Source organism: Balaenoptera musculus, chromosome 4 (assembly GCF_009873245.2).
Source record: "Balaenoptera musculus isolate JJ_BM4_2016_0621 chromosome 4, mBalMus1.pri.v3, whole genome shotgun sequence".
In the NCBI taxonomy this organism is placed as follows: Eukaryota; Metazoa; Chordata; class Mammalia; order Artiodactyla; family Balaenopteridae; genus Balaenoptera; species Balaenoptera musculus.
Window position 1 is genome coordinate 96,825,729 of NC_045788.1, and position 104,904 is coordinate 96,930,632.

Sequence of the window (104,904 nt, forward strand, 5' to 3'; positions counted from 1 at the left end):
GCCATCAGAGGCTGCAGTTTCCCAAGCAAAGGCAGTTAGAGATCACGGAAATCGCTGAAGAGCTATTATCACATCAACAGCCATGTTGATATTGCGTTGAGTCTCTTTAAAGAGTCTCTTCACCTTGGTTATGGCAAATCAAGCATGGGATACCCATGAAGGGGTTTGGCAAAAGCTCAGGAATTGAGACCCCAGGTTTTTGGAAGAGTTGAGATAAAATACAAGCAAAAGCAAGGGAGGGCACCCTTCCTCCATCCCTCCCTTGGTGAAGGCTTCCATAAAATTATAATAATGGTGCTCAATTTATTGCTCATTTCAGGGACTAGAGGCAGATAGCCCCAAACTATGGACTTAGACCTGAACCAGAAGCTCCTCCTCTGAGAACTCACTGGGTTGCATCTCACTTGTGTTCTCTCTGTGCAGAGACTGCAGGAATGGACATTTCTGCTCTCTCATAAAGACTGCTAGTATATTTACACTTACAGTTTTCAAAATTCCAGTCTTAATCTGGTTCATGCTAATTATTCCTAGAGTTCCTGCTCAGGCCTAGATATCAGCAATGCCGTTTTCACGTAACCTGCAGTTGACAGCTCACTCTTCTGAAATACAAACTTGCCAAAATCATAGAAACTTGCTGGGCTAAGGAAAAAAACCCTAAAATACAGGACACACATGGGGCAGAATGCCATGATCACCTGGGGACCACGGCATGTGGGTATTTCATATGCCAGAAATGTATTAAGGTCTATTGCATTGTTCAAGATAAACATGTAGGCACCCATATCTGCTCTTTGCAACCCTTACATTAAAAAAAAGAAATGTATCCAGTTCATTGGCCTAAAGAATCCACTCACCTCCCTCTTCAGTGTCATGTGATAAGACCAGACTGGGGCAGCTTTCTGGATTTGTCAGTGCTTCTGGAAAGCCAGGGAGCTTCAGGTTTTAATTGCCCATGTGACACCTCCAGCTACCCACTACACTGCCTCTTTTCCTTCATATTCAAGTCAACCGTCACAGACTCCTGCAGTACTCCTTTTCTTTTCTGTCACAGCAGAGACTGGCCTTTCTGACTAATATGGTACTAAATTAACTTCGATTTTGTCTCAGAGACTCTAGATTCATAAAATGTGACAGCCAGAAATTGATTCATCCAATTCAATTCCCTAACATCAGAGAGAAGGACATGGTAAATGTTAAAACCCTAGAGGCTGGTGAATAGTAAAGCCAGAATGAGAAAAGATTTCCCGACTCTCCATTGGAGGCTACTTAGTCCACTGATGAGGGAAGGGCTCTGACTTTTTACCTAGGTATTCCATTAAAGGATTTTCCTTGTTTTAACTCTTCAATTATTTCAGCAGAGTGGATGGCATGGTGGCCATACTATGCTGTGTGATGATTTTTTTACTCTTTGGATAACATCATGACTCTCCCTTCCCAAATTTTCATGGCTTTACCAACCATGTGCCCTTCTGTAACCGTGGATCAGCCTTTTTATCTTCTCTGAGAGAGCACATCATAGGATGACTTCCGGCTTGCTTTTCCCAGGGGAGAACGCAGGTGCTACAGAAAGAGATTTCTCACACAAAGGAATTTCAGTGTCACACAGCTTCTTCTTCATGACATAAAGATGGGGTGCAGTTGAATAACAAACACAAAGATCTGAGGTGTTTGAACGAAGGTCCATGCATTCATTTATTTCTCATTGCAGCAACAAGATAAACAAGTGAAATTCCATCTATAATGAGTTACAAATGGTAGTAAGCCCAGGAACCCTGAGCATATATATCTATAAGGCAAATAAAACAATATTTTTCAGTGTGGGCATCACACTTTAGATGACCTGGGGAGAGCCACTCCAAGCCCCAAATACCATGACACCAAGAATCATTCTCAACCAGTTGTTCTCCAAACAAAAGGTGAAAAGGCAAAACTGTGATTAAAAATAATAAAAAAAAAAGAGAAATTTCAACTAGAAAGACTGGATGCCCAAAGTCACATCTCTTCTTCTGATTCTTGTTCTCGTTCAGCATTTTTCAGGAGTCCAACTTCTGAGGGGCAGAACCTCTTAAATCGAGATTTAACCAACCTGAGGAGAATGAAAGTCATCTCGTATTATGCTGTTTAAAATTAAAACCCAAAACTATATGTATCTATAATACAGCAAACTCCAAATTATCTGTGCAGATGGAAAAGGCACCCCCAAAAAGAAAATCACTTTTATTTGGCTTTGGAGCTGCCTGCAAATATTTTGTAGATTAAAGCAGCATATAAGCAAACAGATACAATAAAGCTCTTAAATGTGTAATATGATTGTTTGCATCATATTCAAAATTTATAACTTTAATCATTTCTAAAACAAACAAGAGAATCTCTGGGCTGTAGTAAGCCCAGATGAAACCGAGCTCAGCTGTGTGGTCCAAAAAGCAGCCCTCTCCTATGAAGGAAGTGCATGAAGGCATCTCCTGCCCCATGTTGGGCCCCACGTCAAGTCTGGGCTGTACTGCAGCCTCTATTCATGTCTTCAGAGGGGTGCTTTTGTGCTGGCCACAGGCTGCTCAACTGCATGTGATGGTCCATGATGAATTAAGAAGTTGAAAGAAGTGACCTCCATTCTTGTAACTGTTTTCATAGATTAAGAGAATCTGCAGGTCAGAAGGAATTACAATTTTTGACATGGGAAGATGTGAAGCTTCTTAGCGGCAGGAACTCAGCAGGCTCTCCATTTTCTCTGATGTGATAAGAACTAGGCAAAGCTTTTCCTGTGCATGATATTTGTGAAGACATTTTGCTGTGATCATGTCAATAAAACATAGTTAACTTCCAGAAATACACAGGGATATGCAAACAAACTGATAAACCAAATCATCAAAATCATTCCCGTTTTGTGAAAAACATCACCAGCCTATCTGTATCTTTACACTTGTTTTCTGCCTTTCTTCTTCCAGTGAAGGTCTGGCCCACCCCTCTCAATATACAGTGCTTTTACTTGTGCTCTGGATCCCACTAGAGTATGAACTTCCTAAGAGCAGAGACTTCATCTTATTTACTGCCCTAACTCTGCCAGAGTCTAGAACAACGTCTGGTACACAATAGTGGCTCATGACACGTTTGATGATTCAGTGGGCTGTGGAGCAATCTGCCAGGAGTTCATATCACTCACCTCCTCCAGGTAATTCTTCAGTCACTTCCAACTCAGCATTAATTCCTCCAACACACAGCAACTGAGCAGTATCAGTAACAAGTATTGACTCGTCAAGAGTCAAGAAAAAGTACTCAAAATCATTTGCCTCGATAATTAGTTGACCATTGACATTGCTCCCAATGTCCTCAACTCTTCAAGACACTGTTCTCACGAAAGGCTAATAGTTTTAAGTAAGTTGATGACTGGGACAGTGTGTCATTTTTTAAAAATATTTATTTATTTGTTTGTTTATTTATTTATTTATTTGGCTGCACTGGGTCTTAGTTGCGGCACATGTGATCTTCATTGCAGCATGCGGGATCTTTAGTTGTAGCATGTGGGATCTTTAGTTGCAGCATGCGGGATCTTTAGTTGCAGCACGTGGGATCTTTAGTTGCAGCATGCGGGATCTAGTTCCCTGACCTGAGATCCAGCCCGGGCCCCCTGAATTGGGAGCATGGAGTCTTAGCCACTGGACCACCAGGGAAGTCCCGGTGTGTCGTTTTTTAAAGCCACACAGTTATCTCCACATTGCACAACCTGAATACATGCTAACTGAAAGGGATTAATTAGTTAATTCATTCATTAGATTCATTCCTGATGACTCTTGTGGAAAATAAAGCAAAGAACTGGCTACTGATTACAAATTAACTGTTAACACAGACCCTAGTGACTCCTCCTGTTCCCCACTCCTCCTCTCTGGGTTTTATCTGCTGTTGTTACAAACCACCAAGCTCAGGCAAATTCAGGCTCTACCTGCACCCTGAAGCCCTTGTTATTGGCACATGCAGAAATGGCTACTGGGGACAGATTGAGGGATGGAGTAATAAAGAGGAAGTGCAAATAACTGCTAGTTCCTGGAATGATGCAAGTCCAGAGAACTAAAGTCAGGGTGTGTCTGGGCTTTTGCTCCCATATGTTCTCTTCAATTAATACAAGAGCAGAGCTGAGACTCTGGGTATACTTCCAGAGTCAATCTGGAAATCAAACATCCAGAAGGCAAACTACCATATGCCTGGAATTTGGTCATTTCTATTTTGTTCTTCAAAATGGCTCACAAGAATCATTTGCTTGGAAAACCAACCTGAAAATGGGTAATATTTCTCTATCCATTCAGAGGGGCTTTTGAAATAGTTCTGTACCACAGTGGTGTTTAAATATGAAATACAGTAAAACACATAATAAGATTTCCCAACAGATAGGTCTCTCCTATGAGCTGTCATGATGAGAACTGCAGGCATGGGACCAGGTGAAGCAATCTTTAAACCGTTATTCTGGAAAGCTGGGAAGTACAGCTTCATTTTTCAGAGATTTTGGGGGCAGTAGTTCCATAACCAAGTTTTGGTTCCTTGGTGATCTTTGTGCTTTGTCAAATAAATTCGGATAGAATGTCCTCAAAACCCATCACCTGTGACTGAATTACAATCCACTACAATCCACTTGAATTATCCTGCATATGACCTCACTGAAAGTCAGTACTCAATCTTGGTGATATTCTTTAAGCTACTGCTTAAGTTTATATCAAAATATATCAGAACACAAGTTCTTGTTTTTATATTTCAAAAGCAATATGAGAGCAAAACTTAAAAGCATATAAAACATGATTTCCAAACAATTGAACACTATTTCCGAGTATTTCTGAAACAGATCTGTTAAAACAGCAAATAAGTGTCTTGAGTGCCTACTATATGTTTGACAGTATGCCAAGAGCTGTGAGAAATATGAAAAAGGTCTTTGCCTCCAGGTGACACAATCAAGTTAGCAGGTAAGACTAACATGAGCTAATAGTAAATATCACAAGATAGATCACAATTGTTAAAATGTGTGGTAGAGACTAAAGTACCGTAAACACTCATGAAGTGAGATAAGCAAAGGCTAGAACAATCACAGAAGTTTTCATAGAAGAGATGAGCATTTAATTTGTATATGCCAGGTAGAGGCAACTACATGGTCAAAAAGTTAAAGGTGCTGGGGAAGGAGAGGCAGTTGAAAAAGTAAACATGGAGTTTCTGGTTTCTAGAAAACTATAGGTGTATAAGAGATTCATTAGGGGGTCTGAAGGTTTTTGAAACAGGAAGAGACAATAGTCTTCTTTTGGCTCTGGAAGGGAGCTGACATGGGGTAGACAGTCTCCTTGAATGCCGGCATTATTCTTGGAAGCTGTCCAGCCCCTAAGGAGATGAGGCCCAGAAGTCAGCCTAAAACAGCGGAGGAAGAAGCCAAGTTTCACTCAATGGCAGAGCAAGCCTAAACTACCAGCCCATGCACGTGCTTTGAGGAAAATGAATAGGACTAATAGAAATCAATCAATGAGAAAGTAGAATTTCCCAGCACTCATAGCACTTAGACCTCTAGAAGGAGGTAACTACCTCCTTTGGGTCAGTGGGCTGACCCAAAGCCTACCAGGGACATTCTGGAGCTAGGCAAGGAAATGGTTTCCTTATGCAGAGACACAGCACCAAAGCTCCTATAGCTGTGAAGCTCAAAGAAGCACAGAGCAGGAGAGGTAACCTGGGCAAATGTCTACAGAGAGGACTAGAAAGCTAGCTGGGGCAGAAGCTGAGACCCCACTGGGCCTAGAACCAGCTACTGTAATTTAGGGATCTAGAGCACCTGCTAGATGTGTACTATCCAATATGGTAGTCACTATGCATATATGGATATTTAAATTAATTAAAATTAGTGTGGCACTAGGCCCATGTCAAGTGCTCAATAACCACACATAGCTCATGGCTACATAATGAAGACTGCAGATATACAACATTTCAATCTGTGCTAAAGTCTGAAGGATTGGAGTCTGCATGATTAGTAGTTGGGATCAGCCAGGCCAACTGTGGTTTGGCATTAGCTATCATGCTAATGGAAATAATAAGGAACCATGTTCACTCCTTTCTACTCCTACTCATCCTTCAAACTGCAGCTTAATTCTCAATTGTGAGGAGGCCTCCTCTGGGCTCCAATAGTGCTTTGTTCTTACACTATTTCCATTTATTGTACTGTATTTAAATTGTCTCTCTCTCCCCATAGGGTCTACACTTTATACATTTTTTGATACAGAAGAAGGAGGAGAACAAGAACGAGAAGAATAATAAAAAGAACAAGGGTGGGTGGGGGAGGTGGTTCAAGAGAGCAGCCTAGGAAGGTCCTGAATTCACCTCCTCCCATGGACACAGCAAATCTACAGGTACATAAGGAACAATTCCCTATAAAAAAAAAAAAAGACCTGAAAACTAGCCAAACAGCTCCTCCACAACAAAGGACAAGAGGTCCACACTGAGAGGGGTAAAAGAGGCAGAGACACAGTCTCACCGAAAACCCCACCCCTGATGTGGAGACCCACAATCGGAATGGATCTCAAAGATACAGAGCTTTTCCCTGAGGAGCAAGAATTTGTGCCCTACATCAGGGACCCCAACCCTTGGGACTTGCACTGGTGAGATGAGCCCCCAAAACATCTGGCTTTGAAAACCAACAGGGCTGACATCCAGAAAAACGAAAGGGCTGTAAGGAATGGAGATTCCACTCTTAAAGGACTTGCATGCAGACTCACCCACCTGGCAATCCAGCACAAAAGCCACAGTTTGAAAAGTGTCTAGACCATATGTGAATGTGATACATTTGTTCATTTTAAAGCATCTGCCAGCAAGGGAGAAATCTGTTAGGACTCTCTCCAGGAATGGAATCACTGGCAGGTACCATTTTTGCTTTCTGCCCCATCTATTTTGTTAGCACCAGCACTAGCAGCCACCATTTTTGCACTCTCTTTCTAACCTGCTAGCACCAGTGTTAGAAATTAAAGGAGAAATTTAAAAATACCTGGAGATAAGTGAAAATGGAAATACAACATACCAAAATCTATGCAATGCAGCAAAAGCAGTTCTAAGATGGAAGCTTATAGCAATACAGACCTACCTCAAGAAATAAGAAAAATATCAAATAAACAACCTAACTTTTACACCTAAGGGAACTAAAAAAAGAAGAACAAACAAAGCCCAAAGTTACTATAAGGAAGGAAATAATAAAGAACAGAGCAGAAATAAATGAAATAGAGACTAAAAGACAAATAGAAAAGATCGATGAAACAAGGAGCTGGTTCTTTGAAAAGATAAACAAAATTGACAAAACTTTAGCTAGACTCACTAAGACAAACAGAGAGAAGGCTCAAATAAATAAAATCAGAAATAAAAGAGGAGAAATTACAATTATACCAACAGAGACTACTATGAACTATTATACACCAACAAATTGAATAACCTGGAAGTAATGGATAAATTCCTAGAAATATACAATCTTCCAAGACTGAATCATCAAGAAATAGAAAATCTGAATAGACTAATTACTAGTGAGGAGATTAAAACAGTAATCAAAAAACTCCCAACAAAGAAAAGTCCAGGACCAGATGGCTTCACTGGTAAATTGTACCAAATATTCAAAAAAGATTTAATACCTATCCTTCTCAAACTCTTCCAAAAAACTGAAGAGGAGGGAATGCTCCCAAACTCACTTCACAAGGCCAACATTACCCTGATACCAAAATCAAACAAAGGCATCACACACAAAAAAGAAAATTACAGGCCAATATCACTGATGAACATAGGTACAAAAATCTTCAACAAAATATTAGCAAACTGAACTCAAGAATACATTAAAAGGATCATACACCCAGATCAAGTGGGATTTATTCCAGGAATGCAAGGATGGTTCAACAACCACAAATCAATCAATGTGATATGTCACATTAACAAAAAGAAGGATTAAAATCATATGATTATCTCAATAGATGCATAAAAAGCATTTGACAAAATTCAACATCATTTATGATAAAAACTCTCAACAAGTGGATATAAAGAGAATGTACCTTAACATAATAAAGGCCATATATTACATGCTTACAGGTAACATAATACTCAGTGATGAAATCATGAAAATTTTTTCCTTACAATCAGGACCAAAACAATTATGTTCACTTTTGCCACTTTTAGTCAAAATAGTATTATAAGTCCTAGCCAGAGCATTTAGGCAAGAAAAAAAAAAAGGCATCCAAATTGAAAAGGAAGAAGTAAAACTGTCATTATTTGCAGATGACATGATACTATGTATAGAAAACCCTAAAGACTCCAACAAAAAACTGTTAGTACTAATAAATAAATTTAGTAAAGTTGCAGGGTACAAAATCAATATGCAAACATGTTGCACTTTTATACACTAACAATGAACTATCAGAAAGAGAAAGTAAGAAAAAAAAACCCATTTACAATTGCATCAAAAAGAATAAAATACCTATGAACAAATTTAACCAAGGAGATGAAAGACCTATACACTGACAACTGTAAGACATTGATGAAAGTAACTGAAGAAGACACAAATAAATGGAAAGATATTCCATGCTTATGAATTGAAAGAATTAATATTGTTAAAATGTCCATATTACCCAAAACAATCTGCAGATTCAATGCAATCCCTACCAAATTCCAAAAGCATTTCTCACAGAAATAGAACAAACAATCCTAAAATTTGTATGGAATCACAAAAGATCCTGAATAGCCAAAGCATTCATGAAAAAGCAGAACAAAGCTGGAGGCATCATACGCTCTGATTTCAGACTATACTACAGAGCTGTAAAATCAAAACAGTATGATATTGGCATAAAAACAGACCCATACATCAATGGCACAGAGTAAAGAGCCTAAAAATAACACACATATATGGTCAATTAATTTATGATAAAGGAAGCAAGAACACAAAATGGGGAAAGGCCAGTCTCTTCAAAAATGGTGCTGGGAAAACTGGACATCCACACACAAAAGAATGAAACTGGACCACTATCTTACACCATACACAAAAATTAACTCAAAATGGATTAAAGTCTTGACTGTAAGATTTAAAATAAAATAAAATAAGAATAAAAATAAAAATCTGAGAAGAAAACACGGGTGGTAAGCTCCTTGACATCACTCTTGGTGATATTTTGGGGATCTGACTCCAAAGGCAGTAGAAGCAAAACTAAACAAATAGGATTACACCAAACTAGAAAACTTCTGCACAGTGAAGGAAAACATCAACAAAATAAAAAGGAAACTTACTGAATGGGAGAAGATATTTCTAAATCATATCTGATAAAAGGTTAATATCCAAAATATATAAAGAACTCAGACAACCCAATAACCACAACAACAAAAAAATTCCAATTTAAAAATAGGCAGAGAATTTGAATAGACATTTTTCCAAAGAAGACATACAGATAACTAAAAGGCACATGAAACGATGTTCAATATCACTAATCATTAGGGAAGTTCAAGTCAAAACACCAGTGAGATATCACCTCACACCTGCAGAATGGTTATTATAAAAAGGACAAGAAATAACAAGTGTTGGCCAGGATATGAAGAAAAGAGAACCCTCATGCACTGTTGGTGGAAATGTAAATTGGTACAGCCACTGTGGAAAACAGCATGGAGCGTCCTCAAAAAATTAAAAATACAACTACCATATAAGCCAGCAATTCCACTTCTGGGTATTTATCTGAAGAAAATGAAAACACTAATTCAAAAAGATAAAGGCACCCCTAGGTTCACTGCAGCATATTTATAATAACCAGGATATGGAAACAACTTAAAGGTCTATCAATGGATGAATGGATAAAGGAGATGTTTTATATATATGTTTTTATATATATGTATACATATAATATAAATATTTTATATTTATATGTACATAATGGAATACTACTCAGCCATAAAAAAGAATGAAATGGACATTGAGGGTATTACATTAAGTGAAATAAGGCAGATAGAGAAAGACAAATACCATATGATTTCACTTACCTGTGAGATCTAACAAACAAATGAACAAACAAAACAAAACACATAGATACAGGGAACAGATTGATGGTTGCAAGAGTTGGGGGAGGTGGGCAAAAATGGGTGAAGGGGATCAAGAGGTACAAACCTCCATTAATAAAATAAATAAGTCTTATAGTTTTTGGAGTACAGGTCTTTTGTCTCTTTAGGTATGGTTATTCCTAGGTATTTTATTCTTTTTGATGTGATGGTAAATGGGGTTGTTTCTTGAATTTCTCTTTCTGATGTTTCATTGTTAGTGTATAGAAATGCAACAGATTTCTGTGTATTAATTTTGTAACCTGCAACTTCACCAAATTCGTTGATGAACTCTAGTAGTTTTCTGGTAGCATCTTTAGGATTTTCTATGTATAGTATCATGTCATCTGCAAACAGTGACAGTTTAACTTCTTTTCCCATTTGGATTCCTTTTATTTCTTTTTCTTCTCTGATTGCTGTATCTAGGACTTCCAAAGCTATGTTGAATAAAAGTGACAAGAGTGAACATCCTTGTCTTGTTCCTGATCTTAGAGGAAATGTTTTTAGCTTTTCACCATTGAGTATGATGTTAGCTGTAGGTTTGTCACATATGGCCTTTATTATGTTGAGGTATGTTCCCTCTATGCCCACTTTCTGGAGAGTTTTTATCATAAATGGGTGTTGAATTTTGTCAAAAGCTTTTTCTGCAAATATTGAGATGATCATATCACCTCACACCAGTCAGAGTGGCTATCATCAAAAAATCCACAAACAATAAATGCTGGAGAGGGTGTGGAGAGAAGGGAACCCTCCTACACTGCTGGTGGGAATGTAAATTGGTGCAGCCACTATGGAGAACAGTATGGAGGTTCCTTAAAAAACTAAAAATAGAGCTACCATATGATCCTGCAATCCCACTCCTGGGCATATACCCAGAGAAAAACATGGTTTGAAAGAATACATGCACCCCAATGTTCATTGCAGCACTGTTTACAATAGCCAAGACATGGAAGCAACCTAAATGTCCATCGACAAAAGAATGGATAAAGAAGATGTGGTACATATATACAATGGAATATTACTCAGCCATTAAAAAGAATGAAATAATGCCATTTGCAGCAACATGGATGGACCTACAGATTGTCATACTGAGTGAAGTAAGTCAGACAGAGAAAGAGAAATATCATATGACTGCTTCTATGCAGAATCTAAAAAATGATACAAACGAACTTATATACAAAGCAGAAGCAGACTCACAGACTTAGAGAACAAACTTATGGTTACCAGTGGGGAAGGGTAGGAGGGAGGGATATTTAGGGAGTTTGGGATTGACATGTACACACCGCTATATTTAAATTGGATAACCAACAAGGACCTACTGTATAGCACAGGGAACTCTGCTCAATATTCTGTAACAAACTAAATGCAAAAAGAATTTGAAAAAGAATAGACACAAGTATATGTATAACTGAATCACTTTGTTGTACACCTGAAACTAATACAGCATTGTTAATCAACTGTACTCCAATATAAAATTAAAAGTTTTTTTAAAAAATGAAAAAAATAAAATTAAAAAGTCATGGGGATATTATATACAGCATGATGACTATAATCAATAATATTGTATTGCAGATTTGAAAGTTGCTAAGAAAGTAAATCTTGAAAGTTCTCACCACAGAAAAAAATTTTTGTAACTTTGTATGGTAACAGATGGTATAACTAGACTTATTGTGGTGGTCATTTTGCAATGTATACAAAAGTTGAATCATTATGTTGTACACCTAAAACTAGTATAATGTTGTATGTCAATTGCACTTCAATTTAAAAAGAAATCTATCACAGGAAACTGAAAAAAAAACACACAAGAAGACTCTTCCTTGAGCTCCTATTATGTTGTAGGCAGTTTAAATACATGATCTCATTTAGGTACTATTATTATCTCCATTTTGTAACTGACAAAACTGATATTTAATGTGGTTAAATAGTTTACCCAAAGTCATACAGCTGACAAGCAGCAGAGCTAGGAACATGGATTCTTAGCAATCTGTTATATTGCTCCTCACCCATCATGAAACATTGTATCAAAGTCCTTGTAAAAACATGTATAGTTCAACTGATTCTTACTGTTAGAAATATTACAGGAAATGTCAAATTAACCAGATACTCAAATTTAATGGGAGACATACATGTTGGTCAAAAATGACACCAAGCTTGGGAAGTGCTATAACTGATGTAAACATGGGCAAATGGAGGGCTCACTGCAGGTGTGGGGAGGACTATTTGGATAAGAAAACAGCATATGCAAAGACATGGAGGCACAGAAGAGTGTGCTGAAGGGTAATGCATAGGTTAGGAGCACAGCAGAGACACTTTTTAGCTATTCCAACTTTAAGCCAGCGTTTATTCTTTTTTTTTTTTTTTTTAGTTTTCTCATTCATTCCATTTTTTATTTTCTTTTTTTTTAACATCTTTATTCGAGTATAATTGCTTTACAATGTTGTGTTAGTTTCTGCTGTATAACAAAGTGAATCAGCTCTACATATACAGATATCCCCATATCCCCTCCCTCTTGCATTTTCCTCCCACCCTCCCTACCCCTAGGGGTGCCTCTAGGTGGTCACAAAGCACTGAGCTGATCTCCCTGTGCTATGCAGCTGCTTCCCACTAGCTATCTGTTAGTTTGGTAACACTATACATTTGGTACTGCACATATGTCAATGTTACTCTCTCACTTTGTCCCAGCTTACCCTTCCCCCTCCCCATGTCCTCAAGTCCATTCTCTATGTCTGCGTCTTTATTCCTGTCCTGCCTCTAAAACCAGCATTTATTCTTTTTATTGGAAATGTTTGTGTTTGCAGGTAATTTTCTGCTATATTACCCTGTTTTGTGGAATGCTAAGGAATGAAATACCTCTTTGAACTTAAAGTTCAGTAATATCGAGTCTTGATGATCATATACCAAAAAATAGAACTTGCATGAACAAAAATCACTAACTTACCAGGTGACAAAGGCATAAATTGCTCCAATGATGATAATGGCTATTGCATAATGCCAACAAAAGCATATGGTGAGAAACATAACGTTGTCATGATCCACTAAATCCCATGCAGGACCTCCACTGGGGGGATAAAGGACAAACCCAATCTGTAATTTAAAACAAAGAGCACACATTAAAAAATACCAGCCATATTCCCAAAGATGGTACATTTCAAAATGTTTCATTTCAAGATTAATGGTAACAGGTAACTCCCATTACCTGAGATGCTACAGATAAGATATCTGCTGCCTGTTTTAGTAATATAGACAGTATCTACTAGATCATATTTTTGGAAAAAATGTTAAGGATATTTACAGATCAATTTTCAAAATATGAATAGTAATCATCTCCGGGGATTGGTGGACTTTCAGATGATGTGTTAGGTTTCTAAGCTGTGCAGTTTCACTCAGTTATTTCAAAATCAGAGTTTAAAAAAAAGGTTTAAAAATAAAGCCCACGGGTAACATTATATTCAATGATAAAGACTGAAAGCTTGTCTCCTAAGATCAGGAACAAGACAAGGGTGTCTTATTTTACAAATTCTATTCAACATTGTACTAGAAATTCTAGCCAAAGCAATTAGTCAAGAAAAACAGACAAAGAGCATCCAGATTGCAAAGGAAAAAGTAAAACTATATTCACAAATGATATGATCTTATATATACAGAAAATTCTGAAGAATCCACAAAAAAACTATTAGAGCTAATAAATTAATATAGCACACTTGCAGGATACAAAAGCAACACACAAAACATGCAATGAACAATCAAAAAAAATTAAGTTAGGAAAACAATTCCACTTACAATAGCATTGAAAAGAATGAAATACTTAGGAATAAATTTAGTCAAGGAGGTTCAAGACTTGTACCTTGCAAACTACAAAACATTGTTGAAAGTGATCAAAGAAGATCTAAATAAATGGAAGTATATCTCATGATCATGAACTGGAGCATTTAATATTGTTAAGATGGCAATGAAAAAACAGAACACGAATCTGATCAAACCTCTAGATCTAACAAGATCCGGCATGTTGAAAAGTGTTAGATGTGATAGTTAATTTCACATGTCAACTTGACTGGGTCATAGGACGTACAGATACTTGGTTAAACATGATTTTGGGGTGTGTTTGTGAGGGTATTTCCGGATGAGATTAGCACTTGAATCAGTAAAAATCTAAGTAAAGCAGATCCTCCTCCACAGTGCGGGTGGGCATCATGCAATCCATTGAGGGCTGAAGAGAGCAAAAAGCAGAGGGAGGGAGAATTGGCTCTGCCCCACTGCTGAGCTGGAACTTTGGTCTTCTCCTGCCTCAAACTAGAACTTGTACCATCAGCTCTCCGCTTTCAGGACTGGACCTACAGCACCAGCTTTCCTGGGTCTGTAGCCTGCAGGTGGCAGATCATGGGACTTCTCAGGCTCCACAATTATGGGAACCAATTCCTTAAAATAAATCTCTCTCTCTCTTTCCTCTCTCTATAGATATAGATATATTATAGATATAGATACAATTATATATTATATATAAAATATATATATGTATATATTTGGTTCTGTTTCGCTGGAGAACCCTGACCAATACACTGGATGATAAATTGATAAATACCACTACTTTTGTATATATTTAAGATTTACCATAATAAAAGTTTTTTAAAATTCCTTTTTCATAGGCACATTAAAAAAAAAAAAAGAGAGAGAGATGGCAATAACACCCAAAGCAATCTACAGATTCAGTATGGTCCCTATCAAAATCCCAGCAATCATTTTTGCAGAACTAGAAAGCTGATCCTAAAATTTATATGGAATTACAAGGGACCCAGAATAGCCAAAACAACCTTGAAAAAGGAAAGCAAAGTTGTAAGACTTACACTTACTGATTTCAAAACTTACTACAAAAACTACAGTAATCAAAACATTGTGGTACTAACATAATGGTAGACATACAGATCAATGAAATAGAATTGAGAGTCCAGAAATAAGCCCATACACCTGTAGTAAATTGGTTTTTGAAAAGAGTGCCAAGGCCATTCAATGGGGAAACTAAAGTCTCTTCAACAAATGGTGCTGGAAAAACTGGATATCCACATGCAAAAAAAAAAAAAGAATTTGGACCCTTACATTACACCACATATAAAAATTAACACAAAATGGATCAAAAACCTAAATATGAGAACTAAAATCCTAACTCTTAGAAGAAAACTAAGGAAAAACCTTCATGACCTGGGATTTAGTGCTGATTTCTTATACATGACACCAAAAACACATCAAAATTAAAAGCTTTTGTGGGGGCTTCCCTGGTGGCGCAGTGGTTAAGAATCCGCCTGCCAATCGGGCTTCCCTGGTGGCGCAGTGGTTGAGAATCTGCCTGCTAATGCAGGGGACATGGGTTCGAGCCCTGGTCTGGGAAGATCCCACATGCCACGGAGCAACCAGGCCCATGAGCCACAACTACTGAGCCTGCGCATCTGGAGCCTGTGCTCCGCAACAAGAGAGGCCGCGATAGTGAGAGGCCCGCGCATCGTGATGAAGAGTGGCCCCCGCTTGCTGCAACTAGAGAAAGCCCTTGCACAGAAACGAAGACCCAACACAGCCAAAAATAAATAGTAAATAAATAATAAAAATAAATTAAAAAAAAAAAAAAGAATCCGCCTGCCAATGCAGGGGACACGGGTTCGAGCCCTGGTCCCAGAAGATCCCACATGCCACGAAGCAACTAAGCCTGTGTGCCATAACTACTGAGCCTGCGCTCTAGAGCCTGCATGCCACAACTACTGAGCCCACGTGCCACAACTGCTGAAGCCCTTGCGCCTAGAGCCCGTGCTCCACATCAAGAGAAGCCACTGCAATGAGAAGCCCACGCACCACAATGAAGAGTAGCCCCTGCTCACCGCAACTAGAGAAAGCCCATTAGCAGCAAAGAAGACCCGACACAGCCAAAAATAAATAAATAAATAAAAACAAAGCTCAGCTATTAAAAAAAAAAAGCTTTTGTGCATCAACGGACACTATCAAGAAAATGAAAAGACAATCACAGCATAGGAGAAAATCCTTGCAAATCATATATCTGGTAAGGAATTGATATCAAGAATATATAAAGAACTCCTAAATCTCAACAAAAAGCCAAAAAAATTTTAATGGGCAAAGGAATAGAAGACTCATGTCCCAAAAGAAGGTGTACAAATGGTCTATAAGCTCAAGAAAAAATTATGAACATCATTAGTTATTAGAGAAATGCAAATCAAAACCACTGTGAGATACCACTTCACACCTCCTAGGATGGTAATAATAATAATAAGTAACAAGTGTTGGTAAGGATATGGAGAAATTGGAATCGTTATACATTGCTGGTGAGAATGTAAAATGGTACAGCTATGTGGAAAACAATTTGACAGTGTCTCAAAAAGTTAAATATAGAATTATCACATGACTTGGCAATTTCATTCTAGGTACTATACACACCCAAAATAATTGAAAACAGGTATTCAAACAAAAACTTCTACACAAATGTTCATAGCAGCATTATTCACAAGAGCCAAAAGTTAAAAACAATCCAAATGTCCATCAGCTGTTGATGAATAAGCACAATGTGGTATTTCCATACAACCGAATATTATTCAGCTATAAAAAATGACATATTAATATATAATACAACATGGATGAACCTTGAAAACATTATGTTAGAGAAAGAAACTAGACACAAAAGGTAACATATTGCATGATTCTGTTTACATGAAATATCCAGAATAGGTAAATCCATAGCGACAGAAAGCAGAGTGGTAACCAGGGACTGGGAGGAGAGGAAAAGGAAATGACTGGTTAATGGATCCGTGGTTTCCTTTTGGGGTGATGAAAATGTTTTAGAACTAAATAGAGGCGATAGTTGCACAACACTGTGAATGTACTAAACGCTGCCGAATTATACGCTTTAAAATGCATAAAATGTTGCCAGAGAGGAGAGAGGTGGGGGGGGATGAGAGAAATCGGTGAGGGAGATTAAGAGGTACAAACTTGCAGTCACAAAATAAATGAGTCACAGGTATGAAATGTACAGTGTTGGGAATAGTCAATAATTATGCAATATCTTTGTATGGTGACAGATGGCAACTAGAGGACTGTGGTGATCATTTTGAAATGTATAGAAATATCAAATCAGTATGTTGTGCATGAGGAACTAACAACTAAAATTTTTATTTTTATTTTTCAATTATACTTCAAAACCAACCAAACAAACAAACTCTTAGAAAAAGAGATCAGATTTGTGGTTACCAGAAGTGGAAGGTGGGAGGAAGAGGAATTGGATAAAGGCACTCAAAAGGTACAAACTTCCAGTTATACAATAAATAAGTAATATAATGTACAATATGATCAATAGAATTAATACTGCTGTATGTTGTATATGAAAGTTAGAGTAAATTCTAAGATTTCTTATCACAGGAAAAAGAATTTTTTTCTTTGTCTTTAGTTTTGTTTCTACATGAGATGAAGGATGCTCACTAACCTTATTTTGGTCATCATTTCATTAGGTAAGTGAAATCATTACGGTGTACACTGTAAATGTATACAGGGCTGTACATCAATTATTCCTTAATAAAACTGGAAACAGGAGGGAGGGAGGGAGGGAGGGAGGGAGGAAGGAAGGTTAATTCTATGTTATATGAATTTTACTCCAATAAAAAATTAAGATACATAGATGATAGGTAGCTAGATAGATAGAGGAACAGATGTCAGGTTTCAAGATCTAAATGAAATACAAATCCAAGATAATTACATGGATAATTGTACAAATGTCTGTCATATATTAGCTAACTATGTGTCAGTTACAGTGCTTAGGAGGTTTCCTTACTGTGGCCCTTCAATAATGTGGTCTTTTTTTTTTTTTTTTTACGCTGCATTGGGTCTTCATTGCTGCGTGCAGGCTTTCTCTAGTTGCGGTGAGCGGGGGCTACTCTTCGTTGTGGTGTGCCGGCTTCTCATTGCGGTGGCTTCTCTCACTGTGGAGCATGGGGTCTAGGTGCACAGGCTTCAGTAGTTGTGGCTCACCGGCTCTAGAGCACAGACTCAGTAGGTGTGGCGCACGGGCTTAGTTGCTCTGCGGCATGCAGGATCTTCCCGGACCAGGGCTCGAACCCATGTGCCCTGCATTGGCAGGCAGATTCTTAACCACTGTGCCACCAGGGAAGTCCCCAATAATGTGCTATTATCCCAAGTTAATGTATTGTTATCCTCTTTAACCAGACAAGAAAATTGGGTAGTTTAGTGATTTGCTCCTGATCATACAACTAATAAATGAAATCTTACAGGGGAAAAAAAAAGCATTTAGTTTATAATATTGAGTGAAACCATTTCTGTTTGAAATTTCAAGTAATGTGAATAAATCAGGGAAAGCTAAGATTTGTGCCTTAATCACTTGTTCCTGTCTCCCATTTTAAAGGATTCCCTTTAGTTGGAAGGAGAACTGCCATTTGTACCACTTGGTAGATTGTACTGCCATGTGTCAGGCACTTTAACCACACTCATGCACATAAACTTCACAGTAATTCTCATTCTCACAACAACCCCAGGAAGAAGGTATCATTATCCCCATATTACAGAGGGTAAAACTGGAACTCAGAGACTTCAGTAACTTCCCCAACATTGCAAAATGGCCAAATGACTAAGACAGGGTTCCAAACCAGGAGCACCTGGCTCCCAAACTCTGTGTGTTCTTTCTTCTACCCCACACTCTCTTTCATCATTTAGCCTTTCTCAGTGCAGCAGTATGAAGGACAGTGGCCTGGACAACAGGGTCCATGTGAGTCATCTCAGCAGTTCTGATACGGTTTGAACAATCAGTACTGAGATGGTAGTTGGTCCCATGAAGACACGGTACTGTCTTACCCTTAAAACACAGATTATAGACTGGCAGACCCTGGGCCACATCTGCATCACAGACATGCTTTGCCTGGCCTGCACACTTTTTAAAATAATTTGAATTAGTTTTCAACATTTAAAAAATTAGGGAACTTCACACAAAAGTCTGCAGTCTCAGCTTATTTCTAAAAATAGAAATATTTCTATTTTTTTTCCAAAGCATGAGCCACAACATGTGCTCTCCATCGATTCATCATTCAGGTTGGTAGTTGCCTGACCAAGTAGAGCAATCCAGAGGTCTTTATTTTTACTCTGGTGCTATGCATTTTGTTTATTAACCAATGTCACATTCATAAATTTTTCCAAAATATCACGAGTTGAAATTAGCAAGGTACTCTGTAATAACTCCTTCCTGACCTTCTCTACATCCCAGGAGACAGAATCCCTTTGTTGTCTCTATTTTAGAGATAAGAAAACTAAGTAACGCCCGAGCCTGCCCTTCCATCTCCAAACAGTTACAAAAGTATTTGCGTCATTGCCGCTGTGCCTCACCCACCAAGGGCTGGGGATTCTGAATTAGGACATGGTAATGTTCTAAAGGGATGAGGAGTTAACACCACTGGCAAAAGATAGATCAGTCATCAGATTAGAGATCTGAACCTACAGTATCCAGAAACTCCAGGAGGAAAATGCCACCCAGCTAGTTTGCCTGCTGTTTGGACATATCCGTGTTTTGCAATACCCCTTTATATACTGTTAGGAAAGCTCACTGTGGAGACCACAGTGACCAGAGCCCAGGTCTCTGAAGGCCCTGGAAGAAAGTGAGACTTGCTGGCTCCTCTGTGCTCACTGTTTGGAAATGACAAGAAGGAAACTCAAGTCATGTAGTCAATTCTCAGTTCAAGGGGCCCAGCCATTTTAGCTAGGGTGTCAGGACCATGAGAATCTGCCTCTCATGTCCCCCTCTCTCATCAATTCAGGGAGGATGACAGAGAAATTCTGGGTCAAGAAAGGGCCTTTTAGGGAGGTTGAGTTTAATGCACAATGGACTAGCTCTCCAGTTCCCACCTATCAGTGTCACCTATGTTCCTTCCATGCCGTCCACACCACCCATCTACCCCTGCCTGGGGAGTGATTTGCTCCAGCTCCCAGAGGGAAGACTTAGCAGTTGTTGTGGCTTAAATGGTGCCCTCTAAAAGGGCATGTTGAAAGCCTAACCCCTGATACCTGTGAATGTGACCTCATTTGGAAATAAGTTATTTGTAGATGTCATCCAGATGAGATGAGGTCATATTGGATCAGAACTGGCCCTGAATCTAATGATGGGTGTCCTTATAAGAAGTCCATATGAAGACACAGGTGCACAGAAACACACAGGTGTGACTACGGAGGAAGAGATTGGAGTCATGCTGCCAAGTCAAGGATTGCTGGCAACTGACTAGGAGGGCAGCATGGGACAAATTCTCCCTTTGGGCCCCCAAGAAAGAATCAACCTGCTGACACCTTGATTCTTAGTTCCATCTCCCAGAACAGTGAAGCATAAATTTCCATTGTTTTAAGTCTTCCTGCTTGTGGGAATTTGTGACTGCAGCTCTAGGACACTAATACAGGAAGGAGCTAAGGCTGAAATAAGCAGAAGAGTATCAACTGTCCTAAAGCTCAAGCCTGGACACACTGGTGACTCTCATCCATCTTTCAAACCCCAACTCAAGTTTACCTTCTTCTGGAAGCTTCCTCAACCCTCTTCCTATGGAATCAGCAATATCTCCTCAAGGCATGAGGTATTTTCAGGTTGGAATATTTCATTCGAGCAACAGTCTCATGAGACATCATTTCTATTTTTTATTTGAGGAATCTTAAGCACACAGAATAGCTAGTCTATGGTCATGTGATTAATATGGTAGATCCAGAATTCAGACCCAGGTCTGCCTGACCTGGAGGCTCACAGACTTCTCCCTCCATGCCATAGTCACAACTCTTTTTTGGAGCTTCCAAAATGAAATCTCTCAGTCATCATCAATTTTACCGAAGTATTTATTGCTTTACACCAGGAAAAGACAAACTTTGAGTACCCTTTACTGCTAATCTCACTGGGATCCTCAGAGCCTAATATATTGAAAGCTAAATATTTGACTGAAGGCCACTGTGAAGCCTGTGAACAGAGTTAACAGATGTGATTATACTGAAAGCCATAGAAACGTTTGGAAAGTCACTTCAGGCTAAACCCAAGTAAATTAGGAAAGCTGAAAATTAAGACCAGATAATGCCACAACCCATTAAATCTTCCTTTAAATGTAAAAGTCAGTCACTATTCTTTCATCTGCTGTCGTAATTTCCTTCCTAATATAAAATTCCAAGAAAAAAAGGTCTGAAAAAGAATTTTTTTCTTGCTATATCTTGTATGTCACTCCTGAACATCTGTTTTTGACTAGTTTAAGCTTCATTAGTATCACATTTAAAATGTAAATAATTATCTTCTCTAATAGGCATCCAGCCAGGGCCCATTACCTATAGGTTAGTTGGACTTTCCTAGTGTTTTATTTCTTATTTTCCAGTCACTTATTTCAACACTATAAGCCTAAGCAAGTGTTTGATCTACCATATCAGACCTCAGACCACTGTTGCTTAGTTGGGTCTTTTTGTCATTTTCAAATGAACTTTTATCGTTCTTAAATGTAAGACAAGGTTGGGTTTTAGTTTGGGCTTAGAGATCTAGGGATCACGGGAGTTGCTGGTGCAATTAGTGGAGCTGGGAGGTACAGCTGAAGCAATTGTCCAAAGTCTTGAGAAGCAAAGACAACAGGTGTGTCTTCCTCATTTCCTGATTCTCCCCGCGCCATGGCTCTGACAACGAAGGGTGGGAATTTGGGAATGACAAAGCGCAAAAGTGAGCTTTAGAAATACTGTCCCACGCACAGACTCAGAAAACACGATTCATGGAATAAATGGACCCAAGGGATTTTTTTTTTCTTTTTTAAATTGCATCATGGTTACGTTTTTGAGAAAATATATTTGGCTGTAATGTGGTTTAGGAAAGAAACCATTTTTAATAGGTTGGGAGGGGAATTCCCTCCAGGTTTGTCTATTACCTAATTATTTATAGATGAGTTATTTTAAAAATGGCCACTGTGAGCATTTGCCTCATTCAGTTCACCTCTCCATACTTACGGTTCCAAGAATCTAGGTGTACCTTTTCTCTAATCTGTCTATATATTGTTAAAGCACTAGTATTGTGCTTAATATTAACCATGTATGGAGAAGTAGTGAGAGAAAAAAATATGGTGAAAAGGAAATCACAATGTAATAGTATTAGCTTGAGACAGAGTTTTGGGCACAAACATTCATAGAAACAAAACATGGAAGCATAATAAATTCACCTAAGTCCCTGATACATTTTTGTTTCAGAGGAATCTAACAGGGAGGGTGCGGGGAAGGAGATGTACTATGGCTAAAGCTTCATTTCCTGCCAGTGTGTGTGTTTGCATTGGTATGAAATGTTCATTTTCCTTTAAGTCCCAAATGTTACTTAGTCTGGCTGCCAGGTAAAGAAAGATACTAGTCTAGACATAATGATGGCTGGAAATTTTTTTAAATAATCTGATTTATGACCTAAGACTTGAACCTCATATCTCTTCCTTAGAAAAGCTCCTGGGGAAATGTGAAAAGATTATTTCTCTGCCAAAAGGGACAAAATTAAGCCAACCTATTCTCAGTTGTGACAGCCCACAGCTTCCTCCCTCAGATATTTAATTAATAATTAATTATTAATGGAACTCAAATTAGTTTCATTAATTCTGCTCTTAACTTTATTGTTCCTTTCTTCAACTCTCTTTGGGTTTCCCCTTTTTTCTTTTTTCTTTTTATAAATTTATTTATTAGTTATTCTTGGCTGCATTGGGTCTTTGGTGCTGCGCGTGGCTTTCTCTAGTTGCGGCACGCAGGCTTCTCATTGCAGTGGCTTCTCTTGTTGCGGAACTCGGGCTCTAGGTGCGTGGGCTTCAGTAGTTGTGGCTCGTGGACTCTAGAGCGCAGGCTCAGTAGTTGTGGCGCACGGGCTTAGTTGCTCCACGGCATGTGGGATCTTCCCGGATCAGGGCTCGAATCCGTGTCCCCTGCATTGGCAGGCAGTTTCTTAACCACTGCACCACCGGGGAAGCCCTCCCCTTTTTTTCTTACTTTCTAACTTCTTTATTTGAATATTTAGCTCTTTAAGAAACTTGATTTAGTAAATATATGTAGAATCTTCAACACAGCAAAGACAGAATATACTTTCTTTTCAAATACATGGAACATTTACTACCACTGACATCGGGCTATGTCCCAAAGGAAGTCCCAACACATTTCAAAGAGAACACATACAAAGCAATCGAATTGAAAATAAATAAGAAAAAGAAAAAGAATATTTTTGGAAACTGAAAAGTGCACTCCTAAATAACTCATAAATTAAAAAGGAAAGCACATAGAAAATGCAACATTCAAAATTGCCCAAGAGTGAAAGCTACCACACACCAAATCTCACGGGAGGTAGCTACAGTAGTGTATAGAAGAAATTCTATAGCCTTAGGTGTATTTATTTAAAAACAAGAAAAACTGAATATAAGTGAACATTCAACTCAAAAAACTAGAAGGGGAGAAGCAGAATACAGCCTCATGACATTAAAGAAAAAATTGAAAATAAGGAGAAATTGACAAATCCATAACTCTAAGATAAAATTTTAACAGACCTCTATCAGAAAGTGAAAGATCAAATGGATGGAAAGCAATTAGGAGTAGAGAATATGTAAACATATAACTAAAAAGAGTTCCAAGAACCTGGTTTTATCCCCACATCAAGAGGAACCCTTCAATTTCCTTTTAGCTCCCCTGGAGCCAAAGAACCAACTGCCATGTCTACCCTAGACCTGGAGCCCGCAGGCCTGCAGCCCAGCTCTACTTTGGCTATGCATTTCTATTCTGTGTCTGGCCCACAGGCGGCTTGCCCTATTTTTGTTTGTGTTGTTTAATTGCAACTATGTATTTTTTCCTCTCTTACTTTCATTTACTTTTCTCTTCTTTTGATTTCTTTATTTTATAGGTATTTTTGATAGTTTATGTGTCATTGTTATATGTTTGAAGCAGAGGAGATACACTGAAGCATAAACTCACTGTGTCATCTTGACCGGAAGTTATCACTTTAAAATTTTTTTTAATTTATTTTTAGTTTTGAATCGGTAATACATGTACACAGCAAAACATTCCAATCAAGAGATATAGAATGCTTAATCATGTTTTACATGCCATTCTATTTCGCTTCCCAGCAGATGATAAATAATCTCACAGAACAACTTCTGTATACCAGCTGGTTAAATTCACCGATTATCAATTTTATCACATGACAAGGTATTTGTTATTTTTTCTATATCATTTTTCCTTCAAAATAAGCCCTGGGCTTCCCTGGTGGTGCAGTGCTTGAGAATCTGCCTGCCAATGCAGGGGACACGGGTTCGAGCCCTGGTCTGGGAAGATCCCACATGCTGCGGAGCAGCTGGGCCCGTGAGCCACAACTACTGAGCCTGCACGTCTGGAGCCTGTGCTCCGCAACAAGAGGCCGCGACAGTGAGAGGCCCGCTCACCGCGATGAAGAGTGGCCCCCGCTTGCCGCAACTAGAGAGAGCCCTAGCACAGAAACGAAGACCCAACACAGCCATAAATAAATAAATAAATAAATAAATAAAATTTAAAAAAAAATAAAACTAAAAATAAGCCCTGAATCTAGTCCCCTCTCTACTAGCCTCTGCTCCAACAGCCTTTCTAGTCCCCCATAAGCTTAAATATCACATGTTTCCTAGCCATGATGTTTTGACCATGATGTTTCTCTTCCTCTTGCCCACCAGTGCTTTCTTACCACTCCTCGCTGAAATGCAAATCCTTGGAATAACCTCCTCATACCAAATCCCTGCACTTTAGTGACTAAAAATCTCTAAGAAATCTTCCCTGATTAAACCACATTCACCTTTCATCCCAGACTTTCTTTACATCTATATTTGTATGTTGGATTATGATTTATCAGTCTCTATAAAGTATATGTTCACTGATTGGAATACATGTTTTCATCACTCCAACATTAGGGAGTCAACAGTAAAATGGAAAGTGCCTGGGATTTGGAGTCAGACAGACCCACATTTAGGTGCTAGCTCCATTACTGTGTGATCTTGGGAAAGTAACTCGGTCTCTCTGAGTCTTCTTTGTCAGTAAATTGGGGATGATAATACCTAACGTCCAAGTCATCATGAGGACAAAATGAAACAACGTGCGTGTAAAAGTCCCATACAGTGGCCGGCACATAGTTGTTTCTCAATACATAATAATTTCCTCCCTTTCCTGCCTTCCATATGTTTCTTGAGCTTATTACCCATTAGGTTTTAAGCTGCTTTAGCATCAGGAACTGCTTCCAGCTAAAAGCACTGGCTCAGAGTTCCTACAAAATGGATACTCAGGTGTGTGATGAAAATGTACACACCCAACCTCCTTCCCTGCTGCTCTATCACAGCTCCCACCAGGGCCGCCGGGCCACTCAAAGAAACATCACCTCTCAAAGGTCCACATTCTCGCTACCAGCAGCACATCAGAAGGAAGTCTCTGGGTTCTAGAGCAAAACACCCACCAGTCAAAGAGAGAGGGTTATCAGTGGAGACACCAGGTACATTAATTGGAGGCCCAACTCACCTGCCAAAACCAGCTTCCCTGAAGTAGGAAAAAGCTTATCCGCAGAAGCTCCACAGTTATATTGGTCAGTATGAAGAGCTCCAAGAAGGCAATCAGGCCTGTCAAAAAGATGACCAAGACCAGAAGCTTGTGGACAAAGATGTCCAGCATTTCCCGACCGTGGGTGTGATTGTAGAAGACAAAACCTGATACAGGGAGAAAAAATAGTTTGTCTTTTTCAATGAAACTACCTACTGTTTCTCTCTCCCTCTCTCTCTCTCTCTCTCTCTCTCTCTCTCTCTCTCTCTCTCTCTCTCTCTCTCTCTCTCTCGACACACAACTTTACAAACACACACATTTCTTTGTCCGAAATATCAGGTGCCCACCTGTTCCCACAATAATGGAAACCTCTACCATTTTTGGAGTCACCACTACCTCTTTAGGATGGAATCTTTGAAATCTCCTTTTCCCTTCCCCAACCTTTATTCTCTCCTCCAATATGTCATGACATTTTTAACCAACTATATTTCAAAGCATCTTTTATGCAAAAGGATGAATAATAAGCATGATGAGGGCAGGGCAGCAGGAGTTAGGGTGAAGAGGCAGAGGAATGAGACAAAGCCTCGCCTTAAGGAATTCAGTCCACTGGAGACAGCAGATATACACACAAATCATAAAAGTGCACTTTGATGGGTATGACAAGATTCTCTGGAAGCTCCCAAGAAGTAGTAGCTAGCTACATTTTTTAATCCCATGGACAGATTCCGGCTTCAGCTTCATTCTTTTCATTTGGATGAGGAGGAAAGAATGTTCATTCAAAATACGGTAACATCCTGAGATAATGAGAATCATGCTTAGTTGTTGGTGCCCAACTTTTATCTAGCTCTTGTTTTCAAAGAGCGTTTGGCAAAAGCTCTTACCTTTAGACGTAGGAGGCAAGGTGGACGTTAGGAAATGACTGCCTCCTGATAACTGGGGGCTTTTTTAGTTCTATGATCAATCTATTCCTTACATATGAAATAAATGAAAACAAGTCATTAAATACTTGTTTTCAGTGTTTCCTTATACAGTAACAGGGAGGCCAACTGAACAAAAAAATGTTAGGACCTCATTTTTCTGTGACTGAATTTTTTGGACCCTGCTTATCATGTAATGGTGGAGTTTTACTATATCAATATTAAAAAGGCTAGTTTGTAGGTATGGAAGCTACTCTGTTGTGAGTGGTCTCCTCGTTTGAGGATATATATGCTTCACTACTCTGAGCTCAGTGTCACATGTTAAAGATGGAAATAATGATAATCTCCAGGATGAACCAGAGATAAATAACCATGGTAGGTGGTTCTTTAAGACAGATGTGAAATGTGAATAAAACACATTGAATGACTGTGTTTGTCCAGCTGTACTAAATGAGTCAGTAGGGAAGGAAAAACTTGGGCATCCTGTCTAGGACATCTCAATAGCTCACCATGGCCCAAACTGATGGCCCTGTGGATCAAGGCTGCACCAGGATCCTAAAGGAGTATTATTGTAAAGGGCTAGACAAATGTCCAATAATAGTGAAAGGTATATGAAAATACTCATACTTACCCTCCACAAATAAGGCATTTGCTAACATTAACTTGGTAAAGGAGGCAGGAAGTGACCTGATGGTGGAACATAAGATGTTTGTCACACCCAGCAGCCCAAAGAAGAAGTACATGGTAAAATGATGCCAGCCCAGGAGTTGGACCCACTGGCCCTCTTTGTAGTCATATAAGGTCAGGTGCGGTCCTCCAGGAATAAACTGTTCTCCAAGCATGCCTACAGAGGGACATATCACACTTTAAGCAATCTTTCCATAACTTTATTGAGGAAACAGGAAGATGCAAAAGGATCAGCCTACTGCTTAGTCCAATATAGTGTCCTTTTATCACATTGATTCATCTTTCTGGGCTGTTCCCTAACAGCTGAGCACTGGTTCTTTAGGCTGGTTTTAGAGCTTCAAATACTGGTTTGGATAATCACTTTTAGTCAAAGATAGCCAATTCAGTCAAACAGCTATTTCAGATCTTCAAAGCTTATGATCTTAGTTCCACTGAGCTCCCTGATCAGTTCCACTGACGGTCTTAGTTCCTATTTTAATTTAATGACAAGATAAATCCTGAGTAATTTTGGATTTAGATTTGTGAGATTAGTTCTATGGCATCTGATTACTTCCTTCTTACGCACTATGTCTTTGGGTAGGGAGTTGTGCTTGGTTCAGGATTAAAATGCTAGAGTTCAGCTTCTCCCCAATTAAGGATAACCGAGAAAGCACAGACAGATACAGCATATAGTCTAGTCAGTTACACAAACATTTAAGCTTTCTTGAAGATGCTGCTTTATTTATAAATCTATAAAATTTGGCAAGGAAATTCCTCTCTTTGTAAATGGTTGCTCTGTAATTGGATGGCCATGGCGAAGACCTATCACCATGAACAAAGCATGAAGAAATCCAAAGGAAAATTAGGAAGTTTTTCCTTTCATAACGGAAAGGCTGAAGTGGAACTTTAAAAACACAGAACATTTTTACAGAATCATAGAGCCAATGGAAAGGCCTTACAATCATCTGGCCCAACCTCCCTCTCTAATTTAGTAATCATACAAAAAGGATGAGCGCAGGAGAGAAGGTTTTCTTCAGCCTGACCGTCTGGACAGCCTATCAGCAATGATTTATTATTGAAGCCTTCATAATCATTTGATTATTAATAATCATTTGATTATTTTGGTGTCATTTTGAAAAATGGTTTCCGATAGAGTTTACTCTTTCAGGCATCAGAATAATTGATATAAAACTATTTTAAAGGCTCCAACTAATTCTACAAAGGAAATTCACCTTGAATGGGCAGGCAAGTTAATTGCTATGACTAACTCATTAAGGAATAGTCCTTTGTATAAACATGAAGTATCACCTTCCAGTAAATTATATCAGGTAGAAATTACAATTAGAATATGTATTTGGGTATTTTTGAATAAAAATTTTATTTTAGCAATTTCTTGTTTTGATATTGAATCTTCTCTTTTCATGTGAAAATACCCCAAAAAGCAAACAGAACACAGAAAAGCGTCACTCACCAGTTAAAGCCATTCCAGCTATTATGATTCCCTCCAAAATTTCTACTCGATGGAATAATACTTTGGAATCAAGGTAGGAAGTCCGCTTGTGCTTTTTGAAGGCATATTTCAGAATGCACTTTGTTGTCCACCAAATCCCCAAGATAAAGAAGAAGGTTCCAGGGAGAGCATGGCCTTTGAAATTCCCCATGACTACCAAAATAAGAACATATAGAAGATGAAGACATTTCATTTCCAGAATTTGGCCAAAGCATCGCTTATTCCTGTAAAGTACACTATCTTCTGATGATGATGGATACACCTCTGAGTCAGAGGATCCAGTATTACTGTCGACAGTGGTAGATCCATTACAATATCAACAATACGAAAAAGAGGAAAAATCTACATTTGTTGAACACTTACCTTGTTCCAGGCACTGTGTCAAGTGTTTTACATGTGATCTCTAATCTAATTTTCACAACATACCCATGAATGAGGGGTTAAGTCACATTTTCAACTGGGATACAGGTTTAGAGAAGTGAAATGACTTACCTAAATCTCACAACTATTTTTGAAAAGTTTCATTGTTTTTAACAGGGAGCTCAAAAGATCTATTAAAAATGATAGTGTGTACTCAACCAACACTTACACTTTAAGTATATTTGAAAGGAAGTAACAGGAAAGTTTTACTTTTATGTTTAAGACTTGAAATGATATGAGATTGCCTACAAAAAATTTTAAGTAGGTAATTTCAAAGTATCAAGCATCAAGTGTGTGGAAGAGACCATTAGTGCTCATCAAGTATCTGTGTACTCTTCCATGCACTTTTCCCAGCCTCTTCTCCATTTGAATCAGAACCACGTTTCTAGTTCTGGCCAATGGACTGTGGCATTTGTCACTTCCAGGCTGAGTCAGTTAAGAGACTATATGACTCCTTTAACTCTCTTTTCCCATGCTTTGGCGACCTTGGCATGGCATATCTGCAACACAGAAGACAGTCAACCAGCCTGCATCAGATTTTTGCAAGAAGCAACCCTTTATTGTGTTAAGTCATTAAAATGTTGAGGTTTAACAGCTTAACCCAGCCTATCCAGAGGGATACCAAGCCAAATCAATTTGTAAATTCTGTTCACACTATTGCTGCATGATCGAGCAATAAAAAACAAATATCCTCCTTCTTTTTTGGTGAGTGCTATAGAAAACCAGTCTTGAATTATATGAGTTTTGAATTATGTGAGCAGCCCTTTCTTCAAACATATTGCACCATCTCCAGAATAATGAAAAGAGAGTTCAGAATCATCCCTGTGGATCTGACAGTAGGCCAGATGCAGGAGAACTCATGAAAGGGGATTTCAGGGTTCCCCCTGGCCCAGAAGAGTTCTTTATCTCCTTGGGTGGGTACTGGACCTCTCAGTTCGGGGCAGATCCCTCTGAGTTACTTCCACATCCCTCTGACACAACTGTGAAGTTTCAAGGGGAAACTATGAAGCTGACTCAAACACTAAAAGTCTCTTAAATCTCCAGTTGAGACCCCAAATGGACATTTCAGCACACCCCTGAATCATCCATACCATCCAAGAGACTCTGACTCAATGTATCACACAGTGCTAAGAGCAGCTTCTTATCCTAACTCTGACTCTGTTAGAGGTATGGTTTGGACTATGTCCCTTAAGCTCTCTGAGCCTTGGTTCTTAACTAATAAAGAAGGAGGTGGCCTAGATGACACCTGGAGTTCCGTCCTACTCTAACAGATTCTGTGATTCATTATCCTAACCACCATCTTTATCATAGTGTTACTGAGTCCTCTTATTTGTCTTGGCTTAGACAACCATGTGAAATTGAAAAATGCTTCTACATGGGATTGAAAAGTACATCTCGACTGTAAATTTTTTGAACTTTCTGGAAAAGAATTTGATATGTTCTAAGGAAACTTAAAAACTTTACATTCCTTGGTACAGGAAATCCACTTCCAGGACTTTTTCCTAAAGATCTAACCAGAAATACAGGCACCAAATTAGAAACAATATATATGTCTAAAATTAGGAGATAGGGGATATATTTAGTAAAAAAAAAAAAAAAAAAAAAAATAGGATTTTTTAAAAACTGAGGAGAGGGGACTTTGGATTCAGGTTGACTAGATCTGAATCCCAACTTTACCATTTACCAGCTACATGACTTTGGTAAAGTTATTTAACCTCTCATGCCTTAGTTTCCTCTTCTGTAAAATGAGACAAATTTAAAATTAAAATGAGTTATTCCAAAGCAAATAACCCACAGTATTATTAAACAAGCTCATGCTATCTGCAACCGATCTCAAACTATGAAAGTAAAACAAGAGTAAAACCAGATGAGCAATTCTACTTGGATACCAATTGCAGAAAAGCAAGAAGCACCTATACAATTCACTTAGCAATCATTTGTGTACTGACTATAACATTTCTCCTGCTGTTGTCTTAGAGTGTTACTAGAATCTTCAGGGGTTATTTAACTCCTTGACTGCAATTAAAGAATAAGCTCCTTGAAAGCAGGGACCATAAATCTATTCTTCTATTCCCCACTGCACCTGTATAGTGCCTTATACACTGTGAAGTTCTAACTTAACAAGAGCAACTAAGCCCTTCTTATAATACAAGATCACATATTTATACAACACCTCCATTGAACTAATCATCTTATCTACCCATCCATTACCAGAAAATAATTTTTCCTCCAGTTACCACCATTCACCCACTTGCCCAAACCCAAAATGTGAAAGTCATCCTAAAATCCACCTATGTCCCTGAAAACTAATTAGTTATTGAGGCTTACTGCCTCTGCTTCCTTACATCAACCCTCTCCTGCCCCAAACTTGGCTGACTTCCCCTAGCCTCTTCAGTTTTATCTGCTTAGGGAAATCCTCCCTGATGGCCCAGACAGGAGAGGACCGCTCTTGTACCTTCTCAAAGCACCCAGTTCTTACTTTAATGAATTCTTTGTGTGATTAGTTACTGGAAGTCTGCCTTCTCCATTAGCCTGTGAAATTTCACTATATTGTGAAAGCCTGTGAAGCAGGTAATTGAGGTTTCTCAGAAGTTAGGAGCCTGGTCCTTTTTTTTAAGGCTTCTGGTATATGAAAAAAAGGAAGAAAATTCCAAAACAGAGTTACCAAAACTGTGGTTGCTTTTAAATGTTTACTTTTACCTAATAAATACTTTGAACACACACGTGAAACATATTACCTATCTTGGAGAGAACATGAAAATTTCTGAATTGTGCAGCTCTAGGCCAAATCCACCTCTATGACCAGCTAACAGGTTCCTGCTGCCCCAAAGGCCGAATGGACCAATATATCTCAGCACAGCCCACTGGGATGTGATAGGGAGGCAATGGGGAATAGTTGAAAGATTTTGAGATGAGCAGAGTGGGATAAGAAACGACTCCTTGTTCTTATATCAGTTATAGAACTTCTGTATCTTTAGCCTTTGAATCTGAAACACTCTGATGCTTCCAATCTTTCTCTGTTTAAAAGACCCAAACAAAATGAAGTCAAAGCAGCTTGTTATATTTGCCTGGCGAAGGGACCAAGCAGACCCAGTTGCTTCTGGCAACAAAATGGCGTTCACTTGATTTCACTTCCACTGTGGAGAGAAAAAAATCACTCAAATCCTCAAACATCACTTCATTCAACTTCTAGAACACCACTATCTGTGTATCTGTCTTTTGTTACCTGTTTTTCTATTGCCTACAGGTACAACTCACTGCTCATAAAAACATAGTAGTCCAGAGTTTAATTAGATCTCAAATTAGATCCAAAAAGCAGACACATTGCCCTTGGAAGGAGAACACAGGGCTTTCCTCTTCCACAAAGCAGAACATACCTGCCGGACAGCTAGCAGAAACCCCAGGGAAAATCACCAGGATAGCAAACCGAAAGGTCCTTCCTCAACATCCTCCCTGCTTAATCGCACCATTTGTAATCTCGTGGGGAAAGAGGTTCAGGCAGGCCTAAAATGATGGGCTTCAAGATTCAATCACTGGCTTCCAGCTGCCATTCATTCTAAAAATGTTTACTCCTCCCCATCTAAAAACACCCTCTGCTCCTAATGATACCAACAATCACCCTCTGGGCTAAGACAAGAAGCAACTCCTAAATCCCTCATTGCCTCCTTTTTTCTGACCACCCCCTGACATACACACACACTCACTCACCACCCAAAAGGGAAATATTTTTAAACTCTAGCACTTGGGGATAATATTGGGCAAATCTCAAGATCTAAATCAGGTGTTAGGTGTTAATTCCCATTAACCAAAGCCACCTAAACCGAAAACCAGACCTGACAGAAAGAGGAGACAACTCAAAATAGCCCAGAGAAAGAAATCCTACAATTTACTTGTTGGAATCTCAACCAAATATCTAACTTCAATATAAAATGAATACCATGGAGAAAAACTTAAACTAAAAATTCGTCTTGAGCCAGCACCAAAATAAAGTATTCCTAAATCTTAATTAGTGACCCATAGTTCAAGACATTTATATATTCCAATACACTAAACCAATTTGAGCTATTTCTTGAGCTCACTTTACCATTTGCCTTAATTCTCAAAGCAAAGTGTACACAAGCATATATAGCTTTAAATTTTTTTGATTCTCCATCATTCCATACCAGTTCTTTCTCTCCCAAATTTCAACTGTTTTGAAAGACTTTTCTTAGTTAAATTATCCTTACCTTCACACTTTCCTCAGTGTCAAGTCCAATGCCGTTCTCTTCTCCCAGAAGAGAATCTACAATCGTTCCAGTCTCAAGAAGGAAAAGCAGATACCAACTGGTCTAAATCTAAAACTGCCCACTCTTCCTCCTTGGAGACTTAACCTATGTGCTCATATCTTTCCAGCTTGAACTTGAGCAAATAAGTCTTCAGAATGTCACAATGCCTGCATAAATGTGAATCTAAGGACCACACCCTTTTGAACATCCTAACTTCCAGTCCAAACGTTGTGCCGTAGAGTATTTCCCGAGACTCACGTTGACACCTCACCCACAGGACCACAGTCATGTCCCACCTGCTGTGAAAACCAAAGCCAATGGAGCATGTCTGATCTTTGCTATCTCTCTTCCAGGCCATCAAGATGGATAGACAACAAAGGGAATGGTTATGGCAGCAGTAACATAATAAAGCATCATTGATAAGACAAACCATTTTGTAACATACAGTGCCTCAAGCAAGGTGCTAAGGTTGGAGTCACTGCTAAGGTGCTAAGGTTGGAGTCATTGCCAAAATCAAAGTTATAGGAATAGGAAAAGATGATGGAAAAAAATGCTCTAGGTCAACAGTGAAGCTCACTTGCCCTCAAGGAATACACAATCTGATAGAGAGAAAAGTGAATAAATAAGTTAGAAAAAATTATTCGAAACCAACGTGAGGCTTGCACAAAGTGAAATGTGAGCAAGAAAGAAACAACAGTCTGACTCTAACCTGGAGAGCAAGCAGCTGTTACCCTATCTGCATTCAAGTCTTATTTCCTCCTTCACTGTAAACTCTTGGTGAACAAGGGCCATATCCCCTATAATACTTCACACCTAGTAAGCACTCAATAAATAGCTAATGAGTGATGAGCTCCTGCCTGGGACCCCACCTCCCTGAAACCCTAGCCTAGGTGGCAACCAGGATCAGAAATAGCTGGAGAGGCTAATTAAATGCAGATTCCTGGGCTCACTTCATATCTACTGAATCAATCGGCAGGGGGAGGCCCAGTATTTATTTTTATTATTTACTATTTTATTTTTGGCTGCGTTGGGTCTTCGTTGCTGCGCGTGGGCTTTCTCTAGTTGCGTTGAGCGGGGGCTACTCTTCGTTGAGGTGCGCGGGTTTCTCATCGCGGTGGCTTCTCTTGTTGTGAAGCACGGGCTCCAGGCGCGCGGGTTTCAGTAGTTGTGGCTTGTGGGCTCTAGAGCGCAGGCTCAGTAGTTGTGGCGCATGGGCTTATTTGCTCCGCGGCATGTGGGATCTTCCCGGACCAGGGCTCGAACCCGTGTCCCCTGCATTGGCAGGCAGATTCGTAATCACTGCACCACCAGGGAAGCCCCAGAAGTCTGCATTTTTAACAAGCACTCACCAGTTGATTTTTATGTATTCTTGAGTTTTGAGAACCAAAGGCTTAGAGTATGTGGAGACAAGCAAAGGGGCACTGAGACGCTCAGATTTAAATGTGGCCTCCTCATGGATAAGGGCAGAGACTAGAAAAGGTTTCTGAATAGTCCCATCAAATAGTCTTCATCAAGTACATTTGAGGAGGTTAAACACTACAGGGAAAGGGCTCCTCCTTCTGTGACTGTCTATCACTGAGCTGTTAGCACATGTAAAGGAGGTGAAGCTTTGCACGTAGCCAGAGTATTTATTTACTACTACTGTAGTCAAAGTCAGAATGCACAGGGCTGCCAATAAAGAAGAAAGCTGGCCTGAGTAGTCTGCAATGACTTCATCTGACAAAGGTCTAGTCATCTTTGAAAAATTAAAACTTTTATATGCAATTGGCAAAGAAGCACAGGAGAAGATGTTCAATATCATTATTGATTTGGGAAATGCTAATTAAAATAACAAATACCAATACGAATCCACTAGAACGGCCAAAGTTTAAAAGACAATACCACATGTTGGCAAGAATGTGGACAACTGGACGTTATACACTGCAGGTGGGGACACAAAATGGTACACAAAATGGTTCATTTTTTTTTTTGTACCATTTTTTTTGTCACTTTTTAACTTTTTATAAAGTTAAACATACACTTACTATTCAGCTTAGCAATTCCACTTCTAGGTATTTACCCAGGAGAAATTAAAATTATGTCCACACAAAGATTTTTACACGGATGCTTATAGTAGCTTTATGTATAATAACCAAAACCTGGAAACAACCCAAATGCTCACCAACCAGTGAATGTGTGAACGAACTGATACATCTCTAAATAAAAAGGAACAAACTACTGAAACTACTGGATAAATCTCAAAAGCACTGTGCTAAGTGAAAGAAACCAGACACAAAAGAGTACAATTCCATTTATATGAAATTCTAGAAGAGACAAAACTGTCATGATAGAAAGCAGTTCAGTGGTTCCCTGGGGGGAAGGGGAAGGGGATTGACTGCAAGGAGCATGAGGGAACTTTTCAAGATAAAAAGAACATATAGAAATATTCTTCATATTGAATGTGAAGATAATTACACAAGTGTATATATTTGTCAAAAAAATTATCAAATTACACACAAAATTTAGGGATAAACTTTATTGCATGTAAATTATACTTCAATGGAGCTAATTGAAAAGGGAGAATGAACACTTCTGCCCTTCCTTCTCTCCTGGCAACCTGGAACATGATTTTGATGGCTGGAGCCTTAGCAGCTAATAATTAATTAATTAATTAATTAATATATTCTTCGTTTTATTTATTTATTTATTTTTTGGCCATGCCACATGGCATGTGGGATCTTAGTTCCCCGACCAGAAACTGAACCCACGTCCCCTGCATTGGAAGCACAGAGTCTTAACCACCGGACCACCAGGTTAGCAGCTATTTAAATTATAAGGCCCATATTGAAGAGAAGGAACAGTGAACCTGAAAGAAGCTTATTCCTGACAACTTTGTGGATCCACTCCATTCCTGAATAGTCTATTTTCATGGGTATTTTATGTAGTATGGAAATGAAATTCTATCATGTGTAAAAACAAAAAATATTTAAATCTATTTTGTTATAGCAACAAAAAAAACTTAAAAATCATATGTGTCAAAATAATAGCTAACATTTATTGATTGCTTTCTGTTTACCAGTCTCCATTCAAGTAAGTGCTTTGCATTTTAACTCATTTAATACCCCTTAAACCCTTCCATAGTATAAGAATCTAATTTTTATTTAAAGATGTCCAGCAAAGGGGACTCCTCCAGCTCCTTCAATACCTCATTCTGGTGACATTCAAATCTCACTCTCCGTTAGCCCTGCCTCATAGCCAACCTGAATCTCTTGGATGTCCCAGGGAAGATCCAGAACATTCATCAGTCTTGACAAACTGCTTCCACAAAAACGTGACTTCCAAACTCGGTATTCTGCTACCCACTCCCTGCCTAGAAGAGAAAGCTATGTCACTCTGCTTCAGGGCAGAGGTGCAGGCACCCTGCAGCCTAGACTCACTTACTAAGCAATGTACAGCCAAAATGCAGTAACCACACCTGAATCAATAGTGTTGACACGTTCATTTGCATCACACCTTCTAAAGAAGGAGTTGCTGTTATCAAGAGCTCTATCCATAATGATATCTGGATGCCTATCTACAGAGAACACTCTGTAGCCCAGTTCAATCCTTTGGGGACATGAGGTCAAATCAGAATCATTTTAGCCAGATCCCCATGTAATTCATATGCACATTAAAAACTAGAAACACTAGTCTAGGGCAAAATTTCTCTACAGCGGCACTATTAACATTTCACGCCCATAATTCTTTGTTGTGTGAGGCTGGACTGTGCTTTCCAAAATGTTTAGCAACATCCCTGGCCTCTACATACTAGATTCTGGCAGCACTCTTCCGCCAGTTGTGACAGTCAAAGATATCTACATGTATTGATAAATATCCCCTGAGGGGCTAAATCAGAGCCCCTTCCCAAATAAGAAGTACTGGTTTACAAGATCCTTGGTCAAAACCCCTTAACTTAAAAGATTTTTTTCCTTTTCTCTTGGGAAAAAGAGAAATGTAACAAGTTTAGCTGTTAACTACTGTATCAAAACAAGTCCAAACAGATTATGTGCACCTACTCAAAATGGATTAAAGACCTAAATGCAAGGCCAGACACTATAAAACTCTTAGAGGAAAACAGAGGCAGAACACTCTATGACATAAATCACAGCAAGATCCTTTCTGACCCACCTCCTAGAGATAATGGAAATAAAAACAAAAATAAACAAATGGGACCTAATGAAACTTAAAAGGTTTTGCACAGCAAAGGAAACCGTAAACAGGACAAAAAGACAACCCTCAGAATGGGAGAAAATATTTGCAAACAAAGCAACTGACAAAGGATTAATCTCCAAAATATACAAGCAGCTCATGCAGCTCAATATCAAAAAAACAAACAACCCAATCCAGAAATGGGCAGAAGACCTAAATAGACACTTCTCCAAAGAAGATATACAGATTGCCAACAAACACATGAAAGGATGCTCAACATCACTTATGATTAGAGAAAAGCAAATCAAAACTACAATGAGGTATCACCTCACACCAGTCAGAATGGCCATCATCAAAAAATCTACAAACAATAAATGCTGGAGAGGGTGTGGAGAAAAGGGAAGCCTCTTGCACTGTTGGTGGGAATGTAAATTGATACAGCCACTATGGAGAACAGTATGGAGGTTCCTTAAAAAACTAAAAGTAGAACTACCATATGACCCAACAGTCCCACTACTGGGCATATACCCTGAGAAAACCATAATTCAAAAAGAGTCATGTACCAAAATGTTCATTGCAGCTCTATTTACAATAGCCAGGACATGGAAGCAACCTAAGTGTCCATCAACAGATGAATGGATAAAGAAGATGTGGTGCATATATACAATGGAATATTACTCAGCCAAAAAAAGAAACGAAACTGAGTTATTTGTAGCGAGGTGGATGGACCTAGAGTCTTTCATACAGAGTGAAGTAAGTCAGAAATAGAAAAACAAATACCGTATGCTAACACATATATATGGAATCTAAAAAAAAAAAGTGGTCACGAAGAACCTAGGGGCAGGACGGGAATAAAGACGCAGACCTACTAAAGAATGGACTTGAGGACACGGGTAGGGGGAAGGGTCAGCTGGGACAAAGTGAGACAGTGGCATGGACATATATACACTGCCAAATATAAAACCGATAGCTAGTGGGAAGCAGCAGCATAGCACAGGGAGATCAGCTCGGTGCTTTGTGACCACCTAGAGGGGTGGGATAGGGAGGGTGGGAGGGAGGGAGACGCAAGAGGGAAGAGATATGGGGATACATGTATATGTATAGTTGATTCACTTTGTTATAAAGCAGAAACAAACACACCATTGTAAAGCAATTATACTCCAATAAAGATGTTAAAAAATATATATTTTCTGTGCTTCATGTCGTCTTTATCAGATGTTTGATTACTGAAGAAAAACTGAGTCTTAATGTTAAGAGAGCTAAGGTTTTTTTACAACATGTAACTTTCTGTATTTGCCTTTGAAATCTTTTTATTGTCACTGTGGTTAAATGGGTAACTATTATTTCACAATGACCTCTGATCCTATTAAATCAAGTGTTCTAAACCTCTTGACATTTTTTACAAACTTCTCAAAACCAAACTCTAAATGAAGTCTTTTTGATTTGGACCTAACTTTGGGATTTTCCAGAGGCCCCCTGTAAAATCTGGAAGGATTTGTTCTCTCAAAAGAGAAGGGTTAAACTAATTAGGCTTATTTGATATGTTAAATTACATGGAAATAAGAAGTGATACTAAACCTTCTTTAGATTATATTGTATAAAATATTATACAATATATACCTATAATATATTGTATGGGTGTATGTTACTATTATAAGTAGTCCAGAAATCATATAAAATCTGACATTCCTAGTATGTTATCAGTCGTAATTCCAGCTATCATCTTAAAATGTTGTATGTCTCATAAATAACCAAATTTCCTTGTCAATTAAATTATAATGAATTCTTATCAGAACTTTAACCATGGCCATGTTTAAGTCTCCTGGCATTCACAGAAAGTTAGTGTATTATTCTGATGCTTTCCTGAAAGCTTTAACAAGCAGCTATGATCCAAAATTGCTGTGTCTTTAAAGAGATTTATGGAAAAGACCTTGACAAGTACTCTAGAATACAGGTTTCTGATAACTCTAAGATCATACCATTGAACTAAGTAAGAATTTCTAGAATTGTTATGGAGAAACTGATTGATTCATAAAACTGCTAACCCAACGTCAAGCAGAACAAGAATTAATTACATAGGACTGACTGAACTGATGAGGATGATTATAATTTTCTATTACTTTTTTCTTTGAAACATTGCCAGTTCATTAATGTTTTGTTTTTCCAGATTTAAGAAAAACTTTTTCTCTTTTCTATCAAGCTATTTATAACTTAACAGCAACTTGGTAAATTATATCTTTGTAAACAGAATTTTCTCCCTACCTGATCCCTCAATAATTCAGAAGTTCTTATTGAGTATTCTTATTTTCATGGCAATATAGTTATTTGCATAGACTCAGTGAGAATCTGTTTTCCTTAGAACAGAACACAGTGGGAAATACTGGTTATATTACCAAGACTTTGACTGGAATGTTACATTTGAGAATGATGTTCATAGACTCGGACATAACCAGACGGTTTTAAGAAACTAAGGTTGACTTTATGGAGCCAATAAAACCTCCCTTCAGAAAACTACCTGGTAAATCTTGTTTATAGGGTTCCCAGCCTAACCAATGAGTATGGAAAGTCATTTCCTAGCAGATCCAGAACCTCATGACATTTTAGACCTCAGGAAGAGAGGAATTTACCTAAATCTATAGGCATTGCAAGTGAGTCCTTGGCTTGGCTTCCAGAATAATCTCATATTCTTTATCAAAAATTCTAGCAAAACAGACTGAAAAAAGCTTACATGATCAATCTCTATTCTTGCTGCATTTATGTAAATAATCAGACCAAGTTTAATGAAATTAGACTTATTTGGCAAACCAATTAGTCTTATTATGACTATCTTTGGTAAAAATGGGGGTGATTGTAGAGAGAAAAATGGTGTTTCAATGGAAAACTATAACACCCCTTTGTGGACATTAGATTCTAGCCCTGTTCACTGTCACTGAGGTTTTGTTATTTACCTGTGAACTGGAGTGGATCCCAAATTCTTTTAGTTTCCTCCAATATCTGGCCACAACTCTCCAAACTAACACCTCCAAGTTTTCTCCCACCCTTCTGACTTGTAATCACTAAGAAATAAAACTGCCCTTTTCCCAAAACCATATAAGCTGAAGCTGGACAACTTGATATAAACAGAAATATCACAACAGCTCATGTATGGACAACCTTCATGCCTGTTGCTGTGTGGGCCACTCAGAAAGTTTACTGGAACACACCTGATGACATCCCCAGAGACATTCAAACTGCAAAAGATGCTTTGAGCCCAATATCTAGAAAACTGCTCAGCTGACTGCCATCTGGACTCAACAAGCCGTTTTATAGTCTACTCCAACCATTAGACTTCATTTTTCTTTTGTTTTTAGAGAAATGCCTCTTACTAAATCCCTGGTTGCTTGGACCACACAGTGGCTTAACTTAGGTGGAAACTCACCCACAACAACACCTTCTGAAATGAGACAATTGTTGAACTGAACTGACCTATTCCCAAATTAAGAAACTGATTCAATAAAATAGGAAACAATGTACTTAAATTCATCCTTTTCTGCTTGTTCCTATCTATGTTTTCCTCCCCCTTTGCTGATCTCTTATCTCACAACTTCTAACCAAACTCAGCTGCTAATACGTGACACTTTCTAAAAATAAAATTTCAAATTGGGAACTAAAGGAAACCAGAATATGTCACCCCAAAATATGCCTCTTTGACATAAAAATAATTTTGAGCTGAAGGCAATCAAGAAGCAGCAAATGGAGGAGAAGCTCTCTGCCCTCCTCATTACTTCCTAGAGGCAGGATATACATTCTTCTTTCACTGGAGACATATTCTTATCAGCCCAGAGGTGGCAAGAGGAATCTGTCAAACAAATCTTTGTCATTAGTTCTCAGATGTTTATCTTCCCACAGTTTGCCGCCCTTGGAAACCTAAACTGCTTTCCTTTGTCCTATCATTTCTCTACAAATTTATTGTTCTTTGTTGACGATGCTCTATAAGCCAGAATTCTAAGCTGCTGCTTTGAGTTATTTTTCATTGAGGTTTCTCCCACATGATGGGTGTTGCATGTGCTTAAAAAAAAAAAAGACTGTTAGTTTTTCCTCCTGTTAATCTGTCTTTTTGTTTAAAAATCCCAGCTGAAAACCTAAAATGGGTAGAAGTCTAGTTTTGCCTTCCCTACACATGTAGGGCAACACATTCTCAGTTTCCGGAGATTAGAACCTGGACATCTTTGGCGGGGGTGGCGTTATTCAGCCTGCCATACCCCCTTAGGAATGCCAGTCAGAAGGAGGGCCTCTAACAGTCATAAAAATAAAAACTTTAAAAATCAGCAACAGACGGTGGGGGGAGAAGGGAACGGGAGCAGATGGAGCCTCTTTAGACTCTCAGGTTCCGTCACTGAGGGAGACTCAAGGGCTTAGCGTTGTCTACTTCTCAATCCTGGCTGCACCAGAGAACCCCTGAAGAGCTCATAAAAGAGCTCAATCCTTGGGGCTGGGCTTCCCTGGTGGCGCAGTGGTTGGGGGGGTCTGCCTGCCAATGCAGGGGACAAGGGTTCGATCCCTGGTCTGGAAGGATCCCACATGCCGCGGAGCAACAGGGCCCGTGGGCCACAGCTACTGAGCCTGCGCGTCTGGAGCCTGTGCTCCGCAACAAGAGAGGCCGCGACGGTGAGAGGCCCGCGCACCGCGATGAAGAGTGGCCCCCACTCGCCGCAACTGGAGGAGGCCCTTGCACGGAAGCGAAGACCCAACACAGCCAAAAATAAATAAAACAAATTAAAAAAAAAAAAAAAGAGCTCACTCCTTAACAAGACAAATTACACTAGAGGTGGGATTAGCAGCTAATAGCCCTAGGAAAGCCAGAATGGGATAAAGCACTGTTTCTCAAACTGTCTGTAAGGTACAGACATTTTAAAAGGAAAAAAATTCTTTTAGAGCCAGTATGTTGGCAAATGGCTTTTATTATGAACTTTCTTAAATAGTAAAAATATGTGCTTGGACAATTACAAAAATAAAACCAATTTACAAGTTAAATAGAAGCAAAAACTACAAAACCAACACAAATCAAATAAATTAATGCAAATCAAATAGACAATTATTTCTTTTAAAATAAGTGGCCTTTCACACGTAACTCTGAAACTGACAGCTACAGCACATACGCTTTTTGGTCCATAAGATGTATATTACCGTGTCCCCGCCCAAACTGACTCAGCTCTCTATTCAAACTAAAATCCACCGGAACGTTGTCTAGCATATTAAGCCCGTCTTCTTTATTCATCAACCCTTGATAATTAAATCAGTGCTACATGCCCCTATCATGATCTTAAGTATTGTACAAAAATGTAAGCTTCAGCACTGAGATGTTTGGCTGAATTCTGATACAAGATGCTCACCCAGGTGATGTAGAATAGGCTTATAATATTTCTCAGTAATTGCTGAGATGAAAATGCAGTTAGATGATTATAATAGAAAGCTTGCAGACCTCCTTCCCCACCCCTCAAGAACATGTCAGCAGACGCCTAGAAATTTATTAAGTCCACCTGGGGAAACACTGGGAAAAAGAATTAGGAAGAACTGTACCCAAATAGTTCATGAGGGGAAATTCCTCTTTATATAAATATTTTAGCTAATAAATACAGAAGAAATGATAGAATTTAGAATTTTACAAGCCCTGATGAACTAATAAATGCAGGCAATGATGAACAAAGACGACTGATAACAAAGAAAGACAACGTGACAATACGCACCTGAAGTACTCTTGCAAAAAAAAGTGAACCTAGGTGTGATCCAACCTCTCTACGTAATTCTTAATTTACAGCAAATGTAGGGGCAGAGGAGCATGTTAAATGACATCATAGGGACGCAACCAGTAAAACCAAATGATGCAAAATCCTACAGGACAAACTGGCTTCTTCAACAAATAAACTGTAAGAAAAACAAACAAAGAAAGAACTTGTGTATTAACAAAGACTCCTGAGTCCTATCTATAATTGCAATGTATGAGCTTTATTTAGATCCTAATTCACACAAAAATATTTCAAGAATTTTAATTTTATAGGGGTGAATCATATTGTATTTAAGCCTTTTTTCTTAATCTTTATTTTTAAAAGATATATACTAAAATATTATGGACCAAATAATATGATGACTTGGATTAGTTTCCAAATTGTGATGGTCAATTTTGTGTGTCAAATTGGCTAAGCTCATGCTACTCAGTTTTTGGTCAAACACCAGTCTAGATGTTGCTGTGAAGGTATTTTTTAGATGTGATCAACATTTAAATTAGTCGACATGGAGAAAAGCAGATTACCCTCCACAGGGCAGTGGGGGGAGTATGGGGCAGGAAGGTGGTGTGCTCAGTTAGTTGAGGGCCTCAAGAGAAAAGACTGAGTTTCTCCAAGGAAGAAGTAATTCTGCTTCCAGATTTTCTTCCCAATAGAAACTGCAACACCATCTCTTCCCTCTTCCCTCTCTTCTTTAGCCTGCTGGCTTGCCCTACAGATTTCAGACTTGCCAGCCCCCATAACCTCAAGAATCAACTCCTTAAACTAAATCAATCTCTCTCTCTTTCTCCATATATTCATACACATGCACACACACACACACACACACACACACACACACACACACACACACACACATCCTTTCGGTTCTTTTTCTCTGGAGAATTCTAATACCAAAATTATCTGGGAGAGAGGAGAAGTGAGTAAGGAAACAGATAAAACAAAATTGGCCATGAGTTAGTAACTGTTGAAACTGGCTAATAGGTATATTATACTATTTTGTGTCTTGGCATTTTCTACTTAAAAATTGGGAAAGATAAAAAGAAATGAAAGAGACCTGTTTTTGATTTTGTTTTTTTTGTCACAGGTCTTGATGACAGCACAGCATATGGAAAATCAAGGCTATCCTGAGAAATCTGAGGCTGTGACCAATAAGGGAGAAGTTAAAGCTCAAAGGAGCTGGCCTTGGAGGTGACTCTTCCCTTGACCTTGAACTTCCAGTCTGATCTAGACTGAACCCTTTCTGGTCCCACTGCACCTGCACATCCCTTTACCACAGCACTTTTCTTATACTTTTACTCTCAATCTCTTCTCACTAGCCAGGAGCTCCATACTCATCCAAGCACCAAGACTGCACTCAGAAATGTTTGATGAATGAATTAAAGCAATGCCCAACTTTTAAGCCAACTCATGTGCTACTGCCTTCTAGTCCTTGGTTTCTTCTGTCAATTGTTAGAGCCTACCACTAACTTCTCTGTTTTTTTATTTCTTCATACCCTCTGATTCCAAATATTTACCTCCTACCAACCAAACATTTGAGGTCTCACTTTATGGGTGGGGCAGACACTGGCATTCACCATCATAGATCTTTGTAAAATTAACCTTCAAAAGCCCATTTCTGGGCAGAAAACAAAATCCCATCCAACAAGTGGCCTGATTTGCAGAGCTTTCTTTCCAACCTCCTAGAAAGGAAAACCTCTCTGACCCTTAGGGTCTGTTGTGAAAGTCATTCTTTCCACAGGTCTGCCCTTAGGTGACAGGATTTCAATGTGACTAACCATCAAATGAACTGTTTCTTTGGCTTTATCATAGTATTCTGCATGTTTTTGGAATAAATTCACTGATTTTACAATTGGAGTGAAGAAAAACCGTAGGATATCCCATTTTATAAGTTAAATTAATGAAAAGAAAAATGGTCCAATGCCAGTTTTTCTTTTGCATCTACTTTATAGAGGGAAAGAAAAATGGTGTGAGGGAAAAATGAGACTGAAATAGGCATCTAAACTCCAGCCTCCTGTAAATTCAAGTTCAGACAAGAAAAAGCAGAGTTTTGTAGCTCGCTATGCTCCATGGGAAATGCTGTGACTCTTGTACAGGAAAATGGGGGGGTCTGAGTGGCTGAAGTCGCCTGCCCTCCTGCCTCCTCCCCTGTCCCCTGATCTTACACTTAAAGCCATTATTTCAGGGAAAAAAAAATCTCCATCTTTGCTTCTGCCCACCCCCTCCCAAAAGGTCAGGTATGCAAGTTCATGACAAAATCTCAAGGTAAATGAGAATGAACAAAGGGAATAAAGAGGAATGAGCAACTGCTGCCTGGGCTGCCAGTGTCTGAGTTGGGTTGCGTGTCTCTGTAGTACAGTAAGCCTCCCTGAGAAAACCATACACGAGCCTTCCTTTGACAGAAATCTGAAAGGTCCCCAGAAAACATGTCAATAACCAGTGTTGACAGCTTTGCAAGACTGTCACCCAGGTTTTCATTTCCTGCCCTTCAGCACTTAGGTAGGTCTACTTGCCACAGTTATCAACAACAATAAAGTATAGGATACCAGTGAAATTTGAATTCCAGATGAACAATTTTTTTAGCCTAAGTATGTCCCATATATTGCATCTTTATTTGGAATTCAAATTTCACTGGTATCTTGTGTTTTATCTGGCAACACATGAAGGTATTTCCATGGGGTAAAGAATATTGCAACAGCTCAGTGTGGAGATTTCTCAAGGAATACCCATGAAGCTAATGATGAAATGGTGAAGCACCACATGAAAATAAGAGGAAAAAACCCAAGAATGAAATTTCTGGGTTTTTGTCTCCCCAAGAATGAAATCCATTAGCATGTTTCTCTAAGTAAGAGATCCCAAGTTGACTCGGTTGTGACTTCTGAATATTTCCAAATCTCTACTTAAACATCCTATGCTTTTCCGAATTACACCTTTTCTATTTCTTAATCAAAAATGCCCTGTGTCTCATTTATACAATGAGAAATTTGGTCTAAACTGTTGGTGGTCCCATCAAGTAAGCTGAGGATCTCTGGGCCAAGGTTCCATTATAAGAGGCCACCTGAATTGGTATGGCTATGTCTTTTTTTCTCAATCAACAGATTGTAGAAGTATAGCCACAATCAAATTGTGGGATGCAGTTGGGAGGAATGCTAGAAATCCATGATGTTAAAAATGGGTCGGTCTCATATGATAAGTTTGGAACCATTGGTCGAGGAGGATTTCCAGTGTTTCTTCCAACCACTTCATGATTCCCAGCATTCTGACATCAGAGCCACTGAATCACTATTTCTTCACTGGTTCTTCTGCAAATTGGTTCTGAGCAAGTAGAATAAGAGAGGAAAGTCTTGGAACCCAAAGTAAAAACTGTCGTAAAAGCGGTCATATGTGATGGGCACTATATTATTCTTGTTGTTCCTTTCAACAGATTTAGCAAACATAGATTAAGGACCTAATATACAAGACATTTTCTGAATTTCTGTTGGTGTTTTGTTTCTTTTCCTGTAGTCAAATACTACAGTAATTTAGATGGGGTAATTTATAGACATTTTGATCTCCATAAAGGCGTTGTTGAAAACTTACTTTTTTATTAGCTCTCATGTATTCTCACTTTACAAATATTTATGGTGCACTAATTCTGGAATAGATATTATATTCCTTTCTTGTTGACAACCTGCTACCCACTACATACTACATCTTTCAAAGAGATAAATGAAAAGGAAGGTGAAGTCTCTATTCAGTGATTCCTTGTGTGGATAATACCCCCAAAAACATATATATATATATATATATATATATATATATATATATATATATATATATATATATGCTTTTTGACTAACTCCTCTGGACCTACTTGGACACACTGGGGGGCCTCAGGGGTCCCACACTGGATGGTCTCTTGAGGTCCATCCATCTTCTTGACATCACTATTCACTGTCCCCATCCAGTGTTTCCAGCCCACATCACAGCTGCACAGAAGTCGGACCACAGCCCATCACCAGGTGAAAAGAGGCTGTTAACTGGCACTAGGGACACAGGATGAAAGGAGACATCACTGTTAATCAGCACATCCATGGCTTCAAATGGGGTACAAATTACTATTAGGTTCCTGGTATTAATAGGAGGAAAGTAAGGCTTAGAAAAGATTAATAGCTTATTGAAAGGGTTCTCACAGCAAGTTAAATGGCAGAGCTGGGATTTGAACCTGGTCTGGCTGACTCTGGAACCCATGCTCTTACTAACATGCTCCTGCCCTTCCACAGAGACAATGAAACTCAGTGTGTGAAGGACAAAGAGGACTCCAGCATGCCTGGCCCAGAGGGCGAGGTGGGGCAGGAGTGGAATTATGGAAGATGGCCAGAGGTGAGGCTTCAAAATTTACTCAAGACCATCTGAAGAGGCTGCCCTTCCTGCTGTGGGCCCTGCTTCTCTGGGAACTGTCATTACCTGGGGAAGGAAAGGTAAAGGGTGAAAAGTGAGAGAGAGGTGTCGCAGCTCTGGGCACGCTGCTCCTCTGCCAGTATCAGGAAGCTAGTAAAAGCTTTGAAGCAAGGAAGTTGCATAGTAAATAGTATTTCAGGAAGATTAATTTGGCACCAATGCACAGAAGATATTAAAGATATTAAAGCAAGAGGTCGGAGGCAAGGAAACTGGTTAAGAGGTTATTGCAGACACTCATTTCTGAGATGAGTCTGAGTCAGGACAGGGCAGTGGGAACAAAGAAAAAGAGCCGAATGTGAGTGTTCCCCACCAAGAAGGAAGAACTGACCAGCCCTACGGACTTGCATAGCCAAGACTGTGGTCCACGATGGTCTGAGGCTGGCAGAGAGAGGAGGAAAGACACTACCAGAGCTGGTAGTTGTCCCAGCCCTGTACACTGAGGTACCTGCCTCTTCTGTCTCCTTTCCAGACCACAAGCTCAAAGGAGTCACGGAGTCACCCTGTGTCTGGCAGCCCCGCAGTTTTTCCCCATTGCCGACCACATGCTGGGGGGGTTGGTAGACTCAGTAAATACTGACTGGCAGTCTGTTTCCTCTGGCTGGAATGCCGTGTTCCCACCTTTGCCTGGAAATGCCATGTAGGAAGGCTTCCCTGGAGGCCCAGCACAAACATCTCTCCCTCAGAGAGGCCTCCATGACCAGTCAATCTAAATTAGGTCCTTCAGTTTTCCTTGCATAGAAACTTTTCTTCACCGTATTTACTACAAGGTGAAATTTTTTATTTGTTGTTTCTCCATTTAGTTTTTATTTCCTTTTATTGTTTTTGTTGTCAGTGGCAGTTTTCTACTTTCCCCCACTAGACTATAAGTACTGCAAAGTCAGTTTTTCTTTTCACCATTGAGTCCCCAAAAGCCCACACAGTGCTGCCCCCATAGAAATAAAATGTAAGCCACATACGTAATTTTAAATTTCCTGTAGCTACATTTTTAAAAGTAAGAAGAAACTGGTGAAATTTATTTTAATAACATATTTATGTACCCACATATATCCAAAATGTTATCATTTAAACATATGATCTATAGAAAAAATTATTAATGATAGCTTACATTCCCTTTTTTGTACTAAGTCTTCAACTTCTGTATTTCACACTCACAGCACATCTCAGTTGGGACCAGCCACATGCCAAGTGTTCTGTAACCCCGTGTGACTAGTGTCTGCTGTAATGGACAATATAGATCCTTGCAGGATGCTTGACATGTACTCCTTACTTAATAAAAAGTCAATTCATGAAAAAGGGAGGGTGGGAAGGGCAGAAAGATGGAGGAAAGGGAGAGAGGAAAAGAAAGGGAAGAGAAACGAACCTTTGTCCGGTATTTACTACGTTAAGTTCTTTCATGTATCAATAAATTACGTAATTTAATTCTCATATCAACCCTGGTGAGGTAGGTATTATGAGAACAGTCTTTATAAATGAGGACATTGGTTTGGCGATGTCTTATAACTCTCCCAACATCATCTTCTCTTTTGAGTGAAAGAAGCAAGATTCAGAACCAATCTCCCTTACCCAACTGTGCTGCCTCACTCACAGAAGCCATACCTAACAAGTCTAGTCAGGCCACACTGTTGTCTAACCTCTCTCTCCTCCAAGTGAGACATCCCAGGGTTCCTATAAGATATTATTTTGAATCTCACAGACACTCTCATTTCAAAAGTATAGTCTGACCATTGCAGGCTAACGTGGGAGTGTCCACTTCCTCCTCCGGATGTATTTTAGAGGGATTCTTATCCCATTGTTGCCTTCCATTAAACCCTATGACCAAGCAAAATGGTGGCATTTAAAGTTCCCCAGATATGCTAAGCTCTCTAACATGCCTCCTTAGCTCTGTACAGTTTTTCTGCTGCCTGGAACCCTTTTTTCCTTCAACCAATAACACACATCCTGCATGACTCAATTCAAGAAAAAAAGGAGGAAGAAAGAGATAGAAAAAAACTCAACTCAGCCGTCATCTCACCTCGGCCAAGTAATCTCCCTGACCCACTTTCCAAGTGTGAGGGTCCCCTTTTCTGTGTTCCCAAGGCACTCCCACAGAGTTTTTCGTGTATACCATCATTACACATCTAGGGTCTCCCTCACTGGACTGTGAGCTTCTGGAAAGCAAGAACTATGTCTCTTATCTTTACATCCTCATTGCCCAGCATTTGTTGAATGGCTTGTTAAATAAGTAAATAAATGAATGGATGGCTTGATGAGCATGCTTATAGCCCTGTTTGAGCGTAAGAAGAAATACCTGGTACCACGTAGTCCAAAGAATTAAAAGAGAACTAGTGTGCTCTTGCAATATCCGCATCCCATCAGACCAGTTGTCAGGATATGGGTCACAGTGACAGGAGCAGACAGCATCAGCAGAGCACCCTGGGATGCCTTCAGCCACTTCATAAGAAGCAATGTTCTAAGCTGTGCAGAAGATGTAGCAAAGCTGGGACTAGCCTCCATGTTAGCTCCCAGGGGGGCAGGAATACGTGGAAATTGTGAAATACCTAAGAATGTAGTGTAGGAGGAAGCATGCTAAGCATCAGAATGTGGCCACAGAGCCAAGGAGCCCAGGCTCGCTGACCTGGAAGGGACAGGGGACAGGCAGCGTTGGTATCCATCTACCTCCCAGAAGGGCAGATGGTGGCACACTGCACTGAGCAAAGGGCAGGACCACAGGAACTTAGTTCTCCCTAACTCACAACACCCTGGGCAAGAATGTTCACCCTCTGAGGATACCTTGAAAGATGTTTAGAGATGTTGACTGCACTGAGACTGTGGTCTATACTAGGTCTTGGGCCAGAGCCTCTAACCTTTGATGCAACATGCTGGTGTGCCCCGGGTGGGTACAGCTGTGCCAGAGGAAAATATAAATGCACTCAGGCCCAGGAGCAGCCAGGTGAGTGTAAGAGGGGCCAAAGCCTATGGAAACCAGACCTCCTCTGGCCTGTTGCCTAGGAATGAGCACTTTCACCTACATGGTGTCATGGTCTAGGTGTACTGCGGCATGATAAATGTTGAGAAGCGTTGAGTTAGACTATGCGAGATGAATGAGCAACACCGGAGACTTAAGATGTTTAAAAACTATTTCATTTTGACAGGACCAAGTGGGTAGAGGGTTGAAGACACGACAGCAGCTAGGACAAGAACTGCAAGCTCTCAAATGTACAGACCAAGATCATCCTATTTGTGTGAGTGTTTCTGTGAGTTCAGATGGAGGAAGGAACACTAGGGTGTTGTACCATTAAAAATAAGTAAATAACAATAACCCGTAAGAGTAAGGCCCAGGTTCTCAGCAAAGGCACACTCCTGAAAAACAAACAAATCAAGGCAAGTGACACTTTATCCCCCAAATAGCCCATATTTCCTGATCCTGAGAGGCAGGTCAGGGGCCAGAGTCAGCCCTACAACCACTGCCTAGCACCCACCCCCTCCCCTCTTAGCACGGTATGGCCCAGGGAGAAATTAGTTCTTAGGAATCAAAAATCTCATAGAATTTCTCATGCATACCATCATTATAGCATCATGCACAAGCTGGAAAGTGAGGGGGAAGAGGGCATGATTGTCAGGGAGCTGGGCGCAATATCTCCATGCCCAACGTGTACTCACCTGCCACTGTTTGCCTTTTTTTTTTGGCTGAACCGCGCAGCCTGCAGGATCTCAGTTCTCCCACCAGGGGTTGAACCTGGGCCACAGCACTGAAAGCCCGGAATCCTAACCACTAGGCCACCAGGGAACTCCCTGCCTTTGTCTTTTCAAGGGTAGATCTGAACACAAGGTTGAACATTGCTAGGCAGGTATATAACCAGAGAACCACAATGCTACCTGAGACAGGACTAGAGGTGTTAGGAAAGCATGGCTTCTATTGAACCCCTACTCAACCAGAAACAATAAACAATCAACGACAAACACCTCTCCCCACATTACTAAGTTGGTCAGAAATACTCTTCACAGTCATGGTAAATGGGCTTAGGGGTATCCTGGAGCCAGGGTACAGGAGCAAGGCAGGAGCTAAATGTGGCAAGGAGGTTCTGGTCACTCCGAACAGGTCTGGACTCCAGACCAGTTCCACTTATCAGAGTGGCTCTGGCTGGCGGCACCTTGCTGTGGCCTGAGTGGGCAGGAGAAGGCCAGACCCAGCTGGCACAAAGTGATATGGAGTCAATAGCCCCCAGGGTCTGTGTGTACGTGCTGAAGTCAGCGTGGCATTCTAACAGCTCTAGCCAAGAAGTAGCTAACTCCGAAAAAATAAATAAATAAATAAATAAATAAAATAGTGTGCCATTGAGAAGAAGAAGAAGGAGCAGCTAACATCTGAGATCCAAATAAATCATGCCAGGGTGGGGCTGATACCAAAAAGAGGAAACTAAAGCTAATCCCCCCCACACCCAATCTCAGCCAGAGATGCATATGTCACCTGTACTCCATCTGCCTAATATTGCCAGTAGAGAACTAAGCAACATGCCCGAGAAATTTAAGCTCTTCTGAATCCCAAGTTAAAAGACATCCAAGCCCTTCACAGAGTTCCACTCTCTAAACTTTGCCTCCAGCTTCTAAAAGTGTTCTTCAACATTTGGAAATGACTGGAAAACAAATATCTTCCATCCTGAAAGCTAATAAAATGTTCACCCACTCATCATCCACCATGGGCCAAAGAAGAATCAGGAAATCTCCTTGATGTGAATCCCACCCTGATACTGCAAAAGTTGCTTCACGTCCCAGCCTGGCAGTGCCACCATGAAGACCTTAATTTTTTTACTTCCACTTATCCCTCCACCTCTTAGAACAAGACAGGAAAAGTGAGAGATTTTTCTTAGTGACGATGTACTCTGCTCCCACTCTCTTAGAGACAGGGAATGATGAAGGCAGAAGCTGCTGTTATCCAAAAGGATGAAGCCAGGTTGGCAGCCTGTGTCTGCTTGCTTCTCCAATGGATGCAGGGGAAAAACTAGAACCAGAGGTCCCACAACAGCTCACATCAAGCTGCACAGAGTTGGAGGTTCCTTTGGAGTGTGTGTGCCACGGGGGCGGAGTTGGGGGAGGAATACAGGTGGTTATGCAAAAAGGCATTACAGGTAAAACCACAAAAGGGAGAGAAAGAGAGAAAGACAAAAATAGGAACAGAGAACAAGGGCAATGAATGGAAAACAGTAACAAATACGGTGGATATTAATCCGACTATATCAATAATCACTTTAAATGTCAATGATCAAAATGCATCAATTAAAAGATAAAATTGTCAGAGTACATCAGAAATTTTAAATAGATCCAACTATATGTTGTCTACAAGAAACTCACTTTAAATATAAAGGTACATACAGAGTAAAAGTAAAAGGATGGAGAAAGTCATATTATGTTAACACTAATCAAAAGAGACCAGGAGAGTTTGATCCCTGGTCAGGGAGCTAAGATTCCGCAAGCCACGTGGTGTGGCAAAAAAAAAAAAGAGAGAGAGACAGAGAGAGAAGGAGTAGTTATATTAATTTCAAACATAGCAGACTTCAGAGCAAGGAAAATTATCAGGAATAAGAAGGGACATTGCATAATGATAAAGGGGTCAATTCTCCAAGAAGACATTAAAATATTTAATGAATATGCGCCTAACAACAGAGCATCAAAATACACGAGCAAAAACTGATAAAACTGCAAAAAGAAATAGATGAATCCATTTGGAGACTTTAATGCCCTCTACCAGAAATGGACAGATTCAGCATGCAAAAAATCAGTAAGGACATAGCTGAACTCAACAGCACCATCAACCAACTGAATATAATTGACATCAATAAACTACTTCCTCCAACAACATTCTTCTCAAACTCAAATGAAACAGTCACCAAGATAGATCACATTCTGAGCCATAAAACACACCTTAACAAATTTAAAAGAATAGAAATCATGCAATATATCCTCTCAGACTACAATGAAATTTAACTAGAAATCAGTAAGATAAAGATAACTGGAAAACCCCCAAATACATGAAGATTAAACAACATTCTTCTAAATAACACAAGGGACAAAGAAAAAAACTCAGAAGAATTTTTTAATATTAAATTAAAATGAGGGCTTCCCTGGTGGTGCAGTGGTTAAGAGTCCACCTGCCAATGCAGTGGACACAGGTTCAAGCCCTGGTCCGGGAAGATCCCACATGCCGCGGAGCAACTAATCCCGGGCGCCACGGGTACTGAGCCTGTGCTCTGGAGCCCGTGAGCCATAACTACTGAAGCCCGCACGCCTAGAGCCCGTGCTCCGCAAGAAGAGAGGCCAGCACAATGAGAAGCCCGTGCACCGCAACGAAGAGTAGCCCCTGCTCGCTGCAACTAGAGAAAGCCCACGTGCAGCAACGAAGACACAACTCAGCCAAAAATGAAAAAACAAATAAATAAATTTTAAAAAAAAGAAATGAAAGTGAAAATACAACTTATGAAAATTTGTGGGATGCAGCAAAAGTAGTGCTTAGTGGGAAATTTAAAACATTAAATGCTTATATTTAAAAAGAAGAAAGATCTAAAATGAATAACCCAAGCTTCCACCCTAGGAACCTAGAAAAAAAAAAGAGCAAATTAAATCCAAAGTAAGCAGAAGAAAAGAAATAATAAGAATTAGGACAGAAATTAATAAAATTGAAACAAAACCAATAAAGAAAATCAACAAAACCAAAAACCTGTTCTTTGAAAAGATCAATAAAATCGATAAGCCTCTAGCCAGGCTAACTAAGGAGAAAAGAGAGAAGACACAAATTACTAATATCAGATATGAAAGAGGGGACATCATTAAAGATCCCATGAACATTAAAAGGATAATAAAGGAACACTATGAACAACTCTATACCCACAAATTCTAGGATAACCTAGATGAAATGGACCAATTCCTTGAAAGACACAATCTACCAAACTCACATAAGAAGATATAGACAATCTGAATAGCCCTAAATCTATTAAAGAAATTGAATAGAAAATTAGTCACCTTTCAAAACAGAAAGCACCAGGCCCACATGGGTTCACTGATGAATTCTATGAAATATATAAGGAAGAAATCATACCAATTCTCTATAATCTCTGCCAGGAGATAGAAGCAAAGGGAGTACTCCTAACTTATTTTATGAGGCCAGCAGTATCCTAACATCAAAATGTGACAAAGACATTGCAGGAAAACAAAAATTACAGACCAATATATCTTATAAACATAGATGCAAAACTCCTCAGCAAAATATCAGCAAATCAAATCCAACAATGTATAAAAAATAATTATACATCACAAGCAAGTGGGATTTATCCCAGGTGTGAAAAGCTGTTTCAATATTTGAAAATCAATTAATGTGATCCATCACAACAATAGGCTAAAGAAGAAAATTCACATGATCATATCAATAGATACAGAAATAGCATTTGACAGAATCCAACACCGATTCATGTTAAAAAACAAAAAAATCTCTCAGCAAACTAGGAATAGAGGGGACTTCCTCAACTAGACAAAGACTATTTACCAAAATCTATAGCTAACATCATACTTGATGATGAGAAACTAGAAGCTCTCTTGCTAAGATCAGGAAAAGGCAAAGGTACTCCCTCTACTTTTCAACACTGTACTGGAAATCTTAACTAATACAGTAAGATAAGAAAGGGAAATAAAAGAATATACATTGCAAAGGAAGAAAAAAACTGTCTTTGTTCACAGGTGATATGATCATCTATGTAGAAAATCTAAAAGGAATCAACAAAAACTGGAAGTAATAAGCATTTATAGCAAGATTTTAAGATACAAGGTTAATATGCAAAAGTAACTGGAACTACATTAAAATAAAAAACTTCTGTACAGCAAATAAAAACATCAACAGAAAAAAAAGGCAACCTATGGAATGGGAGAAAATATATGCAAATCATATATCTGAAAAGGAGTTAACATGAAAAACATATAAAGAACTTATACAATTCAATAACAAAAAAATAGCAATCCAATTTAAAAATGGGCAGAGGAACTGAAATAGGCATTTCTCCAAAGAAAACATACAAATGGCCAACAGGTACATGAAAAGGTACTCAACATTATTAGTCACTGGGAAAATGCAAATCAAAACTATAATGAGATAACACCTTACACCTGTTAGAATGGCTGTTATCAAAAAGACAAGAAATAAGAAGCGTTAGCAAGGATGTGAAGTACAGGAATTCTTGTGCACTGTTCTTGGGAATATAAATTGGTACAGCTGCTATGGAAAACAGTATGGAGGTTCCTCAAAAACTTAGAAATAAAACTACCATATGATACAGCAATTCCACTTCTGGGTATTTATTCAAAGGAAACAAAATCACTATCTCAAAAGAATATATGCACTCCCACATTCACTGCAGTATTACTTACTGTAGCCAAGATGTGGAAACATCCTAAGTGTCAACAGACAGATGAATGGATAAAGAAAATGTGATACACACACACACACACACACACACACACACAATGGATTATTATTCAACCATAAAAAAGAAGGAAATCCTGCCATTTGCGACAATATAGATGGACCTTGAGGGCATTATACTAAGTGACGTAAGTCAGAGAGAGAAAGACAAATACTGTATGATTTCAATTACATGTGCAATCTAAAAAACCCCACATTCATAGATACAGAGAACAGATTGGTGGTTGCCACAGGCTGGTGGGAGAGGAAGGATAAAATAAGTAAAGGCAGTCAAAAGGTACAAATTTCCAGTTATAAGATAAATAAGACCTGGAGATGTAATATTCTGCATGGTGACTATAGTTAATAATACTATAGCATGTATTTGAAAGTTGCTAAGAGAGTGGATCTTAAAAGTTCTCATTACACACACACACAAAAATTGTAACAGAGTGTGATGATTCATGTTAACGAACCTTATTGTGGTAATCATTTCTCAATATATACATATATCGAATCATTATCTTGTACAACTTAAACTAATACAATGTTATATGTCAATTTTATCTCAATAAAAAAGAAAGGAAAACAAAACAAACACCAAATTTAAACGTGGGTGGGCAAAAGACCTGAACAGACACCTCGCCAAAGAAGATATACAGATGGCAAATAAGCATATGAAAAGAAGCTCAATATCATGTCGTTAGGGAATTGTAAGTTAAAACAACAGTGAGGTACCACTACACACCTATTAGAATGGTTAATCTCTGGAACACTGACAATACCAAATGCTGGTGACAATGTGGAGCAACAGGAACTCCTATTCATTGCTGATGGGAAAGCACTATGGTACAGATACTTTGGAAGACCATCTGGCAGCTTCTTTAAAAATGAATCATACTCTTGAGACCTCCCTGGTTGTCCAGTGGTTAAGACTCCATGCTCCCAATGCAGGGGACACAGGTTTGATCCCTAGTCAGGGAACTAAGATCCCGCATGCCACACAGCACGGTCAAAAAAAAAAAAAATCCACAAAAATGAATTATACTTTCACCATATGATCCAGCAATCATGCTCCTTGGTATTTACCCAAAGGAGTTGAAAACATGTTCACACAAAAGCCTGCACATGAATGTTTAGAATAGCTTTACTCATAATTGTCAAAACTTGGAAACAACCAAGATGTCCTTCAGTAGATGAATGGATAATTAAGTGTAACACATCCATACAATGGAATATTATTCAGTGATAAAAAGAAATGAGCTATCAGGCCACAAAAAGACATGGAAGAAACTTAAATCCATATTACTAAGTGAAAGAAGTCAATCTGAAGAGGATACTTACTATATGATTCCAATTATGTGATATTCTAGAAAAGACAAAACTATGGAGACAGTAACAGGATCAGTGGTTGCCGGGGGTTAAAAAGGTGGAAAGGTTGAACAGGCAGAGCACCAAGGATTTTTAGGGCAGTGAAACTATTACATATGATACTATAATGGTAGATACACGTCATTATACATTTGCTAAAACCCATAGAACGTACACCACCAAGAGTGAACTGCAACGTAAACTAGGAACCCTGAGCAATAATAATGTGTCAGTGTAGGTTTGTCAAACTGCACCTCTCTGCAGCGGAAAGGCTGTGCGTGTACGGAGGGCAGGAGTGTATGGGAACTCACTGGACTTTCTGCTCAATTTTGCTGTGAACCTAAAATTCCTCAAAAAAGAAAAAAATCTATCTTTAAAAAAGGCACTGCTGGTAGGTGCCCAATGTATAAGGTCACATAAACAGCAGAGCAGACAGTATCACTTTCCAGAACCCAGCAGGGGCAGCAAAGAGGGGGCCCCACCAATTTGTCCTGTGTCTGGTATCTACTAGCATCCTAACACAGTCCTAAAGGAAAACCCCAAAATCATATTCTGTGCTCCCAAAGCATTCTTGTTTTCATAAGCCAAAAATGGTGAAGCCTCAGCAAATCAACAGGGGGGAAGTGGAGGAGTCAACAGACACTCCTGTTTACTGGGAATTGTGTCCAGTACCCTGCAGGGGAGCTCTCCTGGTACCTCAACAAAAGCCAACTATGTCCAAGCCAGCTGAGTCATCCTCTGGCCCTGGGCCGGAAAAGGAGCCTCCCTGAAACACCTGCCAAATTCCACAGTCACTTCTGAAATGTAGGCCTACAGGAATCTTCATAGCCACAGCTGAGAAGCTTTCTCATGTATACCGATTTTCTTTCCTCCTTTCACCATCATGTTGCTCACTCTGTTGCTCTCCTCTGAAATCCCTCTAGTTTATCCCAAATTCAAGAGTTCTATTTGCCTTTCTCTGAGCCTGTAACAAGACAGGTGCAAAAACACAGTTACTCCTGGGGCCTCACCAAGAGGCAGTGAGAACAAGCTCCAATGTACCCCACACCATCATGCCCCGGATGCACCTCCTAGAAGGGCCTGTGTAAGGCAGTGTGCACGCTGTGCCTGGGGGCACCCCCTCTCTCAGGACCAGGCAGGTGGCCACATTTCTACCATCAGACGTGAAGGGAAGTAATAACAAGCCCTGTACCCCAACAGAGGCGGGAGACAAACCTATTTGGGGGAAGCACGCCATCTTGCTTGCTTTCCAGCCCATTCCAAAAGAATTTAAGGTCGCTTACGAAGATTAATAGAGGTGACAAAATAAATAAATAAAGATGAATGAGAAAAATGGGAAGTTGAGGGGTTTGGTTCTTCTGGATTGGGAGTGAGGAAGATTGGCAGCAATTTAATAGTCTCTAACTTCACCTTTCCCCACTTCAATCTGTCCCTTCTTTACTGGTCCTACCTGATTCTAGCTCTTTTGTCAAGGTCACAAAAGACCCCCAATAGCTTATTCTGTCCTCAACTTACTTGAGCCACTAGTAGAAATTCACAGAGGTATCAGTGCCTCTCTGCTGGAAAATATTCTTCCCTTGTTTTTCCTCTTCACTGGTCCCTCCTTTTCTGCTTTCCCCTAATCTCACAGCTCCATAAAATTAGAATGTCCTAGGGCTCAGTTTTTAGAACTCTTTTCTTTTCTATATACCCTTAGTACTGGGGGATCACATTCTGCTTCATGGCGTTAAATATTATGTCACGTGTCCACCACTCCAAGATTTTTATCTTTAGCCCAGCCTTCCCACCTTCACTCTAGACTCCTATATCCAACTTCCCACTCAGCATCTTCACTCAGACGTCTAATATACACCTCAAATCCAAACCCTTCCAAAACAGATCTCTTAACATCCCTGAACAGATCTGCTCTAGTTTTCCCCACTCAATGACCACTTCATCTTTCTGGTCACTCACCCCCCAAAATGTAGAGTCTTCCTTGATTCCACTCTTTCTCTCACTTCTCACAACTAATCCCTTTGAAAATCCTGTTGGCTCTACCTCCAAAATATGCCCAGGACCTGTCCACTCCTCACCCCCTCCTCTGTGACCACTCTGGTACAGGTCTGGGTTATTACAGTGGTCTAACTGGACTCTGCTTCCACCTTTGTCCTTTCAGATGGTTCTCAACGTAGGAGCCAGTGTTATTCTATTGAAATGTAGGTTGGGCCCAAGTCTTCACAAGAGCCTTTGTAGCCCTACGTGATTTAGTCCCTGTCATTCCTCCGGCCTCCTCTCCTCATCCTCTCCTCATCCTCTCCTCCACCAGCCACACTGGCCTCCCTGCTTCTCCTTGCACACCAGGCTTACCTCCACCTTCCAGCCTTTGCACTTGCTGCTTCTCCTGTTTGAAATGCTCTTCCCCCTTATCTCCTCTAAGCCTTTGCTCAAAAACTTTCTCAATGAGGCCTTCCCTGATCACCCTATTGAAAACCCCGAAGTGCCTCAACACCCCATCCCCTTTTCTTGCTTTACTTTCGCATAATAATTCGCCATCTAAAATACTAAAGACTTTACTGACTTATTCTGTTGATTGCATCGCCCCTCACTAGAATAAAAGCTCCATGAATGCAGGATTTTTTTGTTTTTATTTACTGTTTAATCTCTGGCTCTTAGAACTGTGCTTGGCATATAGTGGTTTGGTACCTAAGTGTTAGATAGATAAATGAATGAATGGATGGAAGGATGAATGGCTAGATGGATGGATAGATGGATGGATGGATGGATGGAAAGAGTGGATACCAGGACCTATGCTTTAGCTGCCAGATTCCTATAGATCCCAAAAGGGGAAAATGTCACAAATCAAGTAAAGTAGAATTCAGCATTTAAGACACATTCCTTCACACATCTACTCTGCCTATCTAACTACAATGCTAGATCCTAACATAAAATGAAATGAAATGTCCATAGAATCATTAGAATTAGGCTAGTCTTAGCTTTGTCTCAATCAGCCAAAACCTACAATAAGCAGGCTGTGGAAACACTATGACTACGGGAGTTGAGAACAGCAGGCCATGACTCCAATGCTAGGGAAGGAGGGTTAGAGGAAGAGCTGATAAACTAAAGGTAACTAACTATTACTGAGTTTCTACCGGGAGACAGATACTGCACTAGGCTCTTTGCTAAAATTATTTCATTAAATCCTTACCACTCTGGGAAGCTGGTATTATTAACCCCATTTTACAAACAAGGAAACCAAAGTTCAGAAAGACTAAGTTATTTGCACAATATCACACATACACAGTAGAATCAAACTAGGTCAATATGAATGAAAAATTCTTGCTCTTTCACACTAAAGGTTACTCTAGAAATGGTGAACTAACCTTTGACTGTTTCAAACCAATTCTCCTTTCCTAGTCACCCATCATCTTTGATCTGAGTAGATCGAGCACCTTAGATTTGAGGCAGAAGGTTTAAGAAATAAGAAGCTAAAACGAAGCCTTCATGTCTTAGTTAATGCTGAAAATTTGCCAACAGAATAAAAAAATCAATAGGCTGTAATCTGACACTTTTCAGTCAGTTTTACACACATACACACATCCATGTGCACACCAAAAGCAACTAGTAGGAAAACACAATATTAAAATTTACCACACTTTTACCTTTATCAGCATTCCCCATGGCTCATGAGTATCAGAGATGTGCTGCTCAGTAGCGGACAATACTGGCAGATGCTGCTTTAATGCTCAAGAAAGATAAGCACCTTTCACCAGCATCAGCCTTGCAACAGCCCCAGAGAAATTCCTTTTCTTCCTCCCACTCACATGTTTCTCTCTGGGCACTGTGTACATTGCCAGTGGCCTCCACCTCCACCCAACTTACAGAAACTTGGCCCATAACACCCTGTAATTAATGTCATCAGACATGTAAGGCTGTCAGCCCACTAAGCATGCTCTCTGCTCAGCAGAAGACACTGTCTTTTGCAATCATGGAGGCACTCCCCAGGCACTGTCTGCAGGTGTTTCTCCAGTACCTGAGAAGGAGTCACATCCTTTTATTCTCATTTCACTGAGTCTGCCTCCTGACTAATCATTTCTATGAAACTGTTCAACCATCTAGCTTAGGTGGCCAGGGTGGAAGCACAGTAAAAGTCGAAGGCTTCCTTGGGGATTAGGTTCACCCATGACTCTGCTTCTCTCTCCTGGGTCAACCTACCAAGACAACCCACTCACACCCATTCCCACCCAAGGGGATTAGATAAATGCTGCAGTGTGTACCCCTTACCTGTGCTTAGCTGCACCTATGAAGATTAAGAAAACTCAGGAATGAATATTTACAACCATTGCTGCTGGGTTCAGTATTTGGGCCCACCAGCCAATAAGAATGTTTCTTAGTTCTTACTTAAAAAAATAAGACATACTGGACTGTATGTAAAAAGCACCCATGAGGGGGCTTCCCTGGTGGCACGGTGGTTGAGAATCTGCCTGCCAATGCAGGGGACACGGGTTCGAGCCCTGGTCTGGGAGGATCCCGCATGCCGCGGAGCAACTAGGCCCGTGAGCCACAACTACTGAGCCTGCACGTCTGGAGCCTGTGCTCCACAACAAAAGAGGCCGCGATAGTGAGAGGCCCGCGCACCGCAATGAAGAGTTCCCCCACTTGCCGCAACTAGAGAAAGCCCTCGCACAGAAACGGGGACCCAACACAGCCAAAAATTAATTAATTAATTAATTAATAGAATGTTTAAAAAAAAAAAAGTCAATAGATGTTTAAAAAAAAAAAAGCACCCATGAAATTGAGGTTGTGCTATTTAAATACCATAAAACAAAGTAAACCAAGGAGATATAGAAAATGCTTCTTTTCAAAGGACAAGAGTACCACATGTTGCAAAGACCTGAATCATTCTTTTAACTAGAGGTTCTAAATCAGTGTGGAAATGGTTCTAGAAGGTGAAAAGAGACCTCTGATAACCTCCTCTTAAAGGAGGTTAAATATGCAATCAATTAAGATCAAAGAATGGGCAGCAGTTTCATTAGGTGCTCGTCTGGATACATAAACTTGGAGGAAGGTGATGAAACAGGTCCTTGATTTTATTTTCTCACTCGTGTTACACTTGAGTGACCCGGGAGCATAGAGGCAGAACCAGCTGCACGATTTGTACGGCCAAGAGCAAAATGAAAATGTGGGGTCCATTGTTTACAAATTGCTGGGACTTCCACAACAGTGACAGTAGAGCATTAACCCAAGAATGAGGCCCTCCCATCTAAAACTGGGCCCTGGAGATTGGTTCAAGATGGCAGAGCAGAAGGACGTGCGCTCACTCCCTCTTGTGAGGGCACCGGAATCACAACTAACTGCTGAACAATCATCAGTAGGAAGACACTGGAACTCACCAAAAAAGATACCCCACATCCAAAGACAAAGGGGAAGCCACAGTGAGACGGTAGGAGGGGCACAATCACAATAAAATCAAATCCCATAACTGCTGGGTGGGTGACTCACAAACTGGAGAACACTTATACCACAGAAGTCCACCTACGGGAGTGAAGGTTCTGAGCCCCACATCAGGCTTCCCAACCTGGGGGTCTGGCAACAGGAGGAGGAATTCCTAGAGAATCAGACTTTGAAGGCTAGCGGGATTTGATTGCAGGATTTCAACAGGACTGGGGGAAACAGAAACTCCACTCTTGGAGGGCACACACAAAGTACTGTGCACATCGGGACCCAGGGGGAGGATCACTGACCCCATAGGAGTCTGAACCAGACCTACCTGCCAGTGTTGGAGGGTCTCCTGCAGAGGTGGGGGATGGCTGTGGCTCACTGTGGGGACAAGGACACTGGCAGCATAAGTTCTCCTTGGCATGGGCTCTCAGACAGTCCGCCATTAGCCCCACCAAAGAGCCAGCTAGGCTCCAGTGTTGGGTGGCCTCAGGCCAAACAACAAACAGGGACGGAACCCAGCCCCACCTATAAGCAGACAAGCGGATTAAAGTTTTGCTGAGCTCTGCTCCCAGAGCAACATCGAGCTCTACCTACCACCAGTCACTCCCATCAGGAAACTTGCACAAACCTCTTAGATAGCATCATCTACCAGAGGGCAGACAGCAGAAGCAAGAAGAACTACAATCCTGCAGCCTGTGGAACAAAAACCAAATTCAGAGAAAGATAGACAAGATGAAAAGGCAGAGGGCTATGTACCAGATGAAGGAACAAAACAAAACTCCAGAAAGACAACTAAATGAAGTGGTGATAGGCAACCGTCCAGAAAAAGAATTCAGAATAATGATAGTGAAGATGATCCAGAACCTCGGAAAAAGAATGGAGGCAAAGATCAAAAAGAGGCAAGAAATGTTTAACAAAGACCTACGAGAATTAAGTAACAAACACCTAGAAGAATTAAAGGGCAAACAAACAGAAATGAACAATACAATAGCTGAAACGAAAAATACACTACAAGAAATCAGTAGCAGAATGACTGACACAGAAGAACGGATAAGTGACCTGGAAGACAGAAAGGTGGAATTCACTGCCATGGAACAGAATAAAGAAAAAAGAATGAAAAGAAACGAAGACAGCCTAAGAGACCTCTGGGGCAACATTAAACACAACAACAACATTTGCATTATAAGGGTCTCAGAAGGTGAAGAGAGAGAGAAAGGACTAGAGAAAATATTTGAAGAGATTATAGTCGAAAACTTCACTAACGTGGGAAAGGAAATAGCCACCCAAGTCCAGGAAGCACAGAGAGTCCCAGGCAGGATAAACCCAAGAAGAAACACACTGAGACACATAGTAATCAAATTGACACAAATTAAAGACAAAGAAAAATTACTGAAAGCAACAAGGGAAAAATGACAAATAACATACAAGGGAACTCCCATAAGGTTAACAGCTGATTTCTCAGCAGAAACTCTACAAGACAGAAGGGAGTGACAGGACATATTTAAAGTGATGAAAGGGAAAAACCTACAACTAAGATTCCTCTACCCAGCAAAGATCTCATTCAGATTCAACAGAGAAATCAAAAGCTTTACAGACAAGCAAAAGCTAAGAGAATACAGCAACACTAAACCAGCTCTACAACAAATGCCAAAGGAACTTCTCTAAGTGGGAAACACAAGAGAAGAAAAGGACCTACAAAAACAAACCCAAAACAATTAAGAAAATGTTAATAGGAACATACATATCGATAATTACCTTAAACGTGAATGGATTAAATGCTCCAACCAAAAGACACAGGCTCGCTGAATGGATACAAAAACAGGACCCATATATAAGCTGTCTACAAGAGACTGACTTCAGACCTAGGGACACTACAGACTGAGAGTGAGGGGACTGAAAAAGATATTCCATGCAAATGGAAATCAAAAGAAAGCTGGAGTAGCAATACTCATATCAGATAAAATAGACTTTAAATGAAAGAATGTTACAAGAGACAGGAAGGACACTACATAATGATCAAGGGATCAATCCAAGAAGAAGATATAACAATTATAAATATATATATGCACCCAAATAGGAGCACCTCAATACATAAGGCAACTGCTAACAGCTATAAAAGAGGAAATCAACACTAACACAAAAATAGTGGTGGACTTTAACACCACACTTACACCAATGGACAGATCATCCAAACAGAAAATTAATAAGGAAACACAAGCTTTAAATAACACAATAGACCAGATAGATTTAATTGATATTTATAGGACATTCCATCCAAAAACAGCACATTACACTTTCTTCTCAAGTGTACACAGAACATTCTCCAGGGTACATCACATCTTGGGTCACAAATCAAGCCTCAGTAAGTTTAAGATAACTGAAATCATATCAAGCATCTTTTCTGACCACACGCTATGAGATTAGAAATCAATTACAGGGAAAAAACGTAAAATACACAAACACATGGAGGCTAAACAATACTTTACTAAATAACCAAGAGATCACTAAAGAAGAAATCAAATAGGAAATGAAAAAATTCCTAGAGACAAATTACAATGAAAACACGACAATCCAAAACCTATGGGATGCAGCAAAAGCAGTTCTAAGAGGGAAGTTTATAGCAATACAAGCCTACCTCAAGAAACAAGAAAAATCTCTATTAAACAATCTAACCTTACACCTAAAGGAACTAGAGAAAGAAGAACAAACAAAACCAAAAGTTAATAGAAGGAAACAAATCATAAAGATCAGAGCAGAAATAAATGAAATAGAAACAAAGAAAACAATAGCAAAGATCAATAAAACTAAAAGCTGGTTCTTTGAGAAGATAACCAAAATTGATAAACCATTAGCCAGGCTCATCAAGAAAAAGAGGGAGACGGCTCAAATCAATAAAATTAGAATTGAAAAAAGAAGTTACAACAGACACCGCTGAAATACAAAGCATCCTAAGAGACTACTACAAGCGACTCTATGCCAATAAAATGGACAACCTGGAAGAAATGGACAAATTCTTAAAAAGGTATAACCTTCCAAGAGTGAACCAGGAAGAAATAGAAAATATGAACAGACCAAGTAATGAAATTGAAACTGTGATTAAAAATCTTCCAACAAACAAAAGTCCAGGACCAGATGGCTTCACAAGCGAATTCTATCAAACATTTAGAGAAGAGCTAATACCTACCCTTCTCAAACTCTTCCAAAAAATTACAGAGGGAGGAACACTCCCAAACTCATTCTATGAGGTCACCATCACCCTGATACCAAAACCAGACAAAGATACTACAAAAAAAGAAAATTACAGACCAATATCACTGATGAATATAGATGCAAAAATCCTCAACAGTATACTAGCAAACAGAATCCAACAACACATTAAAAGGATCATACACCATGATTCAGTGGGGTTTGTCCCAGGGATGCACGGATTCTTCAATATACACAAATCAATCAATGTGATACACCATATTAACAAATTTAAGAATAAAAACCATGTGATCATCTCAATAGATGCAGAAAAAGCTTTTGACAAAATTCAACACCTATTTATTATAAAAACTCTCCAGAAAGTGGGCATAGAGGGAACCAACCTCAACATAATAAAGGCCATATATGACAAACCCACAGCAAACATCATTCTCAATGGTGAGAAATTGAAAACATTTCCTCTAAGATCAGGAACAAGACAAGGATGTCCACTCTCGCCACTATTATTCAACATAGTTTTGGAAGTCCTAGCCACGGCAATCAGAGAAGAAGAAGAAATAAAAGGAATACAAATGGGAAAAGAAGAAGTAAAGCTGTCACTGTTTGCAGATGACATGATACTATACTTAGAGAATCCTAAAGATGCCACCAGAAAACTACAGGAGCTAATCAATGAATTTGGTAAAGTAGCAGGATACAAAATTAATGCACAGAACTCTCTTGCATTACTATACACTAATGATGAAAAATCTGAAACAGAAATTAAGGAAACACTCCCATTTACCATTGCAACAAAATGAATAAAATACCTAGGGAGACAAAAGACATGTATGCAGAAAACTATAAGACACTGATGAAAGAAATTAAAGATGATACCAGCAGATGGAGAGATATACCATGTTCTTGGATTGGAAGAATCAATATTATGAAAATGACTATATTACCCAAAGCAATCTACAGATTCAATGCAATCCCTATCAAATTACCAATGGCATTTTTTACGGAACTAGAACAAATCATCTTAAAATTTGTATGGAGACACAAAAGATCCTGAATAGACAAAGCAGTCTTGAAGGAAAAAAAAGGAGCTGGAGGAATCAGACTCCCTGACTTCAGACTATACTACAAAGCTACAGTAATCAAGACAATATGGTACTGGCACAAAAACAGAAACATAGATCAATGGAACAAGATAGAAAGCCCAGAGATAAACCCATGCACCTATGGTCAACTAATCTATGACAAAGGAGGCAAAGATATACAATGGAGAAAAGACAGTCTCTTCAATAAGTGGTGCTGGGAAAACTGGACAGCTACATGTAAAAGAATGAAATTAGAATACTCCCTAACACCATACACAAAAATAAACTCAAAATGGATTTGAGACCTAAATGTAAGACCGGACACTATAAAACTCTTAGAGGAAAACATAGGAAGAACACTCTTTGACATAAATCATAGCAAGATCTTTTTTGATCCACCTCCTAGAGTAATGGAAATAAAAACAAAAATAAACAAATGGGACCTAATGAAACTTCAAAGCTTTTGCACAGCAAAGGAAACCATAAACAAGACGAAAAGACAACCCTCAGAATGGGAGAAAATATTTGCAAACGAATCAACGGACAAAGGATTAATCTCCAAAATATATAAACAGCTCATTCAGCTCAATATTAAAGAAACAAACAACCCAATCCAAAAATGGGCAGAAGACCTAAATAGACATTTCTCCAAAGAAGACATACAGATGGCCAAGAAGCACATGAAAAGCTGCTCAACATCACTAATTATTAGAGAAATGCAAATCAAAACTACAATGAGGTATCACCTCACACCAGTTAGAATGGGCATCATCAGAAAATCTACAAACAACAAATGCTGGAGAGGGTGTGGAGAAAAGGGAACCCTCTTGCACTGTTAGTGGGAATGTAAATTGATACAGCCACTGTGGAGAACAATATGGAGGTTCCTTAAAAAACTAAAAATAGAATTACCATATGATCCAGCAATCCCACTACTGGGCATATACCCAGAGAAAACCGTAATTCAAAACGACACATGCACTCCAATGTTCATTGCAGCACTATTTACAATAGCCAGGTCATGGACACGATCTAAATGTCCATTGACAGACGAATGGATAAAGAAGTTGTGGTACATATATACAATGGAATATTACTCAGCCATAAAAAGGAACGAAATTGAGTCATTTGTTGAGACGTGGATGGATCTAGAGACTGTCATACAGAGTGAAGTAAGTCAGAAAGAGAAAAATAAATATTGTATATTAACGCATGTATGTGGAACCTAGAAAAATGGCACAGATGAACCAGTTTGCAAGGCACAAGTTGAGACACAGATGTAGAGAACAAACGTATGGACACCAAGGGGGGAAGTAGGGGGCAGGGGGTGGGGGTGGTGGTCGGATGAATTGGGAGATTGGGATTGACATATATACACTAATATGTATAAAATGGATAACGAATTAGAACCTGCTGCATAAAAAAATAAATTAAATAAAATTCAAAAAATAAAACTGGGCCCTGTGCAATTATACAAGGCACAACCATGAAGCTGGCCCTGAGATAAAGAATTTCTCTTCTGGTTGTTGAGAGACCTGGAGGGAAGCTACAGTGGAATTAGATGCTTTTGGGCATCATTCATCCTGGGCAGAATGCCCTGGAAAGCTCTATGACTCTATGAAGTGTCACTTTATGCTAGTATCACTTGGAGAGAAGAGTAATTCCTGCCATCTGATAAAATTCTGAACTGGACTCCCACAAAAGTGTCTGTTCCCCTGGGAGATTCAAAAGATTTCTGCCCCTGAGACTAAACAGACATTTCTCCAAAGAAGACATTCAGATGGCCAATAGGCACACGAAAAGATGCTCAACATCACTAATTATTAGAGAAATGCAAATCAAAACTACAATGAAGTACCACCTCATACTGGTCAGAATGGCTATCATTAAAAAGTCTACAAATAACTAATGCTGGAGAGGATATGAAGAAAAGGGAACCCTCCTACATTGTTGATGGGAATGTAAATTGGTGCAGCCACTATGGAGAATGGTATGAAGCTTCCGTAAAAAGCTAAAAACAGAGTTACCACGTGATCCTGCAATCCCATCCTCAGCATATATCTGGAAAAACCTATAGTTCAACAGGATACATGTACCCCAATGTTCACAGCAGCACTATTTACAATAGCTAAGTCACGGAAGCAACCTAAATGTCCATCAACAGATGAATGGATAAAGAAGATGTGGTATATATACACAATGGAATACTACTCAGCCATAAAAAAGAATGAAATAATGCCATTTGCAGCAACATGGGTGGACCTAGAAATTATCATACTAAAAGAAATGTCAGAAAAAGAAAGATAAGTACCATATGATATTACTTATATGTGGAATCTAAAATATGACACAAACAAACTTATTTACAAAACAGAAACAGACTCACAGACATAGAAAACAAACTTATGGTTACCAAAGGGGAAAGGGAGAGGAGGGATAAATTAGGAATTGGGGATTAGCAGATACAAACTACAAGCTACTATATATAAAATAGATAAACAGCAAGGTCCTACTGTATAGGTATAGAGATAGAGATAGAGATAGAGATATACCTGTATAGGTGTGTGTGTATATATATATATATATATATATACATATATATATACATATATATATATATATACATATATATATATATATACATATATATATATACATATATAACTGAATCACTTTGCTGTACACCAGAAACTAACACAACATTGTAAATCAACTTTACTTCAATTTAAAAAAAAAGCTTTCTGCCCCTGTAATTGGTATTTCCTTATTTAAGATTGACTGGGCCCCAATTAACCTAAACAACTGGATTGATCTGGAAAAATTGATCTTGCAGGGGTGGACCCAGTAAGAAATCTGAGTGCTTGGTGGCAGAAGATTTTCTGTAATTTTGGTTAAAGAAGAGATCTCTCTACCCTAACAGGTTGGAAGAGAATTCTCTGGTCATCAGCTTGGAAATGGTTGGATTTTATAAGAACTAGCTACAAAAAATATGACTCAGCCATATGACTGAGGGCGGTAAATTAGTCTTCAAGCAGATTTCCAACAAAGGTTTTTAGAAGATTGGCTCAGTTGCTTCTTTTTTCTCTTTCTGGTTCTTAACTGGCCTTCCCTCTTCATGTTGTTCAGGCCCTCAGTGGAATAATCATCAGGTCCTCCCCTTTCCATCTACCACCACCACCGCCCCCAATCAAAATCCACTCGTCCTGTGAACCAAATGGTCCCTCTAATAAATTAATTTTAGAAATGTGGTTAATGATGAGACGGACTAGAGGTGGAAGTGAGCCCAAAGGAAGGCCAGTGGAGGAGCTCATTTAAACCAGAGTCTTTCTGCAAAGGCTGCCACTGCTTTCTGCAATCACTAGTCTAATGGTCCTTTCTACAAGAGTAAGATGCTCAATGATGTAAGCTAACTTGCTTATCATTTCTCCAATGACTTAGAACACCAGGAAAAAATAATCATTCACCTTTATTCTTGCTTTTTCATTCAACATAGACTCAGAATTGTCCCTGATGGATTGCTTCTCAAATCATACCCACAGGAAAAAGACAAAAGGATGGACTTTGGTTGGGAGATGGTGAAGGAGAAGATACTTCTCAATATCATTTGTTAACTAAAACATGGAAAAGTAAAGTGATGATGTGCCAAACAATGAAGGAGAGATGATACTCCTGCAGCTTTTCATGAAATTTTATTTTTTCAGGCCTAAGTTCCCTCATTAACAATACTCCATCCCCAAGTCTGGCCATGTGCTTCATGATTCAGCACCATCAGTGACTGATACTGCACCGAACGGAAAATCCAGAGGCTTCACTGTGCTCAGTGTAAGAGTCAACACTGTTTTCCATAAAACGTAGGACCACTGTACTGTCTGAGTATAGGAGCAGGTGTGTTTTCATGACAGCCCAAACCTTTTGTTTTCACAAGAACTGGTTTCATGACAGTGTCAGGATACTTCAAAATCCAAACATCCCCTCCGTTGACCTTTCTCCATTTCTAACTTTTTAAAAACTCCTTTCAAGACAGGGAAAAAAATGGGTTGTCTTCATTTCAAAACATAATCTTGAAGAAGGACCTCTAGAGTGGCATGTAAATTAGATTTCCAATCCAAAAACTAAGATCCACAGAAAAGAGGAGGGAAAATATCCCACCATAACCTCTTCTGAATCCTGTGCAATTTCTGGGAAAATGAGGTTCAGGAGAAAGTTGCCGACAGAAGGGCCATCGTGGGTTTGGGGGGAAGAGGAATGAGAGTAGAGGGCAGAGACAAAAGTGGGGAGAGGGAAGCGGGACTGAGACTGAGGCAAAGTCAAAGGCTCCTGCCCCCTTCAAGGGTTTCCCATTGTCAAGCTGATTCTCTTCTCATGGAAAAATAAACTTCCATCTGAGAACCAATCAGAATGTAATTGCTTTTCAGGGCTCAGTTGTTTCATCCACTCATTCCACCCTCTCTTACTCATTAGCACACAAGCAGAAATAATTAAAAATAATGCCAAAACAAAACCAGCACCGCCTACCACAATTAACAATCGTTAAATTATATCTAGCTTTTCTGTGTACTTCTCTCCAGAAACCATAATCTTTGTCCTTGATTGCATCTTCCTGGTAGGCTGAAGGCCCCAGATACGTGCAGGAATACAGAATGTGGTCCTAAGCTCATCAGGTAAAGACAGAAAGCCTCAACCATACTCTCTTCTTTTTTTTTTTTTAAGATTTATTTACTTTTTTTTTTTTTGGCTGCGTCAGGTCTTAGTTGCGGCACGTGGGATCTTCATTGAGGCATGCAGGATCTTTCGTTGTGGCGCGTGGGCTTCTCTCTAGTTGTGGTAGCGGGTTTTCTCTTCTCTAGCTGTGGTGCACAGGCTCCAGGGCGGGTGGGCTCTGTAGTTGTGGCACTCGGGTTCCAGAGCTCGTGGGCTCTGTAATTTGCAGTACGTGGGCTCAGCAGTTGTGGGGCGCAGGCTTAGCTGCCCTGCGGCATGTGGGATCTTAGTTCCCTGACCAGGGATCGAACCCGCATCCCCTGCATTGTAAGGCGGATTCTTTACCACTGGACCACCAGGGAAGTCCCATCACCCATTCTCTCTTAATCTCTTTCATACCTATCTCTCTCACTGGAAAACACCAGAGAGGAACAGAAGCTCCTCCAATCAATGCTGATTTGAAGGAAATGGAAGTGACAAACTTATTCCATCTACCATCTAGCACTGCTGCTGCTGTTGTTATTATCATTATTGAATACTGCAAGTGAATCGTTTCTGCCACAAGAACCATCATAGTGACCATGAGAATACTGACCAGTATGAATCCCTGCACCCCAGCGGCAGTAACCCAATCCATAGTACAGTCGACATTAGGAATACAAGTAAAGTTTTTGAAGACCTCTGATCAAAAGCCTCTTTTCTAGGTGAAAACGTGACTTTAAGACCCCTGCTTTAGGCTTCCCTGGTGGCGCAGTGGTTGAGAATCTGCCTGCCAATGCAGGGGACAAGGGTTCGAGCCCTGGTCTGGGAAGATCCCACATGCCGCGGAGCAACTGGGCCCGTGAGCCACAATTACTGAGCCTGCACGTCTGGAGCCTGTGCTCTGCAGCAAGAGATGCCGTGACAGTGAGAGGCCCGCGCACTGCGATGAAGAGTGGCCCCCGCTTACCGCAACTAGAGAAAGCCCTCGCACAGAAACGAAGACCCAACACAGCCAAAAATTAATTAATTAATTAATTAATTAAAAAAAAGAAAAGACCCCTACTTTAAAAGACAAACTGACTTGGGACTTCCCTGGCAGTCCAGTGGTTGGGACTTCGCCTTCCAATGCAGGGGGCGTGGGTTCAATCCTTGGTCGGGGAGCTAAGGTCCCACATGCCTTGCGGCCAAAAAACCAAAACAAGAAACAGAAGCAATATGGTGACAAATTCAATAAAGACTTTAAAAATGGTCCACGTCAAAAAAAATCTAAAAAAAAAAAAAAGACAAACTGACTTCCAATCTTTTCAGACTGACCCTTTAGTCCCAATCCTTCAAAGAAAGTAACATTTCCATCAAATGATAGTAATGGTATCTTGTTGTCATCTTCAAGTAGGAGCTTTCCTACAAATTGATCTGAGATACAACATTTTAAGAAACATATACTTTTCCAGCATCCAAGAGATTTATAAGTTGTATGAAGAAAAGCCATATATCAGCACCAGAAGAATGGGAGAGGATTGCAAGGTGCTTAGCACCAGCCAAACTGAAGAAAACTTGTTTTTTCAAGCAGCAAAGCATCTAAGAAGAGATATCCAGAAGATACGGGGTCAGACTGAACTTCAGGGCAGTGATGAATCAGGGAAACACACCTGGTGACTAAATTTAAAACTATCTAATTCTCAGAGGAGAATAGACAGCCCAAGCTCAAAGCTTGGAGCTCAGTTATGGGCCCCCAGAGCATTAAGCTCATGCATGACCCCAGAGTAACCTCTCTGACCCAACCTCAAACTGCTGGTGGTGAAGTAGAGGTCTGAATCTTCAGCCTTGGTCACAGTCCTAACATGACACTGGTGACTTCAATCCCTGTACACTCCTCTTGAATTTCAAAGGCTTCTGGTTCTAGACCCTGGCTTAACCCACCCCTGAGACCGGTCAGCAGATCTTGGCCTCCCTGGTTTGGCCCTTACTGCTCTCTAATGCATTTGATTCCGAGTCATCCATTGGCCTCAGAGAATTAGCCCCACCTCACCCTCCATTCATTGCCCCCTACTCCCAGCTCCAACCCTTGGAATGGATACATGATGCACTTGGCTGAGTTTACCTTACCATAATCCAATGCGGAAGCTGGAGTTATCAAACACAGGAAAAGTATTTCAAAAAACAATAATAGACATCAAAGAGGAACTGCTATCTCAGAAGCCAAGGTAAATATCAACACAGACCATGGTTTGGCAGACTCCGGCTTGTTATGTACAAAATGTTACTCTGAAGGCTTCAACTATTTGACTTTTTAATGGTACAAAAATGTGTATGGAAATACACCTCTAGGACAGTCAAGGACAGTGTATTTCCATTTTAAACACAACTGCTTTACTATTTTATGGTGCCAAACATTGTGAATTTTGCCTTGTTGGGTGCTGGATATTTTTTAATATCTGTAATTATTCTTGAGCTCTGTTCTGGGATGAGTAAGTGACAGTTTGATCCTTTTAGGTACTGCTTTTTTATGATTTGTTAGGCACGTCTGGAGCAATGCTCAGTGTAGGGTTAATTATTCCCCATTACTGAGGCCAGACCTTCCTGAATGTTCTGCCCAATACTTTGTGAACTATGAGTTTTCCAGTCTGGTTGGAGGGAATAAGCAATATTCCTGGACTTCTGTGACTGCAGGGCACTGCTCTCCACCCCCTCCCTGTCCCCTGCCCCATCTTTGCACCCCTTCCCCCTTCCCTCCAGCCTCCTGTAGTTGCCTCACTTGCTCTGATGAATCCTTGAGGGGCCTTTCTGCAGATCTCCAGTGCCCTCTCTCTGTGCAGCTCTCTTGGTTCTAGAGCTCTGTCCTGAGAACTCTAGCCACCTTGGTTTCCCTGGGCTCTTAGCACCACCTCCTCAACTCAAGGAGTATGAGTTCCACCTGCGGCTCAGCCTGGAGCCTCTCTCTGGCAGCCAGCTGGAGCAATCCGAGCACTCACCTCTTTTTTTTTTTTTTTTAACATCTTTATTGGAGTATAATTGCTTTACAATGATGTGTTAGTTTCTGCTTTATAACAAAGTGAATCAGCTCTACATAAACATATATCCCCATATCTCTTCCCTCTTGCGTCTCCCTCCCTCCCACCCTCCCTTATCCCAACCCTCTAGGTGGTCACAAAGCACTGAGCTGATCTCCCTGTGCTACGCAGCTGCTTCCCACTAGCTATCGGTTCATTCTCACCTCTTTTGTTTGTGATTTCCTGCGGATCATTGCCTTCCCACTGCCAGATGGCCAGCGTTTCAAAAACCGTTTATTGTTTCATATATTTTATCTGATATTATTTCAGCTTATTTCAGGCAAAAGAATAAATCTGGCCCTGTTACTCTACCTTGGGCAAAAACAGAACTTCTTTAAAATTCAGTCAACTTAGCACTCAATACCAATATTACACAGAAAAGATACTATCAATACTTTAACGTGTGTTTTTCAAAATAAGGTCCTTGAGCTGCCTACCTGAGAATCTCCCGGGATGCTTGATAAAATGAACATGCCTACTTCACATCCCCAGATCTACTGAATATAAATTTCTTGCCACTAAAATTTGACAGTTGTTTTCATTACCATGACAATTCATTAACAAAAGCCAATAAAATTCCTCTTCTGAAAGTTGGGAGATCATTAGAATTGGCAATGGGTTAAAAAGGCAAGAAGAATATTGGGAGTTCAGCTTGAAATGATGTTCACACCAGCTTTTATAGCTTTCAGCTACAAAAGCATGTTCTGTATAAACCATGACTCTCCACGGCTACATGAGCAATTTTGGAGCTGCTTCCTTCTCATTCATTGCAACCGTAGTGCTCCATTTGGAGACTGGAAAGCAATGGTGAGATGGGGAGAGAATCTTGACTGCCTCCACACAGAGGCCTCTGGATGGCAAATGTTCAGGGCCAAAGTCAAACCAACCAGGAAACTGTTTTGCCAGGATATGTGCTTCCCCTCCGCTCACTGAATAAAGTCATGCTCCCCACCAATGAATTTTCATCAACATTAACAACAATCACACTATCAGTCTTTTATTCTCCAATCTCAAGAGCAATTGGAATGACCCCTGTACCATCCTGACTCATATCAGTCCCATTTTCTGGGGAAGGAAACAAACAGCCTAACATGCTTGTATAAGGTGTGAACAGAATATGGATATCATGAGGCTGAGTCTATCAGGGGAGCAGTAGGTTACATTACTCGAGCAGAGTTCCTCACAAATCTTCTCTAGGACTTGGTATTGGCCATCTCACTCATTTTGAAGCTACTGGCAAAGTTCTCACTCCTGGAGGAAGTGAGGCAAGCACCAGTGCAAGCTTGAGCTTGTAGACGAAAGAACAAAACAAAGTGTATCTCACATCTCAAATCATTATGTGTTCTCTACCTGAACCTACTTTTTAATCCAAAGTCTGACTACATTTCATTAGCATTGGGGGAAGAGTGGGCAAGGCGGAGATAGAGACGGGAGAATGTAGGCAGAGCCGGATTACCTTTCAGCCCATGGTAAATATCTGGACTTTATGTTAAATGCAGTGGGAAGCCATTGGAGGGTTTAAGCAGGGGAATGATGGGACCTTATGTGTATTTTTAAAGAATCATCCTGGTTGCTTTGTGGCACATCCTGGTTGCTTTACAGGGGGCAAGAGTGAAAGCAAGGAGAACCCTAGGACAATGCTAGTGACGCCATAGTCTGTGGACCAACGCTAGTAAGCAAACTGTTTACCATCTGCAACAAGATCAGCACGGAAACTGACAGTAAACATTTAGAAACTTTAAAACATTTTAGAGTAATATGACATTGCTGCAACATCCAAATAGGAGTTTTTATATTTTTACAAAAATGTCAACTTCACTGGCCGAGGGAAAAAAATAAAACCAAAACCAAACTGATCCTTTACCACAGATAGTTTAATACACTGTGGCAGTAATTCAGGCCAGGGGTGATGGATGCTAGAACTAGGGCGTATCAGGCACAGAGGATACAAAGTGTTCACCCTCCCAGGATTACAAAGGATGGTAAGAGGAATCTGGCAGATCAGGACAAGGAACTTGGTGCACACAGCAAGACCTCTACCTCTGCTGACCAGCACTAGACTCGACTACTCACCAACCCCCTGAAAAGTTGCCATCAACAGCAGTTGCTTCACTCCTGATTGTATTACACATGGCATAAGTGTTAAGCGTTCAGACACTGGAATGAGGTTATCCTATGTTTAAGTCCTGATTTCATCACTGTGTGATCTTGGAAGAGTTACTTAACCTCTCTGGGCCTCAGTTACCTCATCTATAAAATGGGAATAATAAGAGCCTCTACCCCATAAGGTGTCCATGAAGATAAAATGAGAAGAACCCCGAGAAGAGGTTGACACCTCATAAATGGTCACTCAGCCATTAGTTGTTTGTGTATTTTTCTGGGAAGAAAGAGCTTTAAAGCATGATGACGGTTACATAATCTCTATCCTCCGTGGAGCACATTAAAGTTCACAAAACCCTATCACATACAGTACTTCATGACTCCTCTCTTAGAAGTAGGGAGAGACAGGTCTGATTTTCTGATGAGGAAAATGAGGCTTAGTGTCCGTACGGAGGTTCCCAACTTGCCCCAGGAGGATGAGGTATTGATTCATCCCTCTTCTCCCCACAGTGGAAACAACCTGTCCGAAAAGTCACACAAGCAGCAAGAAAAAAAACAAGATCACCGTGCTCTTCCACAGTCTGTCTTCATGCCCTTAGTGCATACAAATCGAAGGCAGAGCAGGAGGAGGAAAAGCAACACCAGAGATGGAGAAGCTGGGTTCAGTTCTCCTTCCTGCCAGCTTGAAGGTAAGGAGCATCTAGGTCTCTGACCCCAATTCCCCCATTCTTCCTCAACACAACCTTCTCTCTCCCCCTTATTACTCTCTCTTCCTCGGACCTTTAGCCCCAAGGTTCAGCTGTGACATGATTTTGGTGTATTTTTCATGATTTTTTCTTCTTCACTAACATTTTTAACGTTATTAAATTTTCATTATCTATTAAACATACAGTGTCCCTAAAACTGTCCTATGTGCTCCTTACTACCATACCTCTCTCTATTTTGGCTTTTCTTCTCTTCCTTTAAGAGTTTTTGACAATCGTTAGTCTGAATTATTCCTGGCTTACAGAGAGAGGAAGCAAGAATCAAATAATTGGAGAAAAACTCTCTGAGCTAAAGAAAGACTTGGGTCTTCAAATGGAAAGGACACATCAAGAGAAAACAGGATGTTAAAAAAAATTTTTTTTAAGATCCATACCTAGACATATCAAAGTGAAATTCAGAACTTTATACTTTTTTAAAGTGTAAGGATAGTAATTTAATATAGGGCTACTTGGATATGAAGGATGCCATTTGAATTTTATGAGAGTAGTTATTAATCCCAATATTTTGATATTTTAATCTATAGTTTTGTCTGTAGAAGAATATTTTAGGAACTAATATATCTTTTTCTGAAGAAATACTTACCCAAAGTTCAAAAATCCCTTATATTTCACTTTGGTTTCTTTTTCTTCTATTAAATTTATGACAAATGAAATATAATACTTTTTACTGAAAATGTATTTGGTGGTAGACTCTGGGCCAGAGATAAACACAGTGTCTCTACACAAGAAACTGGGTCTATTTGGCCACCTAGTTGTTGACTCAAGTCAGAAAACAGACTAAGTAAGACTTCAGGTCATTACGAGGGAATTCAAATGCCTCCTAAACATCTAAGTTCCTACCAGGAAATAACACAGCCATGAGGGAATTTTGGCTCTGAAAAAAGTGAAGTTAATGGGAGCTCTACATAATTTGGTGAGAAAGAGTTCACCTTTCAGCTTAAAGAAGTGAGTTTTCTTGGGAATAAGGCCACAAGGAACAGTGCAAACAGTCTGATTTGACAAGCTTAGCCCAATGTCGCTCTTACTTTAAGTGGCTTGCTCTTCTATAGAAAAAGAACATTCTTCCATTTGAGCTTCACCTACTGTTCTCCATGACAAAATATGCCACAAAAATCTATACATCTCAACTGACAGGTTGAGATTTGTATATTATACATGTATATGCTTATGTATGTGTGGAGCTAAAAAAACAAACAAACAAACAAAGGCAGAACAATGAATATAATATGGTCTCATTTATATTTTAAAATTATATTTATGTTTAGATCTATACCTGTGAGTGGATTCTTGGAGAAGGTCTAGAAGGATACAGGCCAAACTACTAACAAAGGTACCTCGGGAACAGTAGCGGGATGGGAAGAAAGCAGGTAAGAAAAGGGGAAAACATTACTTTTGACTCTATACACTGTTTCAATTTTTTCAGCTCATATAGATTACTTTTTTAATTCTAAAGGCAAAAAAAATTAGAAGGGTTAGGAAAAAAGAAAGAAAGAAAGAAAGAAAGAAAGAAAGAAAGAAAGAAAGAAAGAAAGAAAGAAAGAAAGAAAGAAAGAAAGAAAGAAAGAAAGAAAAAGGAAGGAAGTAAGGAAGAAAGAAAGAGAGAAAGAGAGGGAGGGAGGAAGGAAGAAAGGGAGAAAGGTGGAAAGAGAGGAAGGAAAGCTATCAGCAATCAATGCCCTTTAACCATAGGAAAAATCTTTCTTTCTTGGAGAGAGTAAAAGTTATAAGGAGTAGAAATTTTGAGTAATTCTATGAGGAAAAAATTATCACTTTAGACATAATTTTAAAAATAAGTCAAGAATGAATCAATATTTTAATACTATGTCTATATGTATTCTAATGGTGTTTATATAGAGAAGAACATTATAATGATTAATAAGTGAATTGCTTAGATATCCACATGCAAAAGAATAAAGTCAGACCCTTACCTCCATCATATACAAAAATTAATTCAAAATGTATCAAAGACCCAAACATCAGAACTAAAACTATAAATCTCTTAGAAGAAGACATAGAAGAAAATCTTCATGACATTTGATTTGTCAATGATTCTTGGATATGGCACCAAAAGCACAGGCAATAAAAGAAAAAATATATTAATTGGACTACATCAAAGGACAATACCAACAGAGTGAAAAGGCATCCCAGGGAATGGGAGAAAATATCTGCAAATCATATACCCAATAAATAGATAACATCAAGAATATATAAAGAACACCTACAACTGAATAACAAAACAAAACCTGACTTAAAAATGAGCAAAGAACTTAAATAGACATTTCTGTAAAGAAGATATAAAAATGGTCAATAAGCACATGAAAGGGTGTTCAACAGCACTAATCAGAAACACAAATCAAAAACACAATAAGATATCACTTCATATCCATGAGGATGGCTGTAATTAAAAAACAAAAACAAACAAATAAAAAAACCCAGAACAACAAGTGTTAGCAAGGATGTAGAGAAATCGGAATCCTTGTGCATTGCTAATAAGAATATAAAGTGGTGCAGGCAGGGCTTCCCTGGTGGCGCAGTGGTTAAGAATCCGCCTGCCAATGCAGGGGACACGGGTTCGAGCACTGGTCCAGGAAGATCCCACGTGCCGTGGAGCAACTAAGCGGTGCGCCACAACTACTGAGCCTGCGCTATAGAGCCTGCGAGCCACAACTACTGAAGCCCGCATACCTAGAGCCCGTGCTCCGCAACAAGAGAAGCCACGACAATGAGAAGCCCACACATCGCAACGAAGAGTAGCCCCCACTAGCCGCAACTAGAGAAAGCCCACGCGCAGCAACAAAGACCCAACACAGCCAAAAATAAATAAATAAATAAATAAAATTTATTTTTAAAAATAAAATAAAATGGTGCAGCTGCTGTGGAAAACAGTATGGCAGGTCCTCAAAAAATTAAAAATTGAATTACTTTATGATCCAGAAGTAATTCCACTTCTGGGTTTATACCCAAAAGAATTGAAAGCAGGAACCCCAATAGATATTTCTACACCAATGTTCATAGCAGCATTATTCACAACAGGCAAAAGATGTCATATTAGTCAGGGTTCTCCAGAGAAATATAACCAATAGGATATAGATATATAGGTAAATATATATGAAGAAAGAGAGAGAGAGATTTATTTCAGGAATTGGCTCACATGACTGTGGAGGCTGGTAAATCCAAAATCGTCAGGATAAGCTAACAAACTGGTAACCCAGGGAAGAGTTGATGCTGCAGTTCAAGTCTTAAGGCAGTCTACTGGCAGAATTCCCTCTTCAAGGGAGATCAGTCTTGTTCTATGAAGGACTTCAAATGACTGGATGAGACCCACCTACATTATGGAAGCTAATCTGCTTTACTCAAGGTCGACTAATCTAAATGTTAATTTCATCTAAAAATACCTTTACAAAAATATCTAGAATAATGTTTGACCAAATATCTGGATACTGTGGCCTAGACAAATTGACACGAAACGTTAACTTCACAGACGGAAATAACCCAAATGCCCATCAACATTTTGTTTGGGATAAACAAAATGTGGTATATACATACAATGGAAAATTATTCAGCCTTAAAAAGCAATTAAATTATGACACTTACTACAATATGGATGAACCTTGGAGACATTATGCTAAGTGAAATAAGCCAGTCATAAAAGGACAAATACTGTATAATTCCACTTATAAGAGGTAACTAGAGTAATCAAATTCATAAACACAGAATACAGAATGGTTGTTGCCAGAGGCTGGGGGGAGGGGAGAGGAAGGTAACAGAGAGCTATTGTTTAATGAATACAGAGTTTCAGTTTGATGAAAAAGTTCTGGAGGGACTTCCCTGGTGGCACAGTGCTTAAGAATCCGCCTGCCAATGCAGGGGACATGGGTTCGAGCCCTGGTCTGGGAAGATCCCACATGCCGTGGAGCAACTAAGCCCATGCGCCACAGCTACTGAGCCTGCGCTCTAGAGCCCACGAGCCACAACTACTGAAGCCCGCGCTCCTAGAGCCCGAGCTCCGCAACAAGAGAAGCCACGGCAATGAGAAGCCCGCGCACCACAGCGAAGGGTAGCCCCCTTTTGCAGCAGCTAGAGAAAGCCCACGCACAGCAACGAAGACCCAAGGCAGCCAAACTAATTAATAAATTAATTAATTTTTAAAAAGTTCTGGTTGCACCATAATGTGAATGTACTTGATGTCACTGAACTATACACTTAAAAATGGTTATAATGCCAAATGTTATGTTTATTTTACTACAGTAAAAAAAATGAATTGCTTACATGTATAGGCTTTACTATGACGCAGACACCATGCTAAATGCCTTATATTGATTTTCTCATTTAATGCCTTTGATATTCCCATTTTATAAATAATAAAGCCTCCTAGAGAAAGTGACTTGCTCAAGGTACACTAGTAAGAAGCAGATCTAGGGTTGAAACCCTCCGTCTGACTCCAAAATCCAAGTGCTCAGTGTGCTATACTGAAAAGAGTGACTACATTAAGGTAGTGAGATAAAAAGCAAATTAAACTGTTTTTCAAGTAATATTTTAAAGTTGATTAAACATATTAAAATTTTTAAGAATGAATTCCCCCAAAAATATCGAATCCAGACTGGGTATGACTAATAATAAGACACCTAAAATAGTCCTACGTTGACCTTCACCATGAGACATTCTTATCCCAAAACCACAGCATCTCCAGAAATAAGACAAAAAACCAGGCTGCCCAAGAAATAGGAATAGAAAGTGTACCTGGCGTCTGCCCCATTCTTCCATAAGCCTTGGAACATTTCATAGTTTCTCTATTTTTTTAAAATAAAACTACTGTGGTTCCATTTATATTTTTAAATTATATTTATGTTTAGATCTACACCTGTGAGTAGACTCTTGGAGAAGGACTGGAAGGATACAGACCAAAGTATTAGCAAAGGTTACCTCTGGAGAAAGTAGTAAAATGGAAAGAAGGCAGGTAAATAAAGGCGAAACCATTACTTTTGACACTTATACACTCTGTTCCAGTTTTTCAAAGGATACAGTCATTCAACTGACATTACTGAATGTCTACCGTAAGTCCAGGGTCTATGGTGGTTCTGTTCAATCAAGATGAAAAGACAGAATGATTATCTGTAATGAGCTCCATCTAATAAACAAGTAACACATCTCCTGTCTGCATGTGTAATGCATCCCATAGACAAGACTCATGTTGGTATTCTGGTCCCTACAGAGAATTTTTACCAACCCCACTCCTCCAAATTGTCCCTCCCCCTCCAGTGATCCTCCTTCCATGGACCTCTAGACTACCACTGCCACAAACAAGAAGAGCAGCCCTGCTGTATTACATCCAAGGCAGCATAGACTAGTGGTGAAGGCTTGGGCTCTGGAGTTACACCGTCTGGGTCTGCACCTGTCATTTGTACAGTGTGACCTTGGGCAAGTTTCTTAATCCGCCCGTGCCTCTGTCACCTCAACTAATAGGTACCAACCGTCACAGGATTACTGAGAGGCTTACATGAGTTAAGGCAGGTAAAGCACTCAGAACAATGTCTGTCATATATTAAGTGTTCAGAAAATGTTAGTCATAGAGGGATCAAATAGCCTTCTAGAAGCAACAGACTGTCCCAGGGAAAAGAATAAAAGCTCATCCAATGGAAGAGGGATCGTAGAGATCATTTTACAGATGATGGCACAGAGAGGGCCATAATGGCTCAATGTCTTGCCCAAGGACACGCAGGTGGTCCACGGCAACATCAGGGCCAGACTCGGGTTCTCTCTGACGCAGCACAGTGCTCTCGAGGAAGAGAAAGCAGAGCTCTCCAAACTGACTTGTCACTTAGGTGCATATTACAGGTCTCATCTACTTTAATACTTGTGCATCCTAAAGTTATAAGCATTAGCACATGAATGCTCGATTCTTTGAACAGAATGAAAAAGGGCTTTTTGGCACACACTGTGTGTGTGTAGGGGTTGGGGAGGGGTGCAGGTGCAACAATCACATCCATGTCAAAGACTTTAGGGCATGACCTGTTTCTGAAATGTAGCCTGGGTAATAGTCCAGGAGGCCAGACCACTTCAGCAGAGCCCCAAGACAGCCACCACAGAGTGAGTCCAAAAAGTGGAGCTGAGGCTCACTGGTCAGTCCTGCAAGGCCCTGAGGTGGGGGTCACTGAAGCAGTGGAGCAGATCAGGAGGGGTATGCTGGGCAAGGGGGAGAAACTGAGAGATGGATCATTCCAGAAACACCTCCAACTATGTAACTGCTGCAAGTTCAGCTTGTGACCCCCTACCAATCTCACCTCCCAAGTCTCTCCTTCCCCACAGAGAGGCTCTCCATGACGCCCTCTCCTACCTCTCCCACTTTTCCAACCTTTCCACCTACTAAGCTCTCACAGATTACCCCGCATCACAACCCAACGTCCCCCAGGAGAAATTCACACTTTCCAGCCTCAGTGCTTTTCTGCCCACGCTTTCCCTTCCTCCTGGAGTGCCTGCCACCTTCTCTTCTATGATCCCTTTCCCCTCAATCAAAGCCATTTGGCAAAATCCTTTTCCAGAAATGCCAACCCTTCCCTGAAACCATCCTACAAGAAGAAGTCCTCTTTCCCAGAACCCTCTAGGTCTTTCTAAGGCACTTGATAAATTCTACCTCACTCCCCTCTCCAGACTCTCTCTCCTTTACAGCCGTATACGATGCCGCACTAACAAGGGGTCTGCACTCAGTAAACACTAGTTGCTAGTGTAGAAGTCAAAATGGTGGCTGGGAAAACAGGTGCAGCAGGGGAAGCTGAAAAGGACAGCAATGAAGAGTGTGCACAACAGCAAAGATTAACTCTGTGCCAGAACCAAGGGTTTAACACGTGTTAACTCACCTAGTTTTCAAGACAATCCCATGAGATAGGTGCTATTATCACCACGTACAAAGGAGGGAACTGAGGTATGATGGGCTGAGTAACTTGCCCAAGGTCAAACGGCAGGGTTTTGAATTGAACCAGGCCAGCTGGCTCTTTATATTGATTCTCTGCAACACTGTTCCTTCTAACCCTACATCCCTGAAAACCACTTCAACTCTTCCACTCACAGTGTGCAATGCCTTTCTGAATCAAAAACACACTTTGCAACTTGCAATTATGGCACCTACTGCTTTCTAAGTCAAAAATTAAAGATCGATTCTGGCCACAACTGCCACGACTGTAAATAACATACGATAAAGTCTCAAATCTAAAACATTGCTTAAACAGAGACAATTATAGATGTTTGGGATGGAATGGGCCTCTGGCCATTCACCTAACTCAATATTTGCCATCATTTCCATTTTAAAGTCCTGAAATATATACCAGAATTATGTGCAAGCACAAACATCTAACAGCACTCTGAATATTACTCTGATAGAATTATGGGAGTAATAATATAATTATAAGCTTATTGATGCACACAGTGATCTATCACGTTTAGTGTGTTTTTTAACAATCATCAAGGAATTTGGGCCTACCACAATGGATAGAAGAATATAGAAAAGACATTGAGCTACATTCACATGTAAGTGAAACAGTAATTACCTATATAATTCAGGATTTAAATAATTTAATATTAAATATCCCATTAAAGGAAGCAAAAGTTTTGTTAATTCTGAATAAGCCAGATAACTTTTCAATCTTCTGACGAAACAGCGAGGGACTTCCGTGGTGGTGCAGTGGTTAAGACCCCGCGCTCCCAATGCAGGGGGCCCGGGTTCAATCCCTGCTCAGGGAACTAGATCCCACATGCATGCCATAACTAAAAGTTCGCATGCCACAACTAAGAGTTTGCATGCTGCAACTAAGGAGCCAGCCTCCCGAAACGAAGACCCAGCGCAACCAAATAAATAAATAAATACTTTAAAAAAAACAGGGCGGGGGGATGGATAAAAATTCCGGCTTTACAAATGTATACTCTGTTCTCACAGAAAGAAAATAGAAAAATAAATGTATCAATAGATTCAACTTTGAAGTTAGGAGAGGCTTTTTACAGGATAACAGTTAAATTTCTGTTCCCAGGAAATTTTTAAATAGCATACAGGTGACCCCAAAATTAAATTAAATTAAATTAAATTAAAATGTTAGCAAAGCAGAAGAAAAGGAAACGAGGTTCTGTGCAGTTTGTGGCAGCAAGCGATATTTTTCTCTCCCTGATGAAGAGAAGGCTTAGTGAGAACAGCAAAAAGACGCAGGGTAGAGATCACAGCAGGAGAAATAAGATATCCAGCACGTATTCAAAACTTACCCAACTCGGTCTTACTCAACACTATTTTTCCCACTTTGCCAGTTTTAAATCAGACAGCGGCTGGGCTTTTGCTGTTGCTGTTTCTGTCCTTTTGATCCCAGAGCCCCATGAAAGTTAAACTGTGTGTTGGATGGGATCTGGCCCCGTCTCGCATTAGGGCGAAAAAAGTTTTAAACTTGGATTCCTGGTTGCTTCTTTGGGAAAGTGAATAAATAAGTGGTTGAAAGGAGAGGACGTGGGGGACGTGCTCAGCTGACGTCGGGCCCGCGAAGGGGCCGCACAGTTCCTCAGCGCAGCTGTCCAGATGTGCCTCATCTGGTTCCCCGGCGGGGCACGAGCCTCGGCGGCCACGGCTAGCGAAGCTCCAGCTCATTGGTCTCCGGGGCTCCTCGCTTGCCGCCTATTGGCCGGCCGGCCCGCCACTCCCTCGGTCCTCAGGCCCGCCCCCCGCCCGCCGGGCCAGCTCGCTCCATCCTCAAGAGGAACCTGGAAGTGCAGCCCGGGCGCTGATGTGGCACTCGGCGGCCGCTGCGGGCGTGGGAGGGGCCCGGCCGGAGAGAGGTCCTCCGCACCCAGGGCTTGCCCCTGTCCTGGCCCCTGTTAATACCGATCCTTTCCGGCAGTTAGGCTGGTTTGTTTAAACAGGATGATTTCAATCTGTTCATGGGATGAAATTAATGCGCGACCCGCGCTGGCTTAAATCCCCAGCATTTCCGAGTTAAAGGGACTGGGGCTCAGGGATGCCCACGCCCCCAAAGGGCCTTCAGGCCATGTCTCAGAACTTAAGTCTCCCCTCTTTATCCAGGGAGCGAATAATGAAATTCAAGAGCCTGTTTCATGGGGACAGTATTCTTTTGTTGGAAGAAAAAACTTAATGAACCCTTCACCGAAGTCCTCATTAACTAGAAAAGTCGTTCTTTCTGCAGAGAAGCCCAGGGCTGATTACAGGAGTGACTTGGAAGACTTGGTTTGTCTGGAATTTTTGTTGGGTGGTGGCTGTAGGAAAACGAGAAATGTTGCTTTGTTCTGTGAGAATGTAGACCAAACGATGCTTTGATCCTGGGGAAACCTTTGAAAGATTGATTAAGTGGGAGAGTGTCTGCAAATCAATCACCATTATAATTTGAGGGTGTTGACAGAAATGTGAGCTCATTGAAACATTAAGACGGCAAGAGCTACCTTCATTGAGCCACACACCATGAACTGGGCCAGCCCCTATACTTACAACCACCTTATGAAGTACATATTAAAATTATCTCCACTTTCAGATGAGGCTACCAAGACACAGAGCAGCCTATCCCAGCATGACACTGAGGTTTCCAATATTTGTTCACAACATGGGTACATAAACGTACCTGCCCTTTGCCAGGAATAGGTGAGTCAGAGTTTATTGTGAGTGCCTCTACCTTCTGATGTCCAAAGCTTTCACTTCATAGATAATGTCCCCTTGGTCGGTCTATTTGTTATCTATTGCTATGTAACAGATTACCACAAATGTAGTAGCTTGAAACACCACACATTTACTATTGCAGTTTCTAAGGGTCAGAAGTCCAGGCATGGCTTAACTGGATCCTCTGCTCAGGGTCTCACAAGGCTGCACTCACAGTGTCTGTCAGGATGCATCCTCATCTGGAGGCTGGAAGGGGGAAGAATCTACTTCCAAGCTCCCTCAGGTTGTTGGCAGGATTCATTTCTTTGCAGCTGTAGGTCTGTGTCCCCAGTTTCTTTCTAGATGTCAGCTAGCAGCTGCCCTTGCCTCCTAGATTCTAGTCTCAGTCTCCTGCAGTTCCTGAAAACCAGGATGTGGAGGTCATGGGGGTCCGCCTTAGAGTCTGTCTGCCACAATGGGCTAGTCAGACACCTCACTCTCTATAGCCCTGAATGCCATGTCATCTCACCTCCACAATTCCTCCAAAAATTCAGAGCCCCACTCACCAAGTAAAAAGATACGTGAGTGGATTCACAACACTCAATCCCTCTGGCAGTCAAGGAAACCCACGAAGGAAGTTTGGCCCTTGAAATTAATCATGAGTTTGGCTTTCTGGAACATCAGTCATCTGATAATGGTACACTTTTAACCCAAAAGTTACTCAACAATGGGCTGATAGTCAAGGTACATGACCAACCTTCTACACTCATTACCATTGACAAGTATCTGATATTGTTGACCATTGGAACTGCTTCCTCAAAAATCTACTAAAAAAAGATTTCTGGAGACTTCTGCTTTCAAGAATATGGAGTAGATATAATTTCCCCTGTTTCTCCTGCTAGTATAATGCCACCAAAAATCCTGACTTTACATATAAACAAACATAAGAAGACTCTGAAAGGTTGAAAGAAGAGGCAGATTGGCTAGGAATCTAGGGACCCAAGCAATGCCATGATGGTGAGTTCCCTGGATTTTCTCTTTGTCTCATTGATCCAGACTTGGAGCCCAGCAAAAGCCTGTTGTCTTTTGTTGTTAGCCAAAAAACCAGGAAGCAGGAGCCTAGAAAGACAAAATAAGTTTAGACAGTAATGGCTATGCTCCAGCCAAACACCCCAGAAGAAACTGTGGCTTCCCCCACATCCACATCAGCAAAGGCCAGATGGGGTCCTAGACTTCCACCCTTGCTATAATAAGGTGAAAACAAAGGGCTAGTTCTTTGAAAAGATCAATATAATAGACAAACTGCTAGCATGACTGGCAAAGAAAGTAAAGAGAGAAGACATCAATTACCAGTGTCAGGAACAAAACAAGGGATCTCATTATAGACCTTGCAGGCATCAAAAAGAAAGTAAAGGAATACTCCAAACAACTCTACACATATAAATTTGACTTAAATGAAAGGGACAAGTTCCTTGAAAACCACAAATTACCACAACTCACCCAATAGGAAATAAATAATTTGAATAGCCCTGTAACTATTAAGGAAATTGAATTCAAATTCAAATACTCCCAAAAAAGAAATCTCCAGGCCCAGATGGTTTCACTGGAGAGCTCTACCAAACGTTTAAGGAAGAATTAACACCAATTCTACATAATCTCTTCCAGAAAATAGGACAGAACACTTTCCAATTGACTTTGTGAAGACAGTATTGCTGTGATGCAAAACCAGAGAAACACAGAATAAAAAAGAAAACTACAAACCAATATCCCTCATGAATATAGGTGCAAAAATATCAGCAAATAGAATTCAGCAATATATAAAAATCATTATACACCATGAGCAAGTGGGGTTTTTTCCCCAGAGATGCAGTCCTTGTTTAATATTTAAAAATCAATCAATATAATCCATGACATTAACAAACTAAAGAAAAAACACAAACATATCAATCAACATAGAATAAGCACACTCAACAATATTCAGCATCATAAAAATGCTCGGAAAAATAAAAAAGAAAAGAGAACTTCCACAAGAGCATGTACAAAAAACCCACAGCTAGCATTATACTTAATGTGAAAAACTAGATGCCTTTTGTACATACTTTGTGATTCTATTTATATAACATCCTTGAAATGACAAAATTATGGAAATAGAAAACAGATTAGTGATTGCCAGGGGTTAAGGAGATGGTGGGGTGGAAGGGAAATGAGTGTGACTATAAAAGGGCAAAATAGAGGATCCTTGTGGTGTTGGAAGAGTTCTGTAGTTTGACTGTATCCATGGGATAAAGTTGGGATATTGTACTGTAATATATTTGCAAATAATAATGCAAAATGTTACCATTGGGGGAAACTGGTTAAAGAGTACAGGTCTCTCTGTATTATTTCTTACAGCTGTACATGCATCTATAACTATCTCAAAATAAAAATTTTAATTAAAAATGCAGACTCCCCTGAGCAGTCCCAACAGCTGTCAACAACCCTGGTCTTTCCAAGGACACTATGTGCATCCCCAAGATTGTACTTCTTGAACAGGAAGCCAGGCATTAACTTGCCTCTGTCTCCAAAACACAGTGACTTGCATCTTAAGAATGCTCATAAGAGACGTACAAGTGTTTAACCAAACACCACCAAGCTGATAGTGTTACTTGTAGACCATGTACATCTCTTAAAAAAAAAACTACCTATCCTACTTCGAGAAGCTTCCCCTAGGTATATATGACTCATTACTAACATTTTTCCCTAAAATAGGAGTTATCCAAGTAGAAAAGATGGTGCAAATTTTACCCCTTACTTTAGAAGAAGTGATCAGTGACTCCACCTTGATCCTCAAAGGCATTCAAGTCAGCTTTAAATCAGTGGTCAGGAATAAAGATGGCCAATAGGCACATGAAAAGATGCTCATCATCGCTAATTATCAGAGAAATGCAAATCTAAACCACAATGAGGTACCACCTCACACCAGTAAGAATGGCCATCACTAAAAAGTCTACAAATAATAAATGCTGGAGAGGGTGTGGAAAAAGGGAACTCTCTCACGCTGTTGGTGGGAATGTAAATTGGTGCATTCAGCCACTATGGAAAACAGGGAAATTCACTGGTAGTTAGTGGTTAGGACTTGGTGCTTTCACTGCTAGGGCCTGGGTTCAATCCCTGGTCAGGGAACCAGGATCCCACAAGCTGCACGGCATGGCCAAAAAAATTAAAAAAGTAAAAAAACCAAAAACAAACAAACAAAAAAGAAACCAGTATGGAGATTCCTCAAAAAACTAAAGATAGAGTTGCCATATGATCCAGCAACCCCACTCCTGGTTATAATTATAATTAAATTAAATATAATTATAATTGTAATTATAATTATATAATATAATAATTAAATTATTATATTATATAAGTATATATTATATTATATAAGTATATATAAATATAATTATAATTATAATTATATACTTACATGATATGATAATTATATAATATAATTATAATTAAACTATAATCCAAAAAGATACATGCACTCCTATGTTCAGAGCAGCACTATTTACAATACCCAAGACATGGAACCAACCTAAATGTCCATTGACAGATGAATGGATAAAGAAGATGTGGTACATATATACGATGGAATATTACTTAGCCATTAAAAAGAATGAAATAATGCCATTTGCAGCTACATGAATGGACCAAGAGATTACATTACTAAGCGAAGTAAGTCCGGAAGAGAAAGACAAATACATATGATGTCACTTATATGTGGAATCTAAAATACAACACAAATAAACATAGCTACAAAACAGAAATAGACTCACAGACATAGAAAACAGACTTGTGGTTACTGGGGGTGGGGTTGGAGAGGGAAGGATTGGGAGTTTGGGATTAGCAGATGCAAGCTATTACATATAGGATGGGTAAACAACAAGGTCCTACTGTACAACACAGGGAATTACATTTAATATCCTATGGAAATGAAATGGAAAAGAATATGAAAAAGAATATATATGTATAACTGAGTTACTTTGCTGTACAGCAAAAATTAACACAACATTGTAAATCACTGTGCTTCAATAAAATTTTTAAAAACTGGAGAAATATCAATAAGAAAAAAAAAAATCAGTGGTCAGGATTGTTAGGGATGAAAGACTATCTCCTTACAGGCCAAGGCAAAGCCTGTACTATCACACATACATCCTGCTGAATCTAGAGTGATGCCTTGGGCCAAGTGGAAAGGTCAACATAGAAACTTAAAGAGAAAGCCACTTGATTTTCTAAGGTAGACCCTGATGGTTTATGGGAGTTGTTCGGCTGATTGAATCCAGGATTCTGTGTGGGGAGGATGGAGAATTTGAGGTCAGTACTGCAGGTTGGCTCATCCTGCTGCATAGAGTCCTATTGATGTTAGCCTTAGTTAGATGCTGAGAAAAATTAAATGGATTTGGTCCCAGCCCCTATTGGTCAGATGAATTAGATTGGTTGATGGAGTGCACATTCAAGGGAAAATATGCTCCAAGTGAAGGTGGCATTGAAACAAGGAACAGATACTATTGGGAGGCAATTCTCCATGGATGTCTCAGGTTTCTGCAAGTTTTATGAGTAGAAGCGCTGACAGCCATTGTCCCAGACTACCTGAATGTTTATAGAGTAAACAACCTTGGAAAATATATATAATGTCACCTTCTAGAGCAGATGGCATTCTGTTCAATAATAAAGATAATGTCTTCTTCCAGGGCAGAGATGGGAAAAGTTTTCTTAAAACTCATGATAAAATATTGGGATTTTCTAAGCTCAGGAACCCACCGTATGTTCAGACATCAATTGGCTGTCATTCTGTAGAATTTGGGGTTCTGGGAACCAGCTCAAATGCTAATACCCTGGCTGCTGTTATTATTATGAGTAATAAACTGTCCTTTGTCTCTGACCCAGGAGTCCTATGTCCTTTGTCATCATCCACGACACTGCGGCAGACTAACTTGTTAGCTTACATGTGGGGTTACATCTCAGAACCTTCACAGTTCTTGACAGGAGCACCATGGTCTATGAGCCATCACCGCAGATCCCTGTCAGTCAAGATTGCTACTCTGACCTTATTTCCCATTACAGTCATTAAATCAACCTTGCTTCTGAAGTTAGCGTCCCACCTGCACTCTCATATTCTGAAATCTTATCATTGCTTTTACGGAGCCCAGCATTAAGACAGTATCTCTTACCATCAACCCTAGCCTACAGTGTATGGTCACCACTTCTCAAAGACACCAAGCACCCCACACCCTTACTAGTGCATTTCTTATTACCTCAATGAACAGAGTATCCTCTGAGCCCTCCTGGGTAACATGATCAAGGGATGTGTTCTCTGGTCTTATATAATAAATCCACTTTAATACTCTTAAGTTCCGGAGCCCTCTGATCCCTTCCGCAATGCTCTGCCAAGGCAGTTCTGGCATTTCCACCTCTTTTATTGTAAATCTTTATCGTGCCCAGACTTTGAGGAGTCATCCCAGCAGGCTACTAAGATAGACTCCATGTATCCTTGCCAGGTCACTCAATTCTAGGTCACAGGAGAGTACTGTCATGTCAATAAACTTTCCCTGTCTGGTCTTATACATCACCCCATGCACTCCGAAGTTCACACATATTCTCCTGCTTCCTACTGGTTAATATTAGCTGGGTCCTGCAATTCTTTGGGGAAGCAAGGTATTTCATCTTGGTGACAGAAATGTATTTCTCTCCTAGGCTATTGGTATACAGGCAGTGAGGTATAGTGGTGCAAATCTTGAGAAGGTTGAACATCGCTCTGTGAAGCAGCCCCCACAGGGAGTCTTTCATGGTTATCAGGCAAAGAGAGACGACTTTACTCAACAAAGAAAAGGCAACTGTTTCTGCCAACCCCAAGGGTTTAGGGAAATCTGGGAGCTCAAGATTCTCTGACATATCTACCCAAATACCTCCATTAGGTCTCAGAGTCCCACTTCTTGGTCAGGGCTCTGACTTTAGCATAGGAGAAACGTCAAGTCTACTTAGTTAGTCACCTCTGCAGCTCTGCTATTTTCAATCAAATGTTGGGCTTGATTCTCCTGATCCTGCAACTGATGAAGGTCTCTATAAACACTGCCACTGAGGACCTCTGGTTTTCATAGCTTGCATTGAATTTATAGTTGGCTGAACTGAGCCTGTCATTCTCTTCGAGGTTTTTGAGGAGATTAAAAAAGCTCATCAGCTCTATAGTTCCTATCATCTCTTCTCCTAATACTGTTCAAGTGCTGGTCCTATTGTACAATCCAGTGTTTCCTCTTCCACTTATACCTCATCCCAGTGCATGAAAGAGGAGAATCTATGTATCATGATGTGGGAGATTATCCCTGCCCTTTTTCCACAGCAATGGAATCCTTGTTGTCATCTCAGCAGTAAGTGATCTGATTCTAGAAGTTCATCCTAACTATTGGTTTTCCACTAATGTTTCCAGTAACATGTCTTAGTTTGTGTCCCTCTCCACCAAAAAAAAAAAAAAAAATTAGAGCCTGGGTAAGAACTCAAATTCAGGTAGTTCACTCAGTGGACAGTGTGTGTGTGTGTGTGGTGTGTGTGGTGTAAAATATCACCATATACGTGGCAATGTTTTATATTATCATATATATGGTAATATTTAATCAATGTTAATTTCCTAATGTTGATGGTTATACTATGGTTATGTAGAGAAATGTCCTAATTTTTATATACACACTCAATTACCCAGGGATAATAGGGCATCACGTCTGCAACTTACCCTAAAATGGATCAAAAAAAAGAAAATTATGAATATGTAAATTACCTATAGATTGAAAGAGATTTTTTATCCATGTATGCACTTATGCATATATATACACATACATATCTATTTATATATATTTAAAACCTCCAGTTTCAACACAGCAGGGCTTATTCAATGCCCCCTCCTCCACCTTTCTATATTTATACCTCTTTTCTCATCAGTGAGAAATCTGACTCCCATTAACCTTAATATATTTACTGTTGAGTCAGTTCCCCTGAATGTAACCTATCTTCCAGCTGCACCCAACTGAATTCTTAACTCAAAGACTTACCAGTACACACACACACACACACACATCCCTACACATACCTATACATGCACACAAACCAACTACAATAGCCCCGAGGAAACAGAAAGAAGGAAGGCGAGTGGAGGAAGAAGACTGAAAAGAAGGAAAGAGAAGGGAGAGGAAAAAGAGAATAAAGCCTAGCTAGTGGCTTTTTTGCTAAATTATTTACCCATTATGGAAGGAGGGAAAGAAGGAAGGGAGAAAGTGGGGGGAGGAAGGAGGGAGGAGGAAGGAAGGAAGGAAGGAAGAAGGAAGGAATATGACAGCGTATTATATACGTTCCTGAAGGATTTGAGGCATCTTCCAATAATAAATACATACACACACAAAAAAAAATGCCCCAGAAAAGAAAGACTGAAAAAAACATTGCCAAAATATTAATCACACTTACGTCTAGGTAGTTGGGTTTGGGGTGATCTTTATCTGCTTCTTGTCTGTCTTTCAATTTTTCAAACAATGTGTGTATATTACACTTAAAATAATTGTTTTAAGATAAAATAGGGGACTTCCTTGGTGGTGCACTAGTTAAGAATCCACCTGCCAATGCAGGGCACATGGGTTCAGCCCCTGGTCCGGGAAGATCCCACATGCCGCGGAGCAACTAAGCCCGTGCACCCCAAATACTGAAGCCCACGCACCTAGAGCCCGTTCTCCGCAACAGGTGAAGCCACCGCAGTGAGAAGCACGCACACCGCCACGAAGAGTAGCCCCCGGCTCACCGCCAACTAGAGAAAGACTGCGCACAGCCAAAACTAAATAAATAAATAAAAAAATAAATTTATAAATAAAATAGTAGAATAGGTCAATGGAACAGAATAGAAATTAGAGAAAATGATTCACACGTATGTTAATTGATTGTTTGGCAAAGATGTAAGAAATTCAATGGAAAAAAGATAGTTTTCAACAAACTGTTGAAACAATTGAGGATTTATGTGCCAAAAAATTTTTTAATTCACCTCTTCATACTTCACAACACGTACAAATGTTAACTCAAAGTTGACCATAAATCTAAATGTAAAACCTAACATTATAAAATGTCTAGAATACACAGGAGAAAATCTTTTGTGACCTTGGGTTAGGTAAAAATTTCTTAAATACTCCAAAATCACAATCTATAAAATAAAAATTAATTTTAAATTTGGACTTTTTGAAATTAAGAACTTCTGCTCTTTGAAAAACACTATTAACAGAATGAAAAGACAATCTACTGGGAAAGAATACTTGCAAATCACATATATGATAAGGATTTTATCTGGAATATATAAGGAAATCTTACATATAAAAAATTTTTTAACTATCTAGCTTTTTTTTTTTAATTTTTAATTTTTATTTTTCGGCTGTACCCCGCGGCATGCAGGATCTTAGTTCCCCGACCAGGGGTAGAACCCGCGCCCCTTGCAGTGGAAGGGTAGAGTATTAACCACTAGACCACCAGGGAAGTCCCCCTAGCTTTTTAAAATGGGCAAAATATTTGAATAGAATTTATCGAAAAATGATATACTGATGGCATAAGCACCTGAAAAAGTGTTCAATATCATTAGTCATTTGGGAAATGGAAAATTTAAAACACAATGAGATACAACCACATACCTATTAGAATAGCTAAAATTAGAAAGATTGGCTGCACCACGTATTGTAAGGACGTGGAGCAACTAGAATTCTCATAAAATGCTGGTGGCTATGTAAAATAGTACAACCACTTTGGAAAAGAGTTTGACAGTTTCTTTAAAAGTTAAACATACACTTACCTGCGGGCCAGCCATTCCATCCGTGAAAAAAAGAAAGACAAATATCATATGATATCATTTATATGTGGAATCTAAAAAAATGATACAAACTAACTTATTTACCGAACAGAAATAGACTTACAGACATAGAAAACTTATGGTTACCAAAAAGGAAAGGGTCAGGGAGATAAATTGGGAATTTGGGATTAACAGATACACAATACTATATATAAAATAGATAAACAAGTACCTACTGTATAGCACAGGGAACTATATTCAATATCTTGTAATAACTTATAATGGAAAAGAATCTGAAAAAGGATATATATATATATATATATATATATATATATGTATAACTGAATCACTTTGCTATACACCTGAAACATTGTAAATCAACTATACTTCAATTAAAAAAATTTTTTAAAGCTTGGAAAAGACCCCCCCCCCAAAAAAGAAAGCATATATCCACATAAAGATTAATAATGTACATAGAAACTTTATTTGTAATAGCCAAAACCTGGTAACAACGCAAATGTCCATCAAGGTAAATGATTAAACAGATTGTGGTACCTCCATATAATGAAATACTGCTCAGCAATAATCAATACAGATGAATCCAAAATAATTGCACAGAGTGCAAGAAGTCAGACCAAAAAAATCATTCTGTATGATTCCATTAATATAAATGCTTAGAAAATGTGAATTAATCTATATAGTGACAGAAAGTAGAACAGAGGTTGTCTGGGACAGGGTGGGAAGGTTATGGGAAGGAGAAAGAAGGGGTTCTTACAAAGGGGCATGAGTGTATACATGTGTCAAAACTTATCTAACTGGTAAATTTTATGTTATGAATATTTAACTATAATAAAAAAGAAAAACTTATCAAACTGTACACTTTAAATATGGGCAGTTTATTAAACACCAATTATACCTTAATAAAGCTGTTTTACAATGGTGTTTTTAATAAAATAATGCTGTAAGAAAACCATCATGCAAAAATATTTTATCCCACAGTTATTATTTCTTAAGGATAGTTTCCTGTAAGGAAATTTACTGGGTCAAACAATAATAATAGTTTCGTTTTTCTTGTGACACAAATGATTTCAAGAAAAATTGAACAATTTTTTACTTTTAATATGGTATCTCACCCTCCCCAAGCTCTGAGAATTAATTTTTTTAAACATTTGCAAGTTTGAGTTTTAAATGACCTCTTATTTTCATTTACATTTTTATTACTATGGATACCATAATTTAAACAGAAAATTTACAACCTAGAGAGGGTCAAGTGAAGGCATTTAGGGTGAGGCGGCTGTGGAGCTCAGGTTCTGTGAGGAATAATGGATGACACAGAAAGTTCTCCTGAGGAACCCCATGGGATGGACCATGAGGCAGAGAAAGTCATGAGCGTTCTCCTCTAGGAACTGTAGTGACATCCTTCAGGAGAGGGACTAGATCTATGCTACAGGGGACTAGAGTGAAAGAAAAAGACCAAGTTCCATGTGGAAGATTGCAGCTCAGTATGAGAAAGGACCTTTTTTGCAGGGGAGGGGTGGCAGGCTAACAACATCAATCACGAGAGCTTTAACACAATGAAATCGGCTGCCTTCCCAGCCCTGCCAGTCATCTAGAAAAGACTGGCTTAAGAAGATGTGGTATGTACATATACAATGAAATATTAGCCATAAAAAAATGAAATATTGTCATTTGCAGCAATGTGGATGGACCTAGAGAATATTATGCTTAGTGAAATGTCAGACAGAGAAAGATAAATACTATATGATATCACTTATATGTGGAATCAAAAAATAATACAAATGAAAATATATACAAAACAGAAACAGACTCATAGACACAGAAAGCAAACTTATGGTTACCAAGGGGGTGTGTGTGGAGGGACAAATTAGGGGTATGGGATTAACAGATACAAACTACTATACATCCACTAGATAAGCAACAAGGATTTACTGTATAGCACAAGGACCTATATTCAATATCTTGTAATAACATGTAATGGAAAAGAATCTGAAAAAAATTCTGAACACTATGCTGTATAACTGAAATGAACACAATATTATATATCAACTATACATGAAAGAAAGAAAGAAAGAAAGAAAGAAAGGAGGGAGGGAGGGAGGGAGGAAGGGAGGAGGGAAGGAAGAAAAAGGAAAGGAAGGAGGGGGGAAGAAGGAGGGAAGGAAGGAAGGAGGGAAGGGAGGGGCAGGAGGAGGGAGGGAAGGAAGCCTGGAAGGCACCTGGCAGACCCATTGCAGAGGGAGTTCTTACATCAATTAGGAATTTGGATGAGACAGTCTTAAATCAGATGACCTTTCCCCGCCCCCAGTTTTATTGAGATATAAATGACATACATTATTGTTTGAGTTTCAGGTGTACAGGATAAAGTTTGACTTACGTATATTGTGAAATGATTACCACAATAAGTTTCATTAACATCCATCATCTCATATAGATACAATAAAAAGAAACGGAAAAAAAAAAAAGGAACAGAAGTTCTCCTTGTAATGAGAGCTCTTAGGATTTACTCTCTTAACAGCTATCATGTATAGCATAGAGCAGTGGTTTCTATAGTCATCATGTTGTACATTACATCCCTAGAACTTATTTATCAGACAATCTTTAAAAGTCCTCATATTTTGTTTTTCTCATTCCCGCTCCTTAACATTTTTTTCCTCTTGTTCCTACACTTCCTTGGAAATGGTGACACCATTATAATACTATGTTTGCAAATCGAGGGGTGAGGGAAAAAAGCCCCTTGTTTATAAGAACATAATGAACAACCTTTAAACATGCATTAGCTAGTCACAGGTGATAGACGTATGTCAGAGATAAGAAAGGAGAGTCCTGGGAAAGTACTTGGTTGGCTCCTTGTTCAGGTTAAAATGGCTCCTGGCCAGTACATTATTATTACCCCTTAATGAACAGCTAACCAGTGCCCATCCCAAATGGAAAATCTAAACAAAGAGACACAGTAGTCACTATGAAGATTTCATTTGTTTGCATTTATCCCTCCACCAAAACACTTGAAGGCGATTTACGCAATAGCAATGAAAACATCTGCTGTGAAGAAAGATGTATAGGACACAGAATACTGAGGAGGGAGGAGAAGAGAGGGAAGGAGGTAAGAAGAGTTTGAAATAATACCTTTGTCATTAAAGTTTGAAAACCAGCCACATGGGGTGTTTGATGCCATGCTGAAAGGTTTTGATTTAATTCTATATATAATGAGGAGCTTGCCAAGGTCTTCAAGCTAGAGAGTGACACAATATTTTTTTTTAATTAGTTATCTCTGAGGAAGTGATGAGTAGATTTTTGTTTACTATTTATCTTTCTCACTGGAATGTGAGCTCTTGGAAAACAGAGGTTTTTATCTCTTTTGCTCACTTTTGTATCCCTAGCACAGGACAAGAAGTCAAAAAATCTTTGTTGAATGAACAAGCAGATCCTGGCCTTAGTGAACAAGGTAGAGACTCAGAGATCATGAGCCAAGGCAAGGGGGGCTATGCTCTGGGGTGTAAGTCACTCAAGAGTTGCTAGGCACACATGCATGCACAAGTTGGGGAAAAGAAGCCAGCTTAAATCGAGGAGTTTCACAGTTCATTATTGTTTTTTGTTTGCTTGCTTTTTTTTTTAAATGGAGGTATAATTGACCTATAACATTACATACATTTCAGGGGACTTCCCTGGTGGCCCAGTGGATAAGACTCCATACTCCCAATGCAGGGAGCCAGGGTTCCAGCCCAGGTCAGGGAACTAGATCCCACATGCATGCTGCAACTAAGAGTTCGCATGCCACAACTAAGGATCAAGCCTGCCGCAACGAAGACCCAGCACAACCAAATAAATAAATAAATAAATTTTTTTAAAAACACAGTATATTCTTTTCAGGTGTACAATATAATGATTCCATATTTGTATATATTGCGAAATGATGACTACAGTGTCTACAATATCCACTACCACACATAGTTCCAAAATTCTTTTCTTGTGATGAGAACTTTTAAGATCTACTCTCTTAGCAACTTTCAAATATGCAATATAGTATTGTTAACAATAGCCACCATGCTGTACATTACATCCCCAGGACTTATTTATTTTAAAACTGGAAGTTTGTACCTTTTGACCCCATTCACCCATTTTGCACACAGCCTATCTACACCCCCTCCCCACCTCAGGCAACTACCAATCTGTTCTCTGTTCTTTTGTTTTTGTTTTTTGTTTTCTCTTTTTTTTTTTTTTGAAGTATAATTGACATATAAAATTATATTAGTTTTAGATGTGCAACATAATGATCTGATATTTGTATTTATTGTGAAATGATCACCACAACAAGTCTAGTTGACATCCGTCTCCGCACATGGTTACAAAATTTGTTTTTCTTGTGATGAGAACTTTTAAGATCTACTGTCTTAGCAACTTTCAAACATGCAGTACAGTAGTGTTAACTATAGTCACCATACTGTACATTACATCCTCATGACTTACTTTTTTTTATAGCTGGGAGTTTGTACCTTTCGACTATCTTCACCCATTTCTCACCCCCCATCCTCGCCATCCCTCCACCCCCCACCTCTGCCAATCACCAGTTTGTTCTCTGTTATCAATGAGCCTGTTTTTTTGTTTTGTTTTTTAAGATTCCACATATAAGTGACATCATACAGTGTTTGCCTTTCTCTGTTTGACTTATTTCACTTAGCATATTGCCCTCCAGGTCCATCCAAGTTGTCGTGAATGGCAAGATTTCATTCTTTTTATGGCTGAATAATATTCCATTTGTATATATATATATTATATATACACATACATACATATATATGTACCACATCTTCTTTATCCATTCACTCATCAATGGAGACTTAGATTGTTTCCACGTCTTGGCTGTTGTAAATAATGCTGCAATGAACATGGGACTGCAGATATGTTTTTGAGCTACTGTTTTGTTTCCTTCACATCAATACTCAAAAGTGGAATTGCTGGATTATATGGTAGTTCTATTTTTAATTTTTTGAGAAACCTCCATACCCTTGTCCATAGAAGCTGCACCAATTTACATTCCCATCAACAGTACACTAGGGTTCCCATTCACCGTTGTTTTTTTCCTCACATCTCCATACATGCAGATGGGGCAGAACTGTTCTCAGTCAACTACTATGATAACTGGCTCCAAAGTTGTAGCAGGAATTCAGCCAAAACAGAATTAGATAATCCAAGGTTACAGTAGGATGTTAAAAACTCCAAAGACTGAGATAATTCGAATTTATAATCCCTCCCTTTGCCAGTTTAAAATTTCCCATTGTGCGAATGTAAATCATCTGCACAAGTATTTTATGCCTCTTTCTCTTTTCATGCCCCATGGAGATAACCAGTTTGTCATCCTCCCTCATGTGTACCTTTAAATACATTAATAAGTCATAAAACTTACTCAACATTTAATTAGTTTAAACCTACCTCCAAGAGTTTTGGTAGGAAATGCTGCAGTTCTCCTTTCTGTCTGAAAGTAATGGTAGTGATTTTGTCATTGACCCAACAGGGAGACTTCTCTGTGTCCAGCATTATCATCCAAACGTCGGCTCAAGTCTGCCCCCTAGAGTAATCAGTGTGCCTTGACAGTAGTGCTCAACTGTATTAATTTCATATTTCTGACATTGGTCTTTTCCAGAGGACAGTCACTTTCTATTTTATATGCGTCTGCGTTATTTGAAAGTATGTCAGATACTGTTTTTTGGGGGTTTTTTAACATGTAGATTTTATTTATTTATTTATTTTTGGCTGCGTTGGGTCTTCGTTGCTGCACGCGGGCTTTCTCTAGTTGCGGCGAGCGGGGGCTACTCTTCATTGCAGTGCACGGGCTTCTCATTGCGGTGGCTTCTCTTGTCACAGAGCACGGGCTCTAGGCACGCGGGCTTCCATAGTTGTGGCTCGAGGGCTTCAGTAGTTGTGGCTCCCGGGCTCTAGAGTGCAGGCTTAGTAGTTGTGGTGCACCGGCTTAGTTGCTCCACGGCATGTGGCATCTTCCTGGACCAGGGCTCGAACCTGCATCCCCTGCATTGGCAGGCGGATTCTTAACCACTGTGCCACCAGGGAAGTCCGATACTGTTGTTTTTATAAGTAAAAAATGTTTCCATTGGGGGGGAATACTATCTACAACACAATTTTTTATTTCAAGAGAGTATCATATGACAGTGTCTTGCCTAAAATAGGCAGGATTAATTCAAGTTCTAGAGCCTTGGTTGTTCAGAGTCACATTCTCAGACTATATCTATTACGTCACTACTATGTGATAGGCAAGGGTTCTGGGAATGCAAAGATGATTAAGATATGGTTCCTACTACTAAGAGTTCACAGTCTAGATGGGAAGATAGACGTAAGTAAATCATTACCTGATAAAACCGACATGAGTCATACTATAGTACAGAAGAGAATATGAATGGACAGAGATATTTTTATTTGGAGAGAATAGGAAGGAAGGAAGGAAGGAAGGAGGGAAGGAAGGAAGGAAGGGAGGAAAGAAAGAATCAGGTTAATAAACTTTAAAATGTTGTAACTAGTATTAGGCCAGTTAACCCAAAATAATACCATGGATTAATTAAATTCCAATTCTTCTTAAGCTTCCTAGAATTAAAAAAATAAAATTCAAGTAATATAAAAAGAGGCTTGAGAGTTCAAGTATAGATCATTGCTGCCCAATAGAAATATGAGACATAGAGGTAATTTTAAATTTTCTAATAGTAGCGACATTAAAATAGGGAAAAACAGGAGAAATTAATTTTAATAATATATTTTATTTAACCAAACATATCCAAAATATTATCATTTTTGTTGGATCAAGGCAAGATATAAAGGGCCTGATGTGGGATGCTGGCAATGAGAATGGAATTTGGTAGGTCCAAGTGATAGAGGCAAAATAAGCAGAAGTTGATAATTATTTGAATGGAGAACAAGAAGAGTACGTGATGGTTTCAAACCCAACCAGGTTCTTGGTTGACAACTGGTAAATGATGCTAACCATTCACTGAGGCAGGGAACACAGATCGGGGGCAGGCAGGGCAAGAAATAATTATTTACTTTAAAAAAATGGGTTTGCGGGAACTCCCTGGCAGTCCAGCGGTTAGGACTTAGCGCTTACACTGCCGAGGGCCCAGGTTCAATCCCTGGTAGGGAAACTAAGAGCTCACAAGCCATGCGGTGTGGTAAAAAAAAAAAAAAAAAAAAGTGGTACCTATCGGTATATTATGAGGGAAGTTTTTGTTTTTGTTTTTGTTTTTTAGTTTTTTAAATTCATTTATTTATTTATATTTTGGCTGCGTTGGGTCTTCGTTGCTGTGCGCGGGCTTTCTCTCGTTGCGGCGAGCGGGGGCTACTCCTCGCCACGGTGCGTGGGCTTCTCATCGCAGTTGCTTCTCCTGTTGCAGAGCACGGGCTCTAGGCGCGCGGGCCTCAGTAGTTGTGGCTCGCGGGCTCCAGAGCGCAGGCTCAGTAGTTGTGGCGCACGGGCCTAGTTGCTCCGCAGCATGTGGGATCTTCCCGGGCCAGGGCTCGAACCCGTGTCCCCTGCATTGGTAGGGAGATTCTTAACCACTGAGCCACCAGGGAAGCCCCTATGAGGGAAGTTTTTAAGATGGAAGAGACTTGAGAATGTTTTAAGCAAGGAACCATTAAAATTATGCACTTGACTATTTTAAAAGATGTAAATGATATACTGTTAACTGAAATGAACTCATGTTTGGAAAAAAGTTTGTGTGTGTGTGTGTGTTTGTGTATACACATAGATAATATTCTGGAAGGACAGACAACAAAGTATTAACCATGTTTATCTCTGAGTAGGTACAATAAGAGTTTTTAATTTTCATTCTTTTTCTTGATCTGTATTTTTATTATGACAACTATCATTTTGTGATATTTAAAAAAGGCAATAAGCTGTCAACTTCATATTCAGAGAGTCCCTCCTCTTCCATTTACTATGGTCCTGAAAGTGTGCTGAAAACAGACTTTCCTCCAATTTGATAGAATATAGTATAAAAGTCTTAATCCTGATTTTCCCAGGTACTGCTATCCTTGAAGGGGAAGAAACTTCACAGATATCCTGGCTGGAGTGGAAGGTGGCTACTGTCTCAGCCAGCCAGCCAATGGGCCCTGGGAACTCCAGGCATCTCTCCTTTCCATGGGTGGGCCACCTCTCCCCAGACCTTTCTTTTGGGGCCACAGCAGATGAGTAGACCATCCCCAAATCTGAAACTTGGTTAGCAAGACTGAAAAGTACCCAAAGCAAGGGTGGGGAAACAACACACAGTATAACACAGATCTCAAAGGCAGGTCGGTCCCATCCTCTCCCTTGGCGGTGGCAAATAACCGGCAAACACACCATGTAATAGCTGAAGTCATCTTTTACCTGTGTGAAAAATCACCATTAAAAAGCTGCATGAAAGTGTCAATTCAAAATGGTGAAGGTACAAGTTGTATGAACTGAAAGAATGCACATTAGTGATCATCACTATTTTACTTTTCTTTCACTGTTTTCCTCTTCTCTTTTTCTCTCTCCTTTTCCTTCTTTTTATTGTCTATGCCAAAGTTAGTTTGTTCTTACATAAGCAGTAAGTTGCGGTATTAGTAAT

The 104,904-nt window shown here is 39.7% G+C and overlaps 1 protein-coding gene across 7 annotated transcripts; it reads right to left on the reverse strand.

Annotated features, from left to right (window-relative positions):
- Nucleotides 1-1,667: 1,667 nt before the first annotated feature.
- On the reverse strand, nt 1,668-86,462 carry TMEM45A (transmembrane protein 45A). Of its 7 annotated transcripts, none has more exons than XM_036849561.1 (7): nt 86,094-86,423; nt 43,277-43,454; nt 28,660-28,851; nt 27,154-27,366; nt 25,588-25,772; nt 12,998-13,143; nt 1,668-2,086 (listed from the first exon to the last, which is right to left on the reverse strand). In XM_036849561.1, exons 3-7 carry the CDS (start codon nt 28,847-28,849, stop codon nt 1,993-1,995), a joined length of 828 nt encoding a protein of 275 aa, XP_036705456.1. In that variant the 5' UTR covers nt 28,850-28,851; nt 43,277-43,454; nt 86,094-86,423; the 3' UTR covers nt 1,668-1,992. The 7 variants fall into 7 exon arrangements, with proteins under 7 accessions (XP_036705456.1, XP_036705455.1, XP_036705459.1 ...); XM_036849559.1 differs by lacking the exon at nt 1,668-2,086 and adding an exon at nt 2,649-2,788; XM_036849560.1 differs by lacking the exon at nt 43,277-43,454 and having other exon boundaries at nt 86,094-86,462.
- Nucleotides 86,463-104,904: the final 18,442 nt, after the last annotated feature.

Coding starts and splice junctions, on each gene's coding strand:
- TMEM45A (XM_036849557.1), bottom strand. CDS start 28,849: ATGGGGAATTTCAAAGGCCATGCTCTCCCTGGAACCTTCTTCTTTATC. Junction 27,367..28,659: donor AGCTGGAATGGCTTTAACTG/GTGAGTGACGCT, acceptor GTCCCTCTGTAG/GCATGCTTGGAGAACAGTTT. Junction 2,789..12,997: donor ATTTATGCCTTTGTCACCTG/GTAAGTTAGTGA, acceptor ACATGATCACAG/CAAAATGTCTTCACAAATAT.